General features: G+C 47.2%; 1 protein-coding gene and 2 long non-coding RNA genes across 4 annotated transcripts; 1 reads left to right on the plus strand and 2 right to left on the minus strand.

Moving 5' to 3' along the window:
• Positions 1-30052: 30052 nt before the first annotated feature.
• Positions 30053-118385, minus strand: NOL10 (nucleolar protein 10). The gene is made up of 21 exons (XM_058682529.1): positions 118210-118385; positions 115419-115464; positions 112571-112669; positions 109689-109766; positions 108302-108339; positions 106965-107101; positions 106190-106255; positions 104768-104828; positions 101449-101534; positions 98609-98687; positions 96782-96931; positions 94506-94572; positions 87541-87593; positions 57203-57329; positions 54714-54793; positions 54435-54533; positions 52512-52601; positions 43679-43852; positions 43178-43425; positions 34191-34293; positions 30053-30848 (listed from the first exon to the last, which is right to left on the minus strand). Exons 1-21 carry the CDS (start codon positions 118273-118275, stop codon positions 30729-30731), a joined length of 2067 nt encoding a protein of 688 aa, XP_058538512.1. The 5' UTR covers positions 118276-118385; the 3' UTR covers positions 30053-30728.
• Positions 41871-59020, plus strand: LOC131484357 (uncharacterized). Its single transcript, XR_009248185.1, has 4 exons — positions 41871-42096; positions 56345-56474; positions 57276-57349; positions 58504-59020. It is a non-coding gene; the product is annotated as an uncharacterized LOC131484357 (long non-coding RNA).
• An 11542-nt stretch (positions 118386-129927) lies between the features above and the next one.
• On the minus strand, positions 129928-137682 carry LOC131484358 (uncharacterized). Of its 2 annotated transcripts, none has more exons than XR_009248187.1 (3): positions 137410-137682; positions 136722-136879; positions 129928-130715 (listed from the first exon to the last, which is right to left on the minus strand). It is a non-coding gene; the product is annotated as an uncharacterized LOC131484358 (long non-coding RNA). The 2 variants fall into 2 exon arrangements; XR_009248186.1 differs by lacking the exon at positions 129928-130715 and adding an exon at positions 135413-135575.
• Between the last annotated feature and the right edge of the window lie 1359 nt (positions 137683-139041).

The following is a 139041-nucleotide window of genomic DNA, read 5'->3' on the forward strand; positions in this document are numbered from 1 at the left end:
TGGAAGACACGCAAACAATGGAGCCTCATTGTTTGGAAAGTCCTTGCCGTGGAACCTAATACTCTTTTGGCTTTTAGCTTTGATCTTGCATCTGGAAAAACCTTTACCCCTTACCCTGGTGTCAGCGCCCGGAGCTCGGGCAGAGTATTTGAGAAGAGAGGCCACGCAGGCCAGCCGGATCGTGGGGAAGGGGATTCTTGGAACAACAATGACCTCCTTCCTTCGTTTCCTGATTGAGTTGGTGCTGGTTTGCCTGGGGCCATTTTAGCACCAAAGTCCCCCAGTCACACCAGGCCTATAGCTTGCAGAGAGGGGCTCAGGGAGCTCAGAGCAGGTGGGCGGCTTGCCCCAAGGACACGGCTCAGGGGCCCCTCTTCCCCTCCCACCCGGCCCCCCCGGGCAAAGCCAGCTTGGAGGCATCAGCCCCACAGCTGGTGCAAGTTCAGCATAACAGATTCTGTTAGTCTTAGTAGAGAGAAATAAAATCAGTCTGGTACTTGGTCAGGAATAGATGAGGAAACGAATAAGCAGAATGGAGAGTTCATAAATGCTTCCGGGTATACTCACTCGGGCACTCGCCGTCCAGTAAAGATGGCCCCGTGGAACCCAGGGGAAACTGACTCCTCATACGTGTAAAATGAAGCGGGCTCTTGTACCTCAGAGCACGTCTTAAATAGCAGACTCCACGATGAAGTAATCGCTTTAATTACGAACCTAATGCAGGCGTACCTCGTTTTATTGTGCAGACACCGTGTTCTTCGCGAATCGGAGTTTGGTGCTAACCCTGCATCGAGTCTCTGGGCTCCACTTTCCCAACAACATTTGTTCGCGTTGTGCCTTTGTGTCACATATTGGTCGCGAAATAGTTGGTAGATATTTCAGACTTTCTCGCGATTAGTCTATTCGGTATGGCGATCAGTGATCTGTTTATGCGGTCAGTGGTTATGACTCACTGAGAGCTCATATGACAGCCAGCATATTTTGGCAATAGAGTACTTTTTATTTATTTATTTATTTTTTAATTTTTTTTTTTTTAACGTTTTTAATTTTATTTTTGGGACAGAGAGAGACAGAGCATGAACGGGGGAGGGGCAGAGAGAGAGGGAGACACAGAATCGGAAACAGGCTCCAGGCTCCGAGCCATCAGCCCAGAGCCTGACGCGGGGCTCGAACTCACGGACCGCGAGATCGTGACCTGGCTGAAGTCGGACGCTTAACCGACTGCGCCACCCAGGCGCCCCTAGAGTACTTTTTAATTAAGGTCTGCACGTTGTTTTGTTTTGTTTTGGTTTTTTAGACACAGTGCTATTGTACGCTGAAGAGACCATAGTAAAAGGTACACATAACTTTTATATTCACCGGGAGGCCAAAAAATTCGTTTGACTCACTTTATTGCAATATTGGATTTTTTGCAATAATGTGGAACTGAACCCACAGTATTTCTGAGATATGCCTGCAGAAGGAAAATGTCATAGGAAAGCTATGTAACCTAGAGATTGGAAAACGTTTCCTAAACAAGACCCCAAAAGCACAGACTATAAGGGAAAAAATGATAAAACGATTCTGTTTCCCGAGTCCCATCCCCTCTGCTGACCATAGACACCTTTTACCAACCCCCCCGTCCTCCCCACCCCCACCGCTCAGACACCTTCCTTTCCGGGCACGTCCCATCTCCCAGCCCCGGACTCCACACATCCCCACAGTGTCCTGTGCACCGGTGGCTGTGTCCCGCCTCCTGGGACAAGCTTCAAAGCCTTCGAGATTCTGAGTAAGAGAGTGTCTTGTTATTCATGGTGATGAGGGAGTCCTGAGAGTTCATGATAACAGATGACTCAGGAGGGGGCCTGGCCACACCACAAAGGCCAACTGAATGATTAGAGTGTTAGGGCTTAAGCCACACGGTATCAGAGCCGACCTGAGGGGCAGGATGAGGAATTGGAGGTTGAGGTCAATCCCAAAGCCAATGGTTCAAGCAATTGTGCCTAGGTAATTAGATCCCAGTAAAAATGCCGGACCCCAAAGCTCGAGTGAGCGTCCCCAGTGGACAATGTCACAGTCGAATGCCACGACCCCAGTGACCGTGGGGGCTCCTTACTCCGAACCCTCTGGACTTCTATGCCCTCTACCCTCTTCCTTTGGCCAGGTTTAATTTTTATCTTTAGCTATAATACAACTGTAACCATAAAGTATAACCCTTGCCTGAGTTCTGTGAGTCATTGTAGGGAATTATCAAACCTGAGGGGATCCACGGGGACTGCCAAATTTGTAGCCGGCGGCTCTAAAATGTCGGTGGTCCTAGGGATCCCTGAGCTTGTGGTTGATGTCTTAGGTGAGGCCCATCTTGGGGAGGACGGGCCCTCAACCTTGAGTTTGGCTGACCCCAGGGAGCTCCCGTTCCTGAGGTGCTGTCCCCACAGTTACAGTGCCCACCCCCCCTCCCCCCCGCCCCCAGGCTGGCTCCCTTCCTCCGGTGTCGTCTTCTCTCCAGATCTTCCTCCAAATTGCTGTCACAGAGATCCCCCTAAAACTCAAATATTACCTGACACCTCCCTTCAGCCCTTCACTGGCTCCCATTATACGCCAGGAGGAGAGTCAAGAGGCCGTGGCCCCCACACAAGACCTGTGACCTCGCTTCTTGCTGACCTCGCTTTCGCCCAGCTCAACCTCAGGAGATTTCTTTCTGGGCCTCACCCAACTCCTTCGAATTTCCTGAAGCTTTTTGTCCTAACATTGGTCATCCCTGCTTTGACCTTTAGAACTCAGCTCACGTATCACCTCCTCCTGAAAGTTTATCTTTGACCCTTTCCCTGAGACTCACCACTAACGTAGGTGACATCGGTCATCACCCTGTGATACTTACACCTGAGAGGAGAATTGTCTGCCCTTGTGGACTGAGGACGGAACCGTGTGCTTTCAGAGCAACTGTCTCTTTGCACTTCTCATAGCCTCGGAAACCCAGGAAGCTCCCCGTTCATGCTTGTGGGATGAATCACTCAGCCTCGAGAATCCTCACTGACTCAGTTATCCCAAGAGAGTAAGATTTACAAATATTCATTTCTCACATTGACACTGTTGGGAGGTTACTCCTGCGTGCAAAGTCCAGGGAGCCCTCACCCACGTTGTGCATCACATTTGTCTCTTCTTAGCATTGTGTGACCTTAGCGGATCACTCGTAGTCAGAAGAGTCATTATGGATACATGGATCACACATCGTCTGATTTTAACTAACGTAACTGTCTTCAGGGGCGCCTGGGTGGCTCAGTCGGTTGAGCATCTGACGTCAGCTCAGGTCATGATCTCACGGTCCGTGGGTTCAAGCTCCGCGTCGGGCTCTGTGCCGGCAGCTCGGAGCCTGGAGCCCGCTTCGGATTCTGTGGCTCCCTCTCTCTCTGCCCCTCCCCCGCTCACACTCTGTCTCTCTCTGTCTCTCAAAAATAGATAAACGTTAAAAAAAAAATTAAAGTAACTGTCTTCCAATGGAGAAGCGACTTTAAAATGATTCAGGAAAAAAATCCTAAAATTGAAAATAATCTTAATACATAAGCCCAAGTACGGTATTTGTCCCCAGTTCCTGGCACAGATCTCCTAAAACCCTGGTATCTCTGGGGTGATAAGAGTGTGTTTTGTATATATGCTAGTGAGGGGTCTCAAAAGTGCTAGAAAGTTCCAAAGTGGGTTCTGGTCAACAGAAAGATCCAGCCACTATTAGGGAGTTTGAACTTTCAATCCCTCCAGAGAAGGGAGAGGGGCTGGAGATTAAGTTCCAGTCCCGGTGGCCAACAATTCGATCAATCATACCTACGTAATGAAGCCTCCATTAAAAACCCCTAAATGATGGGGCTTGATGAACACATTCACGTTCCGGGAGGGTGGCACACTTCCGTGTCATGGGAACAAGGCTTCCATGCTTCAGGCCCCTCCAGACCTGGAGTTAAGTGTCCGACTTCGGCCCAGGTCATGATCTCACAGTTGGTGGGTTCGAGTCCCGCAGCGGGCTCTGTGCTGATGGCTCGGAGCCTGGAGCCTGCTTCACGTTCTGTGTCTCCCTCTGTTTCTGCTCCTCCCCCGCTCGTGCTCTGTCTCTCTCTCTCTCTCTCTCTCTCAAAAATAAATAAAAACATTAAAGAAAAAAAGCCTAAGAGGTATTACCAGCAGGCAAACACTTAAATGGGTTACAAAATGGAATAGCAGGTGACAACCAACACAAGTATATTCCTTCGCCAACAAATACATTTTCCAAGAGGAAAATGCCTAGAAAACACTAGTGGAGATTTGAGCGATCATGGGACCATTTATTCAGTGGGAAGCATGCTGTACAATTGAATAAAACCACAGATACTGTTACTATATCTGGAAAAGATCACGTTTCAATAAATGACTTGCACAAAGAACTACTTTTTTTTTTTTTTTTTTTTTTTTTATGAGCCCCTAAAGGAAGGCATTTTCTCAACCGTAAGTGACCTCTTTGAAACAATGTGTTTATTGAAAAACTCTGTGAGCTGCTAGAGCTGCCTTGGGCTTGGAATTTTTTCTTTTAAAGAAAGAATTCGGGATCAGGTTGCAAAGAGAGTGAGGCAGGGAACGCACTCCTTTTGTCCTTGAGGAAGGCAAAGAGGTTAATGCAAAGAAGCGCGCAGGTACAGGTGGTTACTTTGATAAAAATAAAACCTTTAAACAGAGTAGGATCTCGTCCAGCTTTTGCGATGACAAGAGTGCAGAAAATCCTTTGTTCCCCGAAGATCTAAGCGTGAGCCTGTGGCAGAACAGTTAAAAGGCCCACTGAGCTGAAAACAAACAAAAAACAAGTGTCCCAATTTATTGCCCCTTTGTCTGATGCACTTGCCTGGTAGGTGTCTAAGACGCGGCTGCACAGGCACACGCACCCGGGCGTGCACGCCATCTGGGCCTTCGGGGCAGAAGTGGCGTTCCAATAATTCTAAGAAATTGCTTTATATTGTCCCGTTGAGCATTTCGGAAACTACGTTTGAAAAGGAGACTGTCGTGTGATTTTTTTGGTGGAGGCTCCCCTGGCAATGTGTCAACTACAGAGCTTTCGTATCCGCGTGCTTTAAAAACCTGAGTGGCTCAGCCGGTCGTGCGTTGACTCTGGATTTCAGCTCAGGTCATGGTCCCAGGGTCGTGGGATTGAGCCCCATGTCCGCCTCTGCACCGAGCATGGAGCCTGCTTAAAATTCTCTCTCGCCCTCTGCCCCTCTTGTGCTCGTGGTCTCTCTCTCTCTCTAAAATAAAAATTAATTGATTTATTAATTAATTAAAATAAATCAAAACTTGGGGGGAACATAGTTCTTTAACCTATTTAAAAACTGTACCAGTGAAGAGGTTTGATGAACTTCGAACACAGTCATTAAAAATACAGAATCTTCTGTGTCTCCCTCTCTCTCTGACCCTCCTCCGTTCGTGCTCTGTCTCTCTCTGTCTCAAAAATAAATGTTAAAAATAAATAAATAAATAAATAAATAAATAAAATAAATAAATAAAAAATAAAAAATAAAAAATACAGAATCTTTGGGGTGCCTGGGTGGCTCAGTCGGTTGAGCGAGCGTCCAACTTCAGCTCAGGTCATGATCTCACAGCTCAGGAGTTCGAGCCCCGAGTCGGGCTCGGTGCTGACAGCTCAGAGCCTGAAGCCTGCTTCGGATTCTGTGTCTCCCTCTCTCTCTGTCCCTAACCCACTCACGTTCTGTCTCTGTCTCTCTCAAAAATAAATAAACATTAAAAAAAAAAATTAAAAAAAATAGAATCTTCTGGTTAGTTTGCACAAATAGATGACAACAGGGAAAATGGAAAGCTATTAGCCAGATTTTAACAACAGAAATCTTTGCCTAACTGGTGGATTTCAAGGAGAAACACGATTTTGTCTGAGCAAACAATGAGGTTCTTCGTTCACGTATCATTTGTTTTTTCTTATCATTCCTGTATTTCATTGCTTAGTGAAGAAATCACGTCTTCAAGATTCATTTGTGCTGCGCGTGGGTAACTGCACCTTCCAAATTGAGCCTCCTCCCAACCCCACCATGAGCTTTGCTGTTCCGGCCAGGCAGGGCTATTGTCTCCCAATTACGCCCGACGCTTGCCTGTCTCTGATTTGTTGCTCATTCCATCTCTCCCTTCTGGAGAGTTCTTCCTCTGGTCTTCCCTACTCCCACCCTGCTCATGCCTGGAAGCTCAGCTCAAATCCGACTCGCTTCGGGAAGCACTTCTGGGCCTTATCTTCCATGTGCACCTTGCTTCTCAGCCAGACAGCCGGCTCCTGAAGGGAGACTTGGCATGACGTTTCCCTGGCCCCTCTGACGAGCTCCACACCAGGCCAGGCGCCTAGCGGGTGCCGGAGAAGGAAATGAAAATGGGTGAAGCGTAGTATAATTTGTCCTAAGTATCCCCTGCACTTTGGGATCAGTTCAGTAGGCACTTCCGGTGCCTGCCAGCCCAGGTGGGGTAGACACGGCTCAGCTTTGGAGACCCAGAGGCGCCCGTTCCAGCTGGGCCACTCGTGGGCTGTGGGACCTTGGTCAGCCTCAGTTTCTTCATCTATGAAATGGGCAGACGCTACGGGGGCTCACCAGGGTCAGTGTGAGCCGCGTCTTACACAGTATCTAGCTCTTAAAGCTGCGAAGTACACCCTGGGTGAGGTACCCGGGTACCGTCTCAAGCCCCGGGGGCACCCTCCCCCTCCCCACCCTGTCTTGGGGTCCTTCCCACGAAGCCAGCCCCAAAGCTCTGTGGTTTCAGCCTCTTCTTATGGGAGCCCAGCTCAGTGGTTCCAGTAACACACTGAGTGTGGAAATCGAGATATTCTCTCGAGTCCTTTCTCCGTTAGATGTCCCCGTAGCTCTTCCCGGGCTCCCTGACCATTGTCACTACCTGGCATCATCCCCAGCCAAACCACATGCCCACCACTGCTGCCAGACTCTTTATTTTGGAGAAATAAAGAATGGAAACCAGACTGAGTGCGGGGCTGGGCTCCTGGTCATGGGGGGATAAGGGAGCGTGCCTGCACCGGGGACCCACTGGGTGCCCCAGAGGACTGGGGTGTCCCAACGCCTTTCAGTCAGAACCGTTGGCTGCCTGCTTCCGTTCTGACATTCCCCCGAGAGCCGTGCCCTCACGGCATCTGGAATTCCCGAAGCTTCTCTCACCCGTGACCCCTCGTCCGGCTGACCCCACGGTCGGCAAAGAGTCCCATTCCCCACGAAGGCTGCGAATGGGCGTTCCTGGGTTTTATCTTTCATTGCTAATGGCTTCTTTTTTAAGAATCGATTTTAGGGGCTCCCGGGGGGCTCAGTCGGTTAAGAGTCTGGCTCTTGGTCTCGTCCCAGGTTGGGATCTCACGGTTCGTGAGTTCGAGCCTCACATCGGGCTCTGCTGACAGGGTGAAGCCTGCTTGGGATTCTCTCTCCCCCAGCCCCTCTGCCCCGCCCTCCTCTCTCAAAATAAATACGTAAACGTAAAAAAAAAAAGAATTGATTTTAAATGTTTCTCTTCATCTGTTGCTTTTTAAAAGTGTGTATCTATTTTGAGAGAGACAGAGAGCGCGAGTTGGGCAGAGGCAGAGAGAGAGGGAGGGAATCCCAAGCAGGCTCCGTGCTGTTCGCGCACATCTCGACAAGGGGCTTGATCTCAAGAACCGGGAGACCATGATCTGAGCCGAAATCAAGAGTCAGACGCTTAACTGAGCCACCCAGGCGCTCCTTAAATGTTTCCTTTTCAATGACGGAAGTAGCAAACGGGCTGTGAAAACCTAAGAGCAATGCAGATGTGCGTAAAGGAAGATATCAAACGTTCCCCTGCCACCCCTGCCAGAAAGAAATCGTTGCTGTCAGAAAAAGAACCACTTCTCGCCCACTTCTGGAGCCCACCCCCGGCAGCCAGCCTCACGATTCCTGACACTCTGTCCCCTGCCACCCCTCCCATTGCACGTGTCCCCAGCAAGGGTGGTTTCCGGCTGGTGCAGCCCTCCAGCTCCAGGGTCCCGATGACATACCGGAAGGCCTGCCCCACCACCAGGGTCTGCCCTGAGCCGGACAGCTGACCCCGGCCCTTCCTTCCTGGAGGTTTTTCCTCCCCCGTCCTCGGGCCTGCACACGGCCTCCGTCAAAGGCTTCGTTCAGCAGCCACTGGAGGGAAATTCCTGTCTGGAAAGACTGGATCTAAGAAGTGACGTCAGCCAGACCTGTCATGGGCATCACTTGGGTCCAGGGGGAGCGCATCATCCCTCAAAAGGGGCCCGTCTGGAGCCTAAAAGAGGTACTTTTTAGCACGAACACGGGAAGTGTTATCGGACAAGGCAGGAAGTCGCCGCGCGGATTTTGTCACTCCCCGGCTAACAGGACTTTAAAAGGTCGGATCAAATCACATCAAATCAAAACATGTTCTATGTGCCACGTGCTGAAAAGAATACAAAGAAATGTACAACGCAGTCTCTCCCTGCAAGGAAATTCAAAGGTGTGGATATTGTTGTCGACTGAACGTATTAGTCATTCCACTTGGCATCACGACGCAGAGAGATCCAAAGCGGCATCCTCCAACGTTCCGGAAGTCCAGACCAGCTGGGAGCTCCACAAAATCACCGAGATCTGTGCTCTAACGGACTTTCCGAGGCTCATCCCTGGCGTGTATCCTTTGCCCTCACAGCCCAAAATGGCTGCTGGAATCTGGTCATTGCGCTAAAATTCCAGCCTTTGGGGAAGAGGCAGGAGATTGGAAGGGACGGTCCCTTCTTAAGAAACAGTGACTCCCAGAAGTGGCATTTATCACCTCTGCCATGTTGCCCTTGTCCAGAACCGACTGACGTGGTCACACCTAGCTCCAGGAAGGCTGGGAAGTATAGTCTATTCCAGGGGTCATGTGTCAGCATTTAGGATTCCTGTTGGGAGAAGGGGAGGAGAGGTGTGGGGTCTGCAACACCAAAGCCTAGAGGAAACAGTGGTGGTTTGGAGATCACTGGTGTCGGGGAGACGCTGGGCTCACAGGTCCTTCCACGCCGTGTCTAATGCGCACCGCGGGGCCCGTGTGCTTCAGTCAGTTATAAAGACTCTTAGAATCTCTGCTCGAAAGGCCCTGGAGGCCCACTGGTTCCCACACCTTCAGCCCCGGTGATGACGAACGTAGCTTCCTGTCATGCATTTGCCCCTTTTCTGTTGGAACGGCCCCCGCGACAGGCAGTCCTTACCTTCCGAGGCACTTGGCATTTCTTTGACTTAACTGGTTCTCCTTCCGTTTGAACTTAAACCCGCTGGCAACTTGTGGGAGGTAGTGATTAATGCAACAGCCTGAAGGAGCGCGGGTTCTGTGCCAGTTTGGGGGGACCCCTCTGACGGGACTCCTGATGTGTGCACAGTAGTGCTGGGCCTGGGGGGTGGGGTATGTGCCCCGTGGGTGAGCAGGGCGGGCGCCCCGAGAGGAGAGAGCCAACCACCGTTAGCAATCAAACCCTTTCCCCAGCCCCAGAGTAAGCTGTGCAAAAATCCAACACGGCTGCTCTGTCCTGAGGGTAGTGGACGGGCAGGGACCGCCCCCCCCAGCTGGGTCCCCCAGGCCCCCACATTACCAGAGGCAGTGGGGAGCCCCCAGGCCCCCCCTGAAATGACACTGCCCTTGTTCCATCGGGAACAACAGCTCTATAGGCCGTGGGGACAAAAAGGCCCGAGTGGGTAGGACGCCAGTCCTCAGGCATGTGCAAGCTGGAGGCTGGGTCCCGGGCCTGTGGCGGGCAGGCCGCGTTCCCCAAGGCCTCGCCGCGACCCCAGGGTCAGGCGGCCTGCGTGCACCCTGTGGCTTTTTCCATATTTACTCCTGAGTGTCCTTCAAACAATGAAGAGGAAATACTCCCAAGCCCAGCTGTCCAGGATACACGTGTCTGCAGCCTTTTTCCAGCGACAGAGCTGCGGCTCGGTGGGGGGGGGGTTCAGGGGGGTGGGGGGGGGCCTGCTGGTCACGGGAAGGAAGCCCCACCCGCGGGACCAGGAAGCAATAATGTGGCATCACTGATTTCACGGCCGCTTTATTCTCCAGGCCATGAAAGAGAGGCATTGCGTCCTTCCTCAAACACTACACCTGCGGCAGGCCCCCGGGGCGGCCTCGGCTTCCCTTTGAACCAAGCCCGGCCTTGGTCACACCCCAGCTTTGAGGTGGTGGGACTCCCTCCTGCCCGGGGACCCTTTACTCCGGCCTGATTTGTAAGGCAAGCCTCCCTCAGGCACTGGATCTCTCTTGCCACTACCCCTGAGGGCCACGGGCAAGATCACAAAAGCCACTAGGGCCTGCGGGACCATGGTGGAGCCCCCTGGGCCCAGGGAGGCAGGGACGAGAGGAGCAGAAGCACCTTTGTGGGCCTAAGCCCCCCTTTTCCAAAGTGGGGGCTCCCGTCAGGGCCGCCAGGACACAGCACCACACCCCGAGAGGCTCGACAACAGAGATTTATCATCACAGTTCTGGAGGCCGGAAGTCAGTGGCCTTGGTACCTTCCGAGGCTGCGAAGGGGGGGATCTGTCCCGGCCTCTCCCCCCGCCGCTGGTGGTTTGTTGGCAATCCTTGGTGGTCCTGGGCTCGTGGAAGCATCACGGGGATGCCTGCCTGCCTTCATCTTCGCACGGAGCTCGCCCCGTGTACGTGTCTGTGTCCCAATGTCCCCTCTTTACGAGGACAGTCGGGGCCACCCTAATAGCCTCATGTTGACCGGATCATCTGAGTGACCGTATTTCCAAATACGGTCACACTCGTAGGTACTGCAGGTTAGGACATCCACGTGTGGATTTTAGGGGACACAACCCCCGACAGAAGATGCACTACGGGTCCCCAGTCCCATGTGAATTTCAGTGTGTCCCACGCAGGAGTCGGGACAGACTCACACTAAAAAAGTATTTGTTGTTTCTCTGAAATTCAGATCTCACTAAAGCATCCTATACCCTCCTGTCATCCCTCCCTCCCTCCCTCCCTTCCAACTGGCAAACCTTACATTAAGCAGACCCCCCCCCATGAAAATTCAGATACCCTCAACAGAAAAGTGGGCTGATTCTTTTCTTTATGAAAAGATTAATCATAAGATGCCTTTAAATAGCAAATCCCAGGGCGCCTGGGTGGCTCCGTCGGTTGGGCGTCCGACTTGGGCTCGGGTCATGATCTCGCAGTTTGTGAGTTCGAGCCCCGCGTCGGGCTCTGTGCCGACAGCTCGGAACCCGGAGCCTGCTTCCGATTCTGTGTCTCCTTCTCTCTCTGCCCTTCCCCCACTTGTGCTCTGTCTCTCTCTGTCTCTCAAAAATAAACGAATGTCAAAAAAAAAAAAATTAAATAGCAAATGCCTCTGGAGATATTAGGCAATTAGAGTAAGGACGAGCATCTGCACAGACAAGGCAGAAACCCTGTGTCTGATCCCCATCTAATGCTGGGACAAGGAGGGTCAGTATGGGGAGTAGGAGGCTGGACCCCTGCCGGATTTGCACTCCTGGGCGTGTTAGGGGCAAGCCAGGTGGGTGAGCAAGAGACCCACCTCCAAGCCCCGGTCCTAGGACCATCTTGGCCCAGTTACCTACTCTCTGAGCCTCGGTCCCGTCGGGGAAGCGCACATCTCCTTCGTTGGGAGGAGAGAGCTGGGGACCTCAGCCCATCTGATGGGCGGCTGGAGGCCGGAGCCTCCCTTCAGCAGGACCGTGCGTGGGGAACCGGGGCCTGCACCTGGCAGGCTCACCTGGGGCCCCCCCCCCACACCCAGGTACCCACAGTCATGAACAGGGAGCCGGTGTGGCCGCAGCCTGCTGGTGCTCCGAGATTTCTCCACTGAGATGCTCAGAGGCAAAGCAAAGTGCACCTGTAACGAGCCTGTTTGGCTCCTTTATTTTTTAAACATATATGCACATATATGTTTATTTATTTTTGAAAGAGAGAGAGAGAGAGAGAGAGAGTCAGAGCACGAGCAGGGGAGGAGCAGAGAGAAAGGGAGACCCAGAATCCGAAGCAGGCTCCAGGCTCCGAGCTGTCAGCCCAGAGCCCGGCGCGGGGGTCAGACTCACAAACCACGAGATCGTGACCTGAGCCAAAGTTAGACGCTTAAGCAACTGAGCCACCCGGGCGCCCCCGAGCCTGTTTGGTTCTTGAAGTCCAGACTTTCTCTTGTGGTCAACAGCCCGCCAGGGATAGTGGCAGGAAAGTTATCCAAACAAACAGTGTCAGGTGTGGTTAGAATGTGCCCCAAGTTCTTGTGTGCCGAGGAGACGGGCTCGACCACAGCTATGATATGAAATTATAGTGTCGATCTCAGGGGAATTAGGCGACTCTCCAGCAATTAGGTGAGGGGCAATTAGCAGGACCAGGCAGAGACTTGGTGGGAACAGGGTCCTGGCACCTATGCCTGGTGGCTCGGGGCCCGGCCCAGCCCCGTCCTGCTGATGTAGCAGGGCTGGGCACAGGGACGGACCTGGCATCACTCCTGGCTGGTGTGGACACTCCATCACAGCTCCCGAGCTGTGTTAAGCTCCGCACTCCAGATCAGGAACGGGGCCCACCGCGTTTGACTTGCCTCTTCCATCTGACGTGCCACTCACTACCTCTCGCTCGCCAGTTCCCGTGGAGTCTGCGGTGTTCGCTCCCAGAAGAACTCAGATCCAAGCAGTGACAAGGAGGGCACGAGTCCCTGGAGCCTGGCCGGGGGTGGCGAACGCCCATGAGATGAGGAATTGGGCCGTTTGCACGATTTGAGGAATGTGACGAATAAATCAGGTCTGACTCGGCGGGGTACGTCGACCGTGTCCTTCAAATGCATCACACCTTGTGTCATAATCCTGGCGTGGGTTTTGCTCTCCCTTTCCATCAGTATTATTATTTTTTTTAAACGTTTTATTTATTTTTGAGACAGAGAGAGACAGAGCATGAACGGGGGAGGGGCAGAGAGAGAGGGAGACACAGAATCGGAAGCAGGCTCCAGGCTCTGAGCCGTCAGCCCAGAGCCCGACGCGGGGCTCGAACTCACGGACCGCGAGATCGTGACCTGAGCTGAAGTCGGACGCCCGACCGACTGAGCCACCCAGGCGCCCCTCCATCAGTATCAGTATTATTTAAAACCCACGCTGCTTGCTTCCCCGGATGATGCGGCTGCTTCCACAGGGACCCATCCAGTAGACAAAGTTCCTGACCCTGGAGCTGAAGGCCACCGATGAGTCAGCGCACAGGGAGCCACCTGGGGTGCAGGAAGCGGCTGATCAGGCGTGAAGGAGGCAACCTGAGCGCCCAGGGAGGGAGCTGGGGGGTGTTCCTGAGCGGCAAGCCTGACCCCCGGGTGTGATGGACAGAGCAGGGCAGGGACACACTGTCCTCAGGTGGCTGGGGCCATAGCCGCCCTCGGTTGACTTCAAAGGAACTCAAAGCAGGGACGCAAACAGCTCCCCGTGTTCACAGCGGCGTTGTTCGTTCACACCGGCCGAGCTATGAAAGCAAGCCTCGTGTCCGTCCACGGATGACTGCAGAAGCCCGATGTGCACACGCGTACAATGGACGGTAAGTCAGCCTGAGAAATGAAATCTGGGTACATGCTACCACGGCACGGGTAAACCTTGACAACGTTATGGTGAGCGAAGTAAGCCGGACACAAAAGGGCAACTATTGTGTGATTTCCACCCCCCCTTACATGAGCTCCCCGGAATTGTCAGCTTCCCGGGGACAGAAGGTAGAATCGAGGTTTCCAGGGGCTGATGGGGGAGGGGGGGCAGGGCGGGTGGAGAGCTAACGGTTCATGGGCACAGCGTTTCTGTGTGGGATGACGAGCCACTGAACTGTGTGCTCACCAACGGTTACAATAGCAGAGTCCCTCTCCCCCACGGAAGGGACAGGCGTGTTTTTTTTTTTTTTACTGGTATGAAGAGTGCTATTCTCAGTTCAGCACATGCTTCGGGGAGCCGAGTGAGCTGGAGCCCAGGCCGGGGAAAGAGGGAGACAAGGACGGAGTGTGAGGCTGGCCCCGGGGCTCCCCACCCCACCGGGCCGCTCGCTCCTTCGGGTGCAGACACGGTCAGAGTGGAAGACGGGGAGGGAAACTCAAGGTGACTCATCTGCAGGATGTCCAGATCCGGATAGGACCTCCAAACTTGGCAACCTCGGAGGAAATGATCGTAATTTTTTTTTTTTTAGACTCTCGTGTCACCTAGACACTCGGCCGGGACCCTGTTTCCTATTTCAAGACTTTTCCAAACAGTTGTGTTTGTGGAGACCTTCACAAACACACGTCCAGGGGAAGGAACCAGAAGGAACGGGGCTTCTCCAGGCCTGCGGTTCAATTCCCTGGGCTCGAAACCCTCCTCAGGTGTTGAGCCGGAAGGGAGTTGTGGGGACGAGCTCGGGGCAGGAAGCATTGGGGCTCAGAAACTTTCTGACGTCTGACTCCAGTAACTAAAAAAATAGTCAAATGGAATGCGGATCAAGAGGGCTTTCCCGAGCGTCTGGGCCTCGGCAAGACTCCGCTCACCCTGAGTGAAAGACAGTTGGGGGCTCCTACTCTCTGGCTGTTTTGATGCGGCCCTTCCGAGAAGATCTAGAAATAAACGCATGGCTCGTTCCCATTCCCTTATGTTCAGTGGGCACCTGAGGAGCCCTCCTGCGTGGCTGGCAGTGGAGGCCGAGAACCAGAGTGGTGAGGCCCGGCCTCCTGCCTCCGAATTTCCAGTAATTTCCCCTTCTCCTCTTGTGGTATTTGCAGGACTAAGGATGCCGCTCCGACCTGCCCAGGGCCCTGACAGGGAAGGATGAGGACAGGTGTCCAGAGGGGGCCCCGCCTGCTCTCTCCTGAAAGATCAGCCCCGGCTCCTTTGCCCCCACCTGCTGGGAGGCCAGCCATCTCGAAGGCCGCCCTCCAGGGTCCTTCCAGCCCGAGGAGGACGCATAGACTGAGCCTCCACAAGCCACTGACCGTTTTGCCTTAATTTGTTGCTTTCTGGTCTTTTCTTTAGACTTAATTCTTAAAAGTTAGACTGAATTTTTTTTTGGAGCAGTTTTAGATTTAAAAAAAAAAATTTTTTTTAATGTTTATTTTTATTTTTGACAGAGAGAGAGACAGAGCATGAGTGGGGGAGGGGCAGAGAGAGAGGGAGACACAGAATCCGAAGCAGGTTCCAGGCTCCGAGCTGTCAGCACAGAGCCCGACGCGGGGCTCGAACTCATGAACCGCGAGATCATGATCCGAGCCGAAGTCGGAGGCTCAACTGACTGAGCCACCCAGGTGCCCCTGAGCGGTTTTAGATTTACAGAAAAAAGCAAGAATAGAGAGTACAGGGAGCTTGCTTGTACCCAGCACCCAGCTTCCACCCTGACGGACAGATTAGTTTGGAACATGTGTTACGATTCGTGAACCAAGGTTTCCTTGATTTTTCCCTGCCGTCCTTTCCCTGTCCTAGGATCCCACCTAGGACACAGTTACGTCCGGTCTTCCCGTCTCCCTGGCTGGGGCAGCTTCCCGGGGCCTGTGGTCTACCTCGTTAGCCGGGACCCCACACAGCACCCAGAGCTGTGCTCTGCCCTTCGAGTGCTCGGCCGGGGATGAAGGGAAGGGGCTGAAGCAGGAACCCGCCCTCTCTCCCAGCGAATGTCAAAACACCAGTAAACTATGTGAGTCCAAGTGACTCAACACCGTTGTCTTTGGAAAGACAGGGATCCGCGATGGGGGGGGGGGGCGGGGGGAGGGTGGATTTCGCTTTCCTTGTTACATTTCTGTAGTGTTGAATCGAGTCTTTCTAAATAATCAGCATGAATGCCTCTTCCGATTCGAAACAATAAAATAGCGGCACCTGAGTGGCTCAGTCCGTTACGCGTCCGACTCTTGATTTCGGCTCAGGTCACGATCTTGCGGTTCGGGAGTTCGAGCCCCGAGTCAGGCTCTGCGCTGACAGTGTGGAGCCTGCTTGGGATTCCCTCTCTCCTTCTCTCTCTCTGCTCCTCCCCGCTCGTGCTCGATCTCTCCTGCAGAAAATAAATAAGTAAACTTTTTGAAAAATAAAAAAAGAAACAATAAAATAAAGTCCAGCAGTGAGGCGGGGCAGCCTGCTCGTCATCTCAGCACGGCAGGCGGACGTGGACATTTTCCCACACGGAGAGGCCGGTGTCTGCCTAGGATGAGCAGGGTACAAGACGGGCCCAGAGCCACCCCGTTTCCTCCTAAGGCATGTCGGGCCCCCAGCCCCCGCCTCTGAAAAGAACTGAAGTTGGGCTGATGAGCAACCCTCCGGAGAAGGCAAGGCGAGGAGGTGATCGGGAAAGCAGGGGGTTAAATTGGCCAAGCCGCCTTGGGCTCAAGAGCTGCCCAGCACCTTCGCTCCAGGAAGGGAGGTGCGGGTCCTCGGGGCACCCAGGACCCACAGGAAGCCCTTGGCCGCCTCCTGGCGCTGTTGCTGGCCGACCCTCGTTCCTGGGCTGGTCCCCCGTGCCTGGAGTTTTAGGACCGCTCCATGCGGTCATGGCCTTGTCCTGTCCTGTCTCTCCAGGCAGAACTGGAGCGAGGGCCCCGGTCTTCCCTGACTCTCGTACACCCCCCCCCCCCCCCGCCCATCCCTGTCCGCTGTGGGGACAGCACCGGGGGGAAAGGCTTCCTTCTAGAATCTGAAGAACAATCCGAACAGTCTGAAGACTATTTTCAAGTATGATTGACATCCCTTGCTGGAGTCCCAAGTCCCGGTTGGAGATCATGTCCTAATAGAGGAAGCTGGGAACGCGGTCGTATGAACACAGTCAACGTCTCCAGGCCCTGCGTGTCCCTGAAAGCTGCGGGCGGCAGTTTGAGGGTTTCTTCTGAGCCGTTTTCCCTCCCTCCACCCCCCCCCAGTCGCACCGCACCGATCGTCCAGAAACACACACCTGTGACGCAGCTTGCAAGGGCTCGTGCAGTGGGATGTCGCCACTGGAGACCGTGCGGCCTAGAAACGCCGGAAATATTTCATAAAAATGACTGAGTTATAAGTCAGGCCCGCGCATGGCAGGTTGTGATGGAAACCGCAGATCTGCTTTTGAAAAAAAAAAAAAAAAAAAGGCCAATAATTCGAAACCCAAGAGACTGGGATTCCGAAATCAAAGGGAGGAGGCGGGGGAGGGGCGGGTGAAGGAAGTGAAATTCTTGAAATTCACTCAATTTCTCGGGGGGTTCTTCCTTCCCTGAGCCACGAGAAGCAAGGCCACGGCAGACCACCAGGCAGCACGAGGCAGGAAGCAGCACCTCCAGGAAGTAACTCTCCTCTGTTCTTGATCCAAAGAGATGACTCTTCTAAGATGGAATGTATCCGGCAGGTTGTATCAGGAACAGGGAGGCACAATCTATCAGAGATCTGGCCTCTAACTGATGAAAACGGTGGTGGGACAAGTGGGGTCAGGCAGTGGGGAGGGGGCCACAGGGCTCCAAGAACTCTGTTTCCGGGGTAATGGTGCCTGTGGCCCAAGCCTGGAGCCCACGCCACGGACACAGGGTCTGGGACCTCATTTGGAGCACAGTCTCCACTGTGCGGCCATCTTGTGATACGGATAACCGTCCCGTGGGCAGAACCCATCAGAATGAGGCTCCCTGCCCTCCCGGCCCACCCCGCCCCGCCCCCACTATGCTACATCTCTGGCCAAGCTGGTCCAGGCTGGGCAGAGACGGGGTGATGCTGAACACCCACCAGGAACCTACCATTTTCCAGGCCCTGTCGGGTGCCTTACACACTTTACCTCATTAAATGCACCGCCCCCCAGTCTTGGGAGGTAGAAACAATGACGCCCATTCTACAGGTAAAGAAATCCAGGACGTTTTAGGAACGTTCCCAAGTTTTCAACTTATGGTAAATGGTAAATCTGGTTGTATCTCCCGAATGTGTGGTTCCTGATGCTCTGCACGCAGCAGGCCCGGTTGTGGTCAGGGTCCCTTCCGGCGGGGAGGAGGTTGCTATGGTTACCAGTAAGTGGACGGATTCCAATCCCCATGTTTGCCAAAATTCACAAAGGGGCAGACCTGTCAGTCAGGCCCTTTTTTGAAGGGCACGCTCAGCTCCATGAGCGCGAGACCTGTCCCCGGCCTTGCCCGATGTCACCTCTGTCACCAGGTTCTGGTGGGAGCCAGATGTGGGCAGAGGAACACGGCGTATTCTGCCCCAGCACCCTCCCCTTTTATCTGTATCAGTCGAGACAGGGCTGCACCAAGAGACATCGCGGACCCCCCCCCGCCCCCCCCCACATCGGGGCCTCCCGGGGCTGGAAGGTTAAGGGTGACGGTGATGGATGGCCTTGCGAACTGAAGAGCTAGGATTTAGAGAGCAATCTAGGAGCCAGAGGGACAGAACCCCTGGATGGTGTGGCCCCTGAACACTCCCCGAGGCTGAGGGTGAGCTGAAGAGTTTGGCCCCCACACTTGACTTTTCTGGGGGCGCCTCGGTGGCTCAGTGGGCTAAGCATCCGACTCTTGGTTTCGGCTCAGGTCATGATCTCACGGTTCGTGAGTTCGAGCCCCAAGCTGGGCTCTACGCTAACAGCATGGGGCCTGCTTGGGATTCTCTCCCTCCCTCTCTCTCTCTCTCTCTCTCTCTCTCTGCCCCTCCCCTACTCGTGTGCGCACACGCGCTCTCTCTCGCCAACTAAATAAACTTTAAAACACAAAGAAAACCTGAGTCTCTCCACCTAATTGCACACAGCGCCTGCCACCTGGGTCTCCGTGAAGAAAGAACACGCGGCGTTTCCTTCATGTGGTACTGAGCTCACCTACATGAAAGGCAGTGACCCCACTTGCTAGGCCAAACCCTGAGGGAAAATAATTATTTTCCAGCAGACATTTCTTAAATGATTCTTCAAAGATGCACCCCCCCATCCCCCTCTGCCGAGAGGAGTACCCCTCCCCCCACTTAGGTGCAGAGAAGCCCACGGGCCTGGAACAATCTACCCTTAATGAGAGCCGCCTGGCAGCCGGGCCAGGAAGAGGCTTCGGAGGGTCCGCTGCTCGTCGCTCTCTCTCCTCGCTCCCTCTTTCTGCTGCCCCACCGGCCTCTCCTCTGCAAGAAGCTTCTGCTGGGAACCCTGGCTGTGTTCCCGTGGCTCTCAGTCAGCTCTGTCCCCCTGGCCCCTCCGTCCCCTCCGTCTCCGCAAGGGCCGGCCCGTTAGCCTCACCGCCTTCAGGTCGAGGCCCTGCCACTCACCAGCCCGCTCCCTGTCCCCACCAGGACCTGCCTCCTCACGACAGTGGCCGTCACAGGTTCACATGGGCTCGGTCAAGCCACGTCCCTGCAGTGCCGCCTGGAGCTCCGGCTGACCGGCCTCGGCCCCTCCCGTCGCTCCTCCCTCCACCTCCACACCTTCCTTATCTTCCATCGCAGAGCCTGGTTCTCCCGAATCCGATCCCTTCTGACCACATGCGGTGTGTCCCCAAGACGTGGCATTTTCCAGTTTCTTTCTTTCTTTTTTTGATACCTTAAATTTTATTTATTTATTTTTAAATTTTTATTTATTTTGAGAGACACAGAGACGGTGCAAGGGGGGAGGGGCAGAGAGAGAGAGAGAGAGAGAGAGAATCCCAAGCAGGCTCCGCACTGTCAGCCTGGAGCCCGATGCAGGGCTTGAACTCACAAACTGGGAGACCACGACCTGAGCCGAAACCAGGAGTGCGAGGCTTAACCAACCGTGCCACCAGGAGGCCCCGGTCGGTTTATTTCAAGTGTGGGAGTAAAGTCTTTGCCGTTGCCGTGGACTTGTGGCTCCACGGTCGGCCGTGCGCAGAGCCCTGCTGGCCGGGAGGGGGGGAGGAGGGTTCCAGATTCCCTGCTTCAGAGAACACGAGGGAGGAGACTAAGTGGCCACGTACGCTGACCTCCGAGCCTGGCAGTTCCAGAAGCACGGAGACCTGTGGGACCGCCAGGGAGGCCCTCAGGCCTCGGAGAGGGTTTGCTTTCTCACGTGAAGTCACGGACAGATAGCACAATTCTTGCCCCCGGAGAGAAGAAGAACCCGGCTGCCACGGAGTCCGATCCTTGGAGTTTGGAACACAGCCCGTCTCAGACCCAGACCTCACTTTCCCCGTTGGTGACGAATTAAAGAAAAAATTTGTTTTCGTGTTTTGTTTTATTTATTTTTGAAGGAGACAGAAAGACAGAGCGTGAGCAGGGGAGGGGCAGAGAGAGAGGGAGACACAGAATCCGAAACAGGCTCCGGGCTCTGAGCCGTCAGCACAGAGCCCGACGTGGGACTCGAACTCACGAACGGTGAGATCGTGACCTGAGCTGAAGTCGGATGCTTAACCAACTGAGCCACCCAGGCGCCCCTGAGATGAACGTTTTAGTAGACTGAGGAAAGATGGGCCTCCTTGGTGGGGGTGGGCCTCACCCAAGCAGTCGAAGGCCTGAAGGCCGAGCAAGAGGGAGGTCCTCCCGCCTGCCTGCACCGATGGCACGCTGGGCCTCTCCGGCCTTCAGACTGAGACCGAATCTTCTGGAGTCTCCAGGCTGCTGGCTTCCTGGCCGGAGCTACGGCATCTTCGGGTTCTGAGTCGGGCCTCTGGACTCGGACGGGCGCCACGTCGGCTCTCCGGGGTCTCCAGCTGGCTGACGGCGGATCTGGGGAACCCGTCGGCCTCCATAACCGGTGAGCCAACCCCTCGCAGTGAGTCGCTTTACGTGTCTACGGTCTGCGGGTCCTCCCCGGACAACCTAGTGCAATCAGTGTTATCCGAGCGGGGACTAGATCTCCATTCCTTGCGGCCTGCGGCGTGTCAGGCGCTGTGAGTGCGTTCGCTCAAAATCGCTGAAGTGCCCGCTCTGCGCCCAAGAGAAAGAACCACGCGGTTCGTGCCACGGCGGGGACGAGAAGGTCGCAGGTACCAGACTCGCTGTCGGTCGGGAGCTACTCGGTTCTTGATTACGGCAGAAACCAGCAAGGGTAAATTTACTTATTATCGTGAGCTACGCGGCCACACCTTTTCTTATGTGTGCTTCAAACAAACCCGTTGTCACGGTAACTCTCTTAACACAAGATGCGACCTGCCTTAAAGAGCCTGAGAGCTAATTACAATAGTGCTTTATGTGTAGTTACACCTTTCTTCTGAGGAGTTTAATGGACCCCACTCATTAAGCTTCACAAACATCCTCTGAAGTCTGCAGGGGACAGATACTATTAGGCCCATTTTACAGGCAGAGACACCAAGGCACAGACGGGTTAAGCGACTTGGCCACGGACTGGCAGCTTAGCCGCGAGCAAGTCTGGGCCCGACCCAGGCCTCCTCTTGTTGCCTTCTGTTGTCTCTGCTCACCGGGCTCCCTTCTGGGTTCCGAGAGCCCTTCTTCCCGAAGGGCTCGGCTTCCCACAGCGTGCCCTGCCACCGTCCAAGTGCAGAGGGGTGCTGCAGGGGGGAGGGAGGGAGCGGAGCGGGGGACAGAGGAAACCACTGCTCCATTGGCCTCGTGTGGCACAGTCAGCGACGGGCCTTGGGGGCCGCGCACTCGGCCTGATGTTGGCAGGGGGGAGGCGCGGCCGCGGGGCCACAAGCCGACTCCCAGGCGCACCTGCCTCAGTCGGGAGAAGTCTGCCCCTCAGTGCCGGCCACGCAGGCAAGACGCAGCCTCAGGGGCTTCTGCTCCGACCCAGGGGTCCTCCGAGCAGGGCCTGGATCAGCAGCAGCTGCCATGGTGGGAACCCCTGGAATCTGGGGGCTCCTCCAGTATCTGTGCCTGGAATGCTCCCCCCGCCCCCAGATGTCCTTTCAGACCTCCCCCCTGCCAGGGGCGCCTGGGTGGCTCTGTTGCTTAAGCGTCTGACCCTTGATTGCGGCTCAGGTCGTGATCGACGGTTCGAGCCCCCCGTGGGGCTCTGTGCTGACTGCACGGAGCCCGCTTGGGATTCTCTCTCTCTCCCTCTCGCTCTCTCTGCCCCTCCCCTGCCCGCTAGCTCTCTCTCAAAATAAATAAATAGACTTAAAAAAAAAAAAGCGCCTTTCCCCAGGCTCACTTCTTCCCCCATGCCTGTCCCCACGTGGCCTGGTTGACCCGGCAGCGGCTCCCCCGGCCCCCATCCCGTGCCTCAGCTCCAGTGAGCTCGGCAGGGATCCCCGTCTCCCCGTGACCCACCACGCAGGCCCCAGGGGCGCAGCGCCCTCTGCTTGGTCCCCGGCACGGGGCGATCGCTCAGTATCCACACGGGCCTCGAGTTTTGACTCAGGGTGTGAGCGGAACGAGGAGGACGAGGAGCGTGTTTGGCGGGGGGAGGAGCACGGGGGCCACGAGTCTTGTTTGGGACACGCCGAGCCTGACACGCCCCCACACAGGCAACAGGTGCAGCTGATTGGTGGGTGGCTCCGGGACACCCAGGAAGAGGTGACGCAGCGATCCAGAGGTGGTGACCCCTGGGAAGGGGAACGAAAGGTTCGCCGAAGAAGTCCCCGACTGTATCAGCATTTTGTGGGCGGTGAGGGGAAGGGGCTGGCAGTGAGACCAAGGAGGACGAGGGCCTGGAGGACAAGGTGTCCGACAGGACAGGGGAGTCAAGCGGGGTCAGAGAAGTCTGGCCTCAGATCTGGCAAAATCTGGAGATGAGCTTCCGGCCTAAGAGCTATTGTCCGCGAGTGGAGGACGGAAGGAGGGGCTGCGGGCAGATGGACGCAGGCCTGGGGCCACGAGGAGGAGGGAGGAGGCAGTCAACGAGCGTGTAGATCGGCTGTGTAGACCAGCTGAGTAGAACCGTGGGAGGCAGAACCAGCAGGGGTAGGAGGGAGAGGAGGGTCGGATGGGGAGGAAGGTTTCAACTCCCTAATTTTGAACCCACAACTGCAGCATCTGAATTGGGAACTGGGTGTGTCATCGGGAGGACAGCGAGTTACAGGGATGTGATATGGGAAACCCACGCAGGCAGGTGTTGCTGCTAAACTTAAAGATTCTTTCAAATCCTCGGAGTCTGGGACTCATGACTCTGTCCTGGTCCGAAAGAAACCCAAGGCCACTAGAAAAGTAGTTGGCCTCTCTCCCACCCAGCAGGAAAGCATCTGGCCCTACGACCTTGAAGTTCCTCCTCTGGAACCTGCCACAATCACTCGCCCCCCGCATCGGGAGAGCAGGGCGGCACACAGATTTTCTAATAAATTTTTCACCCGCTATGTGCTCGTTCGTGATGAAGGACAAATGTTTGGAGTAGGGGACGGCACCCTAATCCCCATATAGTTCATTCAAGTAGAACTATTAGACCGTTTGTATTGCACTCATTAATTTAGGTAAATTTACATCGGGATAAAAACTGATTTTCAAGAAGGAAAATTACGAGGACTGGAATTTTCCACGCATATTCAAGGAGACATGTAGTATCCTAAATCAAGTTATTATATATGCCTAAATATAAGGAAGTTCCAGATATAAGACAATTCCATAATTTCCCAAGGAGAAGAAAAAAAAATTATACCAACTTGGATACGTAAACTTTTTAGAAATGTTGATAAAATCTCCAAGTATCTACATATATATGTGTACACACACACACACACACACACACACACACACACACACAGTTTTCTAATGCTTTGTCCTTCTCTTTCAAAGTATGAAATAGAATTCAGTCATCCCAAGACCCAACACATCCATTTACTTTGGACTTTGCTTGGACTAAAATACACTTCTGGTATTCTCAAATGCAAAGAAGAGACGAGTTTTCTATTGAATATGTAATGTGGAAACTGGTCTTTGTCACAAAGAGTTAAATGGTTACGTGAGGGTCACCATCTATATTTGCTCAAAACCTCTAGAGTTTTGTTTCAACTTCACGATTGAAGGTAAAGTGAAGGCTGAAAATCATTTCAAAACCAAAATTGATCAAATAAAAACCCAGCTTTTTAATGCATTGAAAATTCGCCTAAGAACTAGAAAATCTTTCACGTTTCTTTATAAAGCCACAAAAACTTTCTTCTATAAAATCTGCTTTGCATTTATTTCTTTCAATGTTTTTACTTATTTATCTTGAGAAAGAGAAACAGAGAGTGCACGCAGGGGAGGGGCAGAGAGAGGGAGAGAGAGAATCCTAAGCCGACGCGGGGCTTGAACTCACGAACCGAACCGTGAGATCATGATCTGAGCCGAGATCAAGAGCTGGATTCATAACTGACTGAGCCACCCAGGCACCCTGAAATATGTTTTGCATTTAAATGATGCTGACAGAGCTTTTAAAAAGAATTGAATATTCATCTTGTACATTTAGTAAAAAAAAAAAAAAAAAAATTCTAGAAGCTCAGGCAAAATGTCTCACCACACAATGTATCACAATTACAAGTTGTGGCAACAAGGACACCTCTGGGGGATGAATTTCAGTGGGCTTTGCACCAAGTTTCTGGAATGCAACCATACAATCCACCTGTTCGGGTAGGCAGTGATTTTCAACTTGGGGCTGGATCTACCATAGTGGGTTGAGAAGTCAATTTAATGGGTGTGAACTTATTACGTGGATGGGTGGGGGGTGGGGGAAATGAAGGAAACTGGAATAGGATAGAAAGAACAATCGCAGGGAGCTTAATAGGTTACAGTTTGTATCACTTTTGATATGCATGTGTTCTGGGTCACAATGTCAAATGTGTTTCCTACTGTGGGGCAAAGTAAGAAACATTTGGAAACCAGTGGAGGTAGAATTTAGGAAACCCAGAGAGGCAATAAAACCAGGGGAAAAGAAAAAGCAGAGCCCATGCTTCTCAACTCGATGTCTTGGGTTTTATTACTTTGAAGAAGCAATCGGTTGTTCTCCAAAAATGATGGCGGGATAGAGAGGTAGGAAGGAGAAAAAGGATCAGGACGGACAGTTAACTGGGGACTAAGAGATTCAACCAGAGCAAAGGCTCTGAATCAAGAGTGAGCTTGGTGTGCAAAGCACAGAAGTTCAGGACGAGGGGAGTTGAGGGGAAGAAGCTCACTCTGGCCCATAGCTTTGCTTCTTAATTCAGGGAGGAAACAGAAGCAATTCAAGGGAGTGCCCACCAGCTTCCCTCTCCCTATCTGCCTATCCGTCACCTACCTACGTGAACTTGCCTGTGTATTTCGCCTTCTCTCTCGTTACAATCTGCCCGCGTGTCTATGCAAGGTCACTACGTCTATCTATGCACCACACCCCATTCCCTCCTTTGCTACCGTGCCGGTTCTAAACTACGTCTACGCATTCCTTCTAGGGTGGCCCAATCTAGCAAATAAAGATATAGGTCATCCATTAAACTTGAAGTTTGGATAAATCACAAGTTTTTCATGTAAGGATGGCCCATCCGATATGTGGGACATACTCTGAAAAATTACCTGCTTATCTGAAATTCACATCTCACCAAGTGTCCTGTATTTTATCTGGCAGCCTTACCGATGCTCCTTACGCTCAGAAGACGGCACCTAATTGAGTTGAGCAGTGGGGGTGGGGGGTGGGGTGGGGTGTACTTTGCGACTCTTAACAAACGGAAGAAAGCGGAAGTGCTGACGCGTGACCTCTGGCACCAGGTGATGCTCGAAAGCATCGTGCCCTCCATCTTGGTCTCTCTCATGCTTGGATCTATTGCTCCGGGGGGTCAGCTACCGAGTCCTGAGGACACTTCAGCAGCCCCATGGAGAGGTCCAGGTGGCGGGGAACTGGGACCTCCTCCTGCAACTGTGTGTCTGGGTGTGGAAGGGATGTGCCCTCCAGCCCAGGTCACGCCTGCAGACGATGGCGGCCTGGGCTGACGCCTTGACCGCACCCTCAGGAGAGGCCCTGCATCCGCACCACCCAGCCAGGCTGCTTTTGAATTCCCGACCCACCCAAACTGTTAGGTGACTCTGTTATTTTAAGCCGCTAAGCTTTGAGGTAACTTGTTACACAGCAGTAGATAACTACTACACTTACTGATGCGGTCACTCTGGAGATGGTCCTCTCCGCCATCATCACTTTTTCCTTCCCCTGGATGATTCCCAGCAACATGCAGACGTGCTGGGATTTCTCTCGTTTTAAAGAAAACCGTCTCTTGATCGCACACGTCCTATTTTCTGTTCCCGTATGTCCCAAAACTCCAAGTGTTGCCCACCATCCCTCCTTCTGATTCCCTTTTGCCGACTCCCTCCTGAACTACTCCAGTGAGGCCTTTCTGCCCTGAGACGGCTCTTGCCAAGGGACAATTGCCCCTGTGGTATTGAATTCAAAGTTCCATCTAAGTCAACTATTCACTGAATACAAATTTATTATTATTTTTTTTTTTTTTAACATTTATTTATTTTTGAGACAGAGAGACAGACCATGAACAGGGGAGGAGCAGAGAGAGAGGGAGACACAGAATCGGAAGCAGGCTCCAGGCTCTGAGCCATCAGCCCAGAGCCCGACGCGGGGCTCGAACTCATGGACCGTGAGATCCGAGATCGTGACCTGAGCTGAAGTCGGAGGCTTAACTGACTGAGCCACCCAGGTGCCCCTGAATACAAATTTATTAAACAGCGACTATGTGCCAAGCATCGTACTACATGCTGGATATACAGCAGTGAACAAAACAGACCAAAAAAAAAAAAAAAAAAAAAAAATCCCTGTCCTTCTTCAGGGTACATTCTGGTGTGGGATGGGGGTGGAGGACAAACAATTTAAAAAAAAAAAAAAAAGCAGCACAAATATTTATGGATAAAATAATATCTAGAATCAAAATCTTTCAAAGTAATGGGGCCAGCGGGTAGGAGTTCACGGTGAAATGACATCAGATGGTTGTTAATTACTGAAGCTGGGTGATGGGTACGTATGGGGGAGCACATTACGCTGTCTTCTGCTTCAGTACGTGTTTCAGAATTTCCATAATAAAGTCTTTTACAAGCACACCGTATTGGGTATCCATTGCGGTGTGCGGGGGGCAAGGGTGTGACCATTTAACATCGGCTGGCTGCTCCCTGAGTGTGACAGACAGGCCAATGGCCGGCCGAGGAAAAGCACTCCAAGCACAGGAAATGCACCTGCAAAGAGAACGCATCTGGGCTAAAGGGAATGCCCGGAGTGTTCTAGAAGCAGCAAGGTCAGTGCCACGGTGCCCCTGCCTGTGCACTCACAGGTCAGGTCTGTGCTGCTCATGGTGGCCGGAGGACACACGGTGTGGGTCTCGCACGAGAGATGAAAACCCACACAACTGTCTGAGGAACTTTGTAATAATTATAGTTGGAGGCCTAACAGTACACTCCATAAACAGTGTGGAAAAGAATGTCATTAAGGGTAGCCCAATTATGTTAAAAAAATATCTGCTTCTGCTCTTAGGACAGATGGTGAGTCCCACGGATAAAGCTGAAACAATAGCCTAACTAGAGAACCGAATTCTCTCCAATCTCAGAAAAAGAGAGATAATCTCAGAAAAAAAAAGAGAGATAATCTCAGAAAAAAGAGATACAGAAAAAGAAGAAAGAGCAGCACTGCCATTTACAGTGCTTTGCTACACGCACGGGTGTTCCAGAAAGTTACCTATGTACGTCTCTTGAAAAAATAAGTTGGGTTACACTTATCACAGATGTGACTTCTTAAAAGGTTCTTTCCGTAGAGTTTTAGGCATAACCATCGATAGGGGAAGAGTCAGATTATGGATCAACCATATAGTAAAACAGTCTGAAGTTTATAAAAAGCAATGAAGTACATGTCTCTGCATAGGTCCTCACTTGAGAAAATTAGTTCTAAAAATCAAGCTGAGGAACAGCATAAATAGTATGACCCCATTTGATCACCAAAACAAATGTGTATATAGCTGCTTATAAGACGGAAGAATATTTGAAAAAATGTGTCTTAGAGCATCAGGAGTGATCTCGGGGGATCAGATGGGACTAACGTGTTATAATGGGTACAGGTGACTTTGATACAATTCTTTTCTAATAAGATTTTGTAATTGGGGTATAACATGCATACAGAAAGGTGTACCAGTCGTGAGGGTAGTAGCTTACCACCCACGTTAAGGGGCAGAACCAACCAGAGCCCAGATGCCCCATCGTGCCCACTGTGTGCCCATCAATTTCCCCTTTCACTTTCTTTCAAATAGTTGTTTAAAAACATATTTAAGGGGAACCTGGGTGACTCAGTCAGTTGAGCATCTGACTCTTGATTTCAGCTCAGGTCATGAGCTCACGGTTTGCGGGACTGAGCCCTGCGTTGGGCTCTGTGCTGACAATGTGGAGCCTGCTTGGGATTCTCTCTCACCCTCTCTCTGCCCCTCCCCTGTTCGCTCTCTCAAAATACACAAATAAGCTTAAAAAAAAAAAAAAACAACAACAAAACAGGGGCGCCTGGGTGGCTCAGTCAGTTAAGCGTCCAACTTCGGCTCAGGTCATGATCTCATGGTTCGTGGGTTCGAGCCCCATATCAGGCTCTGTGCCTGGAACCTGCTTCGCAGGATTCTGTGTCTCCCTCTGTCTCTGCCCTGTACCCGGTCGTGCTCTTTCTCTCTCAAAATGTAAATAAACATTAAAAAGAATAGAAAAAGCCCACATTTAGGCATCAGGTCAGGGATATTAGAGACTGAGGGGCATCTGGAGCAGGACGAGGGGAGAAATCACCGCTCAGTAGCCCCTGGGACGGTCTTGGTGTGGAAACCAAGCCCCCATCTTTAGGCTGTGCCCGGCTCCCTAACGCCTTGCATGTACTTCTCTGGTGGAGACCCACAACGTAGGGCTGGAAAGCAATCCATCACAGACCAAACAATTATCAAGTATGAAACTTGCATTCCGAAGAAGGGAGAAGATTGTGGCAGGTACTTGAAGAATCTCAACCCGGAAGAGAGGGGGCTATTCTAAGGCCCTGACGGGGGGGGGCCCCGGGGCCTGGAGGGGGCATCTGTACATCGACCTGCTGAGTAAGTTTTCCCTGAACACCCATCACAGATCCCTCTGCCCTTTCAGGGATCCCCCAGGACAAGAGCTGAGCGAGGGCCAGCCCTGCCCTGGAAAAACCTCGCTATTAAGAACTCGGCTGAGTCCACAGGGACGTGTGCAGAGGTGAGGGAAGGGCGGCCCTGGAGAACCTCGCCCCATGCTCATGCTCACCTGACACAAATACCTTAGTTAATTCCCACAAGCGTGAAGCACAGACTCAAAGAGGTTAAATAAACAGTCAAAGGCTACCGAGTGGGTGGGCAGCAGGGTCGGGATTGAACCCTCGGTCGGGCCAGCTCTGTGGCCAGCGCCCCAGCTCCTCACCCCGGGGAGGCCCTGACCCCCCCATCTTAGAAGAGCCCCCGTGGCACACTGGCTCCCCACCCCCAGGGAGTGTCCCCCAAGAAGGGAAAGAGAGGCCCGGGAAGGCCAGGTATAGGTGTGAAAGCACCCGGCCCCAGGAAATAGGTCTGCTCAACCCCCTGGGGGGAAAACCCGCAGCCAGCAGTGTCCTTGCCTCACTTCTGGAGTCCTCTCTGAGGAAGTGGTCAACGGGAAACAGAGAAAAGGAAGTGCAGAAAAGCTGAGGCCCCTTCCTTCGGGAGGAGGTGGTTCATAAAAGGGGTTCAGGGGATAAAAAGCTGGAAAAGGAGAGCAGTGGCTCCAGGGATGGAAACAGGTGAAGCCTCTGGTCCCAGAGCACGAGCGGGGCTGGGTGCAGGCAATAAATAAGACTCTTGTCCGGTGAAGAGTCTGTCCCCACACGTAAACCACACGGACACACGCACCACAGACACACGTACACGCAGCACGGACTCACACGCCACAGACAAGACACCTTTTTTTCTGGAAGCAGACCACACCTCTCGGGCCTCAGGAGTGGACACCCGTGTGCACAGAAGCAACAGAGATGTGATGGGGGCGGGGGGTGGGCCGGGAACGTGAGCCGGGGAGACCCGGAGGGATAAGGAACCTTGCGGCAACAGGAGGAAGAAAAGGAAGGCGGGGCGAGTGGGCTGAGTCCGGGCCCCGAGGCCAGTTAAACCCTCTGCAGCCTGCTGCCCTCCGCTCGTTCCACCTTACCTTCGCGCTTACAGCACTTTCAGAAAGAGTCTGTCATCTGTGGGCCAAAGAGCCCCCGTTCCAGCCGTGCATAAAGAAACACGCTTCCAAAATCCCACGAATACCTGAAAAACTAGGGAACCCAAATTTAATTCTCAAATTAGTTCAAAGAACGGATCTGTCTCAAAGAAGCCGTTAAATGGAAGTATTTATTTTTACAAATGTTTTCTCCAGCCAGTTTATCTCAAATTGCACTTAAGAAACAAACAAAAAAATCCGTACTCTTGTGAAAAGTTAAAAGAATAACCAGTAGCTTCCATTTCCTGTTTTAGGTTGTTGTTACCGCTAAATTATATCCTCTTGGCACACGAATGTTTTTTTAAAAGTCCCAGACTAACACACGTACAAGCCACAAGCGTCCGAACGTCTGACCGCGAAGCCGGCCGGCACCCGGGCACCGGGTGGGACGGGGCGGGTTACCAGTGAGTGGCAGCGGGGGCTGCAGGGAGGAAAAGTCCCGGGACCACGAAGAGCCTGCAGTGTCAGCCCACGGTGACTTCCCATCTCGCGGCACACGCTTCACAACGTGGAAGAACCACCACCTGCTCCACCCGATTAAAACCCGGGGAAGACCGACCGCGGCAACGACGACTTACAGAGGGCAGCCTGGGGGCGAAGCACTGACCGGCAGGGGCGGGGGCGGGGGCGGCTGCGGAGTCTGACGCGGAAGCAGGGGGACAGGCCGCCGTTCACCCTGCAGAGGCGCCAAGGGATCACGGGAACCTCCGGAGCGCGCTCCCCCGTCTGCAACGCACCCCGAGGGCGAGCGGTCCGGGCGCTCCTTCCGCACCACACGTAGGGTCATTCCCAGATTCAGTGAAATGGCCGTCCCCGTCTGTGTCTTGACCTCAGGTGACCGGCTGAGCGACGCAGCGTCTTCCTTTCCTGTCGGTGCAGTTTCTCAGCCTCTTGCTGCTTCTTCTGCTGTTCAGACTGAAGGAGGAAGAGAAGTGAGAGAGAAGGAAGGAAAACCCCAATACACAGCCACGGCCCCGCTGCGGGGGCTCTGGAAAGACTGCCCCCGGGACCCCGGGGCACATGGTCTGGCCCCTGGACTCTGCCCCCACAATGCTGCCCTACTCGTAAGCCAAAAACACGTATTTACGTGGCCCCAAACCCAAAACAAAACAATACTTACAGGCACTAACGGTGTATTTCAACCCACCCTCGGTTAAGTATCATCCGCCAGAACTGGTTCCAAGATTTTCCGGCTGTTTCCCAAGAGTCAAACTCCCCTCGGAAGCCAGAGATTTGCTACCGTTAACCACCGACAAAGGCTGGGCGGACGAGTGGCCTGCGAGCTCCTGGCGGGCCGAGCAGGCCGACCGCGCCGAAGGCGCCCTGGCCCCCGGGGAGGCCCACTGCTTTCAGCGGCGCTTCCTCGACGCAGAATCCGCAGTGGAGGGAAGAGCTGTGTGGTTCCCAAATCACCAACTCTTGAATGCAAAGCTCAGAAAATACTCTCAGCTGGTGGGACTGCACAAAAGGGAAACTGAGAAAGCGCTGCCGGGACCTAATTTTTCCGAGTTGAAAAGCGCCGCCTCACAGACACCTACGAGGCTTGCCTGACGGTGGCCCGTGTTGCTCTCCGCCCCGAAAATACTCCTCTGTGTTCTGCTCCTCGGGGGAAGTCTCTGTCCTCACCCCCAGCTGGTACAACTCAGTACTTCCCGACTAGAGCTGAGAGGTGAGCGAGTGGTGGGGAAGCAGAGACGACCCGAAGCGTCGAGTCCCCTGCTCTGGGAACCTCCGAGACGGGGGCTCCGAACGAGTCCCTGAGTTCTCTTTCTGATTACCACTGTTTCCCCAGAGCCCATTCCAAATCGATCCTGCCGCACGCTCCTGTCCCAGGTGTCCCGAGCTCCTCCGCGCCCACCGTGCCTCTGCTCCGGGCCCCTTCGGCCCACTACTCCTCGGAAAACAGCCACACTCAGTTTCTAGAAATACAAACGGTCAGTTTTCTGCTAATACCTGTCAACGGCTTTCCACGGTTCCACTTAGGTCCGAGGAGAAACCCACGGCCCACTCACAAGGCCCCGCAGGACCAGGCCCCCTGTGCTTCCGGCTAGATCCGGCGCCACTCCTCCCGGGATCCCGTTTTACACACGCGGGCCCTCGTCCGCACCCTCGAGCGTGCCCGACTGCCTCCCTCCTCAGGCAAGAACTCTGCCTCGGTGGTACCCTGAGCCTGGAGCCCCGCCTGGCCCCTCGGGGCTCTCACCCTGCACATCGCTTGCCCTCCCCGGCCCCCGTGTGTAGGTCAGGCCCCGGCGGACCCTCTCACCGCACTTCTGTCTTCCGCCGGGGTCCCCGCCACCACCATAATGATGGGGGTGTGCTTCTTTCGACAGACTGAGAACTGGAGAGGCGAGGACCACATCTGTCTTGTTCTGTGTATCCCGGGCACACACCCCAGAGCGGATATCTGAGATGCACTTGTTAACGGTAAGCTCAGAAAACCCGAGGGAACCCGCCTACCGGCACACCAGGTAACAGGATCAGGACCCTTGAAGAGTCAGTCAACACTGGGCATCTAATATTTTGTTTCTTCATGTTAAAAAGAATCCCCGAAAGTGTCTCATCCAAACAATTTCGGGAAATGATGAACCAAGTAAAGGTAAACAGGTGTGCGCTGGAGCGTGTGAGTTAGGTGCGTTTCTGCAGCTTCAACACGGACGTCCGCCCCAGGCGTTTCCCTACGGGTTTGGCGGAAGAGCACCCTTCCGGGAGCACCCCTCCCTCTCCAGCCGCACACTGCGCGGGGCCCTGCCAGGCCTTCCCCACCAAGGCAGGAGCCTCCTGAGGAGTCTGTAAGCAGCCACGACTGTCCCGCAGACGGAGCCCCATCCAGAAAGGGACCCGCACCAGCCTCTCTCTGAAAGGCCGTCCTGGAAGACGTCCACACCACGTGACCGGCCCCTTACGATCTATGGGCCAAGTAGCTCATCTCCACGTTTTCCTTTCCTTCTCCATCTCGGTCCTGCCCCGGCTGCTCTCCCACAGTCACCAGCAGGCTGGCCCAACGAAAGGGGGGACACGGGCGCAGGCGAGACCACACGGAGCAGCCTCGCCAAGGATCTGATGAGGGAGGAACTACGGTACAGGAAATTCGAAAACTGGATTTGGGACCTAATCCTACTTTTGCCACTATACAATTTTAAATAATATGAAAGCATGAACTTTCCCCTTCCATTCTATTCACATATTAGAAAGTATACATGAGGGGCGCCGGGCTGGCTCAGTTGGTAGAGCACGTGACTCTTGATCGTGGGGTCGTGAGGTCGAGCCCCACATTGTGGGCAGAGTTTACTTTAAAAAAAAAAATGGGGCGCCTGGGTGGCTCAGTCGGTTGAGCGTTCGACTTGGGCTCAGCTCACGATCTCAACGGTTTGTGGGTTCGAGCCCCGCGTCGGGTTCTGTGCTGACAACTCGGAGCCCGGAGCCTGCTTCGGATTCTGTGTCCCCCTCCCTCTGCCCCTTCCCTGCTCATCCTCTCTGTCTCTCAAAAATGAATAAACGTTAAAAAAAAATTTTTTTTTTAAAGCATATATATAAGTCTTGGGAAAACTTGAGATTTTACCTAAATATATCACACACCTAGTAGAGACAGAGATTTCTATTAAAACCTACACAGATCCCTAATTATTCCTAAGTAAAAATGAGATTTAATAAGTTAAAATTTGGTTTCTCAAATGATACAACTGACATAAATCAAATATTAACTGGTGCATCCCCCAAAAGAGTTTCACAGCCTCTGCTTGACTCAACCATGGGGCCATTTTAGGTCTTTCTTAGTGCTTTTGTTTTTAGCCAAAAAAAAAAAAAAAAAAAAAAAAAAAAGCAATAACAATCATAGTCATAATTTCAGAGCCATCCTATTTTCATTTTCGCACGAACTGTGTAAGCCCCAGACAGTCAGGACTTTCCCTTTACAGGGAAACCAGGGACCAGGGACCAGAGACCAGAATGAGCCCAGTGACCCAGACACCACACTGCTGCCCTGTCCCCCCGGGGACCCCGGGACCCGCCTGCCTCTGCCTCGGCCAAGCTGTGTGCCTGCCCCGAACCCAGGAACCCAGGAGGGGCTGTGGCTGCGGGAGAAGTGCTAGAGCGGGAACACGGTTCCTCCGAGGGGAAAAGCCTGGGAGGGCAGTTCTGAGGTCAGACACACACACACACACACACACACACACACACACACACACACACACACACAGCTCTACTGGAAGCCTAGTTTCCTTTCTTGAATGAAAAAACGTAACACTAAAAACTTACCCTCTTTAACGTGAACGTCAACTGTTTGCTGCCAACTGTGGTGTCTGATATACTCAACGTGCCATTTTTTGCCTCAAGTTTCAAACGATCTTCAAGCGTTTTACTGTGGGAAATTTAAGAGAATGATACGTTAATTAGCATTACGTTTTGATTTAGCATTTGAAACCAGTTTTAATGAGCACTGCTCACATGGAGAAAATCCTTTACCCTTGTGGTAAAGGCCGAAAATGGCACTCATTTAACACAACCGCGGGAAGAATGAGGGGCGCTCAGCCTTTGCCCACACCCAGTAGATACGCGGTAAAAACAACAGCTGCCCAAACGGCCACGAACTTAGTATTTTAAGTGGTGGTTCCAAATAGATTTTCAGTGATCGCCGCTTATCTTACTAAATCACATTTCTGAAGCCAAGATCCAAGGAGCACTATTTCTGAAGCCTGTAATTTCCTGTAATGGTCAGCGGCACGTAGGCTTCCGAAGCGTGTCGTATTTAAAGTCCGCACAAGGTAGGAGAGCGTTTCACTCACCTCGTCGAGGGAGCGAACACACAGATCGAGTCTTCAGATCAAGGCTTGGAGGAGGGCCACGCGAATTCTGATTTTTTCCTTCGCTCACTCTTAGCTCCCTGGACTACACTCACCACCCGTCACATGAACAACCCGAACCACGAACCGGTCTGACCACAGACGAGGGCAAATTCTATCCGGTTCAGTCTACTCACTCACTGCTATTTCTCCAGGTGACTTTTCCTTCCAATTTCTTACTTGAATTACTCTTCCCGAAGCACCTTACCCCAAATGTAAATTTTGTTTCATTTCTTGATCATATATTCCAAACTTTTCTAGAGTCTCTTTCTGTACTTCCTGCCCCCGTTACGGTTGGCTGTGCCCCGTAATTCTCTGTCGTCTGCATAATTAACATCGCTGTGCCCCGGCTTTACGATCAAGACGTTCCATTTGTATTTTGCACACGTGACGCTTCATTGCGTGTTGCTGTAACGTTTTATTAGAAAATCACAGCACCGGCCCTTTTTGTTAACTTGGTTCGGAGGGGAAAAAACTGCGTTAGGCTTAAAGACAAAAACTTCCCGTAAGTTTTAATATTAGCTCTAATGCCTGCAGAAATGGCAAAGCAGCAACACCCTCAGGTGCCTGTGATGGAAACGGGTGCGGGGAGCAGAGGAAGAAAGAAGGAAAGAACGTGGTTCTCTCTTCTATTCCCGCCTCGAAAAAAGTAACCGCACTTCCCTTTCAAGTTAATACTGAACGACCTGACTGAATTGGAAGACGGCTGAACCGGGTGCAGGGTTTTCTTTTTCCTGAAACACGATCTTCATCACTAATGACTGGGCAGAACACTGCTCCGAAACGCCCCGTAAGATAAAGTGACGCTCCTTTGAAATTCTGAAGGAAACGTTTGATGTGCACACCACGAGAGATTTATCTCCAATTTACGACTGGTAGTGATGTACGAAACAGGTCTTCTTTACATAATTTGAGACGTGAAGTGGTTGGCATAAAAGTGGCACTCTTTTCTAAGCAATAATGTTATTAAGAAGCACTTTTAAAGTACTTTTCATCTTCAAAGCGCTTTACAGACGAACTAATTAATCCTTTCAACATCCCTGAGACACAAGTATGTATCCTTTATAGATGGCGAGAAGGGAGGCGAGAAGCTCACTGGTCGCCCCAGGCCACACAAGGACTCAAGTCTAAAAGCCAGGATTCCAATTTGAGAATTTCTGGTTTCCAGGAGTGTGCCACGCCAAACCCGATTTGTAAAGTTTTGTGTAGGAAATGTGTCCACTGGGTCTCCTAAATGACAAGCTTCCACATGACAAACGGAACGGAACTAAGATCTAGTTTACTTTTTTTTTTTTTTTTTTTAACAAGAATCCCGACGTGAAGCATACACGGACTCCAGCGTGGATGGGAGTGATGTTGGCCTAAGCACATTCCTCGGCCTGTTCGTGCCGTTTTCTGTTCTTTCCTTTCGTGGCTTCTGAATAGCTCCGGAGCCTTGGAGACAGGGTGGCACACGGAAAACACTAATTTGGGCAGAAAGTGACTTTTCAAGTAAATTGTGGGCAATTACTACTCTTTTAAGAATGACCTTATTTCCTCCATGAGAGGGTCTATAAATTCTGGTTTCCTCTCAATGTACTTTCAATGTGCACTTGTAAAAACTTGTTCTGTCTGGGCTGCTTGGAAAGACAAGCGGAGTTTTAGAATGAGCCGTGGCACAAGATCAGACACAGGCACTGAGCGTGCAGATTTCTACATTAAAGCAAGCGCCCCTGCCCTCCCTTTGAAAGTTGGTTTACGGTACGTGGCTCTAACCAGCCACCCCTAAGCCAGCGCCTTGAGAATGAATTCAGTCAGAGACGATTCAAGAAGCAGACAGACACCTGAAAACCATCTACTATAACAGAACAAAATGCACAGGGCCACACCGTGTGTCACCAATAAGTAAGGTTAAGAATTTCAGGAAAAAAAAGTTCACTGTCACAAGCTGAACAGCCTCCCCCAATGTGTGGGGACTGGTGAGGAAGACAGATGTGGGCTTTTAAAGGTTGAACGAAAGAAATTACTCAGCACAGGACAGACAGGGCGATGAGGGGAAGAACCAGAATTCTCAGCAAGGCGATCTTTAACAAAAAAGGGGGGGGGGGGGCACAAAGTACAAGGGGAAACATCAGATCAGATATTTATTGTATGCCCCAGAACTAATGCACCTCAACTGAGTTCTTAAAAATCACTTTGTGTGGAGGCACGTCGTGTTAGTTAGTACAGCACTGAGGAGTTAACTCAAAACAAAGGACTCATTCCTCCACAGTCTACACCAAAGGGAATAAGGCGGCAGTGGAGAAACGGAATCTACAGATAAATGGCAGACGTTACGTACTCTGTTTAGAACGAACGACTCTGACAGATACTCACAGAGACCGTATGGGTGGTTGAAAACGGTCTCGATGCTCTCTGTCTGCAGGTGCTCCTTCGAGGCCCCTATCTTCGCAGATGTGAACTGAAGTAACCAGGGTGTCTGGATACCTCATCCATCAGCTTCGTTCAACTTTAAAAAGATTCCCAACGTCCACTGTTGTCGCAAGTGCGGGGCAGTAGGCACTCTGGTAAGGAGCAAAGAGCTCAAGGCCTTTCTTGAGGGCAGTATGGCCGTATCTATCGCATACCCCTTTTGATCCGGCAAGTTCCATGACGAGGTCATACAGCCTCTAAAGGAATTCCCGCACGTGTGTATATATTCATCACCATGGAAAAGGGAAGAGGAAAGCAAGGAACAACCTAACCATCCCGAATCCGGGAATGTGACCCATGTGATGGCCCATCCACCTTATGAAAGACTGACGCAGCTCTAGGTAGGCCTACGCGTACTTACAAAGAAACATTTTCAAGACTTCCTGCTGCATGAAGTGAGAAGTCCAACCGCCATATGATTACAGCAGGGCCCATTCCCGTCCAGGAAAAAGCTAACACTGACCACGCGTGAGTGACAGCAGTCACCTCCGGGAGGGAGTGTGGGTCAAAGGGAGATTCGCCTTTTATTCTACACTCTTTTTAAGTATCACAATGAAAATGTGCTTATGTATCACCTGAGTGCCTATCAACTTGAGTTAAGATTCTTTTTACCAAGTGCAACTTTGGAATGAAATCACTTTCAAAATCAGATTTAAAAACTGCTTGTATTGAAAGAAGAGCGCGTGCCTTCCGCTCTCATCCACGACCAGTGAGGGAAATGAGCTGGAGGGTCCGTCCACAAAGTGGACAAAATCGTAGGTGTGATAAGCGGCTTCCCAAGAGCTACTAAAAGCACCTGGTGAACAAGGTGAATTCCTCCAAGGCAGGAAATGTCTTTGAAACCTTTGAATTTCCAAGGCAGACCACAGGCCGGGTGCTTCAAAGAACACTTTCTTTCCTACCGAAGGGCCGCCTGGCAGGGAATATGTATTCCCCCGAGGGGAGGGGGTGAGGAAGCTGTGCTCTAGGAGCTCCCCCCCTGCAGGCTCCCCGTCCCCCCTTCCGGCGCCTCCCAGCACCCCCCCCTCCAGAGCCTCCCCGAGACCCTACCGCCCTGATCACCAAAGTGTGGTGCGCCCAGACCCCGGCCCGGGGCCAGCAGCACGAACGCCCCCACTTTCTAGCTACAAACCTGACTGTTGCCACCCATCCCGCCAGCCTCCCCTCGGGTCTTTGAGGAGGGACCCCCTGTCCTTTCTGAGGCTGTCTCCTTAACCCGTGCCCTGGCCGCTTCCTCCTGACTGCTCACTGAATTCAGCTCTGTCAATTTACTTATGTCTCTTGGGTCACTGTGTGCTTGCCAGTCAACACCCGCCCCCCGCCGCCTACTAACACATTCTGTCCCTCGAGCCTAAAAAACCTTTCCCATCGAGTTATTGGCTTTGACTCCTTCCTTTTTCTGCCAAACTTCTTGGAAGAATCATCCATATGCACTGTTCACAATATTTATTATCTCCATTCATTCATCAATCAATCGCAATCAGACATCTGGGCTGATGCCTCAGAAACGAGTCCCAGCAAGACATCTTCCTAACGGCCTTTTAAACCTCCGGCTCTCGGGCCTCCTGCCCCATCTGACACTCGCACCACACCCTCCCCGCTCGGCTCTCTCCGGTTTTCCTCCTCCATTTCTGAAAACTACTCGGTAATTTTTACTACCTCCCTTCCCCTTAGCCTGTCCTCCGAATCGGAATTCTTCGCCCTCGGCTATTGGTGTGTTCGGTGCCATCTCTAAATTTACATGCAGCATTTTGCTTGCAGTTGCATTTTTCTAAAGAGAGGTGGATGGTTTTTCTCATGGACTCAAGAGAAAACCTCTGTTGCTCCCAAGGGGCTCCATTCGTCACCCTCCCGCACTCGACACATTGGTCTTCCTCATACCGCGACCGCGGTCTCGATCACACGGTAAAAGCTGGGATCTCAGCCCTGTGTCTCGCGGCCCCCCCCGCCCCCCCCATTTCCCTCTGTCTACTGAACATTACCCAGAGGACACCTGGGCACCGCACACTTGACGTGCGGATACCCAGCTCAGTACTTTCAGCCTGAAACCCGGTTTTCATTCCGTATTCTGTATCTCAGTGGTAACACTGCCACACGGTTCAACATCACCCGACTACTCCTTTCTCCTTTGCCATTAAATTAGTAACGGAACAACACCGTGGCATACGCCCATTTTCCTTTCTCATTCTTAGACCGTCTGTGAGTGACGTGGCTCGAAGTCGGCCCGGTTCTCGCTGCCCCCAGTTCAGGCTTCATCACTTGTGACCGGGATACTGTATAGTCTGTCGGCTGATCTTGGGGGCCCACTTACTCCCTGCCTTTTCTCCCTAAAACTGAGATATTTCATTAATAGTTTCTGAGAAAGAGGGACTTTGTATTTTTATTTTCTACAACAAACACGAACTGCTTTTACTGTATAGAAGCACGCGCACCACGGGTGGAGGGGCTGGAAACAGATTTGATGGTGTTAATCTTAGCGTCGCGACGTTCCCGGGCTCCTGTGCTTGGGCCGGGGGGGGCCTGTCTGCTGCTCCCCCCGGTCACCCTCCCGCACCAATCACGCTTCTCTCCGTTTCCACACAGCATTCTTGTGCCGGCACGCCACTCCTCCTGGACCAGCATCCCTCCCACCCTGCTTTGGGGGCTCATCTTTTTGCCTCTCAGAAGAGCAGTTTCGCTGTGACCTCTTATCAAGACTTCCTAAGTCTCCAAAAGTTCAATCCCTTTCGGTCTTCCGTGCTTTCCGCACGCCTCTTCACGGCTCACGGAGGACCAGCTAGAATGTGAAGGCTCCAGGACGCGAGCTGTGCCTTGTGTTTCCATCCCCCGGCTCTGGACTGCACTTTGCTCACACTAGGCAGGCACTCAACGAACATCCGCCTGAAGAATGGGCGAGGAGAGAGGCTGATGGACGGATGAATAAACACAACGCACAGCACACCGCAAGGCACGTGAACGTGTGCCGACAGACGTATGTATCTATCTGACGCCGTGTCACTACGCCAAGCGAAGAGAGGGACTCACTCAAGTACCGAGTTAGGACTCATCGTTCACTTTTCCCTTCACAGAAGCAGTTTTAAGGCCGGGCAGGTCCGAGAGAACACTGAAAACACAACATACTCAGTTTTGCTGCTGTGTTTTATTGATTGCCTTGTGGTAGCTGAGAGAATAAACGGAAGGCGTTCGCTTTGGTGTTCTCAAGGACAACGGTTCAATGCTTCGTTAAATAATATTAAAACATTGCAAGTTCGGGATCTGCCAAAATGATCCGGTCAAGACTAGAACTCAATAAGCAGTTTGTGCCAAAACGCCCAGCCAACTGCAGGCTGTTCAAACCAAAGGGCTATTACTTTCGGCTACGGGACTCTCCTTTTAAGCTCATGGAGTCCTGTCACTCACATAGTTCTCTACTCGAAAGGAAAAAAGAAAGAAACCTGCCTAGTACTTTACCCACCAGACACTCCATCCCGTTTGTTTCTCACGTTAACGTCCTGCTACGACCCACAGGTAGAGCAAAAATGTCAAGAAGGTTCACTCATGCCTCCGGCCCCAAATCACCACGTTGCCAGGCTTACGCTAGAGACCGCCGCTCCCAGGTCTCCCTGGCCGGTGGGCTGGAGTAAATGATTCTTTCTCAGCAGCCCTGGCGAGGGTAACTCCCCGAGATGCCCGACACGTGGCCAAGGCACAGAAGGTCCCCTTCCACCAAGGTCCGTCAAGTGCTTACTTGGCTCTAGTACTGACTCAGAAGCCAGCGACAGAGTAAACAGAGCAAGACCAAAGCAGCAGATAGTCTAACAAAGAAACTCCCTCCCCGGAATCGGAACACTACGAACGGCTAGCCTTCCTCCCGCTGCTGAGGCGGAGCCCAGGTTAGATGCCCGAGAATAACAGGGACGCGGGGCCAGGCTGCACGCGCCGCCGGCAGGGACGTGAAATGCAGCGGCTTCCTTGAGAAACCGCGTGGCAGCTTCTCGGAAGGTTAAGCATCGCGTTACCACGTGACCCCGAGGAATACAGCCGGGAGAAATGAAAATGAAAACACGCCCGTGTCAGACCTGGTACGCACACGTTCGCGACGGCATCATTCCCAACAACCGAAAGGCGGAGCGACCCAAACGTCCGCCACCGGGTGAACGGGTGAACGGCTACGCGGGCCGGTCTAGGCACACGCCGGAATATTATTTGGCGAGAAAACGAAGGAGGTGCTGGCAGACGCTACAGCACGGATGAACACGGGAGACGTTGCGCTAAGTAAAAGCCGCCAGACAAAATGCCACGGCTCGCGCGGTCCCCGTTATCAGAAATGGCAGAGCAGAGAGCAGACAGCGGTCGCCCGGGGACGGGGTGGGCTGCGGGCAGGTGGCGGCGACTGCCACTGGGGGGTGGGGGGTCTCATCTGGGAGAGGAAAACGTTCTCAAATGAATTGTGAGGATAACTGCACAGCTCAGTGATTATACTAGACACGGGTGAGCTGCACGCTTTAAGTAGGTCAACTGGATGTTATGTAAATCGTATCTCAAGGAAGTTGTTACCAAAAAAAAAAAAAAAAAAAAAAAAAAAAAGTGAGGCCAGTAAAGATATCTTCAAATGGTATCAACCCTATTACTAGATTCTTTGTCCACCAACAGATCTTTTGTTTGTCGGAAGCGGAATTTTGAGATGCTCCTGGATTCTACGTTACAGGAGTCCCTTAACATCCGGTGTCTCAGATGCTCCCTAGAAGTTGGTGAGATAAACAGGACTAGCCAGATCTCCGTTCCAGAAACAATTCAGCCTGTCCAAAGATGTCCTCTCCACCCTTTCCCTACTTCCTGCCCCTGAAAAACCACATTTTCCAAACGGGAAGCCAGGAGCTGGAGAAGTACAGGTACGGAAATGGTACTAAGCCGGGCCTCACACCTCGCCACGTGGCTCCCCCCACCGGCCCCCGGCGGACTCCCCACACCTTTGGGGTCTTCTTTCGAGATCACCTATCACGACCATCTATCACACTCTCATCTTACACATTAATACTCAGCCCAAGAATCCTCAGAGCAGAGACTTACACAACTTACAGCTTGTACACAATCTAGAACTGAGGACCTAGCTTGTTCCTTACTTAGACACAACAGAAACTGTCCTATAATACGTACAACGGAATTCTGTTGTCATGTCCTACAACAGAAACTGTCCAAATAATACCCTTTTTTTTCCCCATGTTGACTTTTTTATTGTGGTAAACTATATTCACGTTGCTGTGCAGCCATCACCACTATCCATTTCCAGAACCTCCTCACCGCTCCCGACTCATAAAGTGATTTCTCCCCATTCCCCCTCGCCCCGGCCCCTGGTAACCACCATGCTACTCTCTGTCTCTATGTATTTGACTATTCTAGAATACCACTTTTGCTCGTCTCTCAGCTCTCTCGCAAAAGGCTTAAAATTTCTGCCAAATTGTCCAAGTGACTTTTTCAGCACTCAGGTAAGCTGAGAGAGGGATAACTATAACTGCACTTCTAATTAAAAAAATAACTTTTTTTTAAGAGGGAAAGAATGTGTTACCTGTTAATTACCACCGTACAGAAGATTACTGAACTGCGGGGCAGAGAATAAAATGGGTATTTGCAGGCTGGGGAAACGGGGAAAAAACAAGGACAACAAAAGCAATGTGACTTTTACGGTGGACAAGTGTTCTCACTGTACTGGCCACTACCCAGAGGGCTAGACCCTGGGTCTTACTGTATGTAAACACCACCCCAAAAAGCTGTTAAAAGTCATCTCAATAAAGACGGTGTTATTTCCCCTCAAGCCTTATGGCGCTTCCCTGACGTTAACTCCAAAGATGCAAACGCCACCCTTGGGGCGACACGGCGGAGAGGAAAAGCAAGGCCCCGGCCACACGGCCACGCGGCCACGCGGCCGACTCGGCGAGGCGACACGAGGCACCACCGAGAGCAGCTGTTACTTACTTCATCAGCTTCTGCTTTGTGGCAGAATCTTTGAAGCTCCTGAATTCCTCGCCCGCTTTGATCTCGTAAAACTGGGGCTTGAGGACCGTCTGCCGGTCCTCCCTGAGCTGCTCCTGCCGCTTCACCTTTTCCTCCTGGTGCAGAAGTCTGCGCTGCTTCCTGACCTCTTCGACCCAGTCTTTTTCATCATCCGAACTCTCAGAACTTTCTGCATCACTTGGTTTTCCTTCCGGTTCTTCCTCCTCTTCCTGAAAATAAAAATAGTAAGCGGCAGCTCCTTTCCCCCGGCCAAACCCCGACCTGTTATTTTCTGGTGACCAGCAGTCGCCCACTGGGATACATGACATCGCGCGCATTGGAGAAAAGGCCTCTCGTCAAAGATCGACTTCTAAGCTGAAGGTCAGGCAAATTACATCGCGAGGGTCTGAAAGGCTCTTCTAACTCGCACAGAAAACTCTATTAACGAAACACGAGTAAACACAAGGACAAGGAGTACATTACCTTTTCGTGAAGGTCTTGTTGCTCCAAGAGTCTTAGTTTCTTCTTCCTTTTTTCACTAATTTTTGAGACAAGTGGATTCAAAAGCCTAAATTCTTCACTCTCTTCGTCCACCTGGAAGTCAGGGTTCTCAAACATAACTTTAAATCGATCATCAGTGAGAATATTAGGAAGGCTCTATGAGAAAAAGAATGCACGAATGTAAAGTTAGTATGAATAAAATCTGACCAGAAAGATGGCCTAAAGATATTTGTCAATTATAAGTTAATAAGCTGCATAAGGCATTACTTTAATTATTAGGGAACTTCTTTAGAACTCGTTTCCAGAACTTTCTAACTGCCCTTGGGTTTTATCTCCTACTCACAAACAAATTCTATTAATCCATTTCAGACGGTATGTATTACTTGGTCATTCAACATAATGAGCTAAGAATAAACCTCTTTGGCTTAACTTTATGCTTAATATATTGAACAGAATTTTCCTCAATTAACATTTTTTTCATGAACAACACTCTTCAAGGAAATACATGTTTCGAAACACAGCTTTTTAGGCAGAGCTACTATACTGAAATAAAATTAGTGACTCTTCCAACTTCATCGAAAACTGCGAAGGGAATAATACTAATAATACTAAGAAGCATTAACATGGTGGGAGCTGCCGGTCGAAGCTTCCTGACTCTGAGGGATTTGGAAATGTAAGGGAAGCTTCCACCTCTTAGAGGATGGCCTCCTCATTTTTCCCGTAGGCCACTGAATTGTTCACAACGGACGCAGAGTAAACCTGACACGATAAAACTGCTATTGAGGCTCATCTGAATAGCTCAGGGTTCTGAACAGAAACTTTTCTAGAACGTATTATAAACGTATCTGTTCATGCAAACAGAAGGCAATCTTCTACACTCAGGGCTCTCCTATAGTTTTTTATCTGCTATAGGTTTGGAAACCAGATAAATCAACCTACTGAATACGGTCTGTAAAGTAAATAGCCCGAACGTGGGCTGAATAGGCTAACCCGTTCGTGGCGGGTGGAAACAGCTGGGTTCTGAGCGTGGTACGTGGGATACGGCTACATAAAAATCTGCCAAATCGTGAGATGTTGACGGACTTTGCCTGTTTGTTCCTGGTAGGCACCTAAAATCTGATAAACGCTTAACCTGAATTTCTGTGACACACTGAATACGTATTTAAGATATACCGAACAAGTCTTCCCTGATTAAATATCATTTCCAAGACAGATTTAGGTTCAAGGAAGAAACAAAGATAGGTAAGATCCAGTTCCTGATCCCAAGGTAATCTAAGGAGAAACAGAAACACAGTAACAGAAACAAAAGCCTGGACGCCGCAAGGCTCCTTACGAAGGATGCTAGGCAGCGTTGCAAGTGCTCTGAAAGCGAGAGGTAAAGGGTAGCTCCAACAGGAGGCACATGAGAAGGGTTCGTCGGGGATGCGGCAGACGGAAAGCCGAAAGCATTTCCAGCCCACTGAGGAGTGGTGACCAGTCTGATGACACAAGAATAATGACAGAATTTGGAAAAGCAAGTTTTGATCAGGCCAGACTGTAACGGAAATCAACACTGTAAGACCGTGCCCTTTACTCTATAGGTGAGGGGACTACTCGGGAGGGGAGGAGGCGGAGGAGGAAAGAGGTAACAGAGGTGTGCTCCAGGAGCCCTGGGTGACAAGGAGAATTTTGCACTGAGAGCCCTCGGCAGCGCGGTGCCTGATGGACTGCTGAGGGAGAAACGAGTCACGCTGTGACTACCAGACCGCTTTAGGAAACCGAGAGAAGAGACGGGGCCTATCTTAGAGCAGTGGGATCTAAGGGCGGGAACAAGTACGGTTGGAGGGAAGGGTGACCATGAGACACATCAGAATGGACAGATGCAGCTACAGAGGAGCCGGGAGGGGGGAGAGTGAAAAGCAGGGTGTGAAGTCTAGCTTAAGTGACTGGAAAGTCAGGGCTACCAGGAGTGGGGACCCATCACTGAAGATCATCAGAAAAAGGTGTAGGTGGAGTGAAGGAGGAGAAGTTATGTTCCAGAAACCAAGATGTCCTCCAGTAGGTGCATGGATGAACCATGGAGCATTCAGACAACTGAACGGCATTCTGTGCTAAAAAGAAATGAACGACCAAGTCATGAGAAGACACGGAGAAATCTTACGTGCATTTCACTAAGTGAAAGAAGCCACTCTGAAAAGACTTCATATGTATGATCCCAACTATATGGCATTCCCGAAAAGGTAAAACAATGCAGACGGTGAAAAGGTCTGTGGTTGCCAGGGGTTGGGGCGGGGGGAACAGAGAGACGAATGGGATTTTTAGGGCAGTGAAAATACTCTGTATGACATTCTAATGGTAGAAACAGGTCATTATACATTCGTCCAAACCTACAGAATGGACAACACCAAGAGTGAAGCCTAATGTCAACTGTGGACTTTGGGGGATGCTGATGTGTCAGCACAGGTGTATCCATTGTAACAAATGTCCTCTCTGGTGGGGGATGTGGAGTGGGGGATGGGCGGTGCATGTGTGGGAGCAGGGGGGCATATGGGAAATATCTGTGACTTCCCCTAAATTTTGCTGTAAACGTAAAACTGTTCTGAAAAAAAAAAAAAATTTAGTCTTTAAGGAGAATGTCATCTGGTTTCTGATGAACACCATCAGATGTCTGGGAACAACGCAGCAGTCTCAAGTGAGAGAAGGAGGCAAAATTGTACACATTTTTAGAGTTACCTGTAAATATAGGATAGGTGACATTGCCAAAGATCCAAATATTTTCAAATGAATAGCGGTTAGCCTATTATGCATTTACACAATGAATGAATGAATGAATGAACCCTAAAAGAAATATTTTCCTTTTCATCCTACTGTATTTATTAAATAATCATATTTAGTACCAGAGAAACATGTTAAAAAAGAATATACTGTGGGGCGCCTGGGTGGCTCAGTCGGTTGAGCGTCCAACTTCGGCTCAGGTCACGATCTCGCGGTCCGTGAGTTCGAGCCCCACGTCGGGCTCTGTGCTGACAGCTCAGAGCCTGGAGCCCGCTTCGGATTCTGTCTCTCCCTCTCTCTCTGCCCCTCCCCCGCTCACACTCTGTCTCTCTCTCAAAAATAAAGTTTAAAAAAGCTTAAAAAAAAGAATATGCTGCTAGCATTAACTTTTTTTCTTAATCTTAAAAAATAAATTGTACTGCCTAAAGACAAGTTATGTTTTGGATGAACAATTATGAACTAATAACTCTTCGGACCTAGTTATAAAAATATCTTCCTTGGAGATTTTTCCTAGTCTGTTTGTTTTCACAGCTGACTTAAAAAAAAAAAAAAAAAAAAGGAGTAGGATAAGATGAGTGATATTCTACAGTAGTCTGTAAGTGTCTGGCCAGCTATCTACCCTAGGAAGATACATGTACATATGCTCACCACCTGCCATTCAAAGGTGAAAACACCTTGAAGCATCATTATTCCTAGCCCTGCTTCCAAGATTTGAGTAGGATGTTTATTCTGAATATTCTGTCCCAACACAGTAACATACAAGGAATGCTTCATATTTAAAACAAGTCAATTCCTTCAATGCTATGATATCTATGAAATTAATGCCGCGATGGCTATGACGCAGACTTCTGGGTAAAGATGCTCTGAACACACGCATCTCCTTCTCATCTCTGCCAACTCCATTAAAACAACAGAAAATGGACTTTAAATGAAGACACGACCCTTAAGGATGAGGGGGACAAAAAAGGAAACAGGAGCGGTGAGATTCTGGAAAGAAGAAAGGCAGGCCTCAAACCTGCCCTGTCCACGGAGAGGCTTCTTCCCTGGAGGGGAAGAGGCGTGTCCTCTGGGACAGCAGGACCCTGAGGGCCAGGGGAGCGTGTGGCACGAAGGGGCTGCACACTAATGTCACCCTTCCCCCCAAGCCGTCGTGACTAGGGTTCTCAGAATGCTAGGAGCCGGGCGTCACCCTCCAGGCAGCAGAACCTGACCAGCCAAGAGAAAGGCCAAAAGACATTGCTGTTTGGAGCTTCCCTGAGTAAACAGCGTGGCCAGGTCACCACACAGTGCGTGGGGAGTCCTGCCTCCCCACCTCAGAGTTTCCATTCAGCTTTTTAGATCTTTCACTCTTAAATATGAACAAATGACCTGAGGTCACATGAGGAAAAACTACTTAAAAAAAATTTTTCCCCCCAAAATTCCGCCAGCACCGAAGAGCCTGTTTCTGGATTCAAAGGGCCCACACAGTGGCCGGCACTGAGGGCTGGGTTAACAGAGGGAAGGCAGTCCCCGGTGCAGGATCAGCCCTCCGTGGGCACTTTCTCCAGTCTTTCTCTTCCTTGCCCGACTCCCTTATTTTGGAGGAGAGAATCCTAAGGAATTTCCCGAGGAAAATAAGCACGTAAATGTAATGTGTGGTTGTTGCTGACAGCATGCATGTCTGAACAATCTCTTCACTCTATACCCTTACACTGACTGCCTGCTTGTCTGGGTTGGAAAGAATATTCCTTCAGAAAGCTGAAGGTTAAAGGTCCTGTATGCAACATGGGGAGAAAGTGGGGCGTATCCCCAGGATGCCGGCAGCGCACCAGCATTCGGAGGTGACCAGTCCAGAACGGAGCAGGGCCGACACATGTAGAAGACGCTCCGTCAGGAAAAGAAAAATGAATGTAAAAACCGATATTCGTATAAATATCCTGCGAGGAGACGTAGAGAGCCAGCAAACTGGTTAACTAGTTTACCGCTAGTTAAGTAGGGCTAACTAGTGATCGCCACACAGAAAACAAACAAAAAGTCAACACTCAGTCCAGGGAAGACGGAGGCTGGACGGGAAATGTAACCATGAATTGCCTCCAGACTCGGCCTTGGGCGGAAAGAGCACCTGCATGGTCCTGATGCAAGTGCTGGGTGCTGAGCGTCCCAAGTTGCAGTAGAACTTAGCGGGAGGGAAGGTCACCGAAACAGGTAAGATGACTGGCCTGGCATTTAAAAGTCAGGGGGGAGCAGCACGGGCAGTATTAGGACCCAAGGGAGCCTAACACCAAAATAATTAGCTGAAAAGGCAAAAGCATCTCAGGACAGGAGAAAATGAGGGAGGAGGGGGAGGAGGAAAAGGACAGAGGGAGAGCCACCGTTCCTAACAAACCCTGGAGAAATATTTAGTTTCTGAAACTACATGTGTAAAACTGTAAGAAAAACCAAGAGCAATTTTTCACTGGTACTATAAAAACTTTACAAATAGTATTTGGGATGTTAAAGCCGATCTGATCCAGCCCGGTGTCTACACACGCACCACGGCTGCCTCTGTTCCCTAGAGAGATGAATTATGACTTTAAGACCTGCTCTTAATGGTATGGAATAACCCCCAGGCTAAAGACACCGCCCCGCGGCTCCGGGCCGAGATGTGCTGCAGGACTACCCGGGACTAAACCGCCGTGGAATCCAGCAGAAGGACGTCCATACAAGACTCTGCGGCAACAGCGAGCAACTGGGAGAAGAGGCCAACAGCCAGGAAAGGGCACTTGTAAGGAAAATGGCTCAAACCCTTTCCGATCAAATGGTTACTCACTGGTGCCACACCTCTCCAAGCTGCCTGTGCACACAGGAAGTCAATTCGCACTTGAGAGAATAGATGGATCGACTCTCACTTAACTACAATTAACGCCCCCAAGTGCCTTCGTCTGGCTTAAGATGGCGATAACGCTTCTTGACACTAACCACTCGGTGGGAGGGCCCCTTCCCACCGCAGGTCCGTCATCAACTGAACAGTACACACCTTATTAAGCTTTAGTTATGTTACGAGGGGCGGCAATATCTGGGAACATATTTCACTGTCCGCCTCCAAGAAATTCCAGTTGGGGCCAAGGCAGAACGAAACCATACTGACTTTCCAATCAGGAGCTCCCAGAGCTGTGCGAGCGCCTGAGGGTTTGGAGAGCTGCTGACAGATACAACAGACCTTTTAAGTATTCTGCCCGTTATGAAGGGTTCTCTCCTCGGCTCATGAATGCTTTTTAAGGTCTTCATTTTAATTCGATGACAACGTAAGCAACAGATCGTATAAGCTTTGTCTAAGAACAGCCTTAGATTTCTCAAAAACTGTACTCAAGAGTTTCTGGCAGGAAACTGAGCCCTGATAATGGGCCCCAAAATGGGTCAGGAAGCCACTGAAAAGCAAATCAGGGGCACGTTTTACAAATACCACTTTCTAGCAGAATTTTATCAGGTGGCACAGCTTTTACAAGGACAGCACTTCCAGCAGCTAGAGACACAAGGCTGTCTGAGGAGAGAGGATAAGACTTTTGAAGGCCGTTCCTCTTTGCACCGCGACAGAAGCAGCACACAGCCTGCCCACAGTACACAGCCTGATGGAGGATTCCTCACAGGATGACCCTCTTACTGTTTTCACAACAAATTTTAAATGCACACATGATCGTGGTTTTTCCCGTTGGCTCTTATGCTCATTTTGCTTTCAGTTCACAGAGTCATTTTTACCACCCTGCCCCCCCTGCATACTGAGGACCATCACTATGTGTCATGAACCTTCTCTGGCTGCCCCCAAACTCAATGAAAGAAAGGGGATGGCGGGGCAAGGACAGGGTCCTTTTCCCACATTTTCATAATCACAAGGGCCTTTTTAAAAGGCGTCTGAACTGAGCATGCCACACTGCACAGGTATCAAAACTGCAATTTAGCCTTCCTCTCTGTAATATTTACATATGTATCACATAGATAAAGACCCATAAGCCTAAAACATTGATAGGAAGCATATATCTGCATCCTCCATTAGCCCCACTCTCTTCCTCCTGAAGCTTTAGGGCCTGTAACCCAAAGATCACTTCCATTTAGCTTACAAAATGACATCGGACGTTATGAAGCTGAGAAGTTAGCTCCCTAGTCAGGCTCAGGCTGGGCTAACAGGGAAACCCAGGAGAGTGCCCTGAGGAGAGTCAGCGGTGCGGGGAGCACTCACGTCGCCAGTGCTTTAAGATACACGTACACACTTAACGCCCTGATGCTAGTTAGGAGGGTGCGTAGATACAGCACGTGCACATAAACGTATGTAGTAAAGTTTACATAATTGTTCCAATGTTGGCCTATTTTTCACATACTGAAAATGGAAGCATAAACATCATCTACGTATTTACTTAAGGTGGGCTTCTGAAAATCAAGAGTTAAATAATATAATAAAAAAATGTAGCGGGGCGCCTGGGTGGCTCAGTCGGCTGAGTGTCCGGCTTCGGCTCAGGTCATGATCTCACGGTTTGTGGGTTCGAGCCCCATGTTGGGCTCTGTGCTGACAGTGTGGAGCCTGCCTGGAATTCCCTCCCTCTCTCTCTGCCCCTCCCCCACTCATGCTCACTCTCTCTCTCTCTCAAAATAAATGAATAAACTTAAAAAATTTTTTTTCAACGTAATAGGCCAGGATGGAAGGTGCACAAGGATGAGGAGGCAGAGGGTAAGCAGTGAGTGTGACTCCATTTAGAAATCACAGCACTCCAAGAAGGCCCCCCTCTTGTCCCATCGTTGCACGTTATAGAAGAAAAAACTATGCCCCAGTGAAGCCCAGGGTCACCCAGAAGGACCCAACCAGCGAGCAAGAAACTAGTGAGCGACGTGACCCTTCGTCTGTAGTCCACTGGCAATTCCTGGAAAAGACTGGAACAAAAATAAACACACAAGGAGCTGGCTCATCTCATGTTCACTCACCTCTTTAAAAACTACCCAGAGAAGAAAGAATAAACAAGCAAACAAGAACCGCTCGAGAGCATAACACAACCGGCCCAAAGTCCCAAGGTCAGGCCCTTTGCTCAGAGTCGGGTCCCGCAGGCTCCTGAGAGATGTGACCTTTACAACTCATTCTAGTAAGGAGCCAAGGCTGAGTTATCTGCCTGCCTGCTCGAAGCAGGTGATGAGGAAGTCTTCAGGTATCTGGGAAGATTAGAAAAACCTCCCCCTGTCTTGATAACGTCAGCTACATGAAGCGTTTATTTCAGGGCTAATCTTCATCCATTTTCACACTAGTCACAGAAGTTGAGCTGCACTTACACAGAAGTGTGCATACCTCCTGACAATGCCCAGTCTAAACAAAAATTCGCTACTTCTGGAATTATAAAAAGACCTAGTCAGAACAAAGAAAAACAATAAGCAATTTAGGTATTTAACAGCAAAAGGATTAAGTAAATGATACATCCTTAGGAGAGTGTATGCAGCTCTCCAAAGAATTTACAAAGAATTTTTAATAAAATGGGAAACCACTTGTGTTATTTTATACAACCAGGATAAATATGTATACAATATTATCTCGCCATCATAGCTTAGAATTTCAGGAGAAATAAAACAGGAAGGAAATTCAGTAACATCTTAATGATGCCCTCTTTGGGTAGAATTACATAAGTGACACGCTTTACGTTCTTTTCTATTTTCCAAACTTCTCATATTGAGTGTATACTACCCTATAAGCAGGGGGGAAATGAAGCTACGTGTATTTTTCAAGAATAAAGGGAAAAGATAATTTTAAGCTACCACTAAGAAAATACAGAAACAAGGGGCGCCTGGGTGGCGCAGTCGGTTGAGCGTCCGACTTCAGCCAGGTCACGATCTCGCGGTCCGTGAGTTCGAGCCCCGCGTCAGGCTCTGGGCTGATGGCTCGGAGCCTGGAGCCTGTTTCCGATTCTGTGTCTCCCTCTCTCTCTGCCCCTCCCCCGTTCATGCTCTGTCTCTCTCTGTCCCAAAAATAAATTAAAAACGTTGAAAAAAAAAAAATTAAAAAAAAAAAAAAAAAAAAAAAAGAAAATACAGAAACAATTTACCAATTCTCCACTGCCTTATAAAATCTTACCTTAACTTTCTTTTTCCAGGTAGATTTTTGCTTTTCCTCCTCTTCCTCAATTAATTTAAGTGCCAGCTCTTTGTTAACTTTCGGCAATTTCTAACAGCAGGAAAAAAAAAAAGGTGTATGAAATGTCTACAGTTTAGCTTTCAAAGTTAACAGTTCTGTAAGAAGTACAATCTCACCAAACAGGTGATGTCTAATTCTCATTTTTAAACTTTCGTCGTCCCCAGAGTAGGGAAGAATGTGGACACAGGGGACGCCATCAGGCACGCACAAAGGGACAGAGCCCTCAGCACCGGGAGCGCTTGAGCTCACGCGGCCCCCTCCTGTGCATGGAGAAGCCAGCTGGGAGAAGCAGTGTCGGGGGGTCAGCGCACCGGGGGAGGCCCTCACTGCGAACGGGAGGCCAGCAGGCCTGCCGCTGCGGCCTCTGGCTGGGGTTCAGGGAACCCCTAAAACGCTACTAATGATGCCAAATGCACTATCGCCTGCTCCTGCAGTGGCAGATTTCTAAGGGGAGCTCTAGGTGTGAGTCTGACAGCTCTCAGGACAAAGCTGCGAGCTCTTTATTGTTCCCCACTTAGTGCTTATGTCCCCTGTAAAATACAACTTGGACAAGTAATGCAAAGAAGGGGACAAGAGTGCTCCATGTCCCAGCCTCCCCCTTGCCCCCACACACACATCTGACACTCCCAAAAAACAAGTAATCTGGAAAAAGGAAATACCAGCGACTAGCCTTTAGTACTGAGTGTGTGTACATATGTGTGTTTATGCATATGTACGTATGCATGTGTCTTTGGTACTGTACACGTGTGTGTTTGTGCACACGTATGTGTATGTACGTATACATACGTCTTTGGTACTGTGTGCACGTTTGTGCACGCGTATGTAAATGTACACGTGCATGTGTCTTTAGTACTCAGTGTGTGTACATACGTGTTTTGCACATGCATGTATATGTACGTATGTACATCTTTAGTACTGTGTGCAAATATGTGTGTTTATGCACCTGTATGTGTATGTACGTATGCATGCGTCTTTAGTACTGAGTGTGTGTACATACGTGTGTGTTTATGCAAATGTATGTATTTGTACACATGCATGCATCTGTGTGTTCATTTATCACCAATGTTCAGCTACAAACGAGCGGGGCAATAGAACGGGAAGCAGAGGGCCTCAGCGTCCCTGCCTGCTGGCTGCTGGGCCAACATCGAAAGTTAAAAGTTCTTCCCCCTGGCAGCAAACAGATGGTCAGCACAGCCTGGGGTTCCAGTTTGTGGTTTTCTGACCACCCCCCAGGACGCCAGCCCCGGCTGCAGCCCCCCTGGGAAGCCCGGGTCCCAGCGGTAGCCTCAGCAGCCCAGCTCCTCAGGGCCCGCCTCCTTCCTGGTGTTCCCGGCCCCCCACCCAGCCGTGCTACCTGCTTCCTGCAGCCACTGCCTCTCTTATCAATATCCTTATTCCATATCAGTATCAAGATGCCTCAGTTCTCTAACACCTGGCTGACAATTCTTTACGTTGAATTCTATTAATGTAACTAGGTGGCCTGATGTGACATAGTCTGATGGCCCTGATCCAAGCAGACAGCCTAGGGTACTGCCAAATGTCAGAAATGGGAATTATCGAAGCCTCGACACCCTAAACACTGAAAACTCATCCGAAAACTCCATCACATTTTCTTAGAAGGGCCGCCCCTATCAGTCCCTCCGGCATCCTTTCCCACAACGTCATGACCACAGAATCCATTACGATCAACCTGTAAAGAGTGTCCACCCTCATGACCAGTAAGATACACCAAAACTATTAGCAACAGATGTAAACTAAAAATGGGAAGACAAAGAAACGGATGGCAGGTTGTTTTGGAATAACACACAAAATGAAAATTAAGTACTTTCCCCTGGTAAACTCAACAGTGAGCACAATATCTACCTTTAACTGGACTCTCTGTGCACGTGTTTCTTCTATCTTCTGTCGGATCTTATCTTTCCTGTATTCTTCATAAGCAAATGGATTTACCATCAATTTCACCTTTTCAAAGTGGAAAAAAAAGTTCACAAATAAAAGTCATATTTAAGAGCATGTTTCATATACACCATGACTATTATGCTGACAGATTGTCTTACAAATCAAGTATGTTTTGCAAAATGCAAGTAAATAGAAAAGGAATGGCTCATTAATCACATAAAATCAGGGCAGTTTTCTATTTACCTTGTGATAGAGTCTTATATCCATGAAAAATCCATGCATATATGCCCGGAGAAATGGTGACCCAATTAGATGTGTGAGCCCTAGAAAGAGTTAATCACAAGAGGGCAGGTCATTATGAAATCTTTTTTTTTTCCATTTTTTTTTTATGCTTACTTTTTTTTTTTTTTTGAGAGAGAGATACAGAGTGAGAGCAGAGGAGGGGCAGAGAGAGAGACAGAAAGAGAGAGAGACAGAATCTGAAGCAGGCTTCAGGCTCCGAGCGGTCAGCACAGAGCCCGATGTGGGGCTCGAACTCATGAACCGTAAGAATATGACCTGAGCCAAAGTCTGACGCTTCACGGACTCGAGCCACCCAGGTGCCCCAGGTCCTTATGAAATCTTGATGAAAAATAAACAGGTTTTCTTGGATTATAGTAAAATTTCACTTCTGATTGATTATCAGAAGATTTTTCTCTGGAGACCAGAACCACTAATTTTCAAAAACTATGGAGAAAATCTAGTCCATTCTAAGCAGTGTCACTCTTATTTTAAATGTCATGTTAAGCATAAAGGTGACAAAAAGTCTTTGTGAACTATGAAAGACTGCTAAAGAAAGATCCTTAATACTAATGGTTCTCAGATTTTTGGATTCCATGGATCAGTTCAATTTAAAAAATACTCCTGGCATCAACAGTAACTTGCCAACTTTCATTGTGCCAGGAAGGAACAGTGGTGGTGGGGTCGGGGGGCATTATCTTCCATAATTTCCAAACACAAAGCACGCTATCGCAACGATAACGTAGAAAGGGCATGTTCTTTCCATTATTCTCATTTTATAGATGAGAAAACCAAGGCTTAACAGGGTTAAACAGGCTGGCCAAGTCCCTCGGATATGAAGCAGAAGAGGGGGATGTGTACCCGTCGGCCTTCCTCCGATGCCCACGGTGTTAGTCACCATGCGTTCTGTCCAGCATTCTGGCACGATATTCCATGAAACATGTTTTGGGAAATACCATGCTTTATAACTGCCTTCCTCACCCAAAGTAAACACAGTAAGAGAGACTAAACAAGCACCCAAGATGAACTAAACACAGTCTTTTTAAAACCCTGCAAAACAACAACGACTTTTCCCCTCCCATGTTAAGAATGGAGGTGACTGCGACAGACACACGTATAAAAATTACCCTGAAAATGCTTAGGAAGGCCCAGAAGCAGGAAAATCTTATTTCACCATATTTCATTCAGGGATCATTTTTAAAAAGCTGACTACAAGTCTTTCCTCTTTAAACATTAACATTTAAAGAGTTACTTTGGTGGGAACTGGCAGAAAATGAGTTCTGCCTGGATTAGTTGTGCTATGAAATACACCTTAAGGGACTCCTCGGTGGCTCAGTTGCTTAAGCGTCGGACTCTTGATCTTGGCTCAGGTCATGATCCCAGGGTTGTGGGATCCAGTCCTGTATCAAGCTCTACACTGAGTTCGGAGCCTGCTTGAGATGCTCTCTCCCTCCCTCCCTCTGCCCTTCTGCTAGAGCTAATTAAAAAACAAATACAGCTTAAAAATAAGGTTTAATAACTTCTCTGTTTGTTTATGCCACAACTCTATCTTCTCTTAACGTTTAACTGCGGCTGTACGCCCATCTGTTCCACAGACAGCTACGTTGCCTGGATTCGTAAAGAATGGGTCCTCTGAGTTTGCCCGCTCTCCATGCAAATTTCTTTCGCGGCCTCTCTCCAACGACACGACTCGATCAGCACGATCTGCTCTCCTTATCCTACAGGGTAGTACCAGTCATCTGAGCAACACGCATTCCCCTGAGGGTCGGTATGGTTGAGGTGAAAGGTGTAAAGCCAAACCCTCACGTTCACGACCACTGGGGTCTTTGGCAAGTTCGTTTCACCTTCTTGGGCCTCAGTTTCCTCGTCTACAAAATGGTGTCATAACCGTAGCCCACTCCACGGAGCGGCGAGGATTAAGAGCTGTATGTGAACGTGCAGAATATTACCCGGCACATGATAAGCCCTACGAGTGCTGGCTACCACTGATAAAAGGCATTTCTTGTCTGTGACCCTCAAGCCTAAAGTATTAAGGTTCTACATATCTGAGGATTCAATCGGGTTTCTAAGTTTTGGATGAGGTCTTCTATAAGCTTAAAGAGAGCCAGAAATCATTTACGTGCAGTCTCTGCGATATTTTCAAAACCTTTTACTCAAAGCAATACTAAAAAAAATGTATCACTGCTTTCTTGACATTTTTCTATACATAGCTAGTGTGCTCAAGAAAGTTACTCCTCACTTAAGATACAAAAAAGGTTGGGGAGGTTGAATTATCTGAATCTGTCCTATGCAGAGATTACCAACTTGACAATGTACGTAGACTGTTATACCTGCTTTGGCAGAAAAAGAAGATGCAGAGAATCAGATAAAACGTGACTCTACTGCCCCCAATGTTCAAAACTCCCCCTCCCCAACAATTTTATAAATATTTTATCTTTTTTTTTTTTTTTTACCTAAATTTTCAAGGTCTTTCTTGGTGACAAATTTGTAATCATCGTAAACTGTGCTTTCTGGATTCTCTTCTAGTTCTTCTGTCAAGTTGTCCAGGAAGGAGCACCACCTGGGAGCAGGGCCCAAAACCTACCGGTGTTGATTAAAAGGTTAGCAAATGTACATTCTCACCACATCAACTAACAGTGACTTACTTTACAACCAGATTTTCTTAAATTTAAAAATCCTTGTTTGTATCAGAAGTGTTGCAAACTAATTACAATATGCATAATCAACAAGTATATAATGGAAGGGAATAAAGTAGGAAAAATTTAGGCTTGTGAGGGAAAAATTTCAGTCTGGGATGCAAAGATATTAAAAAAAATTTTTTTTTAATGTTTATTTATTTTTGAGAGAGACAGAGACAGAGCTTGAGCAGGGGAGGGGCAGAGAGAGAGAGGCAGACACAGAATCCGAAGCAGGTTCCAGGCTCTGAGCTGTCGGCACAGAGCCTGACGCAGGGCTCGAACCCACGGACCGCGAGATCATGACCTGAGCTGAAGTTGGACGCCCAACTGACTGAGCCACCCAGGCGCCCCTGGGATGCAAAGATATTAATGAACGTTCTTACATTAGCACTATCAAAATACAAATAAATAATGCAGGTACTTAAAATAATATCCATCCATTTATCATCTCTTTCATTCAAAAGAGTGCTAGAATCTACAAAAGCATATTTGGCATAAGAGATTTTTTTTAAGTCCACCTCTCATGAAGACAAAAGTCTAAAATGAGAATCACCTTTCTTTTTTTTAAAGCCTATTTATTTTGAGAGAGAGACAGAGAGCACAAGTGGAGGAGGGGCAGAGAGAGAGAGAGAGAGAGAGAGAGAGAGAGAGAGAGAGAATCCCAAGCAGACTCCACACTGTCAGCACAGAGCCTGACATGGGGCTCGAACCCGGGAACCGTGGGATCATGACCTGGGCTGAAGTCAGACGCTTAACCGACCGAGCCACCCAGGCACCCCGCAAATCATCTTCTTTTCAGAGGTTTTCAACTAATTACTTGATAATTATATTAGCTCTTGTGTGGTCCACTTCATTTAATTCATTAAAAATTAAAATTCTCTATATAGAATTCTTCAGACTTTAACCTAAAATGGGTCACCAGGACCCACAAGTTAATCCCAATGATAGGCTGAGGAATAAAAGTTGAATACAATTTATAACCCACTAATACAATATGAATAGTTCATGATTCATAGTTGTAATCCAACTGCTTCCATAAAATGTGACTGCCCTTTACTTTTTTGCTGTTGATCCAGATCTTTCCCAGCATGACGCCTCACCCACTGAGGTCAAGGCTTATCCCAAATGAAACAGTGCTACGCAGCGGGAAGGCTATGCCATTGAAAGGGTCCGCTGAACTACAGGCTTTCAGAAGAACGACCCTGGGCTGACAAAATGGAACTTCCCGTGACTACTTCCCTGTGTATTTTGATAGCTATCAACTCAACAGGAGAAAAACAAAAATCATAATGGAAATGATGAAACCTAGCTTAAACTTTCTGGAGAAGGGAAGGTGGAAGAGACTCGTAACAAGGAACAACGGCGCCTAATACCATCTGCACTCAAAAAAATAGTAAATGTTAGATACGGCCACACTGGCATAGTGTCATTGTGCTCGATTAGAAAGGGTGATCCCCCCAAGCCCCAAAGGCTATGGCGCTCGTCAACATGAAAAATAATGTTTAATGGGCATAAAAGGAGTCCTATTAACAAGTTTCATATTGGCATAATCTATGCAATTTAAAAAAAAAAATAAAGGTTTTGATGCTCTGAGTGGTTTGACTCTAACCATAAAAGATAAAACCTTCAAGAAATGCAAGGCATTAAAAACAATTCAATGCAGGACACTTTTTAAAGAAACTGCTATGATTTTCAACAATTTTAGGACAGTAGCTCGAAGTCAACAAATGTCGATGATAAACGCTACTACATAGAAAGCACTGTGCTAAAACCAAAGAGTTTATCAAATCTGGCTGGAGCAGAAAATCTAGCGGAACACATGCACACAACATTCAGCTGTGTAAAGCAACAGACTGAGATCGCACGGAGTCCGCGGGGAAGACAGGTGGGGGCTGCAATAAACGGCAGGCTGGGACCCCGAAAAGCACGTACAGAGGGACTTCGGGTGGGAGCGAACTCCTGAGTAAGCTGGGAAAATCGTGAGCCCCTTCAAGAGAGAGCTTGGGCACTTACGCTCCAGGGTGTGTGCGTCCCATCATTCATAAAGCAAACGCATAAAGCGAAAGCTTTGCCATCTGCTGGAGTAGAACCTGAGACGGGAAACTCCTCTCTTCTTTTAGACAGAAAGAAAGCACCCTATGGTCGCTGTTCCAGAATATGATCCCCAAGACATGGTCCTCTTGGAAGGGTAGGAACTTCATCTGTTCTAAATGCTGGATTTCGAGTACCTAGAATACTGCCTGCCAAGTAGTACTTTTTCAATACATATTTCACAAATACATCTATTCTTACATCGTGTATGAATGCGTTCGTGAATTCCACGTGCACAAAGTACTGAGACGTAAAGGGTCCTGGGGCGCCTGGGTGGCTCAGTCGGTGAAGCGTCTGACTTCGGCTCAGGTCATGATCTCACAGCTCGTGAGCTCAAGCCCCGCGTCGGGCTCGGTGCTGACGGCTCAGAGCCTGGAGCTGCTTTGGATTCTGTCTCCCTCTCTCTCTGTCCCTCCCCTACTTGCACTCTGTCTCTTTCTCTCTCTTAATTATAAATAAACATGTAAAAAAATTAAAAAGAAAAAAGACTTAAAGGGTCCTGTTTGGCACGAGTATTTTTTAAATTGTTTAATTTTCCTTATTCAGAAAAAAAAAAAAACCACTCAAATACTTCTCCATAAAACTACTGGATATGAGAACACTTTTTGGTGAAAGTCAGACTATTTTGCCTCCTATGCGAGGGGGCGATGGTTACCAAATAACCTCATAATAAAGCAGTTTCACCTTTAAAAACCTTCAATCAGTGATAAACATGGGCTTCAAAGACAGTAAGATTATACTGTGCTAACCGACTCTTCTGGAGGGAGGGTGGTGAAGGGCAGGAGTATCAAAATATCATCCCAGATCTGAACTTATTTTCACAAAAGTCCTTTTTTATAATGTTCCACGACATTCATCTTGATTAGTTAACTGGATTCTAATGGAATTGTTCTAAACGGCCTCTCAGGGGACAGATCTGGTTACGGTAAATAAACTCTGCAATCAAATTCGTGGCCATTAAATTTTATAGGAGGAAATATTTCCATCAAAAACAAAATTTAATCGGGTGGGTTGATTTTATTAATCACATTTCCCTAGTTCCTCTTCAGGAAAAAAAAAAAAAACAAAACATCAGAACAACCATAACAAAGTTGAAATTAATGATTTAACTGGCATTAAACTGCAGGTCTACCTAAATCACAGCTCTCCTCAAAGGTCTACCATTAGTTTGTAAAAGCAGCAGTTGGCTTTTGGAGGACTTAACCATATGCACAACTCTCTGGGGTACCCATAATGACCACAATGTTAATTAATGTGTAAAAAGTCCTTGCTTTCACTCAAAATATGTTAAGCCTTCAATTAATCCTTAAAAATATATTCATTCGCTTCCTACATTTCAGGCTTTCCAACTTGAAGAAAGCTTCCTTCTTAACCACTGGTGTCCTATTACTACTCTATGTATCGAAACTTCTAGGTTTTCTGTACTGTCGTTAGACTGCCATATTCCGTACTTCCGCCACAGCGGATTATTGCTTGCTTACCTACGTTTTTATGCACCTTAAGAGTTTTGTTTCAGAAAGCTGGTGAAGACTGTCCTATTTTGAACTTCTGTTATCTGTTAATGAACTTCTACTTTGAATTTGTAAGAATCTCCTAAAGTCACAAGTCAATACAGCAGAGAACCGGAAAGGGACTCTGTGAGCTACTATTAAGGGACACCGTGGGTCCCTCAGCAACTTTAATGACCATCTTATCAATGAATCTAAACAGAAACAGGTGGTCCTCCTGAATGGGAAACAATCTTGATCAACATGCCCTGGGAAGGCCTCAACTCCAGTGCAGCCAAGTACCTGCCTGCTCTCATCCATGTGAGCAAGAAGAACTGATTTTAAAGTACGTGAAAACACACGCTACGTGCCCAAGATCATCTGTCTCTACGACTACGAGCTTCCTTTAAGACGTTACTTATATAAGCTCAATTTTAAAATTCAAAGTTCTCGTGGGGCGCCTGGGTGGCTCAGTCCGTTAAGCTCCGACTTCGGCTCATGTCTATGATCTCATGGTTTATGAATTCGAGACCTGCGTCGGGCTCTGTGCTGACGGCTCAGACTCTGGAGCCTGTTTCGGATTCTGGGTCTCCCTCTCTGCTCCTCCCCTGCTCACACTCTCTCTCAAAAATAAACATTAAAATTCAAAGTTCTCATATATTCGGGTAGTGGACAAAAATGACAGAGTGGGGAGAAAAGAGAATGGATTATTAAAATTCTTATGGAGTTGACAGAAGAGGGCCCTCCCACACCCTGCTTACGAAAAATCACTGTGTCACACGCATCCCAAAGCTGGGTTGGGGCAGAAATGAAGATTGAGAGTTTTCTAAAGGGGTGGTTTTTAACAGATTAAGGACAGTTAAAATAACAACAACAAAGTATTATTCCTATTATTAGAGACAAAGAGCCAAACTAGTAGGTCAGTATAAATCTCATCATTTTTTCCATCTACTTACAAAGCTACTGAGCACAACTAATCTCATCATCTTCCTACCGTCAAATGGTAAGAAAATAACTGATAACGGCAGTTAAATTTGAAATTCTTTTATGTTTATTTCAAGTTTTATATTTAAGTTCCAATTAGTTAACATCTCCTGTAATATTAGTTTTAGGAAGAGAATTTAGTGATTCATCGCTTACACTTAACGCTCAGTGCCATCGTAAGTGCCCTCCCTAAGGCCCATCACCCATCTAGCCCATCCCCCACCCCACCCTCCAACAACCCTCAGTCTGTTCTCTTTTATGGTGTCTCTCTTCTGCCCCCCACCCCACGTTCGTCTGTTTCGTTTCCTAAATTCCGCATGAGTGAAATCATATATTTGTCTTTCTCTGACTTATCTCGTTTAGCATAATACACTTTAGTTCATCCACGTGGTTGCAAATGGCAAGATTTCATTCTTTCCTTATGCCTGAGTAATAGTCCATTGTGTATAGATACATGTTCCTTATCCATTCATTGGGTGCTGGACATTGAGGCTCTCTCCGTAATTTAGTTCTTGTAGATGATGCTGCGAGAAACATTGGGGGGCACGTGTCCCTTCAATTCAGTATTTTCGTATCATTTGGGTAAATACCTAGTGGTGCAATTGCTGCATCATAGGGTAGTTTTACTTTCAACTTTCGGGGGAGACTCCAGCGTTCTCCCGTATGGCTGCACCAGTTTCCACTGCCACCGACAGTGCACGAGGGGTCCCCCTTCTCCACATCCTCGCCAACACCTGTTGTTTCCTGTGTTGTTCAGTTCAGCCATTCTGACAGGTGTGAGGTCGTATCTCGTTGTTCGTTTTTCCCTGAAATTAGTATCTTGAATTTCTAATGATTTAAAAAAACCTTTAGCAACTGAGAAAATCCTTAATTACTCTACTTGGGAGAACTATACCACAGACAGTAAATAACTCTGAACCAAAACGGGCTTATAGGCTGGGAGACTTCAACTGACATTAGCACACACAGAAGTACAGGATGTACCCGAGCACAAACAGTTGATTTTTAAAAATATTCTGTTCCAGAATTCTCAGAATGCACTGCAGCATAGCGTGAAGTAGGGTATCTTTTAATGGTAACTGGAAAAAGAATCATGATAGTATAAGAGAGCATAACATCACATGGAAAAATGACTTAAGTATATTGTTAAGAGAATAAAACTAGCTCCAATAAATGTCAGGGCAGATCTTAATTCATTTTTCATTCATCACAAATTTACTGAGTTCCATGCTTATTATGTTCCACTCCATAAAAACAGGTAGCAGGGCACTTGGGTGGCTCCGTCAGTTAAGTGTCTGGCTTTGGCCCAGGTCATGATCTCACAGTTCCTGCGTCTGAGCCCCCCATCAGGTTCTCCCCTGTCAGCACAGAGCCCGCTAGGGATCCTTCATCCTCCCACTTACTTTCTGCGCCTTCCCTGCTCACTCTGCCAAAAATAATTCAAAAATTAAAAAACAAAAACAACAATCAGGGAGCGAAATAAAACCCCACAGGAAAGGAGTTTCACACATAACAATACTCATGTGGAAGGACTAGATGATTCTCAATTTCCTCAGCCTCATTCATTCATTCAAAAGGTTAAGTGAGCATTTACCAAAGGTCAAGTGCCAAATGTCGAATATAAGTAAAACGAGTTTGGAAACCAATGAAATACAACATATAAATGTGATTGGCATCATAGCAGAGAGATTTTCAAATGGTGTGGGGGAGCCCTTCCTTTACTGAGGCAGGAACTGAAGATAGCTTTTAAGAAGCCCTCTGAGCCAGGCCTTGAAAAATTCGAAGAGGTTATTACATGTCCAGTAAAACTTAACTAACGTGTGCAATATTTTAAATTCAATGCTACCAAAATTAATATATATTTTACGCATTATATAAAAGATGCCTAGTTAGAATTATCGGTTTACCTTTTAGTGACCTTATACTACTTTAATCCTTGAACCTCAATTTAAACTCTATCTTATAATGACACCACTGAATAGATAAGCACTACGCTTACAAGCAACAATGGAGAGTGTGAATACACAACAATTTTACTGCCTAACAACCAAAAGTAAATTATCTATTAGAAGATTCTGTCAGAGAACTGTTTTCAGGACATTCTAAAGTAGATATAAATAGCAGTTTCTGGAACTACAGCAATGATGAAAATCGTATCAAGAACAGCAAAAATAACAATCACTTTAGCAAACAGAGAGTTTCTTCATCCCCCTTTAAGAATTTTAAGTCGCATTTAACCAGAAATCTGTTATGAGGCCATCACTCTTTATCAGAAACTACTGGGTCCAGAAAGAACTTGGAAGTTCAGATTTTTTGGGCATTTGAAAAAGGTAATGTGGTATGCATACCGTATATTATATAAAATCTTTGGTGAGGTCTGGGTCAACGGTCCATATTCAGACACATTGCTATCTCTGCAGCAAAGTCCATACATATTCATACCAGTGATATGGGATTAAAAAAAAAAAAAAAAAGCCTCATCATTACATGGCAGGTTTGAGTCTCGATGAAGCAAGTCAAGTCAGGTTTTCCCACCAGTGAATTATAAAAAAATTTTCAGGGGTTCATGGACCGCAGAACCGTGGATCAGAGAAAACAGAGGTATGCTGTACTATAAATAAAATGATAAATAAATAAATAATATTACGATGCTTAATTTTTCGAACTGCATAGCCTGCGTGTCTAGGGGCAGAATGGGATTTTGCCAACTAAGACCGACTATCCAAAACGTACACTTAAAGGAAAATTTCCTTTCCAACTTTTCCTGCATTACTGGTTGAAAGGCACCACCGGCACCAGCATGTATTTTCAAATTCTGACAGCTGGGGCTTAATAATAACCGACGGTAAGCCCCAAACCAGAGAGACAGCTGGGTGAGCCGAGGGAGTGGCCATGCATTTAAGCATGTAATTGCATTTGCAACATAATGAGCTGCCTAATTGCACACCCAAGTTTACATGCATTTGCGTGAGTGATTATGAGTCACTTACAGGTACTCATAGTGCTTTGTCCTCTCCTTCCTAAAAATCAGATGAGCAAAGGAGCAGTTGAATTTCAACATTTTAAAAGGTTGATTTCCCAAAAGGAGAAAAATTATTACCTGCCATGATTTGCATTTTGAGTTAGTTTTTGAAAAAGCAGTTTAGACACTGGAAGGAAATGAGAAGAGAATAAGGCCGGGCGGAACAAATATGTCACACTGCTCATGCCACAGTCTACTCACTATCAGCCAACCAAACCGACAGTCAGCCTCTGTATGAGAGGCTCTGGGAGTACAGACAAGCATGATATGGAATGCCTGTCACACCCAACGGCTGGGGGAGACGGGACACCCCAAGCAAATATTTAAATACAAAATTAAGACCGATAGTGACAACAACCGGGATTTGTTAATAACGACACGCTTTTGTCTCCTCTCCCTCCCAAGCTTAGTTAAAATTCACAGTCCATCAATATAAAAAGGCATTAACCTTCAAGGACAAAAAGAACAAAAGAAGAAAATGCAGCAGTCGAGGGATTTAACGTGGTGAATGCTGGGGGCCTACAGAGGCAGAGAACAGAAAAAGGGGAGTAAATTCTTCCCTGGAGTCCTTGAGACCCAGGACTTCATCTGGGAAACTAGGTCTGAATGGAGGGGAGGCGATGGACACGACGAACGCCTACGTTCCCACCAGCCCTTAGGAGACCAGAGGATGATTCTCTGGAGAGAGAGAAGCGGAGACAGCTCCACAAGAGAGGGCAGCAGGCGTGGAGACTTGACTGTGGGGCTGAAATCACTTCATTAGGCGGCAGTCTGCATGTCCACCAGTGGGACCCTCAGCTCTTTTCTCATCTTCCAGAAAACCAAAAGCCACCGATGTGGTGCCGCTGCCAGCCTGAGCCCCCCATGTTCCCATAAAGAAACTGGGGATGCTCCAATGTCTATAGCAGCACGATCAACAACAGCCAAAGTATGGAAAGAGCCCAAATGTCCACTGACCGATGAATGGATAAAGAAGATGTCTATATATGCAATGGAGTATGACTCGGCAATCAAAAAGAATGAAATGTTGCCATTTGCAACTACGTGGATGGAACCGGAGGGTATCATGCTAAGTGAAATTAGTCAGAGAACAGAGAAAGACAAATATCCTGTGACTTCACTCATCTGAGGACTTTAAGGCACAGAACAGATGAATACAAGGGAAGGGAAACGAAAATAATATAAAAACAGGGAGGGGGACAAAACAGAAGAGACTCTTCAATATGGAGAACACGTAACAGAGGGTTACTGGAGGGGTTGTGGAGGGGGGATGGGCTAAATGGGTAAGGGGCTTAAGGAATCTACTCCCGAAATCTTTGTTACAGTATATGCTAGCTAACTTGGATGTAAATTTAAAAAAAAAGAAAAAAAGAAAGACACCGGGGGATGCTTCTCTGCAGCGAGTGAAAGATCAGCCTACGGACATTAGCTCAACAGTCAGCATGAAAACTACAGTAGACAAGACCACCACATACAAAGAGCTTCCAATTGGTATTTTAGTGCCTCATTCTTAAATAAGAATAGATCGCCTAAGATCACCATTCGTTTATTACACAAAGAGTTATATCAGACATTTGTCTCTTCATGGTAGATACAGCACTGAATAAAACAAACAAGAATCTCTACACTCCAGAAAGGAAAACAAAGGAAAGACAGAATTGATAAAGAAGTCTTACAGTTCAACAATAAAAAGATAAGTAATTTATCTTAACTTGGCAAAGGAGGGGCGCCTGGGTGGTTCATCGGTTAAGCCTCTGACTTTGGCTCAGGTCATGATCTCACGGTTCCCGAGTTTGAGCCCCACACTGGGTTCTGTGCTGACAGCTGGCCTGCTTCGAACGCTGGGTCCCCCTCTCTCTCTGCCCCTCCCCTGTGCTCGCTGGCTCGAGCTCTCTCTCTCAAAAATAAATAATAAACATTTAAAAAATTAAAAAAAAAAACAACTTGGCAAAGGATCTGAACAATTTCTCCAAAGATCTGAAGACGGCCAAAAGCAAATGAAAAGAGGTGCCACGGGGCGCCTGGGTGGCTCAGTCGGTGAAGCGTCTGACTTCGGCTCAGGTCACGATCTCGCGGTCCGTGGGTTCGTGCCCCGCGTCGGGCTCTGGGCCGATGGCTCAGAGCCTGGAGCCTGCTTCCGATTCTGTGTCTCCCTCTCTCTCTGACCCTCCCTCGTTCATGCTCTGTCTCTCTCTGTCTCAAAAATAAATAAACTTAAAAAAAAAAAGAAAAGAGGTGCCACACCATTGGTCATCGGGAAATGCTAATCAAAACCAAATTAAGGTATCACATCACTCACCTGAATGGGCAATACTCAAGAAAATGCAAAGCAACAAGTAATGCCGAGGACGTGGAGAAACTGGAAGCCTCCTATTCTGCTGGTGGGAATGCAAAATGGCGCAGCCACTGTGGAAAACAGCACGGCCTCTTCAGTTAAGCACGGAGCTGCCATACGATCCAGCCAGCGTAATCCTAAATATGCACACCCAGGAGAACCAAAAGTACATGTCCACACGAAATGCTTACAGCAGCATTACGTGTAGGAGCGGCAACATTTACTTCAAAAGGGAAAGCAGCCCAAACGTCCATCGACTGATGAGCGGATTAACAAGACGAAGATCCCCAAACAAGATTCCCATACGAGGGAACGTCATTCGGCAATTAAAAAGGAACGTAGCCCTGATCCATAATACAACCCGGATGAACCCTGAAAACATGAAGCTGAGTGAAAGAAGCCAAACACAGAAGGTCACATACTCTGGAACTCCTTTTCTGTGAAATGTCCACACTCCAGGCAAATCCAGAGAAACAGAAGTAGAATAGTGGCTGCCAGGGAGTGGCGACGGGGGTCAGGGGTCAGGGAGTGACCGGTATGGGGCTTCCTTCTGGTGTGCTACAACGTGCACTTGGACGGTGGTGCTTATTACACAACTCGGAATACACTGAATACTCCTAAATCGTACGCTTCAAAAGGGTTATAACTTACGGCTTGTGAACTGTGTCTCCAAGAAGCCGTTATTTTTAAAAGCCTAATTAAGGATCACACGTTGCACTAGCTTATTATGCCTCTTCAGTTTCCCTTAAGCTAGAAGAGCTCCTCCTGCCGTTCCGAGTTCAGGCCAGCTGATCTGGAGAGGTCTCCACATCTTACGGACTGTTTCTCAGAGTCAGATTCGGTCAAACACTGCCAATGAGGATGCACCGCTGGCCGGTGCCAGAACAACTCTTAAAGCTATCTCGACCGCAAGCATTTGGCTTTGTATGGTTACTATTTGTAATGTCACGTGCTTCATGTGTTTTACACTTTTTTTTTCCTTCATATTTTGGATTTGGGCTATAAAATGAGCTTACAGGAAAGGGGGACCAGATCCCACGAACCAGAGGGGCTACTGGGACTACAGAAGGAGAGACCGGAAAGATGCAGGTAATACTGTGCCCGTCCCCCTCCCTCCCCTTCTTCCCGCACCACACATACACAAATCAAGTGGAAAGATGAGTAAAACCGAAGACAGGGACACACTTCGGTTCTTTTCAAAAGGCGCTGTTATCATGACATTACCTTTCGGCGAACTTCTATGACAAGACCGTGCCTGCAGATACACGATCCTGTCTCCTTACTTCACCAAGTGCACAGACACACAAAGTCAGTCCGCTCTCTTCGTTTTTAAAACCATCAACGTTTATTTGAGGTGCCGGAATGTCAAGAAAGCTTCTGGGAAACCAAAGTGACCATTTTTTTTTTTGAAAACCGGACACATATATCCGCTGGACACGCGCTGACTGCATTTAGAACATGGAAGCTTAGAGAAAACCCAGTATTTCTGCTAAATTTAGGAACAGAATCACACTCAAGCGAACCACTGCAAATTAAGAGAGCGAACACTTTATTCCAAACCATGAAATCCCTTCAATAACACAAATCTCTTAACTTTCTCTCTTAAGCAGTCAAAACTGCATGATAAGTTGCAAACCTAAGCAACTCTTACTTTATGCTAAAATGCCTTCTGCTTCTGCTTTCCGTGAAATTGCCAACAAGGCCCTAAATTCTCAAGAGGAAGAGTATCTTCCTACAGTCCCAAACTTCTTCGAAGTCCACTGCTAGTTAAATAGGGAACATCTGTTTCTTTGAAGGCCTCCCACTGCTTCTGTCCTGGAGAGCCTGGCCTCGCACCCCAGCCCCTACTTCATGGTTACCATCACACGACACTTGAAACCCCGGGTCAGGTTTCCTAGAGCTCACAGCCAGGGTCCGCAGTGACAATACCTGCAAGGCAGTGTTAACGTCGGCCACTTCAGCCTCCGCCTCTCCCAATTTCCTAACCACGCTAAAAATGCTCAACCTTGACGGCTAGGTCTGCGCACACGTGCGCACACACACACACACACACACACACACACCCCACGGGCTGAAGGCACCACGCCAGTTCTATCCTATGAGAATGTACTTATCTTTCTGATCACACACCTGGCAGTGCGCGCTCCCCCAGATCTTGTTTTGTCACCCGATTCCCGCCAAGGCTCACGCAGATGGCTGTCCTGTGTTATCCTGGTGACCACATCGCTAGTTTCCTGGTTCCATCCCACTTCCTTGCAGGCAGAAGAATTTATTTATAACTGTTCTGCACATTCTTATGCTCTCCAATTTGTAATTCTGAAGTCTACGTAAAGACTGGCGGTATATTAATATTTTTAAGATATCTAGAAATGGGACCTTGGCAGAAACGAAGGAAGAGGAAATGTCTGAAAATGATAGGTACGCTTTTTCTCGAGGTCCTACGCCTCAACACCGCTATTCCACGAGGATCAAAAAACATTTTGTCCCCCGTTTGCAGTTACCGTTTACCTACACAGTGCCACACACGGAAGTAGGAAATCCTGAAAACATTTTAAATTCAAGCAAAGTAAGATTTCCCATACATCCTTCAAAAAAGCCCACGGAGAGCATTATGCCGGCAGAGCGAACGAAGAGGGTAAACGAACCCAAAATGGACTCATAATTGAAAAATGTGTGGCCAAACGCTACGTATTTAAGTAACTTTCTACAACCCTAAGCAGAACGTCTACTTCAGAGTTCAAATATCTGTATTTCCCACCGAGATGATAAACAGGCATGATACACATGACACTATTAAAGACCTGATTAGGATCGACGCGGGGGAAGGGGTCCGTGAGAGGGAAGCAGCGTGTACACAGCATCAAGCTTTTTTTCAGTGAAGTCAGGACAGATCTAAAAACTTCACGTAAAATCTATCTGTAAAAAGAAGGAGGCTTTATAAGAAAAACCATATCCACCATGAAATCTGTAAGCTCAGAATGAATGGAAAGCTATGCAGTCTGGTAGGGGAGTGGGCAAGGGTAACATAGGACCCGCGTTAGCTGACCAAAATTTTCCCTCTGGGTTCCCTGCCAACCAAGCCAGAAAGACACCCAGGGTAAAGTAAAAAGATACCATTTACTTGATACTGACGTGTCTAGAAATAGAAACTCTCTCCTGGAACTAAACTCAAGAAGCAAGTAAGAGATCTTTCTTTAACGGACTCCAATACCGAACAGTATTTCTTTAAAAGAGGTTTACAAAATACACGTCATAGGAGTGTTAAACATCAAATACCATTCAGCTGTGTTTATGAAGGCCAAAGTTATGTGATCCAAGCAAACGGTGTTACGACCTAACTTGACTCCGGAATCATTTAGAGCCATGCTGTCCTATATAGTAGCTGCTAGCCACGTGTGGCTATTTAAATTTAGTTTAATTAGAATGGAATAAAATTTTAAATCCAGTTCCTCAGGCACACTAAGCACATTTCAAATGCTCAAGAGCCCCATATGGGTAGTGGCTACTATGGTGGGTCGAGCATTCTAGAACACTTCCATCATTGCAGAATGTTCTACTGAACCGTGCTGGTTTACAAAATTGAAAGAAATGAGATAAACATCCACGAATAGGAAGCTAAGTAAATAAACCACCACCACTCTCTAAATGACATACCAGGCACCGATCAAAAAGAATGGGTTTGACTTGCGTGCTGATCAAAATGATACACTGTTAAAGGACAAAAAAAACCTTTCATAATAATACGCATAATGAGATTCCAATTCTGCTCAAGTACGCACGCTTGCGTGTGTAGGGCCTGGGAGCTGAGCAAGGTAGAGAACTGACCTGACCCCGCAAAGAGCTGTACCCCATCTTGTGAATAACGGTACTTGGAGGGGTGATCGGGAAGAACTTTTCCTTTCTAGAGTCTCTATTTTTACGTTTGTTTTTTTAATTAGGACATTTTTTTTTAAAGACAAGCAAATAGCACCCCTCAAAGGACTTGAGGCGCAGATACAGGTACGAAGGGTTAGCAAGCCCCCTACAAGAGCGAACTGAAACACCAACTCGTTCTGACAGTCTTTACAAAGGACCCGAAGCTCAGCTCGTCATTCAGGATTGAGGTCCTCAGGGAACACCCGGACTGGTATTTGTGATATGGACGGAGATAAGACCTTGAGGAAAGAGTTTTTTTTTTTCTTCCAGAAAATTCAAGAACCTAATGCACTTACAACCTTTGATCCTTTCCACGGAGACGCATCAAAAAAACCCAAAAGATCAAAACTTCCCAGGAAGCACTTTAGCCCAATAATACCTGAAGCTCCAGAGTTTTAACGCCTACACATGGGAGAAAGAATTTCAAGACAATCTGATTTGACATTTCTTTTTTTTTTTTTAACGTTTATTTTTATTTGAGAGACAGAGAAAGAGAGAGAGAGAGAGAGAGAGAGCGAGCATGCACACACAGGTATGTGTGCCAGCACCAGAGGGGGAGGGGCAGAGAGAGAGAGAGAGAGAGAGCGAGCGAGCGCGTGCGCATGCCCACGAGAGAAAATCCCAAGCAGGCTCCACGCTGTCAGCACAGAGCCCGACACGGGGCTCGATCCCACAAACTGTGAGACCTGAGCCGAAATCTAGAGTCAGATGCTCAATATAAATATCGAGAGCAGCTTTATTCATAAATGCCCAAACTAGAGGCAACAAGAAGCTCTTCAACAGGTGGAAAAATAAACCAATTGTGGTTCATCCAGACAACGGAACAGAATTCAGCAACAAAAAGAAATGAGCTACTGAGCCACAAAAAGACACGGAGGGATCGAAGGCGTATTAAGTTTAAAAAGCCAATCTGGAAAGGCTACGTAGTCTACGATTCCAGCTTTATGACATTCTAGAAAAGACAATACTGTGTGGACAGTAAAAAGTTCAGTGGTTTCCAGGGCCTTTGCGAGAGCCATTGGGAGGGATACACAAGGTGGAACACAAGGGGATTTTCGGGAGGGAGGGGGCAGTGCAAACTATACGGTATGATACATGATGGTGGATACGCGTCATTTTACATTTGTCAAAACACACGGAACGAACAATACCAAGAGTGAACCCTAACAACTTTGGACAGTAACGTAGCGTCAACGCAGGTTCACCCAGTGTAACAAGTGTGCCACCCCGCTACAGGATGTTGACAATGAAGGAGAGTGTATTGTGTGTGAATGTGTGTATGGAGTGTGTGGGAACTCTCTGTCCTTTCAACTCAATTTGGCTGTGAACTTAAAACTGCTCTAAAAAGTACAATTATGAGTGAATGAATGAATGACACGGCCATGTGCAGACGCACAAGAAACATGGATAGGCAGACCGAACCTTCCTTTCAGTATGCCTCACTATCATTTACGCATGATTTCTCTCCAACCAACAATAATGTTCCGTTCTTCACGCAGGTAAATACATAACCTAATAAAACATATGAGCCAAGGTGAAGGTCAAATTATTCATTTCCATTTAACAATTTTAAAAGAATTTTTTTTAATGCTTTATTTATTTTTGAGAGACAGAGTGCAAGCAGGGGAGGGGCAGAGAGAGAGGGAGACTGAATCTAAAGCAGCCTCCAGGCTCTGAGCTGTCAGCACAGAGCCGGATGCGGGGCTCGAACCCATAAACTGAGATCATAACCTGATGAACCGACTGAGCCACCCAGGCACCCCTCCGTTTAACAATTTTTAACAACTACCTTCTGGAGCAGCCTGAAGTGCTAGGAACATAAACCGATCCTACCCCCACTTCTCCCCACAGCTGAAAATATCGAAGCAAAGAGATAAGTACACGGGGGTTCACTATACTTCTGCTTTTATGCATATTTGAAATTCTTCCAGAATCAAATTTTCAAAATCAAGTCAATACCATCCATTCCTTCAGGTCAGCACGTATTCAGTGAGAGCCTGTGAAGCACCAGCCATTGTTCTAGGCACCAGAGCCACAACAAAAAGTAACAACAGAAGTCCTGCCCTTGTGGAGCTTACATCCGAGAACGTGGCAGCAGGGGACCAACTTTCTTGGGATTTGAGAACACGAAGTCAAAGTAAAGACTGCGCGAGTCCTAGACCTTTCTTACTGTTTTCTGTGCATGTCAGCAAACAGAATGTAAAAGAATGCGGCCCAAAATTCTTGCCTATTTGTAGAACTTACCTCGTATTTTTTTTTTACATGTTTACTATTTATTGTTGACAAAGAGAGAGCACAAGCGCGGGAGCAGGGGAGAGGCAGAGAGAGGGGGTGAGAGGATCTCAAGTGGGCTCTGTGCTGAGAGCAGCAAGTCCACTGCGTGGCTCGAAGTCACGAACCGTGGCATCACGACCTGGGCCAAAGATGGACGCTTAAGCAACTGAGCCGCCCAGGCGCCCCGGCTCGCCTTCTATTTTTAAGGAGAAAACAGGACACACCAAAAAACCAGAGCAGGCAATGGGCATGATAACTGAAGAAAGTGACATATGATTTAAAGAGTCAGGCACACTCAGAAGCTAAAACCAATCCCTGCTTGTGGACACTCTAGCCCATCACCACCACCTACATGGCCACACCAACAGGACACTGGCACACTAGATTGCCCAAAATAAAGTATGGCAAAGAGATCAAGGTGGTAAGCCCCAAGAGACATAACTTGCCTCTCTAGGAGACAAGCCTTTTGGTCAATATCTGATTCAAGCTGAGTCACTAGCACCTGAATAGGAAGTTGTCGTCTATTTTCAAGAAAGTGGGCATGCAGGCATGAAACTATATGAGCAAAACTAAGCATCGTCCGACATATTAACATAATAAAGCATATGTCACGTGCACATCATGTATGTCCACGTGAAAATGACATGCGTTTAACCCAACCAGAACTGCAATTAACTTCTGCAAATGTGACGGGATGCTCGGAAGAGGACCTCCCGAGTGATGCACGTTAATGCTTCCCACAGGTCTGCCATTCTTACGACCAGATAAGTTGTCATCAAAAATGGAAATGATTTGGAGGGTTTCCGTTGTCGGGGAAAATGCCTCAGATACTATGTTGCTGCCTTGAAAGTGTTCAGATTAAAATAGGAAGCCCACACTTCCCCGTCGTAAAGACGCAAACAACTTGTCTGTGTTAGAACAGAATACCTTATTAGCCAGCTGCCTGACTTTTGTCTTTATTTCCCGTTTCACAGTCACGAATATATAACGGAAAAGTTACAGACAGCATACCACGCCTTATAAAACAATTCGGTGCATAAGATGAAGTTCAATTATGACAGATTTGCTGTAAACTTGGGTTGGAAAGGAAACTCACCCCCCAGTAAAGGGGGCATCCGTTCTGCATCCCTCTCCTTTTGTTCGCCGGGAAAAGGTAATGAAAATACACACGCTTTGGATCTAACCCTTCCACTAACCTATATGTGCCTCACATTTTTTTCTCCATAAAATTAGGCCTTTTATTTTTCGTAAGATACCTTAACCTTCTAGATCTTAAAGGCTTAGCTCTATCTTTAAAATGCTTTTCTTGGAGAACAAAATTAAATATATGTTCCATTTGCATTATTATGAATCAAGACATCTAAAAAACATGCATCTTGATCTGAAAACTGAACTCAGTGTACAATGAACGGTGTTTTTCCTTCAAATTTGTCGTTTTCTTCTTTGCACTTCCCCCCACATTCCGACAGCTCTTCCCATACTCTGAGTCATAGACATTTTCTCCTGCAGTCCGACACCCCACCATTTCCTCTGCCTCACACACGTGCCTTTCTTCCATGATCTTCCTCTTTGCCTACATCCTAAAAACACGCCTTCTCTGCATGTGCATGACAACACGATTGATTCCTGGACTCTCTTCTGAGCTTGCTCTGACCCTCAGCGTGCAAAAGATTTCTCAATGAACATTCCCACATTAAGAGGCCCCAGATCACCCCTTCGTTGCACCTCCTTGTCCTCCTCTGCCCCATTCACATGTGGAGTCACGGCCAACATTCTGCTTCTTAACACCCGCCCCTCGGACTTCCAGCTGGAGAGAATTCCCAGATCTCTTTTCCACTGAGGCTGCTGCTAAGCCCTCTTGCCCATCCTGAACTTGCTAACTGTGTTTTCAAAATCTTTTCCCTTCTCTCACTCCATCCACTGCACGGTAATATTTCTGAAGTTCAATTTCATTGGTTTAACCTCTTATATGGAGATCAGGCTCTAACATCAAGCAGGTAAGACTAAACGGAGTGCGGGGCGCCTGGGTGGCTCAGTCGGTTAAGCGTCCGACTTCAGCTCAGGTCACGATCTCGCGGTCCGTGAGTTCGAGCCCCGCGTCGGGCTCGGGGCCGACGGCTCGGAGCCTGGAGCCTGTTTCGGATTCTGCGTCTCCCTCTCTCTCTGCTCCTCCCCTGTTCATGCTCTCTGTCTCTCTGTGTCTCAAAAATAAATAAAAAAACATTAAAAAAAAAATTAAAAAAAAAAAAAAAAAAGACTAAACGGAGTACGAGCAGAAATAAAAATTTGAAAATCCCTTTGGGATACCCTTCAGTAAGTGAAAGAGCACATTCTTCTCAGGGTTGGAACAGGGCAGATACAATGCGTGACCTGCATCTGGTGGCCGTGGCATGCCCCAAACCCCATACCTCCAATTATCAGGATCACACTCAGCGTGGCAGCACCGCGAGAGATACCCGGGGAAACCTCTTTTGCGGCACATGACAGATTCAAGCAGGCTTTTTCTAACGGCCTTGTTCATCTCAACCACGTGACACGAAAAACAGCACACTACTTTCTCTATTCTCCCAAGAATGACACAGAACTACTACCTTCCTCAGTGCACAGAAGGGAACTAACTGATCACACACAGTGGACCCCTTAGGGATTAGGACTGAATTTTCTTAGTTGACAAAAGGCTCCTCCCCCGTGCAGTTCGGTCCAGGACATGCGTCCACCACACGGAATGAGCCGCCACGTAAGTGACACCGTGTGCTCTATCACACTAGCCCTCCGCACCTCACAGGACTTCCATTTATATCTATGTAAGCTAAGTGAACTTAATTATAGGACTGTGCTATAAACCTAATCGATGGCCACTAAAATATTCCCAAATACAAAGAAAATATAACAAAATGTTAGCAAGAATGTCTGACTAGTGAGGCTGTGAGTGTTCTTTTCACTTTTCTGACATTTCAACATTTTTAAAAATAGCTCTACATTATTTCTTATATTCACACACAAAACCCACTTTTTACTCATCTCCAGGAGTTTATATGGACGTGGGGAGAAAGCAAGATATGAGACCACGGAAACAATGTTTCAGATTAAAACAATGGGAAAAATACAGCAAAATGTTAATGTGTTTGTGTTTGGGTGGTGGAAAGGTGTTTGAGTTTTCTACTTGTCTTTACTTGCCATTTTCTTGTTTTTTAATTTTTTTAACGTTTGTTTATTTTTGAGAGTGGGTCGGGGAGGGGCAGAGAGAGGAGACAGAATCCGAAGCAGGCTCCGCGTTATCGGCAGCACAAAGCCCAACATTGGGGCTCGAACTCACAAACTGTGAGATCACGACTTGAGCCGAAGTCAGACGCTCAACCAACTGAGCCACCCAGGCGCCCCTATTTGCCATATTCTATAAAGAGCATGCTTTGATGATAAAATGGAAGGGGAATGGACTTCAGTTTTTAAAAATCAGAGTTCTTATTTTAGCAACCAGATTTCATCACTGCTTTCTGTTTCACTGTTTTAACATTTATTCATTCTTGAGAGACAGAGACAGAGCGTGAGCAGGGGAGGGTCAGAGAGAGAGGGAGACGCAGAATCCAAAGCAGGCTCCGGGCTCTGAGCTGTCAGCACAGAGCCCGGCTCGGGGCTCGAACTCACGAACTGTGAGATCATGACCTGAGCCGAAGTCGCACCCTTAACCGACTGAGCCACCCAGGCACCCCTTGCTTTGTTTCAACAGCAGCAAAACTCATGGCATTCAAATGCTCTTTCTCAGCCTGCATTTTATATGATCTGTAACAGACCGAACAATACCAAGCCCTATCTCTGAACTCGTCTTCCTAGTCTGTACTTAACGGTTTTGTCACAAACGTTTCAGTATATCTCTGTTTTGCTCAAAGCACATTCCTTCCAAAAGCAACAGGAAGGCCACATAATGCCAGATGCTCTCTGCCACTGGGCTCCTTGAATTCTGCTGCTGTAGGAAAGCTGTAACAGTCATCATCAACTGGACATCTGTTACGTGCCTGGCACTGTGATGAATGACGTGATAAATCTATTCCACACGACCGCCTTACCTCACTCCCCTTCCGCAGTTCCAGAAACTAAGGCTCAGACAGGGTAAGTAACTCCCTCAAGGTCACCACATTTTTAAGTGACGAAGCTGGTATTCAGAGTCAGGTGAGACTAATTACAAAATCTGATGTCTTTCCACTCTGTAACGCGGACCAAAGACATGCCTTGTAGAGCCAGCCCTGCCCACCGACTTGTCATTTGACCTTGAACAAATAACTTGATTCCTCAGCTATAAATTAAGGAGTTGGACTAGGTGACCCCCAAGTTCCCTTCCTTCTGTCGTGTTCTGTGCTTCAAAAGCTTCCCTTTTCCTTCACAGCACGCTGAAAATTCCTTTAGTGAGGAAACAATTCAGCAACTGCTTGTTTACGTTCTGTCTTGTACATCCTCTGTATGCTAAGCAAATTCCCCGGGGGGATGGTGTTCTCTGCATCTGGCACTACCTCCCTAAACCAAGAGAGTATGTTGCTACTGGCATTCTGAGACAGGAATTTCTAACAAAACCTACTTCTGTCACTGTGTCTAACAGCTCTCTCCTTGAATGAGCATTTTAGGTGAAAATGTGACTTGCCACTTTGAGGACTATACTCGGACACCAGTACATTCAAGGCCATTTCACCATACACCAGGTGGCCAGACAGATCTCACATCTGGGGAATTTCCAAATAGCCAGTCAGTGGACACAAAAGGGCTTTCAGTGTTGGCTTGGAACGGAAACGGATCCACCGGACCGATCGTGGTCCAGATTCAAACCCACGTCTTAGGAGGCCGCACAGCACTTCCAGCCAACTCCTACTTCAAAGCACGGGCATGCACAGGAAGAAAAACAAAGGCACCGTTTCCAATCTTTCAAACAGATAAGTCTTCCCTACCCAGATGAAAAGCCAACTCCTGCACAAATTTCAAAAAGGGTCCCGCAAAAGCTAAATGCCCTTACCTTCATATTTTCCTTTTGTGTTCTTCTAGGAAAGACTTTATCCTCTTAACAGCATCACCATTAAACCTTTTGGACAAGGTATTACTTTTATAAATCTGTCAGCACTCCCAAATACAAAGATTGCATCACTCCAAGACGTTCTGATCTGGCTGATTAGAATGCACTGTCAGAGCAAAGGAACTGATCCTTATCCTACTGTATAAAAATTACACTCTGGCACTTAGAAGCCATGTTCTTCTTTTTGTACATTTGTCATTCAATAGTGGCAGCAGAAAAAGGCAAATGGAAAATTCGAATTTGGTAGGACAGCTAAAAATCAGCATTGCCAATCAGCCACCGCGGAAGCCGACAATCATTACCTAAGATTCTCCAAATACAGTCTTCGGGTTACTCTCCCACATCTTAGTTTTATCCATTTTTCACCGCGTGCTACCTGGATGCCTACCGTGTAACAAACAGGCGCTCCTCTAGGTGCTGGGAGCGTAGCGGTGAAAAGGCCAAAATGTGCCCCCAAAACCCACGCTTTGTATTAGGAGGAGGAAAGACATACGTAAATATTTGAAGTAGATAAAGAAGTGTCGGGAAAGTATGTGTTCATGGAAAACTATAGCATTGCCTAAAGCAGGGGCCAGCAGACTTTTTCTGGGCCTGGTACATTATTACAGGGCCTGTGGGGCATACGGTCTCTGTGTCAACTACTCAGCTCTGCCATTTTAGTCCGAAAGCTGCCGAGGACAACACGTACACCGACGGGTGTGCTGTGTTCCAACAAAACTATTTACAAAAGCAGGTGCTGGTGTTTAGTTTGCCAAACCCCTTCGAGCTGATGCGATTCTGATTTTATGGAATCTGTCTTCCAAGTCTGTAAACGGAGGTAACTGGCAGCAATGCAAAATGCCAGACTTGCGCGTGAATTCTGTCCTGGACAATTAACCCTCCACACCTCTGACAAATCCGATCCGTATCCATCTGCACGCACCCAATTCAACGCAACTCTATTCCACGTAGATCTGTGCTTTTTTTAGACTCCTCCTTTGATCTGGTATAACTGGGTCCGGTTCCCTCATTTAATTAACAGGCTAAGTAAAAAATTTAACACGTTTTTCTGGCATCTACGTGAGAGTCACGATTTCACGTTTTTCTGAAATGATCTTTTAAGTTTCGGAGGTCTCATCAAGAAGCACGATGGATTCACCTGATGGCCAGGCACACCCCCACCGCCTGAGACGTGCACCTCACGTGGGCTGCTTAGGTTCGAGCACAGCTTTCCCCTTGGCCCCCAGAGGTGAAGCTCAGGGTGGGGTGTACAGGAGAACTCTGTTTTTCTAATTTTAATTTTCCTGTCTACTAACTTGACGTATCGGTTTTGGTTCATTTATGTTACTCCCCCTTGGTGGCAACAATGGCTGGGGATTTGGTGACCTCCATAAACGGATTAATGGGTTATAGAGATCTCTATTCTCCGATGGGTGAGAGAAAATGGAGACTCTGGATTTTTCGCCTTTTTCTGCATGTAGGTCATTTTAAGTTATGAAAGGGCTTATGCCAAGCAAAGTGATAAGCCTTTGGAAGGTGTTAAGCGGTAGAGTGTTATCATCCAATTTACGTTTGTTTTGTCTTTATTTTTATATTTAAATCACTCGGGCTGTTATATGGAAAACAGACTGCAAGAGAGAGAAGAAAAAAAGAGCAGTGAAGAGGCCGTTCTGGCAATCCAGATGAGAGCACGGGAACCGAAGCACTGGGAAATGGCTGGATTTGAGCCACCAGGAGCAGAGTAGATGTGGCCTGCAGACAGATGGAGGAGGGAGCATGAGTGGAAAGGGGTGGGGAGAAGGATGGCTCCTGGCTCCTGCACTCTGGGCCCCGATAACTGGGTGAATGGTGATTCCTCTGCCGAAACAGGAACACCTGGCAGGTGTGGGGTGAGGGTGGGGAGCTGGGATCAGAATTCCACTGCGGACCTATTAAATATATGTGCCTGTTAGAGCTCCAAGTGGAGAACCCATGTAGGTTAGTGGATACTTAACTATAGCTCCGAGAAGGAAAGACTTAGATGGCAATTCGGAAGTGATCAGCCCACAGGTGTCATAGAAAGCCTAGGGACACAGGAGCTCCTTGGGAAAGAATGTAAATAGAAGCGACAAGGACTAAACTCCTGGGTACACTAAGATTTGGAGGTCAGGAGGAGAGAGGTAAGGCCCGAGCCCTGACCGCACACAGAAGGAGCAACCAAGTAAGACTGAGAAAACCAAGAGAATACGGTGTTCTAGAAGCCAAGGTAGTGGGGCGCCTGGGTGGCGCAGTCGGTTAAGCGTCCGACTTCAGCCAGGTCACGATCTCGCGGTCCGTGAGTTCGAGCCCCGCGTCAGGCTCTGGGCCGATGGCTCGGAGCCTGGAGCCTGTTTCCGATTCTGTGTCTCCCTCTCTCTCTGCCCCTCCCCCGTTCATGCTCTGTCTCTCTCTGTCCCAAAAATAAAATAAAAAATGTTGAAAAAAAAAAAAAAAATTTAGAAGCCAAGGTAGTGTTTCAAAGAGGACTGGTCAGCTGTGCCAAGTGTTATTTAGAGATTAAGTTAAGCGATCTGTGTGTGATATACATATTAAGGAAGCAAGGGCACCTGACTATTCGTACAGCTGGCTCTCCTGGAAAAGCATCACTTTCTCGGTTGGCCCAGATTCACTCTACTGTTCACTTTGTTTCTAGAGATCATGCCACAGATCTGTCATTCACCATTTTGCCCCCAGATATGTGCTGTGATCATGAGACAAAAAGAAGACCAAGTCTTTAACCCTAAACTTTAAGATTAAACCAGGAAGAGAACATCTATACAGAAAGGAGAAAGGAGACATAATGGGGCGCCTGGGTGGCTCAGTTGGTTAAGCGGCCGACTTCGGCTCAGGTCACCATCTCGTGGTTCGTGAGTTTAAGCCTCACGTTGAGCTCTGTGCTGATGGCTCGGAGCCTGGAGCCTGCTTCGGATTCTGTGTCTCCCCCTCTCTTTGCCCCTCCCCCTGCTCACACTCTGTCTCTCTCTTGCTCTCAAAAATAAACAAGTGTTTAAAAAAAAAAAAAAAAGGAGACATAAAATATTTATGTAAAATGGAGACTGATAATTGCGGTCTGATCCTTTGACCACCCCCCATCCCGGAGCATATTCCTGTCACTGCACCCCAATCCTTTCCTTCACAGCATTTGGCTACACATTTGTTTACCGTCATCTTCCCCCAGATCGTGAACTCACAAAGGCAGGACAGGAAGGTGGTTTCACTCACCAACACATTACTGGTTCCAAGCCCATACAAGATGTATCCTTGCTGAATAAACAGAACCACTGGTCGGTCTCCTCCGTTTACTTTTATCATACAGGAAATGATAAAGATACTAACAGGCAAAAGAGCAAAGGGCCACCCACCTAAGACTTTTAGGCATTTACTTTTCAGACATGGTCAGGTCCGTTGTAAAATAACTTATCTATAATCTGGATAGCTGACAAAAATTTGTTACATTCTTAAGAGGCGGAGGTAAGGACTAATGGTTAGAAAGCACTCTATGGCTATGCTCTTAAAAGTCTTCTGGAAAATTATGCCAAAGCGCCCCAGAGCAGTAATACTTGAAATACTGGACTTAAAGAGGAGATGCTGCTGTATCTGAGAGTAGCCAGGTAGCGATGAACAAGTATCCGGAAATGCGTCTACAACGGTCTGACAAAGTGGCTGAGTTCAGAAATAGGCTAAAAATCCAATTTGCCACAGACAAGAGCAGGCAAAATTATTTGCAACTGAATTTTTTGGTCTCGGTCACAAAAGCCCCTGGAGAATGAAAACACTGATGAGAAAATTACGCCCATTTTTAATTCTTGAGCAACAGACCAAGTGTGCCCAAACGCAAGTATCCATATGGCGACTACAAAATGTTTCATGCCACTTCCTAAAACCGACTTCCGGAGGCGACGGGTTGTTTCCAAAGCGCCCCCCTGACCGCGCCCGCAAACCACGTGGCACTTCCTGACTGTGTCTCTGAGGACCACCGCATGGACGTGTGACCCAAACCAGTGACCGAACCCTTACGAAAACAGGAGCAAGTGAACCCAGGGACGGCATCAGAAGCCCTTGGCCCTGCAACAGACCTTTGCGCAGCTGAGAGTGACAACTCGCCGAAGCGAAGACACGTTCTTTCCTTAGTCTGAGCCTTTTATTACATTTCACAACGTTCGGCTACTGAAAAAGTCTGCATTTCCTTGGGCTTTACATGCCTTGGTGAGGATGTGCGTGCGTGGTTTATACTCAAGTGAAGCAAGTACTCTTGAGCGTTTATGAGTCTTAACACCTCGTTCTCTCTCTTCGCAAAGGCAGAGTTTTGTGGGCTTATGCGTTATGCTGGATAAGTTCCAGCGCTATTTCCCAGCAAAAATACAAGTGCTAATGCAGGTTAAATATAGTCCTTTGCGTTTTCGCTCTGCCACATTTTCAGGTAACTGGGCTCCAAAATACTTTCCAAACTGAAAACACAATTTTAAGTTAAGTAAATAGTGAAACTAAAAATGTTTAATGCTTGGTCGATTTTTTACAAATAGTAAAAACATTTCCATAAAAACAACAGAGTTATCTTTTTTCCTAAGGAAATGTTTTAAAATAAAATACCTAACCACCAATATTGACTGCTGGGTTCGGTGATATTGCATATAATCTTTATAGTGGCTTCAATTTGCATGCTTTAAAAATTACATTTTTGGCGTTTATTCTTCTAAATCAAATAGCTTCCTAAACAAATAATAACGTGTCCTCCCCTTACATTTTCCCTCAAGATTACACATCCATATATATATATATCCTCGAGCTTACAAGTAATCAACTATTCGGGCGTGAGGGGTTTCAGGAGCTCCTAACACACTGGGAGCTTGGAACTCAGGGTCATTTCCAACAGAAACAATATTAACCACACTGGCTGGGTTTCGGGAGGGGTGCCACAGGAGACTCGGATTCCCTCTAGAGTCTACACAGAGGCCAAAGGCTTAATTATAAAGAACTACCCCAAGATTAAATTCCATTTCAGGGGAAAACCAAACCTGAAAAACTATTCCTGGCATTAGTCTCGGGAGCTGCAGTTGAATTAGACCCTGGAATTTAAAACGCAAACAAACAAACAAGCAAAATAATACTTCCTGGCCTCTGAGAGGGAAGAAAGGGGTATACTAAGAAAACGGGGAAGGAGCTGCAGGAACCTTGGCCGTAAAAGATTAGTTGCTTGAGGGGCTCTGTATGTGGCAAGGCGTATACACCGGGAATTACATTTAATCTATAAAGATTTCAAGTATTCAAGAAAGATGGTATCAGATAGAAACGCAAAACTTAACAAGCTAAAAGAACATTAACCTGCCTTCCTTTTTTTAGTACAGGCCCAAAGCGGGGGAAAAGAGCTTTCATACCTGATTTATTATAAGATATGAATACAAATCGCAATCCAAACCTCCTAAATTTGGCATGAATCATATATTAAAAACACACTTCCCCGCTTTTATAGGCCTCAAACCATTGTGCCAAAGATCAGTTTGGTAAATCTGATAAAATCTTATGACAAATGGCAGGCTTTCAGACCCCTGGGCTCTCTCCCTGCCCTGACGGAATCTTCCGAGTGAAGACAAGGGCGCCGTAAAACACCAGGCAGCGCAGGGTAGAAAGGCAGGCCGGGAAGGAGCGCCGAGTACAAGTCCCAGCACTGAGCTTAGCTGCGCAAGAACGACGTGCACCCGCTGTCACTGCGGTCACCCTGAGCGGACGGTCCCTGTGGGCTTTTTCATGGCTTCTGTTAACCCTGCGTTACAAAGCTGAAACTAAAAAGCTTTAGAAGAGAGACTAACAGGCAGTTTCTCACCCCCTCGTTGGTACTGGCCCCTATCATTCAAGCTAATTAAAATCCCCATTACTTGGAAGAGAAAAGCCCACCCCAAGAATGAGGTACAGAGAAGTGAATAATGGGTCTCCTGTAGTTCTAAGACGATACAAATGTCACAGGCCAGGCAATGAAAAACAGTGGAGACAACGGGGCCGGAGGGGCAGGGCGGGATGGGTGAAACAGGTGAAGGGGATTGAGGGTACACTTGTGATGAACACGGAGTATCATGTGTAAAAGTGCCGAATCACTATACTGTCCACCTGAAACTAATGTAACAGTGTGTTAACTACACTGCAATTAAAATAAAAGGAAAAACAATGGAGACAACTAAAAATGTTGTAGGTAATTTTAATGCCTTGGGATTAATACTTCTGAAGTGAATTCAAGAAACCAGGATGCAGATTTTTACATAAAATAGGACTTCACACCGATAGCATCGTAACTAAAAGTTACTGCATCTCAATATTACCAACATTTATAATATTACAGAGAGAGAATGGGTGGTTTTTACTTTCTTATACTTTGTAAAACACTTGGCATAAATAGAAACATTCATTCATTGTCTAATAAAAAAAAATGGTGTGCTGTTCCTTTGAAAGATCACTTTATAAAGCATACAACATGATACCAAGGGGAAAATAATTTTAAGTTTATTTTCAGAGACAGAGGAAAAGAGCGCGCGTACGTGAGCAAGGGAGGGGCAGAGGGAAAGAGAGAGAATCCCAAGCAGGCTCTGCACTGTCAGTACCCAGCCTGACGTGGGGGCTCGAACTCATGAACCGTGGATCACGATCTGAGCCAGAACCAAGAGTCGGACGCTAAACTGACTGGGCCACCCGGGCGCCCCCCTCGAAGGGAGAATAATTTTTAATATCCCCCAACCTCTTCCTCATCTACACCCTTACCCAAGCAGAAACAGGGCTGCCGTCTTCGCTTTTCCCTCTTCCTGACTCCCTACGTCCCGTCAACTGCTACGCGCTATCTTCTGATTCTTCCCCACCGCCCCCAGCGGCGCACAAACCGGGAAGGTGGTCTTACTGCACGAGCGCTCAGGACCGCCCCTCCTGTGTCTACACGAAGGGGCCCTGCGGCCTGCAGCTCCTTATCCTTTCTGCAGGCCTCCTGATGCAGCCATCCATGCTCCTCCATCTTAGACCTCTGTCCCCCTCCACTGGTTGAGTCTCCATACGGTTGACACGGAAATGCCTCTAGCATACGGGACATCAACACCTTCCGGGCAAGTGCTAAAGGCCAAAGCACAGTAAACACCCCAAAGAGGACCTCTCTCGGGACGACAAGTAAGGTTTAGGGGCTGAGCGGATGTATTCTGTCACTCTGGAAGACGACGTCACACGGGATCCAGGCAAGGCATCTCTTGTGATCTACACAAGCCCTCGTCAGCAGCCGCCTCCGAGACACGCCGTGCGGCAACGCAAGGACAACAAGCCTGAGATGACCGCCTGCCCGTTCAGACTCCTCTCAGATCCCAGAACCCAAAAGGCTGCGACCCCTGAGAAGGGAAGCCCGGCCCAGGTAACGCGGGCACCGTCGTCGCTCCTGCACGTGGCTATGGCGTCATCTTATTAGACCCTGTCTAAGCCACTGTCCTAGTGGCAGCCAAGATAATCCTCCCCAGATGCAAATCGGATCCCATCACTCCCCCACTTAACGCCTGTCTAGGACTCCCCGCTGACACGCCCACCGGGCTTACCAGACGCCCCACCCCCGGGCTCCTGACCCCGACCCCTCTCTCTCTGTGGCTCGGCCACGTGGGGGACTTTCTCCCTGATGTCTGCACAGCGTTCCCTCCACTTCCAAGACCTCTCTCGCACTCTGCACCCCACCCTCTCCTTCCCGTGGACGTCACCATTCCCCAGGTCTCTCCTGGGAAGTCCGCCCCGCGGGCAGGTTTCTCAGTACCCTCTGTGCCCCCCGTCAGCTCCCAGCCCCAAGCTGGGTGATGCGTCTCCCCTCCCGAGCCCCAGAGCGCCCTCCTTCGTCCCGTTACGGCGTCCCTCACGCTGGACTGCCTCTCTTCATTCCCTGCCAAGGGACTGCTTGAGGGAGGGGACAGCGCTCCTCACACCGTGACACTGCCAGCGTCTAGATGGGGCCGGACGCACAGTTGATGCAATCGATGAATGTATTCCCTGACCACACGAAGACAAGGAAAGAGGGATAAACTGACAGGAAGACAGAAGCGGCGTCTGAGCGGCCAGGGAAAATGGAACGAAGGACAACTTAGACAAGTTTGCTGCTGGAATGGCCTGTTTCACTAACAACCAAGAGTACCTCAAAGTGCTTTCAACAACTTACCGGTTTCCTGAAACCACAAAAAGCTGACATCCACCAGAATACTTTTTTGGGGGAAATACATACACCGTTAAGCTATTTCAAAAGAACCACAGTAAATATGAAGAACGTTCCGAAATGGAGGCTGCCAGCAGTTACAGAATTCACGTCCCTAAAGTTTTGCTCTGGCACACTCCTCACCCCTCCCGTCCTCTCCCCAAATCTCAGAAACGGAGCTGTTCGTCGCCATAAAGTGATCGAGTGCCAGCTCTGTACTATGCTGTTTTCTGTGTAGGGGACCCTCTTCCCCGTCTCTTACTATAATCTGAAACATAAAGTTAGGGAAGCTTCCGTCATATGCAAGAGAAGAATTCTTTAAGGAAGAACAAAGGGCCAGGACTGGCTGTGTGCCAGCACCAAGCAGGTCCACCTGAGACAGGTTTCTTAGGTGTAACTTGTTTGTAAGAGAAATGACGCGACTTAAGAGCACCAGGCTGTTGGTTCAGAATCAGGCCTCCTGATCGCTAACACCTTAACGTTCAAGATTCCGAAATACTTGGAAACAAAATCCAAATGTAAATCTGAAGAACAAAGACTAACTCCTGTCTACTTTAATGGGATATTAAGCAGTTTCCCATAAAACGATGGTTAAGCATTCTTTTCCCGGCTCCAGGAAGCAAAGCGAAGCTACCCGTGAGCCCGCTGTGTTTAATTTACGCAGCCGCAGGCAGACCCGAAGGCCCTCAGTACACCCAGTTTAAAAATAAACTACCTTTGCTTGTCCTATTTTTACCGTAACTCCTATTTGTATTACTTACCGGAATGTAATAGATGCCCATCTTGGGGGTTTCATTGGCAGTAAGAAGCATTCCTAAAAATAAGCACAACGAGAAGGGTAAACAGGCGGGGAAAAGGAAGGTGCCCTTTTCTAGTTGTTTTACACTACGGACCGGTGCTCCAGGTGCCCAGAAGACGGTGTGTGGCGAAGAGCCGGACCCGGAAACCAGGCGGGTCATGGGCTTCCGTCCCCGGCCCTCCTAGATGGGGCACCTGAAGTACCGTGAAGTTCTTTACAACATCCCCATCTGCGAAACACTCCAGCCAAGTACACAAGCAGTTCCCACCGTCGGGTGCTCAGGCCTACGTAGAGCCTGCCATCATCCTCCGAGGGGTTTTCAGCTTTAAGTACAAGTTTTCAGATTTAAGTATATGGACAAAATGTAGTTCTGGTACACTATTTATGATAATAAACTGAAGAAATTAAGAACAAAGGCTTCTTTCTGTTAATCAGGAATCCAAGAACCAAGGCAAAGCATCTCCCACCAAACGCCACGGCAAAGTAGTTCCTAAGGTTTGCGTTAAACCTCACGTCTGAGTGGAAAACCAAGGGACTGACTTGAGCGGGTGCTGTGTGTGTGCAGCTACACCAGCAAAGACCTCTCCAGGGTCTCACAGCCCTTACTCTCCCCAATAATTCCGTCGTCGGGGACCCTAACGGCCTCAACTAACAGAGTGGTTAATCATTTAGTCTTCCCGGGATGCACGTTTTAAGAAAGCAGAGCTGACGGATGGGCAAACTTCCTGGCATTCAATGACGGCACCCCTGTTACCCCAGGACCCCGTCACTCTGTGGCACAGCACCAGGGTGCACATGTCCCAGGCTTTGTTCCCTGCCCTCTGCCACCTGCGGCCTCCTCCCCCCCGCAAGCCTCCCGAGGCGGCTCCAGTGCTCACGGCCCCTGTTCCAGAATGATGGCACTTTCAATGCAGCTGAAACCAGCCACCGTCCGGGGAGTTCTTTACAACCCGGTAAGTGCCTTCGCAGATACTATCTTGGTGCACATGCAAGACATCTCTGAAATAATAACAGCATCCTTATTTTACAGATCAGAAAAAAGTCCAGAGGGACTGAGTGCCCTTGTCACAAGCCAGAGAATTTTAGAGCCAAACCTCCTACGTCCTTTAGACACGGTGAAAGAAGTTGTTCTGGGGACTGAGGAATTACCACCAGAAAGAAGGTTCTTGCCAAACCTACTCCCTAAGCCTGGCTTCACTGGCTCGACTCTGAACACGGATCATTCAGCAGTGAGCATTCCACAAAGAAACACAATCACACCTACCCACCGAACCACAGAGAGGGCTCTAATCTAATTGCTCTAAAGAACCCAGACTGGACACAGCGGATCGTTTTCCACACGGAATACGATCTTTCTTGGCCGTATATGGACAACGATACCAGCTGACTTACCACCGAACTAAACCGGGGAAGGTCAGGACTAAAACCGATTATGAACGAGAGAAACAGGCAACCTCAACAAAGCCCAAGAACGAGAAGGAAAAAAAAAATCAAACTAGTGAAAGAAAGTTCAGCAGAAATTAAGATGATCATGGGCAAGAGAGGAGAACTTTATTTCCAGATTAACAGTGTGGCCTCACAAAATTAATTTGCTCAAGGTCACCACATAGCTAGGAAGGAGAGTAGCTGATATTCTACGGACTCCAAAGCCCGTGCCACTCAGGACTCTAAAACCACGGTAACAACTAAGATAAAATGAAAAGCCTTCTTGCGGGGTCAAATAATAAAAATTTCAGAAGTGCAAATATAAACACCATACAGCAACAGGAAAAATGTTAATATCACGTCAACTGGAAAGCAAAAGACAACTATACACACAGCATGAGGTCAATGATTGAAAACATACAAACATGAGATTAATACGAGAACTTCTCTCATGGAAATTGTAATGGTACTCGTGAAGAGACTGTGGGCTTATGAATTATTTTTCCTTTAAGTTTCCTTTGTAGTGACGCTTATTAAAATGACAATAGCGATTAAAAAATTTTTTTTAAACATTTATTCATTTTTGAGAGACAAAGACAGTGTGAGCGGGGGAGGGACAGAGAGGGAGGGAGACACAGAATCGGAAGCAGGCTCCAGGCTCCGAGCTGTCGGCAAGAGCCCGACGCGGGGCTCGAAGTCACAGACCGCGAGATCATACCCTGAGCTGACATCAGACATTTAACCGACTGTGCCACTTAAGCACCCCGACAGTAAAAATTTTAAAAGAGAAGGAAGAGCTCAATAGTGCCTAGACTCAAAAGAACACACATCCAGTCTGAAACAGCACTGTGGAGTGACGTATCCAGCGTCCTGTGTGGCCGAACAGGGCGGCCAAAGAGGATGGGATGGATCAGCAGCCCCCTCCCAGGAAGCGTGAACATTCGGATTCTCCTGTGCATGTGCTTCAGAGGCCAAAGGATTCACTGAAGCCCAGAGTTCCAAAACCAGATTGGATGCTCTGCCAGTGCTACTCACTCCACTCCCAGGGCCGCCCTGCAAACTGGCCCCCAGCCAGGCGCGGAGTGTAGAAGCGGCAAGGGAGAATTCAGAAAGCCGTGTAGTAACGCGACATTGCAGGGAGATCCCCACGTGTGCTCCTTTCCCTTGTAATGTCTTTTTACTACGTTTTACAAAAGTATCGGGTCTGAAACGGATTAGAAATTTAAAAACAAAGGAAAAACACAATCTCCGCCGTCAGAAACATCTGCACTGAAACGTACGGCAGCGGTCACTGCCTTGAACAGCTCAGAGCAGAGCATCTGTGAGAACAGAACTGTCGGGGAGGAAAGGCCAGGCCACTTCCTCCACGTGCTCAACCGCGGATGTGACTGTGGAGCTTGGGATTTTACCGTACGGGGCACCAAGGATGTTTCCACGTGGCTCGAGCTGCTCTTTCCCATGTCGGGAGAGGATACTTGCCACAGATGGGAAGGCGACTGCACACTGAACGGGGAAGGCCGTCTGCAGGGGCCCGGAAGGGGGCTGGGGAAACCACATTGGGTGCTCTACACGATCATTCAGCCTGAATTCAGTCTTTCTGAGTCGAAAGCCCATCTTCTTTTCTCTGTAGCAGTGATTCGAACCCAGCGATCCCGGGTCCCAGCGGCGGCGGGGCTCAGACACCCGTGAGCCCGACAGGCGCCGCACCACGCCGACGCGCCGTCACGGAGCCGACCTGCAGGGCAGGCGCCCGACGCAGAGACGCTGGAGTCGGCCGAGTGAGCAAGAGCAGGAACAAAACAGCAGCCAGGAAGGCGGAGCCATTTCTCAATATTCTGAGCAATCTTCGTATTAGAAAAACATTACAAAACAGTAACCGTGATTCGGCTCTAATTACTTCAAAATGAGTAAGTGAGAAGATAAAGAAAGAAGGACGTTTTAGCTTTTCTAAAATATGATTAAGCGCCTGATGATTAAGCATAAGGCATCAAGAGCGGCGTCAAAGGGAAGAGGAACAGAGCAGGGGAGAGCAGCACAGCGCGTGAATCACACCCACTCACACGCAACCCCCACGGCGGCCGAGGCCCTGGTCTCACTGTGCTTGCAAAGCTCAGGGAACCATTTGGCTACTTTTTGTGTTTGATTCGCTTCTTACAAGTTATTTGACAGTGAAGCTGTCCTTCTGTTCGAAACATCACTCTTACAATGTTTACCTCCCAGGAAAGTACATTTTGCAATGGGGAGACCCGGTGGTCACCTTAACCCAGGGACCACGCTGCCCCTCCCTGGCCCTGGATGTTTCTGGGAAGGGGTCTGACACAGGGGACCCAGCATTCCTCGTGGCCACAATATCTCACCTACGGTGCGTCACAGTCAGACTTAACTTCTATCTGAGAAAAAATACACGGGCTGGAGGCACAAGGTCAATGACATTATGACAACTAGCCACACGAATCCAGGGTGAGGGACATTCTATGCGACTACTGCCCTGATCTTGGAAAAATCAAAGAAAACAAAACCAAACAAAAAAAGGACAGGTGAGGGGACACGACTATTGCAAACTGAAAGAAACTAAAGATGGCCACAGTTCAGCTAACGCACAACCTTGATTATGGCCTGGTTCCAAACAAGGCTCTACAAACGGCATCTGGGGGACAACCGGGGAAACGCAGGAACGGACCGGAAGGAAGACAATACTGGAGACCGAGAGTCATTAGATGGGCTGGCGGCCCTCAGTCCCTCCGACGAGACGGACGCCGCACGCCCTCGGTGGGCTTCCATAGCTCCCTCGCGCCACAGCTGTGCCCTACACCGGGCCAGATCCCCAAGCCTGGGCCAGAGCCGTGCAACAGAAATAGCGTGCGAGGCTCACACGTGATTTCACATTTTGTACTAGACACATTTAAAAAAAAAAACTATTTCAAAAACAGGTAAAACATATTTTAATGTATGTTATTAACCCAGTATGCCCCAAACGTTTCCATTTCAATATGTAACTGACATAAAAAATTAAAGGTCTATTTCGCGTGACTTGTCTCCACGGTGTGTTCGGAACCTGGCGGGGGCAGTTTGCACTCAGAGCACCCCTCACTCAGTTCAGGTCGGTCACCCTGCCAGGTCTCAAGGGCCACACGCGGCCACACGTGACCACGCAGCTTCCGTCTCTCAGCACTAGCTGCCCTTCAAACTCTCACCGCCCCCCCAGGGGCGCCTGGGTGGCTCAGTCGGGTTAAGCGTCCGACTTTGGCTCAGGCCACCGTCTCACGCTTCGTGAGCTGAAGCCCCACGTCGGGCTCTCTGCTGTCAGCGCCGAGCCCGCCTCGGATCCTCTGTCTCCCTCTCTCTCTGCCCCTCCCGGGCTCTCTTGCTCTTCCAAAAATAATAAAATCAACATTTAAAAAAACAAATCCTCTCACCCCTTAACCCAGCCGCCCGCTCACCAGCCTCGTGCCAACCTCAGTGCCACCTGACTTCACTCCTCCTCGTGGGCAGCTCAGACCCGGTTTCGGACCGTCTGATACTCTCTGACAGGGACCCCGGCATCCTCCCTGCAATTTATTCCTGAACTCGTCCGCACTGGACGTCACCCCGCCACCGCAACAAGACCCTCTCCGTGACCACAGACACACAGCGCCTCATCCTTCTCGGGAGAGCAGCACGTAACTAGAAAGGGCATGGGCTCCAGAACCAGGAAAGGCTGGCTCTACCCGAGGCCCTGCCACAGCCAGCTGAGCCACCAACTCTGGCCCAATTACTCAACAGTTCTCACCTCCTAAGACGTGAGACAGACAAGAAAAAAGAAAAAAACATGTGTGCCACTAACTACACAGGGTTCTGGAAAGATTAAACGATGCGTGGTCATCACCGAGCCCGGAAGCGCGGGAGCATTAAGAACTTGTTCTCTCCTTCCCGCCTCCACCTCAGTCGCCCTCAAGCTGGCCGAGCAGGGACCACTGGATCGCTTGTGCCTTAGCTTCTGTTCTACTTCGAAATCGGTCACTGCTTTTACTGCCATTCTGTCCGTTCCTGATCAGTTTCTCAGCTGGCACCTCCTTCTCCTCAATCCCTGCTGAAGTGGACTCGGGTCCTGCCGTGTACACTTTCCCATGGTGATCTCACGCACTCCCGCCTCTGAAAGACGCTCTGTTTACAGGCCTCCACGCTTTGCAACCGCAGACCTGCTTCTCTTGAGACGGCACTTTCTACGTGCACCTGACTCGGCTCCCGCTGCAAGGTGGTGGGGCAGGGCAGGGCCTCACGAGCACCTGGGAAACACGCTTCTGGGCCCTCCGCCCGGATACTCTCAGTACGTCTGGGACTGGGCCAAGGAACCTGTCCTTTTTAAAAAGCTCCCTGGGTGATACTGACAGCGGCCAGGTTTGAGACCCTCTGCCAGACACCGTCACTGTCCCACCGCCTCCTAATATTCAAATGTTCAAAAAAGAAAACAATCTCCCTAAACCTGCTCTGTCTCCTATGTTCTCAATCAGCTCAGAGCATCCCCTCCTACTAACTTTGGTTCAAAACCAATGTAACTTTTAGAGGACAGACAGCACAATCTGAACAGGTCCTGACTACAGACCGAGCCCAGATCATTCAGCACATCATTCCCGGACCTCCTCCACCTTGGTTCCCAGGAGGGCCACCAGGGCTCTGGCACGTAAGGCTCCATCGCTTTCCCAAACGAGCCCCACGAATGGGACCCTATCGCATCTGCCACAGCCTGTCCTTCTTGCCGTTCTCACGCTGCTCCCTCACAGGGATGTGCCTCATCTCGCCGCCCCACCTACCAAATCTCACTCACCACTCCAAACACACCTGAACAAACATCTCCTCTGGCATCTCCCCTCCCCAGTTGCTCTGGCTGAACCCTCCTCTAACACGCTGGCGAAGTGCTGTTCGTACACACGTGACAGGTCTCTCCTGCTCTGCCTTGTATCCGTCTATCAAAATGGGCTGTGTGTGTCTGTCCTCAGAACGCAACACTGCTTGAGAGTGGGAACTATTCCCATTTTCTTTCCTGCCCCCAAATTCTTCACCAGTTTGTCTCAAATGTATTGTAAAATCTTGAAATCCACGATGTAATCCGCAAAACAGTATACAATACAGAAGATACCAAAACCCTGGCTTCATGAGCCTCGTGGGTTGTCGGGCAATCGCAGCCTTCTTCAAACCTCTAACCTCAATTTCCACACGCTATTACTAATCACATAAAAGGGTGAAGAGCACACTAAAATAGCATCTCACCTGCCACCTTCCTATATATTGTTACCAGTTTCTACTAATAGCTAGGCTGGCTACGGGCTGAGTCACTGAGAGTGCCATTTTCTGAATCATCCACACCACTTCCTGCTCTTGATTCTTCCAGTAAATACAATATCCAAGAACAGTCCTGACCAAGCCAAACCCCGTCTTAACAAATGAAATGAAATGCGTTTAAAACCCAATAAAGCACAACTCAGATTTATCTCACTGAATGACCCATCACTACATACCGCATACCTGAGTTGGGATAGAGGCAGACATCATTAATGTCATGTTCTGGTTCCAAGGAAGTAAATATTTTTCCCTAAAAGAACAGGCAAAAAGGAATTATTGAAACAGTCAAAGGAAGACAACTTTTGGCAATGCTGAGTAAAGAAAATAAACTGGAGGTATGACATAGCCACGTGGTTATGTGTAAATGGTACTGTGTAAAGAAATAAAATCACCTGATTGAAAGTAAAGAATTCAAACTATGGTAGAGAGCTCATTTTATCAATTTATCAAATGCTTTCACTTTAGAAACAAAGAAACTGAGGCGAATGGGGGAAAAGCGACTTAACCAAGGAAATAAATACAGTTTCGCAGATAATGTTTTCACAGCGGCAATGGGTAAAGTTTAAGATAAAGTTGTGCATCAACTCAGAAAAACTCTCATAATCTGGAGTTAAACTCGTTGAACTCGTAATCCCCAGTTAAAGTCGTACTCAAAGAAACCAAAGACTGGGAGGGAGTCAACACGCAGGACGAAGACACTTTCTGCCATCTGTACACCATAAGGCCTTGAGGAGGATCAAGGAAGACAATGTGTATAAATAACTTACAAAATGAAATCCTGTAAATATGCAATGAGTTACTTATATAGGAAAGACTACCACACTTCTATTTCAATGGGAGAGAGGGGAGGAATGTGCTAGATTTTAAATTAAGAGAGGGAAAGTAAAAGAAACAAAAGAGAGGAGAAGATGGGGATGGGAAAAGGTGATGAGAAAGATAAATAAGGAAAAGCAAGTCAAGCAAAACCAAGTAATCTGGGTGTTGGTCAAGAGGGCGTATTTAGTCATAACAACAACGCCAAAATAAAACTTATTGCAGCAACGACGGCAGGAGAATTTCAAGCCCCGGTGTTGAAAATGTCTGCCAGCTCTCACGTTTATTAACTCGCTACCAGAGGCCCCCAGGGCAAAGGAGAGGGGACAGTTAAGGCACGGGGAGGACGGCTCCCGCATGCTCGGTGAAAAGCTGCAGCCAAATTCTAATTCGGGACAGAGCTAGGAACGGTCAATACTCTGCGAGTTAGCCAAATGAAGAGTGGACACAGAAGTTACGCTCCAAGCGGCCAGAAACCCCAGGGCGTAGCTGAGGGGTGATGAGGTCGCGTCACGGGCCGCTGTGTCGGGCACACGTGGGCCCCCGGGACAGGCCGGGCCTGTCCTCTGGCGCTAACGCTGCGGCCTCTGGACCCTGCACCCTCTTCACCTCAAAAACGAGTTAAAAAAATTAAAGGGAAGTAACGCTTTTTGACTCAAGACACGAAAGTTTGTAACTGATTAAATGCAAAGAGCTCTTAAAAGCAACTGCTATACTGAATACATTTTCTCCCAGTTTGCAGACGAACTAACCTTTCACTCGTTTCTCCAAAGTTTTTTTTTTTTTTTATTTTTTTATTTTTTTTTTTTTCAACGTTTTTTATTTATTTTTGGGACAGAGAGAGACAGAGCATGAACGGGGGAGGGGCAGAGAGAGAGGGAGACACAGAATCGGAAACAGGCTCCAGGCTCCGAGCCATCGGCCCAGAGCCCGACGCGGGGCTCGAACTCACGGACCGCGAGATCGTGACCTGGCTGAAGTCGGACGCTTAACCGACTGCGCCACCCAGGCGCCCCCAAAGTTTTAAAATGAAAGACGAAAAGCACAAGGCAGACGAAAACCAGAAATAGGGGCTTTTGTTACTTTTGCTTTTTCACTGATACTTGGAACTGAGGGGAAAGAACAACAGATAGTTTTAAGAAAATACTGCTTTTTAAAAAAAACACTCTGAGGAATTACTGTGAAGGGGTCATCTCCAAAAGCCAATTCTTTTGAGATTGGTTTTAAGAGGCATGAAACTGAAATACATAATAACACTGACATGGAAAGATAATTAGTTGCTCATAAAAACTTTCCCAAGGCTGTGAGAGAGCCTCAGGATCTAGGAGGTTCTCATGGGGCGATGTTTTTAAAACGTGATTTACGCTACCCAAGCAAACACGGTTTTAAACGTGATTTACGAACCCAAGCAAAAGGCATGCCGGTTCTAGCAAACCGGGAAAACTTCGTAGCAGGAAGAAGGCAGTCTGGACTACTTTATCTCAGTGGGAACATTAGCTCTGCTGAAGTACCTGTCTCCCGGCTAAGTTCCCAAACAGGGACTCGGCATCTTTCTCAAGAGCCCACGGAACTCAAAACGGGCAACAGAAAGAAAAAAATCTTCAGGAAAATACACTAAGAAGTTATGTCAACAAAAAAGTACATACTGAGTTCTTGTTCCACATTTTGACGATTCGTGAGTCTGCAGACAAAATCAAATCTAATGAATCCTGGAAATGAAGTGACTTAATGGGCAGCCCGTACTGGTGATCCTTAACCAGCAATGGCTTATCTGATCGAAGATCATATAATAAAACCTAAAAAAAAAAGAAAACAGGTTATTTCTGTTTCAACAAATTAAACATATTTATCTTAAAAAGCAACTTTGAAAACTTTGAATAATGGCTACCATTTGTTTCACTACCTTTTTATGAGCACAGTGAACACTTACTCAGGGCACAAAGATTTTATTTTTTTAAATTTTTTTAATGTTTATTTATTTTTGAGAGAGACAGAGCACGAGCAGGGGAGGAGCAGTGAGAGAGGGAGACACAGAATCCGAAACAGACTCCAGGCTCTGAGCTGTCAGCACAGAGCCCGATGCGGGGCTCGAACTCACAAACCGTGAGATCATGACCTGAGCCGAAGCCGGACGCTCAACCGACTGAGCCACCCAGGCGCCCCAAAGGGCACAAGGATTTTAAAGTCAGACAGCAAAAATACTCTAGAAAAATCTCTTAAATTCACCTGTACAGTACACGGTTTTTTTGTTCAATTTTTTTTAATGTTTATTCATCCTTGAGAGAGAGACAGAGCACAAGCAGGGGAGGGGCAGAGAGAGAATGGGGGGGGCGGGGGGGCCACAGAATCCCAAACAGGCTCCAGGCTCCGAGCTGTCAGCCCAGAGCCCGACGTGGGGCTCGAACACACGAACCGTGAGATCATGACCTGAGCCGAAGTCGGACACCCAACCGACTGAGCCACCCAGCTGCCCAAAGTACACGGTTTTATTTAACTGGAAAGTAAGTTTCTGGCACACTAAGATTGAGAACTACTGAGCTATATTAAGAAAGGAACAAAAAGGAAAATTCATACGAATTTGTGCCATTTGTGAACCAAACCAAATATGTATGCAGTGGGCCTACTAAGTACCAAGCACTGTCGCAGCAACTGACAGAAATAAGAATAAAAGGCTTAATGAAGATGATCCTGGCAGATCTGCGACAGATGGGGGTGGCAAGGTTAGGACTGTTGGGGGGGGGGGGAGGGGAGGGGAGGGGAGGGGAGTGGGTGGGCAGGTCTCTTCTGAGCCTTGTCACTAGAGGCAAGAGGGCTGGGGAAGCTAGCTGCCAGTCCCTGGTGACAGATCCTCTGTAGACCCTGATGACAGAGGTGAACTCCACTGGAAGCAGGGTCCAGACCTGCTCTGGAGAACAAACTTACAAGTGTGTGAATTCTGCCCTCCGGAGCCGCTCAATCCACTCCTGTCAGACTAGCTCTGCTAAGGTATGTTACTGCCTGGGATGTGGTCAGTGGGGCTCGGTGAGAAAAAAGGTTCCTTGTACAAATAAGTTTTGGAAATACTTGTTAAACACATTTCTTGTCTAGGGGGATCTCAGAGCCTTCAATACATACTGAAAAGCACTGTGAGCCTCCAAGAGCAGGAGTCTGGCAGAATTTCAGATTCTGTAGACCACAGAATTCTGTTCCACACACTCTGGAAAATGTCGTTCTGAACCACAGTCAAGAGAATGCCTGAGGCATACCTACACGGTACCTCCAGCTCGACAGCCCCTCAGACCCACCATGAAGGCCAGAATCAGAATTTCTCAAGGTACTAAAATAGAGGATTCTGGAGAACCCACTCCACTCTGGCCAAAACAAGAATGCCTCATTTCCTGTTCCCACAGCGAACAGATAATATTTCCCAGAATACATACATGTCTCTGAGATACTAACGTGAAGTATGAAGTTCTCAATTTAAACATGTTTACCTGCCCGGTAGATGTTCCAACTGCCATGGTCAGGGCTCCATTAAATTTCAAAGCAGAGATTGTTGGTAAACTGTTTATCCTGAAAGGCAAAATATTCATGCTCCATATATATATGGTCAAACTTTCCAAGTAAAAAGTCGTTATTAATCTGCAATTCTCTTTTTTGGAAGTTTTTATTTACTTATTGAGAGAGAGAAAGAGCAGGGGAAGGGCAGAGAGAAACGGGGACAGAGGATCTGAAGTGGGCTCCATGCAGACAGCAGAGAGCCCAATGCAGGCCTCAAATTCATGAACCGGGAGGTCATGACCTGAGCTGAAGCTGGATGCTTAACCAACTGGGCCACACAGATGCCCCTATTAATCTTCAATTTTAAAGGGGAAATCACACTTCTATCCTTATGTTTAAAAAAAATCATTGCATCAGGGGGCGCCTGGGTGGCTCAGTCGGTTGAGCGTCCAACTTCGGTCAGGTCATGATCTCACAGCATGAGTTCAAGCCTCCCATAGGGCCCTGTCCTGACAGCTCAGAGCCTGGAGCCTGCTTCAGATTCTGTGTCTTCCTCTCTGACCTTCCCCTGTTCATGCTCTCTCTCTGTCTCAAAAATAAACAAACATTAAAAAAAAAAAAAAAAAAATGCCCCACCAAGGGCAAACGAAGCCACTAAAAACTATTTGTGAATCAATATTCTATTTAAAAAAAAAAGAATACTTCTAAAGACCACAGGAGAGATTATCTTTTCATATCCCTTCTTTAAATTTTCTATGTTCACATCTATTACAGTCACAAATTTAAAGCAAAAACAACCTTAAGACATAGTCATAATACAAAGAACGCTGGCCTGTTTCCTCAAATGACTTTTCTAAGAAGAAATCGTCGATGACAGAGCTTATAAATAGAAACCAAATCTCTCCATTTTAATTCAAAGACAAGTTAATGTTTATGAGTAAGAGAAAATTAACTTTTCTGCTTCCTAGGGAGTGGGTAAATAGCTTTCTCTTACAACTGACTCCCTACTTTCTAAAAATAAGCAGGTATTGGATTCGTTTTCTTTCATACCAATATAATGAAATGTTGAGAAGCATTTTTGTTGGTTCCTTCCATTGACAAATAGAGCTTCACAGTAATTCAGTAACCTGTGTGTTAACGTTTAGAGATTTTCTGTATGTGTGTTATATTTCACAACAAAAATGTCTGATTCTAAGAAAAAAATGCATATAAAATGAGTGAATTTTCCACTTTAAAATTCTTTACTATACTCCATATTGTGATCAGTGAAGTTGTTCATTAGTATTACTTTAATAAAACTCAGCAAGAGGGCAAAAATTTCCTATACTCCCTTTAAGTGTCATGATTAACAGATGAAAAAAAAAATCAACTTATTCTTTACTTATATCAGGAAAAATATACATTAGAAAAAGACGTCTTTCCAGATCAGTGATTCTTTTTTTTTTTTTTTTTTTTTTTTTTTTTTTTTTTTTTTTTTTTTTTTTTTTTCAACGTTTTTTATTTATTTTTGGGACAGAGAGAGACAGAGCATGAACGGGGGAGGGGCAGAGAGAGAGAGGGAGACAGAATCGGAAACAGGCTCCAGGCTCCGAGCCATCAGCTCAGAGCCTGACGCGGGGCTCAAACCCACGGACCGCGAGATCGTGACCTGGCTGAAGTCGGACGCTTAACCGACTGCGCCACCCAGGCGCCCCTAGATCAGTGATTCTTAACTTTTCTCCAAGTCAAGCTTTACATAAGCTGATTTTTCAAAAGACGGAACTATACAGGGTTGCCTGGGTGGCTCACTTAAACGTCTGACTTCTGCTCAGGTCGTGATCTCACAGGTTCATGAGTTCAAGCCCCATGTCGGGCTCTGTGCTGACAGCTCAGAGCCTGGAGCCTGCTTTGGATTCTGTGTCTCCCTCTCTCTGCCCCTCCCCATACTTTCTCTCTCTCTCTCAAAAAGTAAATAAATAAACATAAAAAAAATTTTTTAAAAGATACAACTATATAAATTCTTCTCTCCCCCAGAAAAACGCAAATGACACAAAAATCAGCAGTAATTTAGAGGGTCCATGTTCTCTCTGTACCCCACTCATCAAACACCCCACCTCCCACATGATACAGCTACAGACAGGTAAATGTTTGACCAGCTGAAATGAATAAACGCTAATAAAGTTACATTACTGCAAATATCAAGAGCCCAGAGAAAGGAAGTTCCTGAACCGATTATAGCAAATAATCCCATGTTAAGAATCTGACCAAGAGAGTGTAAGACTGCATACTAATGTGAGCTCAGAAAAATGTCTGAAAACATGTACCAAACAGTAACCTCCCTGGTGAGTGAAGGACAGGGGGCTTGCAGTTCTTACTTAATTCAGGCATTTAGAAGTTTTTAGTGCCCAAGTGTGTTACTTTTCTGATTGTTATAAATGTAGCAAATGGCAAACAGGAACAAGAAAATCTCAGAAACACTTGCCTCTCTCCAAGGTAGAACTCAAAGTACATCTTTCCTTTTCACTTACTGACAGGAGTGGCGACCTCCCGGTTCTATCACTAGACCCTAAAGAACTGGAAATACAAATTCCTCCAGTGCATCAATTTTAATACAATTCCACAGCAACTAACAAAAAAGACATTCTATGTAGCACCTGAGAAAGGAATTCTGTCTGGCTTTCCCACTTAGTGAACTTTTCCAAGAGAAGGATTTTTACCTAAAATAGTCACAAAACTACAACCTTAGACATAAGTCTGAAGAATTTCATCCTTTACTGATTTTAACGTGGTATTGACACATGCGTTTAAATCAGAAGCAAATGGATATTTAAAAAGTACGTTAATTCCCACTCACTCTGAATCTGCCGTGACGCTGCTCAGTGCACAGTCTAGCAGACCGACTCTACTGCGAGTTCTTGGGTCCCAGCACTCCACACGACCCTCAACACACAAAAAGTGTTAATTTTACACAAGAGCTACCAGCAAGTATTTTTAGACAAACACCAAAAAAGGCCTTATTAACACAGTCTCATGGGAGATAAGAATTTAACTTTTTACCTTAATACCCTTTTAAATACTGTCAAAGGTTTTATGATAAGCTGAGTTTGTTTTAGAATTGAAAGAAAGAAAGAAAGAAAGAAAGAAAGAAAGAAAGAAAGAAAGAAAGAAAGAAGAAAAAAAAAGAAAGAAAAAAACAGAAAGAAAGAAAGAAAAAGAAAATGGAGGATTGGTTAAGAAAAGAAGTCCAAAATGCAATGCATGATCCCTGTCTGGACCTTGGTTCGCTTGGGAGGGTGGATGCGGGAGGAGCTGTAAAAGACACTTTGGTATATAACTGGGGATATCTGAATACTGTATCAGCGTTAAGTATTTAATATGTAACATTATTGTATCAATTTAAATTTCTTAGGGATGATAACAGCAATATGATTTATAGGAGAGAGTCCTTGGGTTTTGTTTTAAATGTTTATTTTTGAGAGAGAGAGAGAGAGAGTGCACACGTGAGAAGGGGAGGGTCAGAGAGAGAGGGAGACAGAGGATCTGAAGCAGGCTCTGTGCTGGGGCTCAAGCCCACAAACTATGAGACCATGACCTGAGCCGAAACCAAGAATTGGACGCTTATCCAACGGAGCCACCCAGGAGCTCCAAAGCCCCTGCTTTTTAAGAAAAACATTTCAGAAGTATTTAGGGCTAAAATATCATAATGTCTGCAACTGGTTTCCAAATGGCTCAAAAAACGTATTTCGTATAATACACATGCACGTTTTTATAGCAAAAGAAAGCAAATGTGCAAAATGTATATAAGTGATTAGTGAACTATGTTTTCAACTTTGCAGAAAGTGAAGTTTACAGATTTTCAGATTTTTTTTAAAAATAAAAAGCAAAAAATTAAGCAAATAGAGCAAATAAAGCAAAACATGCGAAAAACCAAATGAGAACTGCAACCAACAGAGTAAGGGAACAAGTGGCATAACCCATTTAAGAATATACTACGTGATCACTGAAAAGAATGACTTAGATGTGGCATGTACTAGAAATACGTCCACAATCTGTCAGGTAAAAAAAAAGTTTACTTAAAGAAAATAGTATGGGGGGCACCTGGGTGGCTCAATCAGTTACGCATCCAACTCTTGACTTCAGCTCAGGTCATGATCTCAGGGTCATGGGATTGAGGCCCCCCATCTTGGAGCCTGGTTAAGAGTCTCTCCCTCGGTCTCATAAAAAAAAAAAAAAAAAAAAAAAGGTATGATCCCACTGTCTTTTTTAAAAAAATGACTGTACTAACACAGAAAACCCTGAGAGGACACACAACGAATCATTAACAGTGTTTAGGGAGTGTAAGGAAACAGGATTGGGGTGGGCAGAAAGGGAGCTACACTTCTCCCTTTTTACTCTTCTGTATTTATTCAATTTTGTGATGATAAAAAAAATAAAGATTTTTTAAAAAACTGTTTACTATAACAACCACCCTAAAAAGGTAAGACCTCAAACATCCTTAAAAGGCTTGACCTCGTGAGTCATTTAGTGTTATTACAAATGTGTCTGTCACAAAGATAAATAAAGGAAATCTTAGAAATCATGCAGCAAGCAATTCCAAGTGGTCTGGTCTTCATGCCTTCTCAAAATAAGTTAACAGACTTTATGGACAGAAAAAAGAAAAACCACATTTCAAAAACAAAAAAACAGGTATGCAGATAAATTCCAGAGTAAATACAAACTCTTTTTTTTTTTTTTTAAACCATTAACGGCTCTGTGTGACCTAAATTTGAATATTTGTTGCTAAAGCCCGCACTCTTACCTACTCCAAAAAGCACAAAACGCAAGCCCTTATTCTTTGATTCTGACAGTAAGTAATAACACCTGTCACAGACAAAATAAAAATCCAACATGGAATATCCAACTTCATGTAAAAGTGACTGTGAAAGTCTGGTCTGACTATGCATACCAAATGTCAAGCCCCCCGGTAATCGGTAATCCAGGAATTTCAGGAACCCCGCCTTCAGGCAAGAGCGGGTCCAGTCTCCCCTCAGGGACAGGCTTAACAAACAGCTGGTGAGGGAGTAGCCTGCTCTGGTGGATACCTTCTCTTACAGGGCAAGTATCGTAAGGAGTAAACTGGTCTGTAAGGACTCTATTTAAAAACTACTTTTCCAGGGGCGCCTGGGTGGCTCAGTCAGTTAAGCGTCCGACTTCGGCTCCGGTCATGATCTCACGGTCCGTGAGTTCGAGCCCCGCGTCGTGCTCTGTGCCGACGGCTCAGAGCCTGGAGCCTGCTTCGGATTCTGTGTCTCCCTCTCTCTCTGCCCTGTCCCAACTCGTGCTCTGTCTCTCGCTCTCTAAACATTAAAAAAAAATTTTTTTAAAGCAAATCTAGGAAAATTCTTGACAAGCATGAAGAACATGGATTCAAAAGCACTGCAGTTTAAAAGGAAAATGTTGTGTATTTCCTGAATGCTCCTACGCAGGATACACAAATGGGATCACAATCCCATTCGCCTCTACAGCGTAGGGTGCTTCCGCATGGCGCATCTCACGGGGTTCTCACCAGCACCTCTACGAAGCTGGCAAGGTGGTGTTACCTCCAGTTCTTCGATGAGGAAACTAAGCCTCAGGGCACTTAATTCTGTTGTAAAACTAGTAAGTATCAGAGAGCTGGGACTCCGGGACAGAGTGCCTCCAGTTAAGAAAAAGGCTGGCTGTCGCACAGCCGCTGGTCCCGTGGAGCTGGTGATGCTCGTCTAGCTCCTGATGATCAATGTCAAAGCCAGACGAGATGCACGAAGGGGCAGTCTGCAGCAACAGAAACACCGTGGAGCGGTACCAATGTTCCGTACAAGCAGCAACCAGTAGCCTGTGGCTCCATTGGCACCCTGCTGAGAACAAGTAACTCGGTCTTTTTTTTTTGTTTCCGGTGTTTATTCATTGAGAGAGAGGGAGAGGGAGGAGCAGTGAGAGAGGAAGACGGAGGCTCCAAGGTGGGCTCTACACTGACAGCAGTGAGCCCTGTACGGGGCTCGGACTCATGAACCACTGAGATCATGACCTGGGCTGAAGTCGGATGCTGAACTGACTGGGCCCCCAGGCTCCACAAGCAACTCTGTCTTTGAGTAAAACTCCACTCGTCATCAAATGTGAAACAGATATTTAAAAAAATAAAGGCAACATATGCTTACCTCTATTGTTCCTGTGGCAAACAAGCCATGCACTGAGTTTATGTCACACACATTATTCTCCCTAAAACAGGAAAGCAACGATGGAAAGCTTTATTATTTATTTTAGGCGGAAGGGATACTCGGTGAACTTTCTACATAAACAGCCCGGTCTTGTACAGAAAGAAAACATGCAAGTTCTTCCTCACTCACCTGCGCGTGAAAAAACACCAGAAATGAAGCACACTCAATCTGCCAGGCAGATGAGACAGGAGAGGAATTCCCTCTGAAATACTATCTCCCACCATGAGAATCAAGGCTCATTCGACTTTCTCCATGTTTTCTCCCCCGGCAGAAAGAACACAGGCAACCACTAAGCCAGTCCTGAGACCAGACTAGCTTGGGCCGGGGAGACTCATCGAGGCTTCCTTTTCTTTTTCTTTAAAACGGATACTTCACCCACCTCTTGCGGTTGTGTGAGGGTTACATGAAAAAATTTACAAAACGTGCAGCGCAGCATCCAGACAAGACACTCGACAAATAAGTAATAGCTATCATAAACAGGGAAGTGTGCGGCGAAAGAGCAGGTAACTTTTTATTATTCAACAACACATCATGAAGCTACTCTAGTTTTGTTTTTTGTTTTTTTTTAACGAAAATAAGAGCGCTGCAAGCCAATGTGAAAAAATTAGCCAGAGTCCACCTAGTCTCTGTCACCACATGTCCTTCCAACCTTTAGAAACCTTTTCAAAGCGATAAGGAAAACCCAACAAGTTCTTTATACACTTGGAGGAGAAGTAATCTAGCTTCTACCCCTTACTAGCTATGTGACCGTGGCCTTATCCTCTCTGCGCCTGAGCGGTCCTGTCTATAATAGTACCTACCGTAAAACTGTTATAAGTTTAAAATGAGCTAATACATATAAAATGCTCAATAATATCTGGCACAGAGTATTTTCACTATTATCACTCTTTCTGTTACTCAATATTGTGATTATGACAAATGTATTCTTAAGGATTTCTGTTTGAACAAGACAAAAATGTAGACTATAACGTACGATCAAAGGAAAACTTGAAAAAACCGAAAACGTCTGCCAGCAAAAACACAAAAAATAAAATTTTAAACATGAAACTCCAAGTTAATTCAAAATGTCTCCACGAGAGATTAATATCACAGAACAAAATCATGAGAATTTAAAGAACACTGCAAAAAACAATAAACCGGACTTCTTAGTGAGTTATAAAAATTTTCTAGTATGCCAAAAAAATTAAAAGTTTAAAGAAACCACCAGGTCTTCTGGTGAATTTTATGTTCAAGACAAATTGAAACTCTTTTTAACCAAGTTGCCCAGAGCTCTGCTTAAATGCAACAAGCTATCTGGTAACTTGAGCGTCTGGCTCCCCCTCCTGGCCGAGAGAAACACCCGGATTCTGACAAGACACTCACGCAGCATCGGTCTGTAGAGGGTTCAAGTACCGTCCTTGTTCTAAATTTAATCTATAAACTTCAGAGCTGCAAAGTAATGAATAAAGTTAGAAATCTGGTAAATGGCAATGAACTTTGCTTCAAGTAAATATAAATTTTAGAAACCTATATATGCATACATACAAACATATATACATTTCTGGCTTACAAGGCATTACTTCTCTCCAAAAACACCAAAATGTATCTTAAGCCTAAAAAATAATCACCTTATTTGTGAGTCTGTTCATGTATAAAAGTGATTTAAACAACTCACGTGACAAGGAAATATGATGAACTTATTAAGAAGAATATTATTTAAAAATAACACAGAGAATCCAAGATCCAAAATGGATCTACAGGTATATATAAGACTAGAAGAAATACAATAAAACACTAGTAAGGTGACATGATTATGGGGTTTTTTTATTCATACTTTTGAAAATATTCCCCCAATTTTCTAAAATGATTTATCATTTTTATCATCATATGGAAGGTGGTATTTAAAAATGAGGTTTCGAAATGCCACGCGATGGGGTTCCGCAGGCGACTTCACCACCACTAAGACCGCTGTTAGGCACCCATGTTGCTCTAGATTCAGAGCACGCCGCTAATAAAAGTCAATTTCTAAATGAGCAGTTACTTTGGAACTATACCCTCTGAGGGACCACGTCTTATCCCTCTCTTGATTCCTCTCCTCGATTTTAAGAACAGAAGTTGGAGGTGGAAAGGAGAAAACAAAGGTGATCAGCCCCAATACCTCGCGCCAACAAAGTACAAGTCACAGGACGGATAGTGGTAGGAGAAATCTCTCCCGAACTTTGGTATTCTGGTTTTGTAGTAAAAACCCGATTGTGAGTGAAATTCGATGTATCTATCGTTATGTAAAAAAACAATCTGAAAACGAAAGAAGAACATCAGTTTGCTGAGGTTTCTAGGAAAAGCATTTATTTCATCATCACTAGAAGTGACAAAGCAGGAGAAGCTGTGATCTCTCCCACCCGCTCTGTGTGCACAAGTCCATGGTGACCAAGGACCGGGACTAAGAATCAAACCTCTGCCCTGCCTCCTTAATGCCTTCTTGCACCCCAGGAAAGCTTTTCTTGCCCTGTGGGAGAGACTGAAAACAAATGCCCTTCGTGCACCTGGCCCCAGCACTTTAGAGCACAGAGCAACGTTTGGCAACTTCAGAGAGTAATCTCTTACTTTCCTGAAGAACACAGTTTAATAATCTCACAATTACCACTCAGGGTTTGATAAACTCCCTGTATCGACCTAATGTTAATATATTACAAAGGCATCTTAGAAACGGCAGATGGTATTTAGAAGCAAATCCATCAATATCTAGGGAAAAATACACTATAAAATGGCATGTCCCCGAACACATGATTAATGACCACCACAGGCAAAAGAATCAACTGGGCTCCAGTCTCCGAACTGAGGACAATACATAAAGCCACGTCAGCTCAGAAAATTCAATTTTCCTTCCAGATGCCATCTGACGTCACTAAACTTTTATTTTATTTTCAAAAACTTTTAATTTTAAATTGAATGAGGCACTCTACTGACAACTTTGTAACTACCGAAAACGACCCAAGGGTTGAGAGACGGACTAATGGGACCAAAAAAGAAGAGAAAAAAATATATATATTTAGCTGTGTTTCGAGCTGTCTCAGAACTGTTCCACAACTACCTATTTGCAGTGTTAAGAAAATTAAGCATATAACAATGTTATTTTACTTTTCACATACGAAAGCGGCTTGGCAAATAACACCAGTGTCAATGTAAAAATTAGAAATCACAAATCTACAATCTAACATGGTCTAAAAAAGATGGCCGCTAACAATTCTTGACAACATAGATGAAGTCTCCTATGCGATACAGGAAACTTATTTTGGTATTAGACTGGCCAAAGGCTATCGCTATCACTGTCCTTTTAAAAGATATTCTATATATCAGACATGTGTCAAACTAAAAAATATATTCATAGAAAATAATAGGTTTTATTTTACCACACAGCTGTTTTTAATGTAACAACAGGAACATCACAAAAATACTTCTCATGACTTCTTGAGGACCCAATACTATCAAGCGTACCTTTGAATAGTCATCAGACAAAGTTTCAAAGGTGACAACTGAAAAACAAGAAAACAGTTAAGAAAAATTACAATTACCAATCCACATTCTTCGTAACAATGCAAACCTGAGGCAAAGACTCCAATTCAACACAATAACTATGTACAAACTATATATAAACACCGGATCCCCCCCCCCCCGCTTTTTTGTCCTTCCATAAAACAAGAAGAAAGCTGCCATATTATATTGACCCCAAAACACCAAATGGAAAATTAAAAGCTTTTTAATTTCTCAACGCAGATCAACCAGATTTTCTGCAGAACTGAAGCTGATTAAATAAACTCACAAAACATAACGACTTCTAAATTCTACCAGTTTGTCTGAGATGCCCAAAACAGACATAGAAGAACATTAAGAAAATTGTTTCTTTGAAAAAGAGAACAGCAGCCGTTTACTCATTCAGCCACTAAACATAAAGAGTACAAACAGTTGTTAGTAGCGGCATGTGGGGTTTTTGTACTGGTTTCAAAAAGGAGTGGGTAAAACAAGCTGAAGAATACTTAGCCCATTAGCTGTTTTCTCTCGACCCCAAACCCCAGCAGCCTGACAGAAAGACCTGCTTGTTCCCTGCCCTCCCCGCGGTGCAGTCAGTCGCCTTCTCTGCAGAGTGGATGGAGCCTATGAATGCGGGGAGCCTCCTGTGACTACATCGCATGAGATGGCGAAGGGGAGATTTATCATCACGTGAGCCCTTTAAAATCAGAGTTTGCTGCTGCTGCCGGCAGAAGGGGAAGTGGGAGAGAGGCTCGAACAGGAGACGGACCCAACGACCAGGTGCTGGCTTAGCGGCGAAGACCAGGTGGCAAGGAACACAGGCCGCGGCTGCCAGGATAAACGGGAGCCTCAGCCCTACAAGCACAACAGACTGCATTCTGCCGACAAGCGGAGAGCTGCGAAGCGGATTCTTGCCCGGGGCCTCCGAGTAAGAGCGAGGTGCCCCGAGGTCAGTGCCGAGCACAGAACACGGCACGGCCTGGATGAACTTCACCTACAGGGATACGAGCTAACGAATGGATGTTTTAAGCTGCCACACTCATGGGAATTTGTTACACAGCAAAGAAAACTAACACACAGCGCATTCCCATTTTAAAAAGCGGAAGAGTTAGGGCGCCTGGGTGTCTCAGCGGGTTAGGTGTCCGACTCTTGATTTTGGCTCGGGTCATGATCTCAGTTTGTGAGTTCGAGCAGTGTGGGGCCTCCTGGGAATTCTCTCTCTGCCCCTCCCCCCACTAGTACATGTGCACCCTCTCCCTCCCTCTCTCAAAATAAATTTTAAAAAAATTTAAAAAGAAGACAACTATCCACATATAAAAATGCTATTTTCATGAATTCAAATTTAATCTCTTACCTTCTGAATCTAAACACCTTTCAAACTTCAAGGATAATTGATAGGTGTCATAACATCGAACCCGAGGTTTATATGTTCCTATGAAAAAGATTAATGTGATGTAAAGCCTAAAGGAGGTACTTTTCACTGGCAATATCCTGCAGACAGGTTAAGTACACTTTTTGTTTAGAAGTAAGTAGGATTCATTATAACCACATGAAAGAAAAAGAATTTAAAAGCAGCCCTCCCCAACATCCCAAGGAGAAAACCAGCAAAGTATATAAACAAGCAGGTCACACAAAATGAAATACACATAACTACTAAACTTCACAAATAATCTGACTAAGTAGACAAAAACAATGAGACAGTTACTGTCCGTCAGAATGGCAAAGATTAAAAGACGGTTAATATCTGTGTAGGTGAGAGTGTTAAAAAGGCACTCTCATACACTTGGTGATTAGTACAAACTTCTCCGGAGGACAATCTGGCAAATCTGTAAAATATGTGATGTTTGTACACCTTGAATCTGTATTTCAACTGATACAAGTTTATCCTAGAGAAACACACCCACAAGTGTACCAGACACACAAAGGGTGTTTCCCGCAGCGCTGTTTACAACTGGCCAAAAACTGAGAGCAAATAAAACGTATACTGACGTGGAAATGGTTCAATAAATGATGGCAGATCATCACATAGCTCACGAGAGGATGACCCAGGCCTGTGCCAACAGGGAAAGCCACCACAACACGCCACCGAGTACAAGAGACAGGGCAGAGAGCACAGGGAAGCGCCCCAGAGTGGCGCCTGGGGTCCCACGTCTGTATAAGTCAGCACTGGCGGCATAAGCACTATGTACAGAAGAGGCTGGGAGAAGCACGGTGATTATCTCCGTGAAGTGCAATTCTAGGGCATTTCACATTTTGTCTTCTGCAATTCTGTAATGTTTGCATGTTTTATAAGTTTATCATGTTTGCAATCAAAACGAGAAAAAGACTGGTCTTCAAAGCCAAAACATATTTTTTTTTTAAAAAAAGGAATGAGGTAGTTCTTGAATCCCCGAGACCTCATTTAAAAATAATATGTAGTAGGGGGTGCCTGGGTGGCTCAGTCAGTTGAGCGTCGGACTTCGGCTCAGGTCATGATCTCACAGCTCGTGAGTTCGCCCTGTGTTGGGCTCGGTGCTGACAGCTCAGAGCCTGGAGCCTGCTTCAGATTCTGGGTCTCCCTCTCTCTCTCTCTCTCTCTCTCTCTCTCTCTCTCTGCCCTCTTCCACTCATGCTGTCTCTGTCTCTCGAAAATAAACATTAACAAAAAAAAAATTTTTTTTTAATGGTTATGCAGTATAACATACAAATACACACACACGTAACACGTTATATATTATATAACTGTTTACATATTTAAACCACATACAGTATATATAATTCACACATATGAACTGGAGACTAAGAAATGTGTTAATACTGAGACAATCATCAGCACAGAACAAAAGAGACTGGCATATAGATGTATAAAAGTTCTGTCAAATAAGCAAGTGTTTGGAAAGGAGATATAAATGGATATAATGTTAAGTCAGCAAAAAAAAAAAAAAGTGCACAATACACAGGATTTAGGTACCACGATCACAGTCAAAACACACACTGGATAATGCTCTTCTAAATTATAACATGTAAAAGTTACCTATATTCAGGGCTTTTTGATACTAACAAATAAATACTACTAATATAGAATGTTAGTGGCATAAAAAATATTAGTCCATTACACAGAAAATTATGTTAAAAGCAACCCTTTCCGGAACTTTCACTCACTGTTGGTAGGAATGTAAAATGATCTTGACCACCTTGGAAAAAGTCTGGTGGCCGCTCATTAAAGCGAAACATACATCTACCCTATGGCCCAGCAATGTCCTCCAAAACAAGCCTGTGTAACATTGTCCACCGTGCTTTATTAATAATACTAAAAAATGAAAACAGTCCAGGTGTCCAGCAAATGGAGAATGGATGGATAAACTCTAGTACATTCTTATAAAGAAATACTATTTGGCAAAAAGAAAAAACCACTGACACCTGTGCCAGCATGGACGAATCTCAAAGACCTAAGAAAATAGACCTCACATAAAAAGAATATGCAGCGTATGACTACAGTTACATCAAGTTTCCCACAGAGCAGTGGTTGCCGGTGCACGGGTGGGATCAGGACGGACTGTGAGGGGCATGAAAGAAGTTTATGGGTGAGAGGAAAGTTCTAGATCTTAACTGGGGTTTCGCCTACATAGGTGAATGCATCTGTCAAAACTCCTCAAAAGATCTGTGCATTTCACTGTATGTAAATCTACCTAAAAGAAAAGCCATAGATAAATAAGGTCTAGTTAATGGTACACATCCTGAGGTATTTATGGGAAAAGTATACTGGTATCTGCAACCTGCTCTGAAATGCATCAAAAAACGGGATGGGGGCACCTGGGGGGCTCAGTCGGTTAAGCATCTGACTTCGGCTCAGGTCATGATCTCGCAGTTTGTGGGTTCGAGCCCCACGTCGGGCTCTGTGCTGACAGCTCAGAGCCTGGAGCCTGCTTGGGATTCTGTGTCTCCCTCCCTCTTTGCCCCTCCCCCTGCTCATGCTCTGTCTCTCAGCAATAAATAAATGTTTAAAAAAAAAAAAAACAGGATTAAAAAAAAAGGATTGATGGATGGACAGAGATGGACAGATATGATCCAGCAATATACTACTGAGAATCTAGGTGGTGGGTAAAAGGATTTCACCTTACAATTTTTTCAGTATTTCCGTATGTTTGAAAATTTTTATACTAAAACGTTAAGGTAATTAAAAAAAAAAGCGACCTTTCCCACACTAGCATTTCCTGCTAGGAAATGTACATAAGTCATAACCAAAAACATGCTTACCAGTTGCTAAGATATACTGTCCATCTTTTGACACCTTAATAGTGGTACAAACGGTAGGCATTTCAAAATCCTGAATAAGTTCAATTCTCCTACGGACATCTGCAAAGAGAGGAAGTAAATAACTGATTTCACGACCAATAACTGATTTCACGACCAGGTGCTCATTTTATCTCCTAAGGCCCAGCATGCAGAACAGTCACTACGAACAGGTCAACAATGTCCCAGTGCCTCCAAGCCTCGGAATACAGCCCCACCCATCACACAGGAAGGTTTTTTCTTAGCTCATACCTTAGCTTTCTAAGCTTAGTATTTTTTACTTTAAAAAAAATTTTTTTTAAGTTTTTATTTATTTTTGACAGAGACAGAGTGCAAGCATGAGCGGGGGAGGTGCAGCGAGAGAGGGAGACGCAGGATCCGAACAGGCTCCAGGCTCCAAGCTGTCAGCACAGAGCCCGACACGGGACTCGAACTCACGAACTGTGAGATCGTGACCTGGGCCGAAGTCAGACACTTAACCGACTGAGCCACCCAGGCACCCCAGTATTTTTTATTTTTTGAAAAGTATCATCACTAATTGAAAAAAAAAAAAATGTCCACAGTGGTGTATCAAACATCCAGTTTCAAGAGCCAGATAAGGGGGGAACACAACAAATATTATACCACTATCATTACTCAGTCACGGCTAAGACAAAAATCTTACCATTTTTTTCCTCCTAGATACTAAGTTTAGGGGCGCCTGGGCGGCTCAGTCGGTGGGGCGTCTGACTTCGGCTCAGGTCATGATCTCACAGCTTGTGAGTTCGAGCCCCATGTCAGGCTCTATGCTAACAGCTTGGAGCCTAGAGCCTGCTTCAAGATTGTGCGTCTCCCTCTCTCTCTGCCCCTCCCCTACTCATGCTCTGTGTCTCTCTCTTTCTCTCTCTCCTTCAAAAACAAACATTAGGGGCGCCTGGGTGGCGCAGTCGGTTAAGCGTCCGACTTCAGCCAAGTCACGATCTCGCGGTCCGTGAGTTCGAGCCCCGCGTCGGGCTCTGGGCTGGTGGCTCGGAGCCTGGAGCCTGTTTCCGATTCTGTGTCTCCCTCTCTCTCTGCCCCTCCCTCGTTCATGCTATGTCTCTCTCTGTCCCAAAAATAAATTTAAAAAAAAGTTGGAAAAAAAAAAATTAAAAAAAAAAAAAAAAAAAACATTAAAAAAATTGTTTTTAATTTAAATCTTCAAAATCCTAAGTTTATGTAAGAAACTGCTGGCAAGCTGACTTTGCCTCTGTTGGCACCAGGGTTCTGAGCCAAGAGGACCCAGGCTGGATTAAGATTTAGAGCAATCTCTCTGGATCAAAAGGCTTGAACACGGACTCTCACAAAACCTGGTTCCCTTCTACAATCCACACAATGTGTCTACTGCAAGGACCATTTATGACTCCAAGGCACATTACTGCCTTGCTTATTAAATTAAACCCAAATATAAGATTCAAACCAACTGAGTAGGAATGGCCCACTCAATATGAAAGACACATGATAGTTTTGAGATGGGCTGAGAGAAAGGGTTGATGAACAGTTTTTCCTCTAAGTAATCTGAATCTCTTTTCTACACTCTAGGCCACCGGGTAGAACGTGGGGTGGGGGGGGGGGGGGGGGAGTGGTCAGAAGAAATCGGAATCAGTGAACGTTACTAAAGGAGCAGTTCTTGTTTTCCTTGGATTCAAAGTTTCCATTTTCTAACTTTAGAACTATCTACACAAAGCCGTCTCTTCCAAGATGCTTGCCTTGGGGTATTTATCTCACACACACAGAAATCCCTTCCAACACCTTAGCCTTTGATTTTTAGAGACTAATTTAAACAACATATATGGAAAGATAAATCATCTTTCAAACGTGACAAGCTGTAATGGAGAAAATTTGCCAAAAATCTGTTCGAAACAAAACTGATCAATGCCTTAAACTTATGAATCCGGAAAAGAACGATTCAGTGTGACACCCGAATCCTGGCAGCTAACGTGACACGAACGTCCGAGCGCATAAAGGTCGCCCCTAAGGTGACAAGGCGACCCGCCTACACGGTGGGATGCCCGGGAGCTGCGATCTGCCACTCCCTCAAAAAAAAACAACTGATCTTCTAGCTTTCCCTATTCTTCCCAGCCAGTATAAATTAAAGAATGTAAATTTTCTGCAGTTATCCTTTATGAAAAAGATGCTGACGTGCTGGAGAACAAAGCAGTCATGGCCCTGCTAGGAGAGTCGGCCTTCCTCGGGCCTCCCGCATCGCCGCCCACCTTGCTAGGTCCAGCAAGACTGCCGTGCCCCGGTCGCACCTGAGCCATCTCTCAGGGGTGTCTGCGCGGCCGAGAACCCTGACGGGTAAGGGAACGTGTCTCCTCTGGACAGACGGCAGGCTTGCTCACTGCGGCTACAGAAGCAGCGGACTTCCCGAGCTAGGTGTGGCTCAGCTGCAACACAGACCCCGTGTGCCTGCAGCCACCTGGGCCGTGCTGAGTGTCCCTGTGGGACTCAGGGCAAGGGGAGCTGGCAGAGATACGCTGATGCTCATGCCATCTGCTGTGCCAAGCTGGGGTTCTCATCTCCGACCCAGGAATCTTGTCTCTTCCACTACTATCCGTGAAATCGTTAACAGGCTAACTCAATTTAAGTAGGTAGAATTCAACCTCACGCCCACCAGGAACATATCAACCACAACAAAAGGTTTTTAGGAAGGAAAAGGGCAAAAAGTTTATTTCCCACTTTTTAACTGCCCTGTATCTTTGTCAACCTCCACTTAAATATGATAACAAATGTGTGAAAGCACTGTTGCATAGGTCGTGCACGTAGCCAGGGTGGGGAAAAAAATACTCACCGACATCCTTCTTCTGTAGTGCTCTCTTCTTCCTGTCAGAAAGCCACTTAAAGAAAATGAAGAGACTTTATTTTAAAACAGATTTACTTTGCTTTCCTGCTTACCAAAGTGCTCACATTAAAAAAGTTAAAACTTTATAGGAATATATTAACAGAGGAAGTGAAAAGATTCTATAATCCCAACCCTGTTAACATATCCCCCGGGTTTTTTTTCTTGTATATATTTACATATATTAGACAATACATTTTATTCATTTTATTTATTATTTTTTTAGTGTTTATTTATCTTTGAGAGAAACAGAGCGTGAGCCAGGGGAGGGGCAGAGAGAGGGAGACACAGAATCCAAAGCAGGCTCTAGGTGCTGAGAGCAAAGAGCCGGACATGGGGCTCGAACCCACAAACCATGAGATCATGACCTGAGCTGAAGTCAGATGCTTAACCGACTGAGCCACCCAGGCGCCCCTAGACATTTTAGAACCACTATGTTTTACCCAAGAGAAAACTAATTCATTGGGAAAGTCATAAGCCTCAAATATTAGGAGGATTACCACTAATATATGGAACAACTTTATTTAGGTCAAATATTAAAAAGCAAACCATTAAAAGGAGAAAGTTTCTTGAGCATATTTTTTACAAAGAACAAAACTAGATCATTAAGCAAATAGCTGACACTTGATAATACGGAAATGATGCTTTTAAGTCATACTCACTGACAGATTTTTTTTTTTTTTTTTGAGAGAGAGCGCGAGCGAGCATGCAAACCAAGTGAACGGCAGAGGGAGAGCGAGAATCTTAAGTAGGCTTCAGGCTCAGCGTGGAGCCTGACTCGCACTCCATCCCATGACCCTCGGAATCGTGACCTGAGTCAAAATCAAGAGTCAGACGCTCAACTGACTGAGCCACCCAGGCACCTCTGGGAGCAGATTTTCTTCTGAAATTAACGTAGCTCAATTTAGCAGACGGCATAATTCTAAAGCCCAAGTCTTTCAGGAGGCCTAGCTACCTCATCCCCATTCGTGAGGCCTCCCCGGCTACAGTTGTTTGCACAAAGCAGCTCGGATGAAAGCTTCCAACAGCACTGGCGGGAACACCCTAACTTCCCACTTGAGCCTACAAGGCCCACCTCTCCAGCCTTACCTGCCCCCACTGTCTCCCCTTGGCATGCCACAGCCACACCCGCACCTCTTCGGCTTCTCCAACATGCCAAGGGCATTCCCAGTTGGGGACATTTACGCTTTCTGTTCTCTCAACACTGAAAACTCTTTCCCCGTCTTTTCATTACCCAAGTTTCTGCTCAAATATCACCTCTAACAGAGAGGCCTTCCCTAAAGGGTTTATCCAAAACATTCTCTGACCACTTTCGCCACAACACTCTTTTTTCTTTTCCAGTTTTTATTTAAATTCTAGTTAGCTGACATACAGCGTAACATTGGTTTCAGGAGTAAAATTCAGTGATCAGTCACTTACATATAACACCCAGCGCTCATCCCAACAAGTGCCCTCCTTAGCGCCCATCACCCATCTAGCCCATCCTCCCCACCACCTCCCTCCAGCAACCCCCAATTTGTTCTCTATCGTAAGAGTCTCTGTGGTTTGTTCCCCTCTCTCTTTTTTCCCCCTCCCATATGTTCATGTATTTTGTTTCTTAAATTCACAACGCTCTCTTCTAGTCCATTCATCGAAGCTGTCTTCCTGTTTGCTCACTTCTCCTTTCCCCCAACAGGGAAACTTATCTAATGTGTTCACCATGTATCCCAACACTCAGAACAGGGCTACCGGCACGTAGTTACTTCTCAACAAATGCGCAGAATGACCAAAACGAGAAAGATCATGCTGTGTGACGAACAGTCGGAAGATGAGGAATTAGCTGGCCTGAATTCTGAAAAGAAAGGCAGACTCTAATCACAGACTCCAGATCTTTCGGGGGCAGGCACAACTAAGAAGAAACAGCTCTTCATTTATTCAGATTTCTAAGGGCAAGAGTGGAACTAACACCAGCATGCTATAAAATGACAAGTTTCAACACCAGTATCTAGCAAGTAATCTTAAAATGGAAATGAGCTTCTTCTAGAAGTTTCTTCCCACTGGCAGTGCCTGGACAGAGGCTTGTTCATCGCTTATAAGAAATTAAAAAAAAAAAAAAAACAAGCCGCAGATCATAGATGTGTGAGCTTGGACAACTCACTCTTCCCATCGCTGGATCTGCTGCATACGTTAAACATGAGAAGACGACTGTAAAACAATCACTATTTTCCCAGCTCCTTCCAACTCTGAGGTCCTAAGACCCGATGAAATCAAGTTAAGGTCGGCAAGGTTCAGAAACACTGCCCTCTACACCATAGAAGTCTGCAGGTGCAAACTCTGTGTGCGTTTTCTTGCTCACTTGCTGTATCTCTAGAACTTGCCGTACAATAGGAATCCAACAAACAGCTGATGCGTGGACATTAAAATGGGGGAGAAAAGCCCGCAACCCATCTGTCCGCGCTTTCCTCCTCGGTGCGGCAGAAGCTGGGAACATCCCCAGAAGCCCCAAAGGACGCGCGTCGCCTGTTCTAGAGAACTCTGCAAAAGTTCCAGCGAAGCTCATCGCCCCTGATCACCCGCCGCCCAGCTTCTGGCGCGGGGACAGCAGTGTCCTCGACGACCGGCACCGACCAGCTCCCGCGGGCACGGCCACTTGCCCCCCGGGCCTCCCCGAGCCAGGGGCCGGCCAGGGCCAGGCTAACACGGAGGCCAGGGCCGAGGAGAGGGGCGGCTGCCTCGAGAGGCGGGGGACCCCGAAGTGCCTCACCTCAGGCAGGGACTTGCCGCAGCTGAGACTGTAAATCTTCACCTCGTTGAGGCTGGACACCTGCATGGCCGGACAGAGCGACGGCGACCCACGTTCCTCCGCGAGCCCCTCTCCCCGCGCCACACGCGAGCGTCCGAACCGCAGCGTGTCCCCGGCGCCACTGGGCGGCGTGCGGCGCTGGCGACGGCTGATGACGCACTCGCGGCGCCGGAACTGCGCCAGTTCCCGGAGGAGGGGGCGTGGCCGAATGGAATGGAGCGGCTGGGGGCGGGGCTCTGGCCAGGCCACCCCGAGTGCGGGAGGGCTGGGAGCCGCGCAGTCTCCCCTGCGCAGTGCGTGCGTTGACACTCTCCTGGGGTCGCTGTCCTGGCCGAAGTGTCGCCGCCCGAGTGGGGCAGGCGGTGCAGGCCGGCGCCCGGTGGCCTGGGGGGCTGGGTCAAGGGAATCCTTCCAGCCCCTGGGCGAATCCAGAGTATTCAGGGTGGATTCTTCTCTCCTCCACCGTGTTTCTTTCAGCAACGTTACATTACAAATAAGTGCTCTTTAAAGTTGACGTATAAAAATGTTACTTGCGGGGGTGCCTGGGTGGCTCAGTCAGTTAATCGTCCAAGTCATGATTTTGTCTCAGGTCATGCATGATTCCGGCTCTGAGAGCCTCCTTGGGAGAATCTCCCTTTCTCTCTCCCCCTCTCTCTCAAACATTTTTTTTTTAATGTTACTTTCGTCTAGATTTGTTCGACACTCATCCACAAAGGAGTGAAAGATAAGAAAAGGCAAACTAAGGAAAAAGAAAACGATAAAAGAAGGAGTGGTCGGGGCGCCTGGGTGGCTCAGTGAGTTGAGCGTCCGATTTCTCAGGTCATGATCTCATGGCTCGTGAATTCGAGCCCCACATCAGGCTCTGTGCTGACAGCTCGGAGCCTGGAGCCTGCTTCGGATTCCGTGTCTCCCTCTCTCCCCTACTCCTCCCCTGCTCACACTCTGGCTCCAAAAGTGAATAAACATTTTCTAAAAGTGTGGTTTTGGTTTTGTTTTTGTTTTTAAAGGAGTGGACATCAAGGGTGAAGTGCTTTGGAACCTGATGTCTTTTGAGACAGGCGTGTGACAGCAACGACAGACAGACACAGCCCCTCACTACATATCGTTTTCAGAAAGTTCACAGACTGTTGATTGTCCAACTGCATAGAGAACTGCCTTTACTGCTGCCTAGCTGTGAGAAGTGCAGAATTTTCCGCTCAGAGGAAAACTTAAGGAGAAAATGTAGGTTAACAGCAGTCAAAGGTGTCCGTTTAAAATTGTAACACAGTATTCACATCCCTTACCTATAGCTGAGGTGGGTCATTTGGGGCACAGGCTTTATTAGTTCATGGCAAGTCGAGGGCTTCTGTGGGGCTCGAGCAATTTTGTTTTTGTTGTAACTGTCCTCAAAGTTCCCGTCCAGATTCTATCTTCTGCTTGAGAGTTTCTTTGAGGAAATATGCAGGAAACCTCCTTGGGGAGGCCGTATGCCACGGTAGAAAGATCATGGGTTCATAAGAATCATAAAATAGGCCTGTTAAGCAAGTCATAAAAAAAGAAAGCACTTATTTTCCAAAATATGCAGGATGATTTCCAAGAAATCTTGAATACTTTTGTACAAAAATGATTACTTCTATTATTTCAAGAATGTATTGTAAAAGCCCATTGATTGTAAAACACAATAGTATCTCACTTAGTGCTATGTGTTAGATAGAAGATATATAGATCTACTGTACTAATTTTTGATAATTAAGGGCCCAAGGCCATTTCACCAGACAATCTGATTTCCCACTGACTCCTAAATTTGCCTTCTCATTCATTAGTACTGGTTTCATTATTCTAGTTTTCAATCTTTGCTTCCGCTAATCTGGATTCTGGAATGCCTTCCATTTCTCCTTATATCCAGATTCTACCAGCTCCTCAAAACTCACCTTTTGAACACCTTGCTCAGTCTCCTATGTGTTCACTGTACTGCATAAATAACTTGATGGCCATTATATCTTTTTGCTAGATTTAAAAAATTTTTTTTTCATTTTAGAGAGACAGAGTGAAAGAGCTGGGGAAAGGGGTAGAGGGAGAGAGAGAGAGAGAGAGAGAGAGAGAGAGAGAGAGAGAGAATCCCAAGCAGGATCTGCACTCAGCACAGAGTCCGATGCAGGGCTTGAACCCACGGACTGTGAGGTCATGAGCTGAAATCAAGAGCTGGACGAGCAACTGGCTGAGCCCCCCAGGGGCCCCCAAAGTGTAATAGTATGTGAAACGCATGTATATATCACCCAGCTTCAACAACGCACACATGACCCATCATGTTTCATTTACACCCTCACCACTCCCTCATCCTTGGGTTATTTTGAATAATTTTGAAGCAATTCTGTGGCAATTATCTCTGCGGGCTGTAAAGTACTTGTCTGACCACCCCCTCCATCTAGACCTGGTGGCAACCCTGAGCCTTAATTCATCTCTGGGTTCTCTGGGCCCAAACCAATGCCTAGTAGGTGGCACACTTTCAGTAAATATTCCTTAATAAAAATGAATCGATTAATTTATCACTGCTCATCCTGACCCAAAGTCCTAATTCTTTGATCCTTACATCTTGGCCTTTGGTAATATTAAAAACAGCAGATCTCTATTCCAGATGATTATGGTTTCAAACACATCCATTTAAACATCTTGTGTCTCGGAGCGCCTGGGTGGCTCAGTCGGTTGAGCGTCCAGCTTCGGCTCAGGTCCTGATCTCACAGTTTGTGGGTTGGAGCCCCACGTCGGGCTCTGTGCTGACAGCTCGGAGCCTGGAGCCTGTTTCGGATTCTGTGTCTCCCTCTCTCTCTGCTCCAACCCCACTCGTGCTCTGTCTCTCTGTCTCTCTCGAAAATAAATAAAAAAACATTAAACATCTTGTGTCTCTAACAAGAAATGTCGGAGCTTAGAGTCAGGAGCCACACGCGAGGGAACACAGTGTTTTCTGCAACATAAAACAAGGTGTTCTTGGTCCTCAGTGCCAAGACCGCTCCTTCCCCACAGTCACCGGCCTGAGGGTTTGACCTGCCACACTCTAGGGTTGTTTTCCACTGAGAACAGAAGGGCAAAGCTCGGTGCAGTTTCTCTGGTGTTTCTAGGATCATCTATAACACGAACACTCAGTTCCTGGGATGTGATGAATTTTGAATGAAGTGCTTATTAGATGCCTTTGCTTGGAGCTAAGAGAACGGACTCTAGAGCCAGATTGCCCGGGTCCAAATCGTGATTCTACCACTGGCTACCCAGAGACAGCCTTGATACAGAGAGTTAATCTAATCTCTCTCTACCTCTGTTTCCCCATTTGAAAAATGAGGATAATATTAGAACCTACAGGGGCGCCTGGGTGGCTCAGTTGGTTAGGCAGCCAACTTCGGCTCAGGTCATGATCTCACAGTGTGTGAGCTCGAGCCCCACGTCGGGCTCTGTGCTGACAGCTCAGAGCCTGGAGCCTGCTTCATTTTCTGTGTGTCCCTCTCTCTCTACCCCTCCCCTGCTCACGCTCTGTGTCTCTCTATCTTTCAATAATAAATAAACGTCAAAAAAAATTAAAGAAAAATATTAGAACCTACATCAGAGGGCTGTTGTAAAGATAAAATGAGCATAAGCCATAAATCATTGAGTCCAGGACACCTATTTTTAACATCCTTGAAATCAGTGTGTTTTGTGTGTCATGCGCGTTTAGTTGACAGTGTTTTCTCCTCTAGTGATGCTTGAGGTAATGGTGCATCTTATCGCAAATGGGTTTTCAGGTTCAATAAAATACAATACAGATAAAGCACTTGGAACAGCGCCTGACATTGTAAAAACTATGCATTAGTTATTATCACTTAGTCCTGGGAACCAAAATATTTAGAACTGTTTAAGAAAAAAGGAGCCAAATTTAGGCTCCAAATAACTTACATGTCTTGTTATTCGTTGCCATTTCAGAAACTTGGCAAGTAACATTCAAGATCCCTCTCTCAATCTTTGCCTCCACGCCCAATCGATCCCCAAATCCTTTCAATTCTACTTGTCAGATGTCAGACCCATTCTTCTCTACTCCCACTGTTGTTGTAGGAGTTCAAACCTTCATCCTCTCTCACCTGGCCCATCGTAATCCTTCTTTCTGGTCTCTGTCTCCCACGGGAGACAAAATCATCTCTAACAGGAGAATCGGATCATACCACACTCCAACTCAGAACGCTTCAGTTCTTCCCAAACCTAGAAGAACACATCTGCACACCTTTGCTGGCCTCTCTGGCCTTCCTATCACCATACGTCATACTGCCCCTCCCCAGCCCCTCTCCCACCCAGCCCCTCACCCACTGCACTCCCCAAGCTGAATTACTTACAGCTTGAAAAGTACAAGACCCCCCCCCTTACCTCTTTATGCCTCCACATCTACTCTTCTGACTTTTTTCAACTCCTTCCCTCTACAAACCTCAGTAACTCCCATTCATTCTTCTCCATCCCCAGGAGGTCTTAAAATATCTAAGTTTCTCATCGAACATTGTATATAATCTCACTGCAGTGTTTCTTAAACCGGGGCTTACAGTTGTATTCTCAGAGAAATAGAGGGGTTTGTATTTCAATGACGGTCTTTTTAACAGCCCGACATGAGCGTATCTGATTATCTGCTTGGCCATCTCCTGAGAGTACTACCATTCAGTGTCAATGCCAAGTTTGCATTTAAGTTCACAGTTCACTGGTGCCACGTGTCACTCCTTTTATTGTCTTGCCTCAGTGATTAGAAGGGGAGGTGGCTGGTATGAAGTAACATGATAGGGACAAGTTTGAGCCAAGCAGAAGTCCGACAATGCCATGGCCTGCCGTGGGAACGAAGGTGTTACGGTCGTTCAAACAGAGAACGTCGATGGAAAAAAATCGAATCAACTCCATCAGGTAGCGGCCCGGAATGCAAAAGAAGTCATGCAGCGCTACGTATTCATTTAGCAAAGTGGCAGATGGCTTTCATCAAAATGGTATCAACCACCATATTAAATTAATTTGAATTACACTGGTGTGAACTTTTAACGTTTTGCTTGAAAATAATGCGGAAGTTTGTTTTGCTGTGTAGTGACACGAGAACTAAAACCACGATAAACTTTAGCCGGCTTTACGTGTAAGCAAGACATTAAGAAGAATTAAGTCTTAAATGCAACGCGGTGTCCTGCTTTGGCTCCTGGAACAGGAAGAGGGCGTTAATGGAAGAATTAGCAAAATCTGAATAAAATCTGTAGTTTAGTAAATAGTATTGTACCAGGTGTTAACTTCTTAGTTTTTTTTTTTTTTTAAGTTTATTCATTTTTGAGAGAGAGAGACAGAGTATGAGCAGGGGAGGGGTAGAGAGAGAGGGAGACACAGAATCCGAAGCAGGCTCCAGGCTCCGAGCTGTCAGCCCAGAGCCCGACGCGATGCTCGAACTCACAAACTGTGAGATCATGACCTGAGCCGAAGTCGGACGCTCAACCGACTGTGCCACCCAGGCGCCCCTTAACTTCTTACTTTTGATGAATGTGTCGTGGCTGAGGAAGATAGTAAGAGTAGGGGGAGCTGGAGAAAGTGTATATGGGAACTCTCTGCGGTGTATTTCCAACTTTTCCGTACATCTGAAATTATTTCCAAATAAAATGTTTGTTCAGAATAACCTACGCCAATATTGAGAGTGAGATGTCTTTTCCCCTTACCTCAATGAACATTATTTAAGGTTGAAGACTTTGTAATTTTTTATTTACTTATTCATATCTCCATAGATTCCTAAACTGCAAGACAGCCTCAGGTCTCTGATCCATGGAAAATGTCTCAGTTCGTGTAGATGCTACTAAGCATAGGTTGTGAGAATTAATAAGAATAAAATCCCCAAGTTCACTGCGTGGACAGGAAGTGTTCTAATTTAATATTTTACCCAAGTTTCCTCTTTTAATCTTTATCAGCACCTTATGGCGGGGGGGGGGGGGGTCGTGCCTGGGTGGCTCATTCAGTTAAGCGTCCTACTTTGGATCAGGTCAGAATCTCACGGTTGGTGGGTTTGAGCCCTGCATCAGGCTCCGTGCTGATAGCGAAGAGCCTGGAGCCTGTTTCAGATTCTGTGTCTCTCTCTGCTCCTCACCTGCTCGCACTCTCTCTCTCTCTCTCTCTGAAAACTAAATAAACCTTAAAAATTAAAAAAAAAAAAAACCTTATGGCGGAGGCAGTATAAATTTTCCAATATTACAGGGGTGCCTGGGTGGCTCAGCCGGTTGAGCTTCTGACTTCAGCTAGGGTCATGATCTCGCGGTTTGTGGGTTCAAGCCCCACATCGGGCTCTGTGCTGACAGCTCAGAGCCTGGAGCCTGCTTCGGATTCTATGTCTCCCTCTCTCTGCCCCTCCCCTGATCTCACTCTCTCTTCCTCTCTCAAAAATAAATAAACATTAAGAAAAAAAATTTTTTTAATTTTTTCCAATATTACAAATGAAGAAGATGAGACTTAGGTTTGCAAAAAAGAAATTTACCCAAAGATGTTAACAATTGTTCATCTCTGGAATGGGTATGTGAGTTGTTGAAAATACTGTTTTCTCCACTTTTCTGTATGTAGTATGTAGTATAAGAACAGATCGGTGGGGGGGGGGATGGGAGAGATAGATAAATAATTCAAGATGAGAATTTTTTGTTAAGAATTCAACTGTCATCACAATAATCTATAGATTCAATGAAAGCCTAATCAAGATCCCAGCAGAGTCTTCGGGTTTTGGGTTTTGTTTTTTTCATTTTCGTTTTTGTTTTTTTTAGTGGAAATTGACAACCCGATTGCAAAATGTGTAAAATGTGTAGAAGTGCGAAGTGTTTTCTTCAAAAGACTTTGGGGCAAGAGGTGCCTGGGTGACTCAGTCGGTTGAGCGTCTGACCCTCGATTTTGACTCAGGTCATGATCTCACAGCTCATGGGACCAAGCCCCGTGTCAGGCTCCACGATGACGGTGCAGAGCCTGCTTGTGATTCTTTCTGTCTCCCTCCTTCTCCCCCCACTCACGCTCCCTTGCTCTCCAAATAAATAAATAAACATTTTAAAAAAGGACTTTGGGGGGAAACCACAGAGATGGATGACTTGTACTACCTTATCTCAGGATGTACCATAGTAATCAAGATAGCTCCTAGAGTAAGAATCAGCAAACAGAACATGGAAAAGAACAGAAAACCCACTAATAAGCCCTGATTTATAGAATTGTCTGATTTTCAACAATGGTACCAAAACAAGCCAATGAGGAGAGGGAATCTTTTCAACAAACAGCGTTGGGGTAACTGGATCTCCACATGGGGAAAAATGGACTTTGAGTCCTACTTCATACCACACACATCATACAAAAGATATGAATTCAAAATAGATCATATAGCTAAACATCAAAGTTAAAACATTAAGATTTTAAAAGGAAACACAGGAGGATATCTTGTGACCTGGGGGATAGGCAGAGCTCTCTTAGGCCACAAAAAAATCTGTAATCATAAAAGAAAAGTTGATAAGTTAGACATCATCAAAACTAGAAAGTTCTGGTCGTCAAAGACACTTACAAGAATGTTCACATCAGCATTCTTCATAATAACCCCAAATCTGAAACGAGGTCACCGGCACGCGATGTCTATGACTGACAATGAATACAGTCAATTGAGACGAACAAACCATCGCTACGCCCAAGAACACAGAATCTCACAAGCATGTAGGATGGTTCAAGGAGCATGTGAGGATAAGGAAAGGTGGGGGGGGGGGCAACTGATGGGGGAGATGGTCTGTCACTATGGGCAGGTGATGGCACTGGCCTCCCGAGAGGAGGGACCTGTCACATCCTCGGAGACAAGAAAAAACAGGCGGGGGTGGGAGCAAGGGGTGTGCGGGGTGAAACATCCACAGGCTGGGAGAATTAGAAGGGATAGGTGTCACTTTTCTTGAAGTAAGAGGCAAGGTCATGTACACAACGAAGGCTGCAAAGCCCAAGGGAGGGATTCCCGGAGAGCGGAGATCCTAGCCTGGCTGAATCTCCTTGACAATTATGTATCGATTTACTGTCTTCCCCCCAAGCGGGTAAGGTCCCTGAGAGCAGGGACCCGGCCTGTCTTGTTGACGACTCGGTCCCCAGCACCTGTCCTGGCCCGTGGTAGGTGCTCGGTGCATAGCTGTGGAATAAATGAAGGGGCCAGCGAGCCGAGGAAAAGGACCGCCGGGCTGGGGAAACGTCAGGTGCCAAAGACAGCGCGGGTCAGATTTGTGTGGCCCCTTCCAGCGCCACCTAGCGGCCAGGTGGAGATGGTGAAGAAGTTAGAGAGGAGCAAGGCAAGGGTTTGCTGGGCACCCGGGGGGGGGGGGGGGGGGGGGGAGGAGGGGGTGATCCATGGCAAGAGCAGGAGAGAACGAGGCTGCAGACGTGACGGAACTTCAGACAGTCAGGCCTGGCAGGAAAAGAAGCAAAACAAGAAGGTGACAGCGCAGGAGAAGGCGGAGGTGTGCGCGTGCACGCACGTGCGTGTGAGCACATGTGTGTGCATGTGAGCGTGCCCGCGTGCGCGTGCCGTGCGACACGCAGTGGGAGCCGGGCAGGGGTGCGGGGAGGACCGTAGGCTGTGCTGTGTGGGCCAGCGGTATCTAAGATTTCAGAGGTGGGGCAGTTTCAGGTGATGACAAGGGGCGGGGTGTGGCCACAGGAGTGGGAGCTGAAAGACACAAAGAGAAGAGCCTTGGGGTGGGGGAGCTCCAGGAGCCTACACGCAGGGGGTGGACGTTGTCCCTGGGGACACTCAAGCCACGCTGTCTTGGGCTGGAGAGAAATACTGCACCAAACTCAGATGCCCGAGTTTTCTCGGAGGCAGGGGCAAGGGCCAGATGATGACGTTTCCCTCGTTCATCACTCATCACATTTCATTCATTCATCCATTCATTCATTCATTTGGGAAATACTGCTGGTTAGCCTCCCCCTGCAGTGAAGCAGGCAGACAAGGGTCTTTGCCTGGTGGATCTCGTCATCCCTGAGCACCTATCATAGGACACATGTCTGCTTTCTCTCGTCCCTTCCTAGGAGGGGTGGGGGGGGGGGGTCAGCCGGATGTCAGAGTAGAGGGGCTTCTCCGCAGTCACAGTCTTGGAAGCATCTGGTGTGGCAGCAGCGGTTCCCCCACGAATGTTTTCAGGGGAGGGCCCTGGTGGGAGAACAAGGATGGTTGACGTGCGGCTTGTCTACTTGCCTTGGAAGATGGCTCCCAGGATCCCTGAGGCTTCAGGACCAGAGGGAGGACGCAGAGCATTCTGGAAAGAACAGAGAGAGGAGAGCAGGGTGGGAGAAAGCAGGGATGACCAGGAAGTTTGCAGGGTGCGACGGGGCTGGTCAAAGAAATGAGGGTCCCCAAGGGCCTCTCCAAGCCCACAGACACGGGGCTCAGGCTCCTACCCAGCCTGGACCACAAGGACTTTGCCTAGAGAATTCACCCCTAGTTTTACTAACGCCTTGCAAGCCCCACTTTGTAAGTTGGTGTGCGAATGTGAACCGTTTTACTTTGCGCAGGGCTTCGGCAGGCTACCATAAAGCAGGGACTTGTGGAAATTTCCTGCTGCTCCTCCATGTTCGTGGAGAGTCATTGTTCCTTTAGAACATGCTCATTCAAAATTCCCCAGGATCGGGGCACCTGGGTGGCTCAGTCAGTTAAGCGTCCGACTTCGGCTCAGGGCATCATCTCGTGCTTCGTGGGCTCGAGCCCTGTGTCAGGCTCTGTGCTGACTGCTCAGAGCCTGGAGCCTGCTTCCGATTCTGTGTCTCCCTCTCTCTCCACCCTGCTCCCGCCCTGCCTCTCAAAAATAAATCAACGTTAAAAAAATTTTTTTTTAATTTAAAAAGATCAAATGAAAAATTCCCTAGGGTGGTGCTGCTCAGTTTTCAAAGGAACCCACCTTAACAACCGTGATGTGTTTTAAAAAGGCGGCACGTTAGTTCATTCTATTTTATCAAATGTTGGCTGTGCGATGTTGAGATCAAGAGAGAGGTCAAGCATCCCGAGACTGACATCCCTGACCCCGGAGGTTGAGCGCAGCGTGCATCTCGGAATGATAGTTCCGGCAATGTGTATCAGCTGTGTACGAATCGAGGCTGTGTGATTCGCGGCAAGTGAACAATATATGTGTATCAAATAATTAACTATCTGATCGATAGACTTATGACATGTAATGTTTTTCAAGAGAAACTACGAGAATCCACTTTTACTAAACAAACATTTCCTGGCAACCCACTCTGTGCCAGGCACCGTGCTGGGTGTTGTTGACCCACGGAAGAGTGAGGAGTGATTCATGGCCTCCAGGGGCTCACAGCGCAGCCTTGGGGACACGTGAGTAACCAAGGGCCACAGCCTCATGCGCTGCAAACCGTCACAGAGGGATGAGAAATACCAGGCGGTATGGGAACCCAAACAGGGACCTGGAAGGGTGTCACGGGCAGGTCGTGCTTGAGCAGGCTTGTTTGTTTTTAGGCTACCTTTTTTAGCACGTGGTATTTGCACCTGCTTTATTATTTTTTTGAATAGCATTATTGAAATATAATTCACATACCATACAATTCACCAGTTAAACTGTGCAATTCACTGCGGTTTTTTTTTTCTTCAGTATATTCATAGAGTTGCGCATTCATCACCACAATTGGTTTACCTTTTCATCACCCCAAGAGGAAACTCCGTATCCATTGTCCCTTTCCATTTTTCCCCAACCCGTCTCACCCCGCCCCTCGCCTCCCCCCTCCCCCAGCTCTAGGCAACTTCTAACCTCCTTTCTGCCCAATGGACTGGCCTATTCTAGATATTTCATATAAAGGGAATCATTTAATGCACTTTTTTGTGTGTGTGTGTGTGACTGGCTTCCTTCACTTAGCGTCATGTTTCCAAGGTCACCCACATTGAAGCCTGTGTCAACACCATATTCCTTTTCGCTGCTGAATAGTACTCCACGGCATGGATATACTACATGTTGCTTTTCTCTTCATCAGCTGAGGGACATTTGGGTTCTTTCCACTTTGGGGCTATTGTGAAGAATACTGTTATTAACACATATGGCCAAGTGTTTGTGTGGTCACATGTTTTCACTTCTTTGATATGTACATAGGGGTGGAATTGCTGAGTCATCTGGTAACTGTTCAATGTTTAAGGAGTTGCCAAACTGTTTTCCAAACTGACTGCACCTTTTTATATTCCCGCCAGCAGTGTATGAGGGTTCCAGCTCATCTACATACTCACCAACACCGGTTTTCTTCCTTCCTCCTTCCTTTCTTTCCTTCTTTCTTCCTTTCTTTCTTTCTTTCTTTCTTTCTTTCTTTCTTTCTTTCTTTCTTTCTTTCTTTCTTTTTCTTTCTTCTTTCTTTCCTTCTTTCTTCCTTTTTTCTTTCTTTCTTTCTTTCTTTCTTCCTTTTTTCTCTTTCTTTCTTTCTTTCTTTCTTTTTCTTTCTTCTTTCCTTCTTTCTTCCTTTTTTCTTTCTTTCTTTCTTTCTTTCTTTCTTTCTTTCTTTCTTTCTTTCTTTTTCTTTCTTCTTTCTTTCCTTCTTTCTTCCTTTTTTCTCTTTCTTTCTTTCTTTCTTTTTCTTTCTTCTTTCTTTCCTTCTTTCTTCCTTTTTTCCCTTTCTTTCTTTCTTTCTTTCTTTCTTTCTTTCTTTCTTTCTCTTTCTTTTTTATAATAGCCATGGGTATGAAGTGGTACCTCATAGTGATTTTTTTTTTTTTGTATTTCTTTAATGACTAGTGATACTGAATGCCTTTGAATATGCTCATTGGCCTTCTGTATATCTCCTTCGGAGGATGTCTACTCAGATCCATTGCCCACGGTTGTCTTTTTATCATTGAGTTCAGAAGAGCCCTTTATAAATTCTAGACACAAGTTCCCTATCGAGTATGTTTTGCAAATATTTTCTGTTGTTCTGTGGGTTGTCTTTCCATTTTCTAATGACATCCTTTGAAGCACAGAGGTTATTTTTATTTTTACTTCTCCAATTTATTTTTCTTCTGTTATTTGTGATTTTGGTGTCATATCTAGGAAACTTTTTCTTAACCCAAGATCACAAAGATTTACTGCTATGTTTTCTTCTAAAGATTTTATGGCTTCAGCATATTCATTTAGGTCTATGATCCATTTCGAGTTAATTTCTGTAGCTGGTAATGGGGGCTTGTGGAGGCTGTCTTTTGATGCTTTTCCCTTTCTCAGAGAATTAGCAAAGTTCTCTGCTGAGGGTGGAGACGGGGGAAGGGAAGTTGAACATAGGTGGAGAGGAGAGTTTGAATAGGTGTCTGGAAGAATGGGAGACAAAATGGATCAAGGGAGTATAGTAAATGACGGACTAGGTGTCATAAGCGGTGAAGAAGCAACCAGGAAGAGAAGGGTTAGTTTAAGTAGCTTGTTGGTACAGATTTCTTGGCTCCCAGCTCTCTGTCTCTGATGATAAGAATATCTTCCCTTCCTCCTGATACAGGGAGGGCACCTTTCACAAGGGAGTTTTCTCACCTGTTTTTAGGAAGAAGAAGGGTCATAGTGTCTTTCCTGCGCCTGCTGTTTCTTAAGTCCCGTTAATTCAAAACGGTCAATAAGCCAACTGGCATATCTTGGGGTGACATGTTCTGGGTTTCCTTCAAGATCAATCAGTGTGGTCCTGTGTTTCTCTCCAGCCACATACTGCTGTAGGATATAGGCACAGGGCTGGTGGAGAGGTAGATTTTCCCAGGGTTGGATTTGGGGCCATCAAATAAAACACAGCAAGGAAGTGTCAAGAGCACGGAGAGGGTGAGCAAGGGGGTAGATACAATATGGACTGTAAAGTTTAAGGAGGGAAGTGAGGGCATGACCGGGGGTGGGGGGTAATAGGCAATGGCGGGACCGATGGATTTTGGTCCTGGTGGGGTGGACAGGTAGGGTACTAGGAAAATAGGGTAGTAGTGTTGGGGGGGGGGCAATAATCCACCTGGTAACTGAGGTAGCCATCTGTGTTCTTAACTGTCTTTATCCGAGGGAAAAAAATAAAGCTGCTCATATTTCTACGACAAGCAGCAACAGAAAGGTATCTTGATATTTACATTCCAAAGAGGTGGCTCCTAAAGCCTAAGAAAAGCCTCTCCGGGTGGTAATGTTGGCCAGAGGCTTCTGTAGCTTTAAACAGGATTTATATACGTGTCAAAAGGATAGAGGTAGGGTTTACACACATACTTTTCTCCAGCAAATGCTCTAATAGAAGGAAAGGGAGGGAGGCCGGGAAAGATTTCTTTCTCTTTGGGCAATAGGAAAAGTTCAGACCCTTTATCGTTGGCTTTTACAGTGGTCAGAGAGTGGGACACAGGGGGTTGAGACCAGTGAGGGGTCCCAGTCAGTGGTAATGACAAAGGCTAAAGACCTCAGGAGTAAAAGGCATGGACACCATCAACCGAAGGAGAAGAGTTCAAAGAAACAAGAGACCAGGGTGTGGCCAGAATCATTTCAGTATATGGTGGCCTCACGAGGTGTTAAGACATGAGTAGAGATGGAGAGAATAGGGGAGGAACTGAACGCTTCAGGAAGTAAGAGGATGTGCCTTGGGGGGGTCTGTAGATCACCACGGTAAGTGGAAGCGGGAGGTACGTCTAAGCTGCACTGTCCAATATGGCGGACACCCTCCATGTGTCACTGTTTAACTTAAAATTAACCCAAATTAAATAAAATGTAAAATTCCAGTCCTTAGTATAAGTAGCCACATTCCAAGTGCCCAACAGACACAGGGCTAGTGGCTACCACCTAGGGAAGGCAGCACAGTTAGAAAATGTTTCTATTCCATTGGACGCAGAAAAATTCCATTGGATGAGGCACCCAGAGATTCAAAGCTGGGGAGAGGTGTTGGGGGGGGATCGAGGCAGAAGCGGCTGGAAGCGGCAAGAAGGAGCAGAGAGGATACTTCCCACTAGAGACCCCGTGCTAGTAGGTGTGGGGTCAAAAAGAAGCCTCCACTTGAGAGAGCTCTGAGGAAAACAGTGGCCTCAGGGGAAGCCAGGTTGAGGGCAGCACAAGAAAGTGAGGGAGACAGAAAGGACTCGGAACACCAAGGGTTTGCTGATGAGGGATGTGAGTTTTTGGGGGCACAGGTACAGGGGCTGAGCCCTTGAAGAGGGCTAAGAAGATGGACAGAAGGAGGGGTGAGAAGGGAACGTTGACCTGGGGGTCTCTGGCTTCCTGTGGTGACCCAATGAACAGGGATAAAGGGATAGTGGCCTCAGGGCACAGAGTAGGGCCAGGCTGTGAGTAGAGGTGGGGAACAGGACCCCTCTCTTCACTTCCACCGACTGGAGACCTGGAGGCCTGCAAAGGGAGATTTTCTTTTTATTGTAATACAGTTTCAAAATAAATAGAATAGCCCACGGAATCTCCATAGATATAGCTATATGGTGAGACTATATGTAAAAAAGAGAGATACCTGTATCTGTATATATAATATATATGTTATTATTACTTTGAACAGTTTGAGAGTAAGTTGAAGACATTATGTCCCTTTGCTGCCCCCCATTCCAGCTCTGGAATCACCCGTTCCTCCCCGGTTCCCTGCTTCCTTTTCACGGACAACGGTATTTAGAAGTCAAGGTTTGGACTATTGATGTTTTCAGTGCTTCTAGGCTCTCTCAATGAACAGAGCTAGGAAAGAATCTGTCTGTCTGTCTCTCTGTCTATCTATGCATCCATCCATCCATTCATCCATCCATCCACCTTAAAATCTAGGAGCTCATTACTGACACCTCCAGTCCCAATCGAGCAACACAGGGTTTCTTCTAGTTTTCTCCTTTTCCACATTTATAACTTTTTCCTTCTGTATGAGAAACGGGGTTTTGGAGTTTAACAGCAATGGGAAGCGGTTGGAGGCTTTTGAGCAGAGATGTGATGATGTGATCTGATATGTGTTATGAACCACGGCTCTGGGCTCTAAGGGGATGTGTTCATTTCCTAGGGCTGCCTTAGCAAAGCGCCACAAACTGGGTGGCTTAACCCAACAGGGCTTTGTTGTCTCAAGTTCTGGAACCTAGAAGCTCCAAACCAAGGTGTGAGCAGAGTCGTGCTCCCTCTGAAGTCTCTAGGGTGGACCTTGCCTTGCCTCTCCCTGCTTTCTGGTGGCCCCGGCAACCCTCAGTCTTCCTTGGCTTGTAGTTGCATCACTCTAATCTCTGCCTTTGTCTTTGCCTGGTTCTCTTCCCTGTGTCTCTGTCTCCTCCCCTCTTCTTATAAGGACCCCGGTCGTTGCATTTAGAGCCGACCCTAAATCCAATAACGATATCATTTTGATATCCTTAACGAATTACATCTGTGAATACATCTGCAAAGGCCCCTTTTCCAAATCACGTCCATTCTGGGGTTCTGGATGGACACATTTGGGAGACGAGTGTGATTCAACCACTACAGGAGACGGGAGTAAAGGGGATGAGAGCCCAGAACAGGGAGATGACGAGAAGAAAAGAGGTCAGGTGCAAGGTGCACTCTGGAGGTAGAACCTGGAGGGCACGCCTTGGACTGGCGGTGAGAGAGCTGCTTAAAGGAAGGGTTGAAGAACAGAACAGGTGGAAATATTCTGCCTCGTGTTTTGAAAGATTGTAGCAAAGCTGGGAGCACCTTTTTTGGTGATAACAAATACTTGCTTAACAAGCTTTCAATGTTTATTATATGCCAGGCTTTTACTAATTTCCTCAGAAGGGTGAAAGACAATTAAAATAAAATAAAATAAAATAAAATAAAATAAAATAAAAATTTTAAAAGTCAGGAAAAGGTAATTCAGGGCACTTAAAATTTAGCTCTCAACTGGGGCGCCTGGGTGGTTCAGTCGGTTGAGCGGCCGACTTCGGCTCAGGTCATGATCTCACGGTTCGTGAGTTCGAGCCCCGCGTCGGGCTCTGTGCCGACAGCTCAGAGCCTGGAGCCTGCTTCACATTCTGTGTCTCCCTCGCTCTCTCTGCCCCTTCCCTGCTCATGCTGTGTCTCTCTCTGTCTCAAAAATAAATAAACATAAAAAAAATAAAATAAAATAAAATTTAGCTCTCAAGAGATAAATATGTAACTAATCATAATAAAAGTTTTAATAATAATACTACTACTAATAATAAACAAAACAATGTAGCTGATAAAAATTGCCTAAGTGCCCAGCCTCCTGGAATCAAATGTGAATCACGCACTGCATTTCCAAGAACAGAGGGTGGGAATCTTCAGGGGCGCCTGGGTGGCTCAGTCGGTTAAGCGTCCGACTTCGGCTCAGGTCGTGATCTCAGAGTTTGTGAGTTCGAGCTCCACGTCAGGCTCTGTGCTGACAGCTCGGAGCCCGGAGCCTGCTTCGGATTCTGTGTCTCCCTCTCTCTCTGCCCTCCCCTCTGCTCACGCTCTGTCTCTGTCTCTCAATAATAAACTAAAAAAAAAAGTTGAAAAAATTTTAAAAGATAGGATGGGAATATTCAGATGCCCAAAAGAATATTATGAGGATCCGGAGAAAGAAATCGGAAAAAGAAGGCAGTCTCTCTCTGACTTTCTGAGCTGAAGAGTTGGGCAGGGATGGGACAGGATGGGAGATTTCAGAGCTCGGAACAGGAGGTGGAAAATGTGGAGACGTTATCGCGCTTTAGTAATTGATGTCTGGTGGGGTGGTTGGCTGCCCATCTGAATATCATTCAGGATTGTTCTTGAGTTTAAAAATGGTTTGTTTACTGTTAAAAAGTCGAAAATACAAAGGTCAAAGGAAAAGAGACACCTGTCATCCTACTTTCCAGCAATAACTGTTTCTACCGTCTTGATTTATTTCCTCTAAAAAGGGATATATACACATGCATGGTATTTGTCGTGTGATTTCTTACAAAGTTGGAATCTTGACTACGTCGCTCACTGTCCTCTAAAACATTTTCAATGGCAGCACGATCAGACCCTTATTGGTTTGCCCACCCCAACCCTCTTTGCTGGGCATCTCTGTTGTCTCCAATTTTCAATCTTTTTTCTTTTTTTAATTTTTTTTAACATTTATTTATTTTTGAGACAGAGAGAGACAGAGCATGAACGGGGAGGGTCAGAGAGAGGGAGACACAGAATCTGAAACAGGCTCCAGGCTCTGAGCTGTCAGCACAGAGCCCGATGCGGGGCTCGAACTCACAGACCGCGAGATCGTGACCTGAGCCGAAGTCGGACGCTTAACCGACTGAGCCACCCCGGCGCCCCTCCAATTTTCAATCTTGTGAGTATAATTAAATGACGGTGGATGTCATCATGCTTTAGCGTTTGTGCTGCCGAACGAAGCAAGCAGGACGTCACTCACGTTTGACGTACATAGCCACTGCGTACACACAGTGTTATCTCTTCGTGACCTTTTCAAACCATTTAAAATTTCTAAAACAGAACAGATTTAAGAAGAGGAAGAACAACTCTCATTCAGCTTCCCCTGATCGTCCAAGCAGTCTCTGGCATTTAAGCTCCATGCTCTAGGTGATCGAAAAAATATTCCCTGAGCATCTACTCAGCACTAAGAACGTTAAAAAAAAAAAAAAAAAAAAAAAAAAGTTTATTTAGTTTTGAGAGAGAGAGAGAGAGCGCGCGTGAGCAGGGGAGGGGCCGAGAGAGAGTGGGGACAGAGGATCTGAAGCGGCCTCTGCGCTGACAGCAGAGAGCCTCGCGCGGGGCTCGAACTCACAAACCATGAGATCGTGACCTGAGCCCAAGTCGGAGGCCTGACGAATGACTGAGGCACCCAGGTGCCACCATTCCATTTTTATTATAACTCTCTAACTAGACCTTGGAGCCCCCATTTTATAGCAGAGGAAACTGGAGTTCGGGAAGATGGGGTACTCGGCAAGGGCACAGCTAATACACGCCAGAACTGGGAGGTGAGGTCGGGTCCTCTCAGTTCCACAGCCAGAGCCCCACCCCCTGCGTGGCTCTTTGCTGTAGCCTCGTCCCGGAGCACTTGCTGTGCCCTGCTTCCTCCAAGGCTAACTACATCAAAGACATGTTTGAAGTGACTGAACGCATGAGTGACAAATGAGCCATGTGTTTACAAGAGGGCAGAATCGGTATCTTGCAAAAGAACCCTGTGTGGGGGAAAAGGAACTTGGAAAGGAGAGACAAAGGAAGGAAAAGACACAGAGAGTGTTGGCCGTGGCTAATACCCACGGCAACCTCGACCGATCACTTAATAGGGGCCGGTCACCGTGCCATATCATGGAGTCCCCAGAAAAACCTTAGGGGACAGGCACCGTTTTTATCCCTGTTTTGCAGCCCACCGAAGTCAAGTTCACTCAGCTAATGAGTAGAACTGCCAGGAACATAGTCACAGATGGAATGCTAGTGACTGGTTCTTGGGACAGGGCAGTGGAGGGTGGCAGAGACCTTGTTGAGCAATATGCACTCAGGGGTAGAAGAATGAAGTTCAAGTTCCAGGTCTACCATTAACTGGGCTCTTGATTAGATCACTTAACCTCCCTGGGCCTGTTTCTTCATCTGTGAAACGAGGATCATGGCATTCTCGAACGCTCATACCTCATTTTTATGCATGTATCACATCCTGCCCAGAGCTTCGTATTCAGACCGTAGGGAGTTGGGACTACTCAAACTTCTGCTTACCAAGTTGGTTTTTCTCCATCACTGGACTGAAAACTCTCATGTATGTTTGCGCTCCCCTCACTGCCTTGCAGACACTGAAAACAACGATAACAACTGGTTAAATGGGCAAAGGAAGACTGGCGTTCTCCTTAATTGTGTGCACTTGGGCAAAGAGACCGTGAGAATTCACGGCCTTAGTTTATCCAGTGAAAGAGTGAAAGCCGTCCTGATGGCTGTCCTTGAATCACAAGGGTATTGGCTGGATGGAAGACGTAGATGAGCCCATGGGGAAATATGCTGGGCATCGCTGAGCCACTGGTATAATCACCCACACTTAGGGTATAAAGACCTATGGGACATCTAAGACAACAGAGGGAGAGGGAAGTCAAGGGAACATTCGCTGAGCACACCACAGCTTCCAAGCCCCCTCTTTGGTGCCCCAGGCTCTCTCTCACCCGCAGGATGAGCCTGAAAGGTGGACATAATTACGCACCCCCGCTCCCCGTTTTCAGATGGGAAGCCTGCAGTTGATCCAGGCTAACTAAGTAACTTATCCAATTGCCCAATTCCAAAGCCTAATCTGTTTCTCCAACATGGTACTGACGAAACAGACTGTTCTACTTACCTTTGTCTCCACCAGAGAGCTGTCCTTCTAGAAAAACTTCCTTGCGTTCTTCTCAGAAAAGCCTAGAAAAATCCACCTGAGCCACCTGCAGGTGGAATGGTGTGTCTGTGCTAATGGTAAGAGCATCCTATGAGGGCTGTGTCCACACTAGGCAACAAAGAGATCCCAAGGCCATCATTTGGGAGAGGCTAGAGGACAGCAGCCCAACGAGGCCAGCCTGGTCCTTCTGGTTCCCAAACTTGATGGGACTGTTCCCCCTTGTACAGACTCCAGCTGGCTCAATGCGTAACCAGTGCCAACTGCAGAAACCTTTCTGGACTAGGTAGCCAAAGCCAAATTCATAATTAGCTTGAGATTATGCCAGGCTGATAGTATTTCCTCCCTCGGCTTTATTCCCAGATAGAGAGAGTATTCTTTATAACCTGGGTTCTTTCGGGATTCTGTCTATGAAGCACTTTTCGTAACCAGGGGGTATTTTAAAAGCAGTGGTCAAGGCACATACACTTGTAATTGCTTAGCTGTAGATTTCAGAGACTTTGGGAGTGTGGGGACAGGCGGAGGAACCGAACACGGGTTGTTAAATGCTGTTTCAGGCTGATGTATGGAAGGGAACGACTTTCCTTAGTGGGAGTGCTGTTGTACACTGCTTTTGGTGGATTTCTCCTTATTTTTCTGTGTTAAAGACTGATTATAGGGAACTTGAGAGAATAACACAAGTCCATTCAAAACTGATGAGTACAGATGTTGCCTTTGAAAGCTGCAAATCAAAAGATTCCCCCTGGGGCAACATACTGTTGTTTTCATCTCTCTCTCTCTCTCCCTCTTCATTCTCTCTGTTTTTTTTTTTTTTTTCCTTTTCTTTAAGATGTAAGTTGTCCAAACAGATTTCTATTTACCTTTGAAATCCAATGCATCTGACTCAAATTCTGAGCTGTAGTAAATTGCTGATGACATTGGATTATCCTTCGCTGATAAGATAGGTTTGATAATTTCTTGATCTTTTTTTTTTTTTTTTAATTTTTTTTTCAACGTTTTTTATTTATTTTTGGGACAGAGAGAGACAGAGCATGAACGGGGGAGGGGCAGAGAGAGAGGGAGACACAGAATCGGAAACAGGCTCCAGGCTCCGAGCCATCGGCCCAGAGCCTGACACGGGGCTCGAACTCACGGACCGCGAGATCGTGACCTGGCTGAAGTCGGACGCTTAACCGACTGCACCACCCAGGCGCCCCTAATTTCTTGATCTTTAAAAAACAATCAACAGAAGGATGCCGACCCTCATGTAGAATATGTAATCTCAGTCATGCCAAAAAGTCTATGCCTGTATTTACGAATATGCATTAAAAAATAACAAAGAGGGGGGTGCTTGAGTGGCTCGGTCAGTTAAGCGTCCAACTCTTGATCTCAGCTCAGGTCTGGAGCTCAGGGTCGTGAGTTCAAGCCCCACGATGGGCTCCATGCTGTGAGGTAGTGAAGACTACCTAAAAAGAAAAAAAAAAAGGAAGAAGAAGAAGTAACAAAGAGAATGTTAACAGTGGTTATTTTGAGATCATGGAAATACAGCCAATTTTTTACTTTCTTCTTTATACTTTTCTGGTTTCCAAATCCTCTATACGCAGGATAGAATCACCT

This window comes from Neofelis nebulosa, chromosome 9 (genome assembly GCF_028018385.1).
Source record: "Neofelis nebulosa isolate mNeoNeb1 chromosome 9, mNeoNeb1.pri, whole genome shotgun sequence".
NCBI lineage: Eukaryota > Metazoa > Chordata > Mammalia > Carnivora > Felidae > Neofelis > Neofelis nebulosa.

Bases quoted from the DNA above. Each gene is read 5' to 3' on its own strand.
- NOL10 (XM_058682529.1), bottom strand. From the start codon at position 118,275: ATGCAGGTGTCCAGCCTCAACGAGGTGAAGATTTACAGTCTCAGCTGC. The intron at 96,932-98,608 runs GTAAACATGTTT...TTTTTTTTTTAG, and splicing joins TTGGAACATCTACCGGGCAG to GTTTTATTATATGATCTTCG. The intron at 43,426-43,678 runs GTAATGTACTCC...TTTTATTTTCAG, and splicing joins AACAAGACCTTCACGAAAAG to GAAGAGGAGGAAGAACCGGA.